Here is a 144179-nt window from a genome sequence, read left to right as displayed (position 1 = left end):
TACGTGTGAACAACTTTATTGACAATACGAAACCTAATACTAAAGGCCAAATGAACCCAAACGGGCAACAAAACAAACATTTATAAGTTGAGCAAATATGTCTCGGAGTTAACCAAAATGTAATTTTTCACCGGAATGTTTGCTTACCCTTGGTTTCGCATCTTGCAGGATTAAAACCGTTCAATAATATATCAAAATCAAATAATAGATTCACAATTTGAACTGCGTTTCTCAAAGGTTTTCGATATCAATGACGTGTACAGCTTGAATTCAATGTGGTGTCTCTCGAAATAAGAGAGAAATGAGACGACAAGAGAAAGATTAAGACAGCTGTAAGAAATATTAATATTAATTTACTTCGAATTTAAATATGTATTTCAGATATTTCACATTTAGGTAATACAATCAAATAAATACGTCTTAATCCTGTATTGTTTATTATGTACTCTTGTTAAATGTGATTCGTGGAGATGTGGGATCTGTTTTTCCACCGCATTTACCATGAATAGTGTACTGAGAAGTTGTTCTTAATAAAGCAAGCAGCTGAGTTTTAACGTCGGATGTCGAGGAATGCCGTCCGTATCACCTCGACGTCCGTCGTTCCACTACAGAGCGTTTCCATATGAACCCACTGAAGTATTTCGAACTAGTTCTACTTAGAGTCAAGAAAAGAGTGTAACACTTCATAAAAGACCAGCAACGCACTGCGAGCGTTCTGGCCATGAGCGTGTTCATAATCGGCGGTATATAAAGAGTCTGTTAATAAAAAAAACACAAAAATATATTATAAAATAAATAGCTTAGTGTGAATTGTGCGCCTTATTCTCTATGAAAGAATACGTAGGTAGATACAATTTAGATTTATCCATATGTATTATATAAGTATACAAGAAATCATAAAACTTACGCGATATAGGATTCGCTTTAATAAAGACTATTAAAAGATACTTAAAAGTTTGAGAATAATATACTTTAGATAATCCTCACAAAATCTTCACGCTTTTCGATCACAATTCAAAACAATTACTGGCTTTTTAAATGTATATTCAATACATCGTAACGTCTTTTAAGAGAACACGACAGTGGGTAGATTCACTATGACGGTAAATAGAAAAACCCATAGACTATTTAAATTCATCATCAACTGTTAAGCTAAAACTCAAACTAGGTTAAAATATTGTATTTTAATTCAAATAAGAGATTTACTGCGACAAGGTGCTTGCTTTATTATTATTGAATGTTATCAAGAAAGTATTTTTTTCTATTTTAAACAATAATGAAACGGTTAGAATTAAAGAGCGTAAAATTTCTCCAGCATAAGGCAAGGAACGGTGTCAAAAACCCGATAATTAAGGCGTATTCAAACTGATCGGAAACTATAATAGAAATCCGGATCGGACCGGATCTCCTTTATGCGATTATCAGAACCCTTCGATCGATCGGATTCGTTTAATTGCATACTACGATATTTTCACGTCAGGTGTGCTAGATGATTAAAAAGTTCTCGTCAAATAATAATTTCCCCGTCAAAGCGAGCAATTCTTAACTGAAACTTTGTCTTACCTGTGCTTACGAAATGTTCAAGGAACCGGCATATTTTAAGTGACTATCTGAACTTCATACAAAAATACTTCGTACGATATGTAATGATGTCTTCAAAACGTTTCATAATACGAAAATGTTTGTTTATTTTGTATGAGACTTCGCGCTGCAATCGGTAGATGGCGTTCTTCGTAAATAGCGAAAGTGGTGTTTGCAGTTCCTGAATTTACACTTTTAATCTTGGGTTTTGAAATCATTTTGAACATCTCGCACTTGCTCCTGATATTCTTCAAAAATATATTTTCTTAAAACTAATTGCCTGGAAGAGATAATTATAGCCTTTTGTTTTTAAATATCTCATACTAGTTTTTAATACGTGTTACCTTTATAACATAAAAGCGGAATAATTCCGCGACAATGTTGCTATTTTAATTTTAGAATCAATTGTAACATAACCTATAGATATTTTAACGTATTATGTCAAGACACAATAACCCACAGTCTCGAATGTCAATCTAACGGTTCAAATCAAAACTTAAAATATTTTATCCGACAAAAGAAAAAATAATCGAGCTTAAAATTTCAAAGCAAAAACTGTTACAATTAGACAGTTTTTGTTCCTGGTTCGGATTAAAAAAGTCTTTTAAGTGACAAAAATAAGGAATACAATGACACGTCAGGTTGGGGTTGATTCCCTTCGAAAGTGTTGGGTGACAGTATTGCGATTTTTGACGGAGCCTTTACAATTTTTTTAGGATCGTCTTGCATATATTAACAAAACATGAATATTCCCATGTCTAATAATCCTCTGAAGATGTGGGGATGCTTCCGTTGAGATAGGTTATTTTAAATCCATAAAAAATATTTATTTCTGCAGTTAAATATTTTAATGAATTTAGGCGTTTATGCAATATTACTCGCAATAATTTTATAACTGTATTTATGATTATGTTTTATCAATTTACGTAAAGATATCCTGTAGTATTGCTTATGATAATAGTAATATTTCTTCGTCAACATTTTTGTACTACTTTTACCAAACGTCTAAATAAATCGTATGAGCGTATGAACTATCATAATTACGTATATACTATATACGTATTACCAACGATAGGTCCGCGTATAAGACTCAGTTTTTTATGTTTCTTAGTACTTTTCTATATTATTAAAAAAATATTATTACATGTGATACAATGTGAGTTTAGTTGAGCTAGTTGCTAAATATAAAAAGCTTCCCCAAACTTGGCCACAATGAACTAAAAAAAATCATTGAAAACTGAATTGAACTTTTTATATGAAAGCTTCAATATTAGGTATTTATTGGTCTTAGTGGACAAATTTATGACACCCCACCTATAAATCATTTTCCCCGGTGACGTTTTAAATACATTTTTATAAGCGAGCCCGATGTACAAGTAATAGAAGAATTTATATGTAATTTGCGAATAAATCTTCCTAAGGGGACTTATACAATGTATAGGTTATTAACGGCGTGTACCGATAATTGTCACACATATTTCATAAATATAGTTTTAAAACTCTTTGTTGTCTCTGAGAAATTTGGGGACATTTTTGTAATTTTGTTTCTTTGTTACAGAAGGTGAGTCGTAATTTACCTCAGACCAGTTTTTCCGTAAGTATTTTTATCGTTAATAGTCAAAGTATTAAACGCTTACGTCGTATATATAATATGCGTTATATACAAAAATGATTTAGTATGTAAAATCTTGGTTTTATACTATAAATAGTTTTAAGTGTGAACTTTATTTGTTCAACGTTATATATACTTCTAATGTAAATGAATTTTATACCCGGAAATAGAAAACCTAAAGGCATACAATAGACCAAGTACTAGGCTACTGGGGAATATGTAATAAAATAAACATATCGTAATTGCAATTCCATAAGTGACATTACAACAATAGAGAAAGGCAACGGTATATGGAAAATGGTGTATTGTTTTACAGCCTTGCATTAACACGAATAGACTCGCAATGAGTATATGTGGTTTATGAAATTTTGTATTTGTTATTAATCTAGGGTAAACAATTTTTAATTAAATAAAATTAACTATTTCAATTAAAATATTGGCGTTATTTTAATAATTAAAATATAATATCGACTAAAACATACATTAAGTTTTAATAAATAAAATAATATCCTTTGTAATCAAACAACACTGTTAATTAATTTTACAGAATGATGAATTGTCAAGAAATATTCATTAAATTTTTTATTTGTTTCTACGAATAGTTAGGTTAGTTTTTTGTATTTCTTATTCTCAATGGCGTTCGTGTATTAGGTAAAAGAAAGCTACACAAAAATATTAATTTTCAAGGAAGAAATTACTATTTAATACCATTTTCGTTCCTTGTATCTTAGTAGTTTGTTACAAAGACGAAAGTTCTTAATTTTTAATTATTACAATACAAGCTTTTTTTCTAAATATTATAAATTATTCAGAGCAAGTGATGATATTATTTTTACAAATGTTTCACGTCCAATATAACCTGGAGGCTCAGTTCACAATAATATACTTAAAAAATGGTAAATGTCATGAAAGTGGATGAACTGAGAGAGGTATGTCAGGACCATAGCAAGTGGAGATCAGTGGTCTCTGCCTACCCCAAAAAGGCAAATAAATAAATATTTACTTTAAGAGATTAGGTTGTTTTGATATTATTGGCAATCAAAGATTACAACTGTCTATTAAAATCCTCGTTTGTGTAATATCTATTTAAGACAAAGCGCCTACATTAGCGAGCGCAGCGATGCGCGACGAGCGAAGCGGAAAACTGCGGTATACTACCGCGTATCATAGAAATCGTCTGTATTTACGTAATAACTTGTAATGACGATCGTTAGACCTATACGGTAATTGTGATTATGTCTAGGCATTTCGCTATTTAATGAAGACGCGAATGGATATGCACACTTAAGCATACGTAATTTGCTTAGAAAAGCGACTTACTGTTAATACCAGTGAGATGTACACAGAGTTGCTTATGCAAATATTCTGTTATTGTATTACTTTAAAACATACCTCTTCGTAGTACATCGATTTAAATGTTAAGAAACTTAATTTCATCCACGGCTTATTTTAAATACTAACTTAGTTTTTAATAATTAATAGAAATTAAAGGATCTAGAACACTACTAATATAAATAACAAGTGGCGCTGTAATCTTCTAAATCAGATTAATGTATCTTTTGCTTAATCATTTCTTAATTTTTTTAGTCGTCAGTTTTCTGTGCCTGTCACACGAACTCGACTTTTTAATCATGTCTAAAGCATGCCCGTTTTCTCACGATATTGTCCTTTATCGCCCGAGAGAGTTAGATGCGCACATAGACAGCATCTCATTCGGGTTTCGAAGCTTCGATATCAGGGATAAGAGTCACATGGTCAAGCCACTGAGTATTGCTCAAAAAATAATATATTCTCATGATACTATTATTTAATCGTTTAACGTCTCCGCTCGCAACGTGCGATACCCCGATCTTTCCAATTGAGGAATAATAACATTGCAATATCCACAACTATCTATCACCTACGAGAGCAGTTAGCTCTCTCTACGTATAATTTAAAGCCATTAAAGACATCTGCAGACCCTAGCAGTGGGCTCAGCTTACTTAGGATGCGTGATGTCCCTGTGGTGCCCTTTTTTTGTTTCTACGTGAGGGAGTTTTTCGTGTAAGGGGTGAGAACGTGGGGCACTCATGTTTATAGCTCCAATGTTCTTGACTCATATAACTTTTTTATGGAAAACGTCTTGAATTGTCGCTTGGATATACAATACACAAATCCTTTAGTTAGTTTAGTTATCACAATATTACACTTAATACTGTAAAATATATTACGATTTAATATTGAACTACTTATGTCTCGTATTAGAATAATATTTTTTTTATAATTATCATTTATAAGGATTTGCGTTTCATAAAGCTTGGCAACGGCTTGGCTACAAAGGTTGAGTGTGTTTTTTTATAGAATAGGCAAACGGACAACAGGCTCAGATGATGTTAATTGATACCGCCATGGACAGTCTCAATGCCATGCTCGCGAGTGCGTTGCCGGCCTTTTAATAGTTTTAAATCGTAAGTTGAAATAAAATTTGACACATCGTTGGTTACCTAGATGACAGTGATATGTAACAGTTTACCTAAGACTGTTCAAGGTCAGCGTAACTACGAATTTCGCGAATAAATAACTCAGTCCTTCTCCGCGATCAAAAACATCCAAGAAACAAAGTATAATTAAATAATCTATTTTTGATCAAACAGATTATGACGCAACGCTAAGAATACAATTAGAAAAAAATACTCAACCCATTGACGTCAACCGAGATATTTTAGTGAAAATAAATTACATAAACACACTCGACACAGTTTATTAGGTGAATAAATTAACGGCCTACAATTTATATAATTACAATTAAAATTCTATGTCTTGGCAGCATTGAGATATAAATTCGCGCGGAACGTTTATACTTGAAATTTTATTTTTGTAGTGAAAATATTTTAGAACTAAATTAATGGCAATTGAGTACCGTACCGTATATTTCTGATGAAAATAACAATCAAAATTAAGTAGAAGTTCCCTTTGGAGTGGAGACTTTGAAACTGCAAAGACGCTAATTAAAGATTTAAGTTGGCACCTGGTAGATAGTACTGGTGACCCCAGAGCTGGTGCTTTCCTCCATCAACGAATAGGTACAGCGAGGAAATTACACTGCCCTATGAAAGCATTGGTCCCTATGGATAAAACTTTTTAAATTTGTTTTTATTTTTTATTTATCAATCCTCAATTTACTATTAAAATAGTTACAATTACAAAATCCAAAAATCCCCTACATTGTTGGTTATATTTCTATATTGACTTCGTAAGTAAAGTACTTATAGTAATGATATAAATAGAAACGGTAAAAGTAAATTGGTATTTCATACCTTGAATCAAGCATTAACTAAACAGGCCCTTAATTTTATTAATTTAACGAAGTATGCATTGTCCTCTCCTTACAGTTACTCTTGTAAGTAAATTGTCTGTGTATAAACACAGGCCATAAGATTATATTTTTATATACTTATTTATAAGTAATCTTAAAGCTACTATACTATATATATTGTATATTATAAAAAAAAACACTGGTACAATATAAAAAGTCAATTAAGTACTTTAATAGATAAAAAATCAAAACTGAAATTTAATATTAAACAATTTCCAATATTATATTTTAAAGAAAAAAGTAGTTGTTACTAATGCTAAATAAAGTCAAAATATTTGTAAATAATAATATTAGATCACGATGCATTACAAAAATGTAATTTAGAAGTAAAAATATTTCGAATAACCCAAACAATATCCAATAAGCAAAAGCAAGCAGAACACTGTCGTGTTTAATCACACTGTACCCTGATTAGACGACCCTCGCCATAAAAAACATTATCGTTGCGTCCCCCGTAAAAAACATAAAAATACAATGCATCGATATTGGCAGTTAAGCACATCCACGCGCTGATTGCATCTCACTATCAGTATAATGTTTAACACTATATAATTTCCATTTCAGCGAATTCTTAAACACTTTGGCCGTTATGTTTGTTTAAAGGCTTTTTAAAATCAAAAAACGTTCGAATTTTAAAATTAAATACTGTACAATATTTCTCCTATGTTAACTCTGTAGTGTGTCCTAACCTAGCTTAAATAAGATCATAATTCTTATTCCTAACTAAGCAAAATGCACATTGTCTATACAAGATAATAATGATATTGCGCAAAAATAATGATGAATTATTGTCCACGTCATAGAGTTCATGAAAAAGATGATTAAGTCGATATCCAAGTTTGAAAATATTGACGAGTTATAGACAGATAATGGGCTCATTCCAATTGTAAAATCATTTAATAGATACTTTATGAATACTTCAATCAGACGTAATAGCTTTCACGTTGCGAAAACGTCAATTAACTTCATCATAGTGAAATATCACTCAATTGTTTCTTCATTACAGTTATAAAGAATTGTATCGCTTAGTAGAAACAATTGTCTATATATTTGTTAATACACTTAACGATAGGCTTAAAATTTAGTTAAAAAATTCCCCTCACAATTACACAGATTAATTAATTATTTTGCGAAAAGCACTTTAATGAAAATGTGATGTACGATCGGAAACGCCGAATTTTCCTCTTCAATTACAAAGATGGCCAACATAAATAGCCGTAGGGTGAAATCGCATTGAAAAAAACATTCGAGCTTTTCTGGCGATATGCTTAATGCACCCCCACACAAATTATCGATTAGAAGCTTTTTTATGCAAGAGGGACCCTGAGGGGCGCTCGTTGGGGAGAGTGGCTGAAACAAAAAACGAGTGTAGAGCGAAATAAAAAGTTTAAACAAGTATGCATTGGTGGCCCCAAGATGTAAGGAAATCAATAGTCGATTCCGTTCGCTGCAAATCTTCTGCAAGTCCATTTGAATTTCAATTCGATAGAATTTGAGATGTTGACGTAATTCTGTGTTGATCGCTGGGCGTAAATAATGTTATAGCGAAATAGATTGTTTTTAATATTGTCTTTTTGCATCTAAAAGATAATCGTATTCGTGTCTTTGTTGCATGTTGTTAAATGTTATGCGGCTACTAATTGCTTTAAACAGATTATCAATTAAATAGGTTCAATGTTGCGTTATTTTTATTGAAACGTAACTTGCGCATATTGTCCATGTACTCAGTTATAAAATGATTAAGCGATATTTAAAATTTATTCGAAATTCGAATTGCGAAGACGCAGCGCGCCATCAATCAGAGACGTTTATAAAAAACTCCAAGTTCTCCATCCTCAGTACACTTTGCCCAATTAAAACGCCCTCGGGCTCAGATGTGCACTCTTCTTGATCGTTCGAGCGTCATCTTTAAATTTCCGTCGTTAAGATTTAATTTTTATCAAGGTCCCCCCGGCCCAACCTGTCGCGCCAAATATTTTTCTCTGCAGTTTTTTCCCTCCTTCGATGGCACTTACCCGCCTCCCTCCCCTCTGTACGCATTTTTTTATCATTAAAACTCGGAGTGGGGTCGCCGAACTCGCGTAGCTACCGCGCGCTGTCATAACAAAACATAATCTTATGGAAAGCTTTTCTAAGGATTTGCTAAAATTTTTCAAGTCAATACATACGAATAAAAAGACCGAGTTGTATAGTTAATAAAAAAAATATTAACTAAAGATTTACTAAGCTTATTAATTCAACCGAAATTAAAACACTTAACTTAACACTAAAATCCGCAGATGAATTTTATTTAGATGTAATTAATATATCATTACAGAGAATTAACAACTCAGAATACTTCTGCAATATTTAAAAAGAGAAATTAATAAAAACAAACGAATTCGTATGGAACAAACTTATGTTTGTTAGAAGACAAAGGGGCGACCCGCGCTGAGCACGTCTCCACAGTTTTCCAACTTTTTCCGCTCAGCCACTTATCACTGCCCCCTCCCACCCCCTTGCCACTAATTGCGTCCGTTAATTAGGAAACGTCATGAGTGTTTACCGAGAGCGGTAAGTGTGAAGTTCGGAGCTACTAATGTCTGTGTGAAATTACTTCCGAGTTGAAAGTTTTTCACAAAATCAAGTTGGATTAATTAGCTGATGGGTGGGATTAGTCGGTGGCTGCGGTCTAATAAGATTATGGGAGTTTTGTTTCTGCAAGTTTTCAGCTTTACTTACCTTAATTTGGTTGGCGGTTGTTTAATGCCTTTGTGTAAGAGAAAACAACATTAACTCTTGATTACTTTATGGAATTGATCTTGTGTTATTGATGTTTTTGTTTGCAAGTTTAGTTGTTCTGTGAATTCAATTTATTAAAATTTATATTATTTATAAGTGTGTATAATCAATCTCTAACAAACATAGAGACTCTACACAGGATAACTAAATTTGTTTACAACCGACCGAAATAGGCAATATTAATAAATGTAAATAACATAAAAAAATTACTTCTAAAATTTCAATAACTACATCTTAAGCATATCCTAAGTAATTATTAATAATAATTACAGCATAAATATGATCTTTAAATATCAAAATAAGACAATATTAGTGGTGGGTTAGCTCAAAGGTAGGTGGGCCATAATTAAGACCATACAAGTTAATTACAACGTGAAGGGCAAATGAAACGTGTCATCGTGTAGTTTATTTTCTCGTCTACGACTTTGTTATATCACCCTTTAAAACATTGTTTTCAACCAACTTTGAAACAGTCTTTATTCTTTAGAAATTTTTTCAAATACTATAATTTGCGGTGTCTTGACACATTGAATTTCGTATAGAAAAATTAATATAGAACTCCACAGTAACCTTTGGAAATACTGTTAGTTATTAAATATTTCGTAGATTTATCGATGTGGTTATGCTTTTTACTTATAAACTATATATTAAGGCTTAATTTTTTTAGTTAGTTACCTGTGTAGTGACACTGTACTAACTTTAACTAGTAAAAATGTACAACAAAACACAAACTATGACATGTCCGTTTCACTGTGATTGGTCTAACGGATTTGTGGTATCGCGTGTTTATGATTGGACTAGAAATTTTGACCACTCACGAACAAACGAAACGCGCCTTTGTTTTTATTTCCATTCACAAAAGTCATACTATTTAAAAATTATGGTATTATTTCTAAGTAAATACGAAAAATCTAATTAAGTATGCATTGGCGTAGTCGAAGAAAAATACCATTCATGCTCTTGTCTTATTAACATTCCACCCCCGTACGCCTCCGATGAGTAATTGCTTTCTTAATTCGCGTCATCCATCCTCAAAATAGACCAATTTTTCATTCTACTGCGTGACTTATATTATACTAGATTTCCGCGAGTTTGCTTACGTGAAATTAGCAATACCTTACCCTAAAATAAATTAAATATGATGTTTATTACAGTATCCACAGTTTTCTTAACCCACACAGTAGTAATAATAAAAAAGAATAAATATAAAATTAAAACAAAAAGTTTGGTCCCTGTAACAGTGTACCTTTAACTCTGGCAGTATTTCCTTGCCGTATTGCGATACTTATTCGTTGATCGAGGAAAGCCACAGGTCTACCAAGTGCCAACTTAAATCATTAGTTAGCCCTTGTGCACTTGAACCCCACGAACCCAGAGTCTCTACTCCAAAGGGAGCAAAATCGGAATTATAAGAAATTCGAAGTTAGCTATATTTCTTTGATATTTTACTCTGTCTACTTAGAAAAGGAATCGCGATCTTAGAAATAAAATTCGTTTAGTTGTTTAGGGGTTAAAAAGTGGAAAACCTGCTATAACGTTTTTATTTCACATATTGCATATAATTGTTGGTTTATCAGTTTTGCTTTTGTAAAATTATGTTTCACTGAGACTCGAATATTGAACCTGTGTGTGCATGTACTCAAAACTTATATTCGAGCAGACCCCACGAACACTACACACGTCTTAATAAAAAACGAATTCCTTCGCAAATTCACGACATTGTATGTTTCATGTTATTGTACAAAGGTAATAATTGCAGATTAGCCGACTACAAAAACAGACGGTTACCTGTTAAATCTGTATACATGAGTTATGATAGGAATTGGATAATATTTGACTATCTATTGAGGCTTCTCTAACTGTGTTTGTTTTCTCTAAGTTTTTTTGCTAATTAAACTAAACTAAGTTATTATAAATAATTAGTAATTGTGAAAATAATTCGAGATATATATTAACAAATACATTTCAAACCAAACCTAGTCTAGGTTCTATAATTTTTTAAATATAGTCTTCATTTCTAGGTACTCATAAGTATAAAATAAGTGAACTGGTTTTTTATGTTTTATTATTGCACAAAAATTATAACTAAAAGTACAAAAAAACACCAAACACACTCTTGGTACCACCAAAATGTACAACAAATAGAGAGAAAAAATGCCTGTGTTTATTTATTTACGTTAGATTAATTACATTAATGTAAAATCTCATTAATAATTCTATCATGAATTAATGGTAACTATTTAAACCGTCACTAATTTAACCGTTTACAATTTAAGTAAGAAATTCATAAAGCACAACAAACTAACATCCCATAAAAGTCTAAAGCTAGAACGTCATTTAAACCTCATTGTATGCCTCAAAAAAGGCTTTACAACTCATAATTCTAGTCGTAACATTAAAGAATGGTTAACAACGCGAAATTGTTTGCTACCGGTTTCTTTCCTTAATTTATTCCCCAAATATAAAAGGATTCTGGGGAGACGGCGGGCATCGTTAGGGATATTGTAATTTTATTATTTGTATTTTTACGTTTTAATCAGCGTTGAATAGGGAGGGAGATGTAAATCAGATTTCAATTTCAATTAGCGAAGCCTCCTTAAGGAATGATCTGATGAATGAGTATTGATGAGTTTTGATCGTTAATCTATTATTGATAAATGTAGCTATGAGTGTGCTGATGTATATCGGAAATAATTCGACTTAAAGCTCGCGCCACTCGCGAGCTCTGGTATTGAGAGTGACAATGAGCGGCATTGATGACTACTTACATCTAAGACGTATTCAAACGATTATCTCTGTACTAATAAGTTATTTTAACATATTATTAAGTATTTATTTATTTATAACACACAACTACAGAGTATTTACAATATGTTGAAACTAAGAAGCAATAAAGTTACAGTTAAAATCTGTTATAACAACATCACAGTGACTAATCATATTTGGTCGTAAAAACCGATAGTCGTAACAGCCAATGACGTTGCTTTAACTACCTCATACTTTTACCCGCTGGGACATTTGATTTTGGTCAATATAACCGGTATGTTGTTCTAAACGATGTCGTCGTAAACGTAGACTGTAATTATAATATTAATAAAAAATGGTTAAATAGAAAATAAAACAAATTTAAGCAACAGCTCTGGGGTCTCTTGTAGTACCAGTCACCTACTAAAATCTTTAATTACAGCCTTCTTTTTTTATTAATTATTTTAGTTATATAAATTACTAATTATATCAATTAAAACGTCAATAAAAACTGCATTGTTGTTATTTAATCTGTTTGGGTAGTTTAATAATTTTATGTTAAACTGGCAAGTGTTTTTCATTGCGAAAAAGTGTCTTTGCTTTAAATTTACTTCCATTGATTTATCTATGGTATTATTTATTTAACGTTTGTCAAGCAAAGGAGGCGGATCGCCTAGATTGACAAATGATCATGAAACAGATTCAGAAATATGAAGCCAAGACCTGAATCAGATGTAGCCCCACTGTTTTTTTTTTGTTACCTCAATAAGATATTATGAAAGTTGTATCGTTTGTTGTTGAAAACAGACGAAATAATAACTGCCAGTTTGAAATCACAACCACGTCATAACATAAGTAGTAATTAGTGGCGATGGGGGCACGCGAAACACAAATAATTCATTAAAACCTTCAGCCATCACAATCACTTAAACTGTCATGTGGTTTAAACTTACAGTGGAAATGTCGCAGATAGATAGTATAATCGGGAGTTGAATGAAATATTAATGTTGTTGCTGGTAACTCACACTTGTGGCTAAAAACTGTTTTTGTGTTACTTTCTATATATTATGTCCGTAGAGGTTCTAAACCTAGAAGAAATGGACATTATGAATCAGGAGGCAAACGAACAGCCTTAGAATTAAGTTCTTACTGCAGCCCATGGACAACTGCAACACCAGATGGCAAGTGCGTTGCCGGTATTTAAGGCTCTTAAAGTCTGCCAATTCACAACAGTTTGGTAATACCTGCTGATTTTATAAAGATCTATATTCAAGGTTCAAGTCGTATTTATGAAACGAACACACATTAATAGGTAAATATCAGCTAACGACAATAAAATTAAAAAAAAATATAATAGAATATCATGATACATTATAGACGCTTTCTAATTTTAAAATATTAATACAGACTTAGTGCAAAACTACAATTTGTCCCAACTACCTACAACATAGTAATTACTGAAGCAGCCTGAAAGGTTAGAAATAATTGGATAATATGCGGTGGGCCATGCATTGTAATGACACTAATGGCGGCAAGAAAACGGGGAGGCATTGCCAATTATAAGTCTAAAGTCTTTCTAGTGCAATCACTTCACTTGAGTTTTCATATCTGTTTATTTTAAATTTATATATTATATAAACTTCTGTATCGGCGTTGAAAAAAACGCATTACAATGCATTTTGATTGGTAATTATTTTCGATGCAGTAGTTTGAAAATGTGAGATTCTTAATAAGGATTTTCTAGGTAATATAAGAATGGTTGTTAATAAATTAGATCAAGTAAACAAAACAAATAAAAGCTACCTGAAAAATTAGGATGATTTGCATTTTATCACACAATTTACCTGTATTAGTGTTATTACTAATTTCTGTCAGATCCGCCACAATTTATGTACAGCTCTCGATATTTTAATTAAATAAAGATAAAGCGATATCAGAGGAGGCAATTTGCTTAATTTTATTTTCATTGAGCCAGAGTAAATTTACATTGAACGCAAATCAATTATCCATAATAAACGTGAACAAAAATAAAGGACGTTTAAAAAATGTCTCGCAACGAATTCAATTTGTAAGTTAGTCGACACGGACCAATTAGAAAACCGGACGTCAAGAAGCCACAATTAAAAAGAATCCTCAAATATCTTCCGACTTAATGACTTCTTTGCTTGTTAATTCCTTGTCGCGAAGGAAAACCCCGAGGATTAATTCCAAGTGCGACTCGATTGTTTGCATAAGCCGACGCTGGGGTAGCATCACCTCTTCGCCACCGGCTTAAAAAAATAATTAAAATTCGTAATCACTCTTGAATCGCCCCAACGGGGAAGACGTTTTGTACGGCGACTTGGCGGATTCTTTTCATTACAGAAATGACTTTATTACGAGCACCGAGCTTCCCGACAGGCTCTTCGGAAATGTTTATGCCTTTAAAATTCTACATGCACGCTACTTCGGAAGTTTAGACTTCGTTACGGGTAACCTACAAAATATGTACGGGGACCAATAAAACCTTTAAGGGGTGTCTTATCAGCAGTGGATAAAGTTGAAGTTGGCACGTTGGGATGCTCGCTGTGTCTAAGCCGTTCATCCTCGCATGTTCAATGGTAGTTTCACGTCCTCTTAACAACATATTTGGGCATATTTCGATTACCATAAAGCGCTCGATGTGATATATAGTATGTGCATTTATTGTTTCGGTATAGAGTTTACACGAATAAATCCGTATGGTGATCGTTATGTCTTATATAATTCTTATGGACACGAAATTTTTAAGACACGAACGAAATGTATTAATAAACGTGAAAATGACAGTATAACGTTGCACGTGTAGTTTTAACCCTGTTAATCGTAATTGTATTAGCGTCTAATCAATATAAATTAAATACATGACATCACCTAATAAGCCGCTTTCTGAATGCTTTGCTACTCTTAGTGTGTTATCGTTCTGAATATATTTATTATGAACTATTTTAATGCGTGATTAATTTCCTTTTTTATATTATCGTATTTTATTTATAATAATTCTATTCTAGATGAGCGTCTTTGATTTTTGAACCTGTGATAGTTTTTATAGAAAGACTGGACACGCCATGAATTCATGCACTCGTTCGGAGGTTATAATATAAATCAGTGGCGCTACATTAGGTAGTACATAGTAAGTGATCAGTCTCCTGTGCCTAAAACACGCCGTCGATTTTTTGGGTCTGAGGCAAGTCGGTTTCCTCACGATGTTCGAGCGAATATTAAATGCGCACATAGAATGAAAGTCCATAGGTGTACAGCCGGGGATCGATGTATGAGACACTGCTCCAATGATGATCGATGATTATAAACCATTCAATGGGTACCTAAATATAATTTTAATTGTAGAAAATATTTATAAATCGGATTTGCACGTGAAACAATGATTATTTCCCTAAAATCTTAGCACAATATGAAATTTAAGGACGAGACATACTATTGTTTTACTCTCAAGCTTTTAAATAAAGTGAAATATAACGTCGCTCAATAGAATGTAAAATAGACCACAATGGGCAGACATTTCCTTGGTACATTCAAAAGAATTCAAGCTTATCACGGTCTTAAATTAATAAGTATTCAAGTTGAGCCAAGTAAAAATGAATAAGGCTCGTAATACTGAACAATAGCGTAATAAGGATGGTGCAGTGTCCCTAGGAGCTTGCAAAACAACAATAATTCATCTCCCCGTGAAAAGATTTTCAGCGTTATTCCACTTGAAATTATTATATTTTTTTCTTGCGGACGTCTTGCCATTGTCTTGATGTAAGTAATGAGAGGAATTGGGGAGCTGGGGAGATTTGCGTGGACAAAGACTAAACGCGTGTAATGAAATCTCTTTGATATTTTCGATTCGGTCTATTGTGTTTAATAGCATTTTTGAGCTGGAAAATAATGAACTTTAACCTTATAGGGGAAATATTATATTTTTTACAAATATTATACATTTTTTTAACATTGACACCATTTTAAATAAACTTATTACATAAAATTAATTATCTAAGAAATTTTTACTACACACCTAAACATTCTACCATCATAGAAATTTAGTAATTCGTTTGAATTAATCTCATTTTTATAATATTTTATCATTTATTCATGATACTATAAAATCACATATTCAGGTAACTCTTTCTTTTTTAGTTCTTTAATAAACAAGAAATCCTTTACCGATTTTTTTAATTTTACAAGATGTATCTGAAATCATTCCACCTATACGTGAAACACTTCTCTCCCTTTAAATGTTAACTGATCAATACTCTTTACATATGCAAAGGAGTTTACCTCAATATTTCGTTGTCTTTGGGCCTCCACTGTTTTTAATCTCGAGTCGGGACACGTGGGCCTCGGCCCCCTATGTTTACCTCCCGAAATAGTTTAACGGCAACGATTTGCATCTATTTATGCGGACTCCGTCTTCGCTTCTTAACTATGCCCTTTTTTTGCCAATCTAAATATTTAAATCTCCATAATGTTATGTAGGCTTGGAATTTTACTATGACCATACGAAGGCTAGGAACAAAAGACGGATATAATTCATTAATTTATTACTATAAACGTCAAACGTCAAAGTCATAATGTTAAATCCTTTTTCTCGGTGTATTTGTTACTCTGTGCTTTGTGTGCCTTCAATTTAAATGTTTTTAAATTTTGTTATAATAAATTTGTATTACGATTTAGTTGGTACATCTTATAACATAAAGTACCGTTAATATGTCATATGCAAGAGAATAGCTGCCCACGTCACGGAATACTAGTTTGGGGGAATACTTCTGTTTTAACTGAACAACATTTTTTATTATATATAATAAGTATTTTCTTTGTTTTTTCTTAAAAGTGTAATAATGTTACGACTGCCTACAATAAAAGATTAATGCGCATGTGACCTTATAATAACAATTAACCTTTGATGTTACCGAAAATATAAGTTACATGAAACCTTTATTGAAGTTATACGGTTGACAATATGAAAAGTGTTTTCTTAGCGGAAAGGATTTTTAAACGTGTTAGTTTTCGTAAAAATGATCGGTCCTATGCACACAGTGTTTCATAGAGATATGGCAAGTTATAAGCGTGGGGTCTAATCGATACCTTTATAATGATTGCCGGAGGAACTCGCATACGAAATAAGGAGGGCGCCCGAAACTCAAGGTGTCCGGGGGCCGGGGTGAGGGGGCACAGATATGAGACGATTTAGATTTTTTCCCTCTTCTATTCTTTCGTTTTTTTGGGGGAGACCCCTCGAAAAGGGTGAGGAATTTAAGACGGCGCGATCGATTTTTCGCGTATGCATTGGTATTCTCGTAATGTCTTAACTTGAGATTAGAGTTATGCTTTTTGCGCTGAGTATTTTGCATGGGATTTTAATTCTTAAGTGCAGGTCGTATAGCACATTTTGTTGTACACCAATTATCGTGAGTATGCTGAGAGAGCGAGTTTCATTTATTTTTTGCCGTGTTTAAGGTGACACGCTACATACGTGAAATATAGTTTGATAAAATCATAAGCGTGAAGAATGTTGTACAAAAATTGTGTCGTAATAACTCGATCAAAATAAAAGAAACAATTGTTTGGTGTGCTTCATAAATATCTTATTTCCTTACACTCCTAACGATTGCACGTGTGTAAATTTTGGAGTATTAAAGATTTAGAACATTGTTGGCCTAGTGGCTTTAGCTTGCGACCCTCATCCCTGAGGTCGTAGATTTTATTCCCACCTGTGCACCAATGGAATTTCATTATATGTGCGCATTTAACATTCGCTCAAACGGACGGAAAGGCCACCGGCGTGTGTCAGGCATAGGAGGCTGATCACCTACCCTATAAGGTTGACAAATATCATGAAACCGATACATACACCTGAGGCTCAGTCCCAAAAAGGTTTTAGCACCACCAATTTAATTTTAGTTTTTATAAATAATACAGAAGTCATTGAAAAGAGTCATTCTAAATAACCAATGGACGCGGTATGTATAAATGTATGCCATCTATTATATGCTATAAACGATAATAATATGACATAAGCATATCCTTTAAATTACTCAGCTCATCCGAATTATATATAAACAGCAAAAACAGGATAACCTTAATTCATAGATTACCGGCAAACACAAAGACGAGGTGCGAGTCAAAGGGCCTAAAATCCTTCGCTAACAAAAAAGTCTCAATTAAAAACCTGACGGAAGCTTTTAGAAGGTAATCCTTCAAATTGTTTTCAACACCCCCTCATTAGCACCGAGAGTGTTAAAAAATAAACTTTTTAATCTTTATTACTTGACTGCGTTAAACGGGTTAAATTATTATAGAACAAGCTCATTTTTTACTTTTACCCTTCCCCCGTGTAATTTATCGCAAGGAATTTTAGATAAGACTTTTAATTTTTAACACCTTTAGGCCCGACTTGATTATTAATCTCCGGGAGTCTTTTGTTTGCGATCTTAATTAACAGCACAAAATTATTTCTAATGGTTCTATTAAGTTTGTTCTGGAAGAGCTAGGAACCCTGTCACAGGTATTCTATACCACAGGTATATATATTATATACACAGGTACCCTTCACAATAATGAATTGTATATACTGAATAAATAGATATTTTTATTTAGTTATTTATTTATAAAACATAACTATTTAAGTGTTTTGCTTTTTATTTTATTTATTTTAAAAGAACAGGGAAGTGATACCGCCCGCCATGGACACTCAATGCCAGAGGGCTCGCGAGTGCGTTGCCGGCCTTTTAAGAATTGGTACGCTCTTTTGTCGAAGGCTCTCGAAGGACCCTAAGTCGAATTGGTTCGGAAATACTTCAGTATATATGATTCACTTCTTATGTTTAATTTGGGTGTTACAAACCATCTATAAACTCTTCCCATATCACCGCATGGCTTTAGCTTTCGTATTTTATAATAAAAATACCATTATTTACATCACAAGCAACAGAAGTAAAATAAAAGATGTAAATGAGCGGTTGTACTGCTAAAAGCCATTCCTAAAAAAAATTCCTACAAAAAATTTGCTTAGAAAAATTTAAAAAAATATTACTTAAAACCCAAACAAAGACTTACAAAACGACTACAATGTTAACATAATTAATGAACAAATCAACGCGGAAAAACTAGAGCATAAAAGAAACGAAACAAAAAGAACAGATGACAAAGTAAAAACATTTCCTTAACAAGTTTTATTTACCGCAAACATTGTTAAAGCTAAAAAAGTTCCAACGTCATTAAACTCATTAATTAATTCAAATGAAGCCGCGAGAAAACATTTGCATAGCAACTTCCCTTTTGTTTTGAATAAAAGAAGTCCGAGTCACTCAAAAAATCCGCTAAATGGAAATTAAGCGCTTAATAAGTGTCGACTAGAATTAATTAATTCTTGTCTTGCAAGTTTTTGCCCCAGACATTAGACAATATCATTGCAGGAGGGAGTGCTGGTGTAATGGTGGTATAATTGAGACAAACTCCCTTGTTTTATAATTTGTTTTACACCATGATTTTATGACGTGACAAATTGTGCTTTGAATATCTTTTATATTAAGCTATTTCTTTGTTTTATTTAGCTATTCATAGCATAAGATAACATTTATTAGTAACGACACACACACACAGACACATAAAATAATGATAATATAAGAAAAAATATGGAAAGAAAAAAGGAATTAGGTACATATTAAGTGTGTAATGTGTGCATGCTGTGGTAGTAACTGGCTCTGGCTCAGCATTATGCTGTGAAGACAGACGTTTTCTACAGCATTGGTAATTCATAATTTAAATTCATATGTATTTTAACCTTACCATGGGGGTTTACCATTTTAACTTAAGAGGGACCTTCATTCCTCCAATTTCTGGCGATTAGTAGTTTTCGCTCATCTAGAAGTACGCTGGAGTTTCACCCATCCGTCGTCGACATCCCCAGGTTTGCATGCACTGCACGATTTGTTTCTCATAAAAAAGCAAAAGAGTGGAACTCCTTGCCCCTTTCCTTTTTTCCTAGACAGTACTCGTATAATATGGGTATTAAACTCTTAATTAAATGGCGGTTAAAGAGGCATCTTCTGGCGTCTTTTCCAATAGGCCACATCTCATTTAAAACCAGTATATTCTTCTGTATAAAAAATATAAAGAATGTTTAGCCATAATTTACTTAAACCTGTCACGAAAGTAAAAAGATTCTTTAACAAATTAAGTCTCAAAGTAAGGGATCAGGTGAAGGCATACACATATAACATGTAACTTACACGTAGATGCTAAAATAAAAGAAGCTGTCGCCATAAGTCTTCAGCTAGCGCTGCCAGACCAATGAGATATAATTAAAAATTCTGTACACAAAATTATCTTCGCATAAACGCCATGTACTCGGCTCGATCTGATAATGTGGCCCATTAATTTGAACAGAGTTCGCGTCGACACAGCCGTAGCTGTATAAAGGTGAGGCGACAAAATTTATAAGTTCGATTACTTTAATCTCGGTTAACTTATGCGAGTACAATTTCAAAGCTGACAAAAGAAATGCACGCAATAAATCGTGGCCCGCTTATCTGTTAAATATACACGTATTGTTGTAAGTGTTGCGAACACTAGAACAGTGTAGGTAATTAATATAATGAAGCCTCACAAATCGAGATCGAGGCATTCCTATTTTAAAATATGCCGTGTAAGGTATTCAGATGAAGTTCATTGACCCTTGACCTTCTGCAAAGCTTACCCATTTTCAATTTTCATGTCTCCTCGCGCAAATATTACGCAACAGCACCCACACGTTTTATGTCCCATAAAAACTGTTACAATTCTGTGCAATACTTAAGCACATTACACTATCAAATTCTCCTTATAAATTTGGCTGTCTGATAATTTTATCTTCGCAGATAGGGAAAGAAAATATTGCACGTAAAACAGTACGGGGCCAACTCTTTAATCAATTTAGTGCTAATGAGAGCAATATGAATCGCGCCTCTTAATCCCTTACTTGAAGGCTGGTGTAATAAATAAAGGCATAAGAGCAACAGCCATATTTCTCGATTAAGTGCGAAAGTGCACATTCGATCGTGGAATGAAACGCAGTGAAAATTATGACTTTGCCGTACATTGAGGACTTTGATTGTAATGTGTGTAGTCACTTCTTTATAGATTTTCGACGGATGTTAAAGTGGAAATATGTTCGAGATTGTGTCGTTTTTGTCGCCTTAGCCGGTCATGTACGGTGGGCACGTCATTACAGCACGGATTGGTCACGCAAATCAGATCTGTCTGCACAATTATAATCAAGTGCGGTACGGCAGTCGTAATTCTAAGGTAATCAAAGTTTGAGCTCAGTGTTTGCACGTATGTAGATGTGCGTGGTGAAATAACGACGTCTCTCAATGGATTCGCTTGAGGACAAACAAAATAATATGCAATAAAATATCTGTAGTGTGTAAGTAATCACAGTTACAACTGTAATGGAAATGAGTTAGCGACGGAATGTGAATTGTGTAGGTTAAAGGTTTGCTTTAAAAGATGATAGGTGTTCTGTTCTAACCAGACATACGTTAATTCAATGATGTTGCTCCAAATTCCTACATACAGTTTTTGTTTGTATAGCGTACAAGAAAGAACTATCTTGACTTTGTAAATGACTTGACTAAATTGATCGTACTGTGTAACAGGTTATTTGACGACAATTGAGAAAAGTATTTGAGCTTTTTGATACTACTTGGGTCCTAATCTCATAAGATTGTGCATGTTCCGATCAACGGTGACTGAAGGTAGCTAGGATATTAGGATAACAACAAAAATAAAAGATACTAAAATATAGGTGTGTTGCCTTTAGCCAGTCACCACCATGACTACTGGTTTTAATTAATATCCATCTGATAACGTCTACTTGAATTAAAATAGATAAAGTATGAAACATATTAGTATTGTTGACACTCAATCTCCATAATCCATACGAAAGCTTCTTATCATAAATAATATGTGTACTCGTTAACAATAAGATGACGCGTAGGCGCAGATCGACAGCACTGCACTGATTTTAAATAAGCTTTCTCCGAACTATTGCTTTAAGCGCTTTATTATTACGTGTATTTTATAAAGCATTTTAAAACTTTTTTATAATATTAATAAAGATGGGTTTAATTTATATTCTTAATTTAAATGCAATTTCAAAAACAATATACCATGCACAGACTATTTAACGAAACACACAGATTATATAGACTTCTACAGATAAATGTAAATAAAGTCAACAATTATTTCTGGATACAATATATATTATATTGATACTTTCTACGTATTTAAATGTCATAATAAATCCTTAAAAAAGGCACTTGTGCCTCACAAAAAGAAAGTTTACTAAGGACAATAGCTTTCACAAATGAGATCATCATACCAGTTTTATCATTAAAACAAGATATTTGAATCAAACATATTTACAGGTCACTGAACTCACCTACACATGAACTAAAACGGCATGAAAATAATATATTACTTTTTATTGGAAAACTTGGTTTTCGAACCATATATGACAATCATAACCCATCGAGAAATTCTACTCATACAGACCTCAATTCAAACTATGTTAAGATTTTGTTTAAAATATATGATAAATATAAAAGTGGCTTTATTCTATGTGAGACTATATGTCTTTTGCTATACAGGTTTTAAACTGTAACGATCATCTTTCCATTCTTATTTAAAAGCACAATTTATCTTATCCGCATTCAAACAGCGAGCGATCCCGAAGCCTATCTCGCCATAAACACAAGAGGGCGTGGGCGTGTTAATAGAGAAATTACTCGAATATAAAATAAACATAAAGGTGTCTGTAAATTGATAGCGCTCCACGTGCGAGCGAGTTGGGCCGTGTTGATTGTAATTTGTAGGTTCGCTATTTCATTTATACTCTATGCACACTGACTGCCACAGATTATAGTGACGGCTCACTTTTGACGTATCATGATAACCTTATCTGTATTATTTTTGTCTGTGTTTAAATAAAGAGAGCATAAATAAAGAGAAACAAAGTAAGTAGTTAGCGTTAACAAATAGTTTTAATACATCACGTTGAGCGTTAGGTTTATGACTACAGCTCGGCAATGGCCGCTAAAAGCTATTCACCGGCTCGTTTTAAAGTTAACTGCGTAAAATAAAGGCAACGGCTCAATCCTGACCATATTTATTTGCAAACAAGGTGCTTCTAATGCAGGTTAACCTTAACTGGCTTTTTCTGTTATTACTGTTTCTCAATTACTTTAGAATTAGACTAATATACGACCTTTATTTTATTATAAAAGGTTTTTTATTTACATAATATTAAAAATATCAATCAATTCCTATAACAGGTGGCGTACAATTATTAAAGATTCTACGATAGTCAATCAGGATTACAAGCGTTTATATCGTAACTCCTTTATGGGGCACAGACACAGGCACATACATATCTGTGCATGTTGTAGCGTTAATGTATAAGGACTAATTTTTAAGGATTGGTTATCCTTAAAAATTAGGAAATTATTTCCTAATTCTAGAACGACAACTAAACTTAAATCTAGTTAGCTATCTGTGAGTATGAAGTTTGACATTTTTGATAGCGTTTAACCATAAATTTGATGCACTCTGTAGTATTTTTATTGTCTTTGTCTAAAGTGACAATTGTCACCCGAGCTCTATGCTAATAAGTGTTTATGGTATTGACCGCGGAAGGAATGCCGTTGTCCATAGGCACGTCTCAATCATCGGGCAGGCAATAAAGATGGGCTACCACATCATTCTATCATAATGACGGAATAACGCCCACGGACGAATTAATTAACACTAGTACGATACTCAAACGGGTTGGGTGTGGATATAGTAAAGGGCGCGAGACGCTCCAAAGATAAATGTTTTAGTAAATTTGGTGCCTTATCTTGCTTAAAAAGCCTTGTCTAAGAATCTAATAAAACAAACAGGATTAAAAATATTAATTATAATATTAGTTTGGCCTTGGGGCCTTCAGGAAACGTACGTAACAATTCTTAAAAGGCCGGTTATCCCTCTGCCCTCTGGTATTGAGACCCATGGACATTCTCAATGCCACCCACTGAACCACTCAACATCAGATTTCCAATGTATCTACTTACGTTACTCTGTATAATCTACTAGCGAATCGTGCAATAATTAAACTTCAGAAAAAGTTTTTTTCAGAAACAAACTTACATAGTTTAAAAAAAAAATAAGCTCTTGCACTAACCTGTTACTCAATATTTTAGCTCTTACGCTATGAGTTACGCTCATCCCTTTCCTTTACTCTGTAATATTAGTCTAGTATCCGCAACGGAACTATAAAGACAACGATATATTTACGATGTTGGATTAATCCAAAAATGACTCATCCCGTTTGATAAGACGACAAGTACTTTTATCTAGACTTGTAGATGATTATTTATTTCTATAATGTGAATTGGTTATATTTGACTGGGTTAAATAATAATGGGTAGTAATTTAACTAAATTAGGATCCCTATACTTTAAAACTATTCATTGAAAAATTGTGTAAAATTGTATAACTATCTTTTATTACCGCGAATGATAAGCACCCCTGCAATTTTTGTTTTATTTTCTGGCCATTTTTTAAATTAAATCATAAAACCCTCAATATTTTCCTTTCTATCATTAACGATATTCGTTATCTTTGTACTGCAAATTTTTTTTCCGGCCAGCTACATACTGAAATATATAATTTGTGATATTTTTTTATGTAAAGTACAAATAACGCTTAATTTTCGCCCTTCTATTTTTAATCCCCCATTTTTATTAGCGATATGAGTTATGTTTGTATGAAAAAAAAATTCCCGCTCAGCTACATATAAAATATATTGTTATATGTAGCTCATATATCGCGCAATATTTGGAACGTCTGGAACGAATTATATTTTTGTATCAAATAGTACATTTTTTTAATCCAGAAAGCGTCAAGGGTAGAAACATATATTTAGTCCAGAATTCAGAAATTAATTTCGTTGTTATAATCACTGTTTTGACTCATTAGAAAATAAAACCTTTTTGGTGGCTTCGATAGACATTGTATAAGACATTTGCAAGTTTGAATTTGTTTGAAGATGAATGAAACAAGTATACAGTTACACACGTAAGATCCAAACATTTTACTGCCATTTTTTTACGATCACCTTAAAATGACATCATTTGACATCAAATATTTTTGTATGAATTTATTTTGGCACTTACGATAACAAGCTTTAACAGAAGGGCATAAGGTGTAAAGTCGTGTTTATGTTTGTAATAAAATCGAACCTGATTTTAAAGGTAATTGTGCCAGGTGCATTAGTGTAAGGTGAAAAGTATTAACGATATTTCGACTTTAAATTTGAGAGGTCAAGCAGGATAAACATAAACTTTTAATGACGCATAACTTTTATTTAATTTGTCAATGGCTGATTGCTTAAATTGTATTTTTGTTATCTCCAAAGATTTTGCATACATTAACGGATGTCAAATTCGTTTACTATAACAGTCTTTGGTAATCTGAAAGAATCATTTACGAATAATAGGGGAATTAAAAACATATATATTTTTTAATATTTATAATTATATAATTTTGTTAAATTTTTATAAGGCTCGGTAACGACATAATGCATGTATAATAAATTTGCACGACATATACAGAGGCAAAATAAAATAAAACAGATGACCAATTTGAAATAAATATTGTGACGAAATTTATTTTTGTACAGGTAAAGCATTTTCTTGAAACCAAACATACAATATTTAAACACTATACTCACGTAAGTCACCTAAAAAATGACGTCATCCTCATTAAAAACCTAAAAACCAGAATACATAGAAATCGATACTTATCATAACTCGTACAAGCCATTACCGTATCAAAATATCTATTTGGTGTAAAAGCATGAATGAACCGAGTTATACAACACAAATACTTTCATGTGTGCGTCAATTTTTTGTGAATGGTCAACGATATCCGGTCCAGTACAGGTTTCCTTATCACCTCTCGGGCACTGTCTAAACATGCGATATAAAAATGGTGTTTTATTACACTTTACAACTCTCGAGGCCTGAATATTGATACGAAATAATAGGGCTTCGAAGACCAAATACAACGTAGGTGTCAATGAGCCGTAAGAATTTAGATATTTTAAATTTCGAACTTTAATTTCGAATTTCGAACGAGTCATTTGTTTGTTATATTTTATGTTGACATTGTTGTTTGTTAAATAAGCCATTTCCATTTTATTTAATATAGATTTACAAGACTTGCTTAATTAATTTAAAGATCCCAAAGCCTATAAAGTCGGGATAATAAGCTTTACAATACTTATTAATAATAATAATAAAAGACCGTTTAATTTCCAATCTTTGTTATAATAAAATATAGTTTAGATTTGTCTCTAATTTTCTACTTTATTTTTTCTTGTTACGAGTATCTTATATATCCTATATCCTAGCTTTCATCAGTATTTTGTCGGTAGAAGCGTGGTAAAACTATTAAATGAAAATCAATGAATGAGTATATAGAATATTCCAGCTTTGCATTAGTCACTATCGTGCAAATAATAGCAAAACAAAACACCGCTTGTCTCGCCCGAGAAACAAGAACTTTAACAGCTATTGAAATTTTCACAGACACAAAGCGACATTCAATACCGACGCAATAAAAACCAAGTATAAAGTAAATCAGAATGCCCTTAGTAAAATAAATTTAACGTTAGCACTAAGACAGTGAAACCGAACAAAAAGTACTCACCCTTCCCGAGCCGAGTTAGAACGAAACAGGCTCTTGCCTTATCAAAATTTAAATTCGGTAAAAAGCGGGGTACCTCATTTCAATAACCGTTACAGATCCCGTCGCCAGGCGTTCCGTTCCGACTGACTCCCGGTACCCGATGTGATTGATGGCAGACCAAAAACAATGGCCAATTCCCGCAACCCGACCAAAACGCGACTAATAAACGCTTTATTTTATTTGGACTCGAATAACGAGACTCCATAATAAATATCGCAATCGCCTTAGAATCGGGATTATCAGCATCCCAGCTGCTGAATGCACGCTTTTTGTCTTTGATGCCATTAATAGGGAGAAGTGTTCTGTATAAGCGGTTAGTTAAATTGCAAATTAGTTTATATAAATATTGATTAGTGTGATCATGCTGACATTTGGAATGTTAATTGTAGACGGCGAAACGTTACATTCTGGGATAATTAATATTAATTTTTCTACATAAATAGATGGACGAATACTAAACAATTGTTTAATCGTCTAACTATACTTGTATATAAATTCTTGTTATCAGGAAACGGAACTGACGTGCTTTCTGCCCTACTTGCCAAGAATCAAGTGAATATACTTTAGAATTAAAGTAGTAAGCCTAAAGTATTGGAAATACCCCGTATTTTAATTAAAATTCAAATAAATTCCATTCTTTTTTCAAATATGTACTTTAAAGCTTCAGTATACAACATAACTGTACTGTACTAAACTGTTCATTTAAACATACCTCACAATTGCATAGCATAAAGTACATTAGTAGTAACCTAGAGTGTTGGTTTTCAAATACCCCAGATTCTTAATTCAAAATTCAAATACATTCCATTCTTTTTTCAAACCTGTACCTACTTTACTTTAGATTCAGAATACTACAGCACTGTACTGTACTAACAGTTAATTTAAACCTACTTCACAATTGCATAGCACTAAGTACATTAGTCTTATTACAAGTCACAGTACCCATAATGACGAGTTTATTAAGAAACTGCTATTAAACCCTTCAACCATGTTCTGCAAATGTGTCATCAAGTATACATTGCGCATAGATAACAATTACAGCTATTTTCCTGTTCACCAGCCAGGGAATGGTGTAAAAACTTGTAAGATTTCATGCGTATAATTTTCCCTGCTATGATCGCTCAAGCGTATTATTACTGCCGCATCATACTTGCCACCTCACGCTGGAATTCTATTTAGTAAATACATATTTATATTAAATGATTAAATTAAGAGCGTTAAGCGATTCTCAGCTTTAAGCATGCGTAAATTGTGCATGTATAATCTAGTTAGTAAAACCTTTTTTTTAATGCATTCCATGCAAATCTTCACGAGGATTTGTGGGATTCAACTCACCCTAGGCGTCCCTCTTCTACTTAGAGAGCTGGGTGAGCAATACCAAAACACTCCTCGTGTGCTTCCCGCCCTACCGCATGGATGGAATAATATGGAAATACTTTCTTATTCTACAGAGGCCACTTAACTAAATCTAGCCGCTATACATGTTTGCATATCACGTCCATGTCGTCCAATCACAGAGTCACCATCGTTCGTTTGACGAATCATGTCCAAACGCAATCGTTTCGTCATTTGTTTTATTTTTAAACGATCATATATATTTTCATTTATAGAACAGAAGGCTCTGTTGTTAAGTGATGCCCATGGACACTGCGAGATGGCGTCGCGTTGAGGCCGTTTTGGGAATTTGAACGCTTTGTTCTTGAAGTAAGTAATTATTTTGGAAATTCTTGTTTTGGTTCCTCATACAGACACTTTTAATAACGCAGGGACAAAATATTTATATAATTTTTAACAAATATTAAATTTAATTATTTCAACAAGTTTATTTTGTTTTAATCACAATTTTGACATATATTTAATTCGCGTTTCAGCTAAACAACACAATAAATCTTCTTAGTATTGCTTAACAATTTTACGAATTAGTTGACCACGAGTCACCACTATCAGCCCACATATGATTGTTGGGTTAGTAAATTAAAGTGACCGCGTCTTGGCGATTTTAATGTAGTACATAATTCTTGTCGTGGTTATTACCTCCCATAATACTAGGCCACAACATAGTTGTTACTTGTTACTAGGGTTTCATCATTTAAGACAATAAAGAGTAGACAATTTCCTCGTGTATGCCGTTAAAATACGGTGAAACAACCTTGTTAGCGTTAATCAGTATTCCTTGTAAATTGAAATCTCATAAAGTTATTGAAGGTGATAATGACAACTGCTATTCGGGGCATCGCGTCGCCTTTCATCTGCGTTTGGGTGAAACGATAATTAGATATTTTTAGTTATCTATGGTACAACCTGTGAGATATATGCTGTAATTGTGTAGAGACACAAGAGTCTAATCCAATAGGAACAAAATCAAAGTTGGAGCAAAGACTATTATAATTTAATAGTTTAATGTATTTTAAAAATAGTTTTTTAAGTGTCAACTATTTGAAATATCAACATAAAACGAACCGATCGAATACTTAATTAGCACAGATTAGATTAGAAACCATTATAAAGGCTTAAAATCGTATTTTTAATTACAGTTGCGTTGGTGTGAATCTGAACAAAATCAAAGTTATAAAACAGACTTATATTCTATTCCGTTATTATTTTATTATAAATGCTGACATTCAAATCCGGATTACACGGATTTAGTCATATTTAAAATTTTCCTAACCTTCAAATAGCCTATGGTAACGCTTATACAATGCTAATATATCAAGATTTTTCGCGTCTCTCTTAATATATACAATGTATGAATATAGAACGTCCTAGTTCTAAATTCAAATAATCCAGTATGTTCGAAATTTAAATTACGCAAAAACATGGTTGAAAAAGATCAGCATAATACTTTTGTTAATGATGCAGGCAATTAAAATGTTTATGTTAATTTTGACGACAAAGTTTCATCAACGCGGCCTGAGACTGGTCAGACACGGTCGTTACTATTTATTATGTATTAATCAAAAATATTAGTTATGGCTTGATGAGTATTTTTATTAGTTTCGCATACTAATAAGTTCGTAATTAGTTCGTGTACGGGAACGTAAAAATAACTTCTTGCGAATATACTGCCGACTTTCCCCTGGACACTACAGGACACTACATATATGTATAGGTAGGTACTATGATACAAACAAAATGTTAGTTAATAGTTTTATACTAAAAAATAACCGCTGATGATTTGCAAAAATGATGTTAACGAAAAACTGATTTAGTATGAGAGTAAATAAACTCACACATTGTGGGAGTTTGTAACTGGCTATAGTGTTTAATATTGTCGTAATATAATAGACATAAGGCCGGCAACGCACTCGCGTGCCCTCTGACATTTAGTGTGTTTGGGCTGCGGTATCACTTAACCTCAGGTGAACCTCCTGTCCGTTTGCCTATTTTTAGATATATTTTATAAGTTTTTATTCCTTGTATGCTACAAATACATAGTATTTACAATATTCGTAACCTACATAGTAATAATAATAATAAAAATTGATAAATAGAAAATTTGAACAAATTTAAAAAGTTTGGTCCTAGTGGTAGAAACGAAATATAATGTGCCTTATATATCTACTATTTGACATTTTGAGTGCTTTTCATTGTAGTCTAAAATTATGTAAAAATGACGCGTTTTTTAATGCATAGTTTCTGCATAATAACTTCATTTAACATTACGATATAACCTAACGTAAGACTAATAAGTAATTTAAAACTAACATAATGTATAAGGATATTTAACATAAGAAAGTTTCCAACAACTTTATCTAGTACAGCCTCTAAGGCAGTGTGGGAAACGTCCCAAATTCCACAAGATGGCAATTTGATTGTAATTCAAAAACTTATTAAAATTATTTGGAATTTGAATTTAATTTAATTTATATTACAGGTTTTGAAAATCTATTTACAATGTTTCGTTAACAACTTCCCAGTGATTTCTTCCCCAAATTTATCTAACAAGTTATTTGAAGGAACTTTTTTTTATTATTAAAGTTATGTATGTAAGGGGTCAAAGGTATTTTAGAAAAAGTATAGTAGGGCTAAGGGGACACTGTTCTTGTGTACTATTTGATTAACAATTTATTTAAATCCCGTCAAAGACAATATAAAAACTACAACCGTTTGGCAAATGCTTGGCCATATTCCATATGGCTATGGCCATTGCTATTTCCAAAAAAACATAATAAATAGGTGATTAAAATAATTGTAACCAATTATATAACATATACTAGCCAAATTATCTGTTATTATAGAATACAAACAAAGATTATTTTTAATTAAAGAAAGGGTTCCGGTATATAATGGGTTGATAATTTTCTTTAGAGCAATTTTGAGGTTATTTTCATAAGTGGAGAGCGATTATGCTTAGACGGTGATAGATTGCCATAATTTTAATACAATTATATCGTTTGTAATAATTGTGATTTCCTACTGATGTGTGATACGAAATTAATGTTATTTAGTATATGAATACAATTCTTGGTATTTCCTACTCGTGTGTACGGCCGCGTACCTATAACGTATACGTACGATAATTATCAAGTTACAATTCTGCAGTGTAAAATATATAACGTAAGTATATAATTAATTTTGTGTACCTTTACACCAGTTTCAATTGTCTTACAAACTGATTACATTTGTGTATTGGCAGGCCGGTTTATTGACGATTTTTTCCTTCATCGAACGCTTAGGCAGATAATGCATTGATGACGTTCGTAGCTACGACCTCAGAGAACATTTTGTATAAATATTTTAGTTTATCTTTTTCTATCGAATTGTGTTTATAATGTGTAGTAAAGAGACTTGAGACTAACATTCTTATACAACCTCATCTCATGCTGTCCTATGGAAAGTATTCTTCTTGGGCAACAGTAATTTAATTGTATATGTTATATAGAAATTATTATATCAACTACCGATAATATGTCAAAAAAATAAACTAGCTACCCTCGACACAAGGAATCCTAGTGTGTTGTATGTTCTCTTTAAACTAAACATCTTTTTTAATATCTCTCGATATAGGCTATTACGTTTTAAGGGCTTTCCAGAAAATATGAGATATTTAGGTTATTAGTTACAAAGTCGTCCATTTTGTTTGAACCTAAACAAAAAATAATCACGTCCGCAGTTCATTAAAACGGAAAAATGTAAATAGAATTAATTCATTATTTAATCAAGCAATTTGGGTACGGTTGAAGTCGTTTGAACAAAGGACTGGGAACTTCGTTTGGGAACAATTTGATTGTTCTATATTGAATTTTACGTTAATATTCCTTCACAGAGGAGGAATGTATGACACATAGATTGCTACTTTTATAAATATAAAACTGGCAGGTGAATCACTTATTAGAGAAGGAAGTATTGAAAACATAATCTCTAATTTAGGTAGAAAACTAAATAATTACTGTAAATAATAATTTAATTACATAAAATTATAATTTAGATTTTTTTCACATGAGTTTCTTTTTCTTTATGTGACGGCAAAAACGGGCAATAGGCTCACCTGATGTTGAGTGATACACATTGTGAGAGGGCTCGCAAGTGCGTTGCCGGTGTTTTATAAATGGGTACGCTTTCTTGACTATCTTAAAAAACGCTCAGTGTGTGAAATTTTAATAAAATAAATTCTAATACATTTGATTGATCGGTTACGTACGCAAACGTAAGTTTAATGCAATTAAACATACAAACTTATATTTTGCATATTTAAGAAACTGTATGATACAGGGTAAAATACTTCTGCTAAGAGCAGACCTAAACGATATTCCTATATGGCGTTTAATTTATGATAAAAATAGATGATAGTGTGTACGGTTGTCAAAAAAACTTTGACTTTATGACCCTTGACGAATTGTTTTCTCGCAACACTTTCAGGAAATCTATAATCTATGATTCGTGTCTCTATGTATACATAGTCTATGGAAACGGTAACCTCTATTTTTAGGTATTTTTTTTATTATTTTCCTTTACCATTTGGTAGTATTTACTATTTGATATCCGTTACGAAATTTTTGGTTGGGCAAATCAAAGAATTTAAATTAATCATAGACAAGACATCTTTAATCTATCTATTGTAGTTTTTGATCTAATTTGTATATAGAATATCATCGTATACCTTTCTATAATTAACACGGCTTAAACACGGCAGAAAAACTGTTGTCTTACCAGTAAATGATGACAATTAACAACCGTTTTTGTTTTACTTTTTTCATTGGTTTTACACTAACTTATTTCATAAAACCAGTCTCATTACAGTAACATCAGCTGTCTCTTTTCAACACAGCGTAAACAATTTGACAGAAAGAGACAAAAGTGTTGGAAGTTTTAACAAACGTAAGCTGTATTATAATTGTTACACATCTACATAGTCGTAGCAAAACTGCCATCCGGAAACGGGACAGCCTCCGAGAATGAGACAGATCGTGCGACAGAGACACAAGAGCGCAACAGGTGGCCGTTTGGAGCAATTAAAAGCGGGTTTTAATTAGTAGGGGAAGTCGATTATTAGCGAATCCCGCTTTAAGGCTTTAGAATAACCACTCAAAATTAGGGGAGCAATTCTCTCTTATTTACGTTTGTTTTACTATGAATTTTGCCTTTGATTTGACATGAATACTTTGTTAATTGATTTCCTTCAACACTGTATTTAACTTTTATTGTAATTCATGACTTTTAAACTTTGAACTAATATACCGATTATAAACCATACCTAGTCCTATTTTGTTATACCTATAGGTACTGAGCAGGAGTGTTGGAATGCATTGTGAGACTTTCATCTCTGAGATCGTAGGTTCGATCCTCCGTGCATCAATGGAACTTCTTTCTATGTGCGCATTTAACATTCGCTCGAAGGGTAAAGGAAAACATCTTGAGGAAACCGGCCTTAGCCCAAAAACAAGTCGAGAGCGTGTCAGTCACTGGAGGCTGATCCCCAAATTGTCCATTAGATTGGCAAGTGAACATGAAACATTTGCAGAAATCTGAGGCCCAGACCTCAAAAGGTTGATCATGTTAACCGACTTGATAGGTTATTTTTCTCGAATAAAGCATTAAAAAATCTTAGTTAAATATAAAAATGTGATGACGTCATTAAAGTATTATTATTACATCGATAATGTTAAAGGCCGGCAACGCACTTGGAAGCCCTCTAGGAATGTGAGTGTCTATGGGCGGCGGTATCACTTAACATCTGGTGAGCCTCCTGCCCGTTGGCCTCTGACTGTCATCCAGTTTTCTCTACTTAAAAATTGTATGATTTTGTAAGTGTTTGACATATAAACGAAAATAAACCAAAAACATATAAAAACAAAATTTCATTGGATATTTTCTATAATACGCTGAATGGATTTCCCAGTATTTTCCAAGAAGTCAAAATGAGCTCAGAAGGCTTAGCTTTCCTTCAAATATCTGCATTTCCTTATCAAAGGCCCCAACGACTTTTAAAAAGTAGGGTGAGGCGACCGATGTGTGGGTGTTGCGCATGTGTGCGTGTCACGATTCATCTATGTGTTAATGCGTTTTCTTTTTACCAATTTTTGGGGTGTCCACGATGTTATTAAAATATCGGATAAAATTGTAATTTTAATATTGTGCAGATTTCACTTAAAAAAATACCCAAAAAACTATTAATTAAAACTATAGCAAATATGTTTAAAGCCAAAATCAAAATCTTTTATTCATTTAGGTAATAATGTACAGTTATGAATGTCATAATGAAAGCTTCTTATTTTACATTAACTGCCAGTTCTTAAATCAACGGCGTAGAACGGAAGAGAAGAACTAGCACTCCGTCACACTTTTTAATCGCCTTTTTTTACACAATATTTGTAAGGAGCTGCAACCATTACCAGCTGTTCCACTGACTTCTTAAGTAATTAATAGTTAATCTCTAATAATAAAATAAGTTAAAACAAAGGTTTGTCTTTTTAAGTGACATTTAAGTGAGCCTTGAAACGTGAACTTGGCTACATAAGAAAATAATAATAATACTAGTTATACTGAAATAATTTGATACCACATGAATCGCGGTTTGTTCCCACTTTACATTAAAACAGTCGTGGCTGTTGACGAGACGTTGATACTAGTAATTTCTCTACCTTAAGGTTATATATATATTATTCATTAATATTTATTTGCGTAAAGCTTCATTCAACTGTCATCATAATTTTGATTTTATCATGATTTTTGTCTATTTTTCTTCTATAACAAACGGGTAGGACGCTGATGATAAGTGATACCGCCCATAGACATGCCAGAGGGCTTGTAAGTGCTGCTTTTATGGATTGGTTACATTTCTTGACGGATCAGTACCAGTAGGCAGCTAGTTCCACTTGGTGGTGGTGAGTGGCTTTAAACGCTTAATTGTGGAACGACGGATGTCGAGGTGATGCGGATGTATTTCGTATTCTGCTGTTTATATATTATATATGATTTTTTTTAAAGTATAAGAGCGACTTGAGGGAATGGATCGAAATATTTTTTTTTATAATAAACTTGTTGTTTTACACAAATATGTGTTTTAAAGATTTTTAAAGTTAATGTATGAAGATATCCTTTATTCTCTGAACGCATATTCACTGTCCAATTCTTCCGAATCTCAAAGTGTGCATAATACGCGTACACGTAAGTGTGCGACACTTGCTATTCACGAATTCGTATCGATAGTATTGATTCCGTATTGTCGTTCGTAAAGGGGTGATAGGACGTCACCACACTGTCTTTTCTATAATTATAGAATTTAAATTTAGATACTGTAGTTACGTGTATTTATTATTTAAGGAGTACCTTCTTATTCTTAGTATATTTAAATTAACGCAGTATAAAGTTAGTTCTACAATCGAATGCTTATTATACAAAACCTGTTCCTTTTTTAAATTTTGTAGCTGAATTCCTTCTTCACTCCATATTTGAATCAATAATATTACGAAGGGATCACAATATTAAGTCCTTAAATCGAACATGCTTATAATTCAAAAACCGTTCCTTTTTTAAATCTTTAAGCTAAGTTTCTTCTTGACATTTGAATCAATATGAAAACTACGTACCAATAAATTTCACTCGGTTAGGACTTTTAGCTTTTAATAAAAATATCTATACTATTACGTTACCACCGATAAACACTTCATCTTAAGCAAGAATGATAGATCTAAGCAAAGAAATCGACAAAATTTCATATGCATATGTAGGTACACCCCCTAAACTAGAGAAAGGGTCTCAAACACGCGCGCCATTAGAAAAATGTCGCGATAAGGATGTTCAATCATTTCGCTACCAATAAGGGGTGGTATCGATTTTGCGAACGTCACCCGAACCCTTAGACTATTTTAAATAACTTAGATGTTCCATATTTAAAATATATATTTTTAAATTATTAAAGAGGTTTTACGGTATAAGAACAATGTGTAAACAAAGAAACTGGCATAAAGTCAAAACTATTGCTATAATATATAAAAAAAAAATACTTCATGGTACCAAAAAGTATTTATATAAATGTTTTGTAGACAGCTGTAGGCTTTATGTAGCTCAGATCGTTATTAATTTTATTTAATATGAAGACTGCCAACTTTCAGCTGATAATTATGCAACATGATTAATTATTTTTATTATTTATATTTATTTTTAGTAGATTTAGCACATTTATTAATAATGATATATTTTGTTCTAGGTACTTAAAAGCTTCAATAATTACTTCATATGGGTAAGCTTTTTAAAAATTAAACCCACACCATAAACTAAATCGTAAACACGTATTAAAACAATTCTTAAACTACGTCTATTCGCCACTAGATGGCACCTCGCTAGTGGTTCGTACACAGGTTGTACACACATAAACCCTCATATGTGAAGGGTAAGTTTCTGTGGTTCATTAGAACTTATTAGTTTCACAATTAGTGGATAGGGGGCGTAAGTTGTTCTGGCAGAAATTAGTGCAAAAATATGAATTTGTGTCAAAAGAATTCAGCGTTATATCACTGCCTTTAACACATTTTAAAATAAATAAATAGTGATATTTAATGTTGTGTATTTACATTAGATTTTAAATTTATTTAAAATTATAATATTAGGTCATGCATCTGATTTCCAGAACACCTTTAACATCGATAACGTGTTATAACTCTAAAACTTTTGATTTATATATAAACATATTCTTGTCATAATAAATTGCGAAGTAAAAATTTCCGAAGATAGCTCAAAGTGCAATTAAGAGCACCGTTCCATTTTTAAATTTTAACTGAAATGTCTTCTGTAGTTCCATATTCGAATTATTATAATGCGTAGTGAACCAATAATTGTTCGTCTAACAGGTAGGTACTTTGTATGAATGGGCACGTAACGTATTCCGTGTTTTGAGCAAAGAGTCACGGTTACATCACTCGATACACTTACACGAAGGTCAGGGGTTGGTCACGAGGGTCAACGCCCGCTTTTCAATAGAAATAAACCGGTTTGCGCGCGAAATTTACTTTTTTTTTAGTATTACTAGCCAGCCTCATATGTGGTTTTCTTCTTTTCAAACCGGCCAGTAGTATTTTAATTCAACCTATGACTAAGATAAATTCGATCTGTATATTGTTTAACGCTATTCTTAAACGAAACACTCTTAATTATCTTCATTTAAACTGTTATAACGTTATAATATACAGATAAAACTAGAAAGTTTCTCAAATCTACATTGATTAAGTTTCATAGTTCCAGACTGAATAAGCGAAACGAATTAATTAAAATTTTAAAATTATTTTTCGTAACACTCACATAAAACTTCAAAGACATTTTTATGTCCGGACATTTTGAGTAACAATATATCGTATACAAACAGTAGTCAGGTGGCATTTTTTGCACACCGTGGGTGGTCGACATCGCATATCACATTATTTATTTGACTAGGACAAAACGGAGTTTAAAATATACTTTGTTTATATGGTGGTTCTGTAATCTAGGTTTGACTATCACAGTTTTTAATGGGACAAGCTGGCTTGTAAAAAAGTGCCTATACCGCAACGCCAAGAGGCCTTACGGATGTGTTACCGGACGTTAAGGGAATGTTACGCTGTAATCTTATTTAATATAATTGTTAAATTCTTGCTTGTCGTGCCTACACAGTTTATTTCGTGATTTTTGTCTTAAGATCTCATTCTCATTTATTTCTTTGATACATTTAATTAATACGTACTCATTTTAGTAGCTTGCCATAGACAATAGACACTATATTTTTATAGCAATAATATCTGCATTAATAACTAAAGTCAATTTTATTTTATACTTAGGTAAACTGAAAGTTTACATAAATCGAACCGCATCTTAAAGGATTTTAATTTTTTATTTAAATATTAAGTAATAAAAAAGGTTAAATTAAATTGACTAATTGAAATGAATTATCCTAATATTGGAAACATCTTAGAAGTTTGTTTATAAAATTCTATTAGGTACTAGTCACAGTAAATAGGTATTATATGTGAGTAGACATTTTAACTCATAATTTAACTAGTATGTTACCTACCTATTACGCGCTCTAAACTAATATTAAAAAGAGGAAACATATAGGTAGTATATTTGCCTACTCAAAAATTACTGGAGCGATAATTCACTATTAAACTCCACTTTATCCTCAATTAACATATTATGCTATATTAATTACTATTAAAAGGTACCTGTAGTTGTACGAAACCGGGACAGCCCACTATATTCTTGATTTCTAAAATATAACAATTTTGTATGAAATTAGACAAAAATAATTTGATTGTTTTGTGTTGGTAGTTCTATTACTTAAAACCACTGCACAAAAGGTACCTACACGATTTTAAGGAAGGTAATTAATTTTAAATAATTTCTATTTGAAGTATGCGCATACATATATAACTCTATAACAATTATTATCGACTTGTAATTTATTAACTTTACCTGGAAGAGACATAACATATCGATATTTACCTATAAGGCAAGGAAACCTATTGACAGAGATCAATGACCAATTAATGCGTGATTAGCAAACAAAATGGAGGGCAGTAAATAAATATGGCACTGCACAAAAAATAATTACATCAAGAGATGCAATTAAACAGCGTAATTAACGCTAAGGCGTGGCTGTACTAATGAGGGACGCATAGAGGCGGCGGCGGACGTAATGAACATTAAAGATTGGCGGGAGATGCGCGCTCCCCCGCCCCCGCGCACCCGCGACACCCCCGAACCCCTCATTACTTATACAAAATACTTAAGACGCGCGTCGTCCCGCTCTCCGCGCGCTAATAGCTCGCGCCCACTATATCGCCGTCCCGCTTCACCCGCCGTAATTAAGCTCGCCTCGCCTCTGAAGCCCCGCCCCGTGTGCGGGGAAAGGGGCAACAGCGAGCGGGGGGCGCCGCGTCCATTCGCGCAGTGTGCCGGCGACCGTTGAAAGTGTTGTGTCGCGCCGCGCTTTACAACCCGATACAAGAATAATAAAAACTCAGTTCCTCATTCGTGTGTGTTTCCGTGTCACAAGTTCACTGTGTTCCCTGACTAAGTGTTGTTTACGTTAATCGGATACTGTACAGTGTTTGTGACTGCGTGTGTAATGCCGCAAATTTCTGCATAACGGCGATCACCGGGCAATGCTCACAGGTTAATATATCGAATTTTCTAACTGCTAATGAGAGTTCCATTTGCCGAATTTGAATTCTAACTGGAAAAAGTCTTACTGGCTTTCTTTCATCTATCGTAAATAATTGACGGATAATTATAGTAATTCAATTGTTTATGGTCGTAGAAAAATAATGTTCGAAAAGTTGAAACAAAATCTAACCTTTACAGAAATAATATTTTTTTCCATAAATACGTTTGGGTTAAGGTACTTTATTACACTTTAAAAAGGAATTAGAGTTTTAACAAAAATGATACAATGATACAAAGTAACTAAGGATGGGTACTTTGAGTTAAAACAAACTTATAGGAATAAATGTTAATGGAATGAGAGTACTAAATCTTATTGTGATTTCAATGTTTATTTGTCCATGGGTTATTCTGAGATAAAAAAGACTTAACTAGGTAAATTCAAAATTTATAGAAATAGTTACGGATTACAAATCTCATACAATAAATTAAAAAAACAACTTTTTTACTAATATTAATATAATGTAAAATTTAACATTTTCGAGATATTTTTGCCAGAGTTGTTTGCGTCGGAGATTCGGTTGCTTTTCATGTTATTGTCATAAAATAATTTAAATAATTGACTTTGAAGAACAATTATAGATTAGACAAAACAAAATGATAGAAGTCAAATTTTGAATTTTACCATAAAAGAATTCTATTATTATAGATAACTAATATTGTACAACAGATGATAAAAAAGTACCCACTCTGTCTAAAGGTCCCGATCATTTATCCACTACACAAATATATCCACAAATGTACATTTTTTTCAGTTATAAAGGGTAATTTTAAAAACAAAGTAAACAAATAAACGTTTCGTAGAATATTTTCTTAAATTCTTTCGTTATCCTGTAAACGAACCACGTATGTTCATAGTAACTCAAGGCAAACCAATTTATATATTTACTTTATTTAAAATTAGAATACATTTCTATTTAAGAATTCGAAATATAGAATAAATATTTATAATGTCTAAGATCTGTGAAAATTCCACAGACACCATAGATGTATAGATAATAAAGATCACCATGTCTTATTGGCATAACTAATTAAACACAAACAATAGACATTCCATCTCGGCGGGGCGGCCATCTTGGATAATTTCAATCATCCAGATATCTGTAGTCCCGGATAGAGTCATTAATCAAATGATAGATTAAATCGATCGCAAACAACGTTCAGTTTTTAATACCTTGGCTACGTTGAAGAGAAATTAAATATTCGTATTGCTTTATCTGTTGCATTTAATTCCAATACTTAAAGGTATCTTTATATCACGTAGTAATATTTTGTAAATATGACTTATAATTCTTCGATACTTCCAATATTTTCAAAAATCCTTTTTTAAAAACGTTATTCTATGCTCAACATATTCATGGTGAATTAATTAATAAATTTTGACATATAAAAAGACTTACAGACATATTTCACTCCTCATCCAGTCTCACAAAATCCCATTAAAAAGATATACAGTTATTTCTTTTAACTTTTCCTAAAAGTCCTCTTATAAGCCATTTTCTTTACAAATAGGACCTTTTCACCTGCTCAGCCCTTGAATAAGTTGCTCGTTAAATTCTTCCGGAAGAACCTTAACAAGGCAAATAAAGTATACATTGTAGACTTAATTGAAATTGCCAGTACACCTATACAAAGAATATTAATAGTGTTGCACGGTATAAAGCAGATGTCTTGTGACTGATCCAGTATTGGCACATTCCAAAGTTTTTCCTTTATAATTGTATCGTAATATGCTGATAACAAAGAATATTATGATATTTCATTTATTTTTAGTATTAAATACTTTATATAATGAGGTTTCTTTCAAATATTTTGGTTTATGATTAAAATTGTGGCGGATTTCATATTATTTGACTTAAGAACGGGCAGTAAAACTAAAATTTTGTTTTGACTTATAAGTGTGCATTGTTACCAGTATTATTTTTTAAATTAATCTGTAGCCCAATGGTTAAGTGTTATCTCTGTGATAAACGGGATAATAAGTTATTGTTATGTGAAATTAATCGGTGGTATAGCAACGATTGATTCTAGAAAATTCTTTATTTTCTATTTCTTGCTGGTCTCTTGGAAAGCAAATATTACAAGTATGAACTATTAGGTGACGATAAACAATATAATTAAAAACCCCACTTTTTTTAAACTGAATTTCTTTACTTAATATTTGTTATTCGGCAAATGGCATCTTATTAGCTAATGTTTTTGTAGATTCCCGTGTCTTTTCATAGTGTGTAGCGCCATCTAGCGTGCGGTAGGGAAAGTGTCGACCACTCAAAGATAAGGGCTATCGAGACGGCTTGAGATGTCAAGATAAGATGAAACTATTTGTTTTCTCATGTTGATAAGGATATTGGGAGAATTTGACAATGTACTTTAATTTTCCTATAACTTTATAATTATATATTTTTGTAGAACATTTGGTAGCTGTTTCTAAATAATAATTTTTCAATATAAGTTTACCACCGCTTCGACGGCTTTTTTAACATCTAGCGAACGTTTATCTGCTTAAATTTATTTAAATTTCACGTAATTTAAATTTAAAGGTTAATTTAAATTTTAGCTTCATGTTAAAATTTAATTTTAAACATGTTTAATAATTAATTGTTTGATTCATCAACATACAATTATTGATTCAAACAAATATTATTTGTTGATGCAAAAAAACCGGCTAAGTAACACTCAGTTTAACATAAAAATACTGGTTATTTTTATTTACATTTAATAAGTTGAAACATATTATATCAAAAAATTTACTTATAATTAAATAAATTTACTTAAAATGTATTTAAATGTCACGATTAAATATATTATGTAATTGAAAATTGTTGTAAAAGCAATGAAAGCCTTTAGAAAACTCATCAAAATTCCGAGAAAATTTATGTCTTAATAGATTAGTCTGAATTTGGACCACGTATGGATAATATAATTTAGCAGACCCAATAATAGCAATTATAAAGAAACCATAACATACAAACAAATATGATAAATTCCAATTAAAATAGAATACGTATGTTCTTTTTTTAAATCTAAATTAACTGTTGTGAACGAAGAGTGACATAGACAATTCTTTGCGTAATCTGTCAGGTGATTTTATTGGTTCGCGCTTTATTTCTGTGAAGAGTTTTCTGCCAGTACGTGAGGATCTCTAAGACTCAAGATAATTAAATATTTATTTTTAATTAGGATGTAACGGTTCGGTTTTTCCAACCCGCGTTTTAGTTTAGAATTAATTTGTTCTAATGACCTTCACGCTTAGAACTTGTCGATACATAATTAATATTAACGTGTTATTTATTTATCATTATATTATAGCTTTTGTTTTTTATTGATACTAGTATTTCTCTATGGTTTCACCCGATTTAACCTTTTCTATATTGGTATATTTTAAAAAATATAGCTTTGAAATATAGCGGAAAAATTCGATAAAACATCACAGACACTATTGGTTTATTCCACAGAGTAAGTATATGAATCGTCTATGCCTAAACCTAGACCTGTCTATGCCTAGAGGTAAACATGTCAGTGACCTAGGGCCGCCGTTCTGCCTAGATACATTGAATTACCCTAACAAATCACATATAATACAAATAAACATATTGGTTTTACATAACGAATTCGCAAATAATACATTTTGGGGACGGAGTTAATATGATGAAAATTCGATTCATACTTAACTATATGTTATTATATTTATAAAAGTCGTTAGTATTACATACAATAAACGAATATATTAATTAAAATAACCTCCGCCGATGTAACTTAGGTCCCGGGTTCGATTACCAGGAAAATGTTTCGGTGCGTGCCAAATACAAATTTTCTTAAATTGTATAATATAGATGTATTTGTTTTTTAACCTTGTCTTGAAAGATGGCGTTTATTTTTTATTTGCGCTTCTCATGTAGCCTTTATCTTTAGAGCCTAGGGGTTACTTTTTATATGAATTGTAATAAGAGTTGCCTCTTCTATAGTTCAGGAACATATTTCCTTTTTTGTATCGTCTGCGTAACGACAAAATTCTTTAGTACCAAAATTCAAACTAATTTAACAGTACCAACAAACTCAACATATTCCTTAGGATTAGCATTTTATCTGCAAATTATGACGAATACTTTAACATAACGTTTAAAATGTAACGAGATTGTGTTGAGAATGTAAATTCCAAATTTGAATTCACGATACCTAAACGTGAGTGACCGAAACCGTTATGTCCCTCATTCACCGATGACCCATTCAACGACCGTTAATTTTCCAAACTCGTTCACTTCCTCTGAAAAACCGTTGACAAAGACATCCAGTTCCAATTTTAAATTCACACAAAAATTGTCTATTGACAAATGTTCCGTTTTCTCGTTTAGCGCAATTTATTTACGTTGACATCAATAACTTTTTCGTCCGCTTATATGGATATGATAATTTGTTTCCGGTGTTCGACGCGTGCGCAGGCCACGACAAACTATTACATTCATGGCGTTAGCACGATTTGCATTAGAATTTCGTTTTGCGCCTAGTGTTGTTAAATGGCCTATCAAATTTCGTGTTTCTCTCCGGGATGGTTCCTTTTGTATGTACTTGACACGTGCGTGAAGAATAGAGCCTCTGAAGGTTTTTGTTACTGAGTCATGCATTGGTAATAACCACTTATAATGGTTAATATATTAACATTGGATACATATAGTGCTGCATGTCAAAAACGCATTTAATATATTAAATTGTAGGCAGTAACAATAGGGTAAAAAAAGATCTTTTAAACAAGTTTAACGGAGTGGAACTTGTACCATAAGAAACTGATTTTTTTCCTCGCTATAGAATAAAGTAGGTATACATGGCAGAAGATGTATCCTAATATTTAGATTAAAGTAACCTTTGTGACGTAAGCTTTTGTTTTATTGAATAATTGCCGCGAGGTGTTTCGGACGAGACCAACTGGTTGTTCCAAGGCCAGACGTCGAACCGCACGCGCACTGCAATATGGACTTTTACTTGGAAAATATTGACTGAAATGTATGGATTTTAGGGTTGTTAGGGTTTTTAGTATACCTTCTTATTTACGAACCCTTTCTAAATATATTTTCTTTTATTATTAAAGTATGTTACCAATATTTAAAAATTAAAAACATTTGTCCAACGTAAAAGTAATTTACGAAAAGGTTTATTTATCAACATTTTTAAATACTTTTAAAAATCTATGACGATAAATCTGATATCCACAGAACAAATGCGTTAATATGTCATCATAATCAATTTATATAAACAGGAAATTATTCTGCAATTTTATGTTGATAGGTTGAGTGAAAGTTTTAATATTTCATGTATGGTGTTAAATGCAATTCATCTTAACATGATCACGCCCGCGGCAACCGGCCATTATTCTGCGTTGACATTTTACATATATCATTCAAAGAACGAAACACAAACATGAATGTTGCCAGTAACTTTAAAAAAATATAGTAGAAATATCAGGCCAGTCGTAAAAAAAGAATATCTCACTCATTCCAAATTCAAAAGACATTCCTCCCGCCACTTTGAAATATCATAGAAATAGCCACCAAAATTGCAAACACTTAATTTAAGTGGTTTTTAATGATAAGCGTTAATCCTTTGTATATTGCCCGGTTATCACGTAGATAATTATCGGCATTTTAAAGAAATATTAAACACTACTAATTCCCTTATCATGAGCGCTATGTACTAATTAGGCATCGGTTATATTATCGATTAAAAAAGTACAATCGATTAAAATTCCCATAACTCTATGTATTTATTAATATTACAATCCGATTCTATTTTAGATTTCTCGTTAAAATATGCAAATCTCGACCATAAATTAAAACAATTAGGTGTCCAATGTCAAAGGCAATTAAATTCTTAAACAACTAATGTAGGCAGTAAATTATGATTCAAACTAAATTAACGTTTGTGTTAAAAGGCGAGGTGATATCGAACTGGCCACATTGTCAAGGTACTCTACATTATCTAGTAATAATTACGATAACTGACCTCCCAAAACGTTATCAATATTTGCTATTAATGTCGATAAACGGTCATTGCTAACCCGTGAAACTAAATCGATATTCTAGGAGTGTTTTTTTTTTGAAATCATGAATTCCATGTGTCTTCGTTTAATTAACACTTAAAGGTCTGTGTGCCTACTCGATGAATAATCGATTCGGTTGCTTTATTCGAGTCGAGGATTGCGCGTGAACGATTGTATTATGCATGCAACGTGTCAGTTTAATTAAGTTTTGTTTGGTGCAGATGTGCTTGACTTTTGTATGGCAATTTATTAATGATCCATTAAGTACCAAAATATATGTAGTATTTTATGGGTTTACATAATATTCGTCCCATTTATGCACTGAGGAAACCTTCGCGTCCGTACTTTCAACATGTAAATGTGTATGAAATATTTAATCAACATACAAGCGTATTTTATTATACAAGTTATTTTATTTTACGGCATGTAATGGTCAATATTGCCTTGTTCAGCTCGTGAAGTATTCGAGGTTTTAGGGTTTAAACGTATTTAAAAAATATTCAATTTCCTATTTGATATCATAATAATTAAAATGTATCGTATGTAGGCAATAAATATTACGACCGTTATATTTTTTTACAATCCTATTTACACACAAGTAGATATTAATTTGATCTCATAATAAACGTGTCGAATTTCGATAATTAATATGGCAGCCAATTATATAAGTTAAACCAATAATTATATAAAATATATTATAGTGGATTAGTAGGCGGCGCTTTGTTTCTAGATAATAATTTAATTACCCTTATATCTATATATATATAGATATATACCTAATATTTATAGATGAGTAATGTAACAGCGAGCGACTCTCATTCCTGAGGTCGTAGGTTCGATACCGTGAAGCAAACGGACTTTCTATATGCGCATTTAAGTAGCTCGAACGGTACAGGAAAACATCAACTTAGCTTCTAAAAGTGACGGCGTGTGTCAGGCACAGGAGGCTGATCATTATTATTATGAAACAGACACGGAAATCGATGGCCAAAACCTAAACTGTTTTTTTTTTTAATATTTAGATTTATTATGAATTTTATTTATGCCCAATATAATCAATAAGATATTGTTGTTCTACTAGTCTATAAGCAGACTTTGAAACCCAATGTAAAAGTTTCTAAATAAAAATCTATTTTTAGATACTACGCATAAAATTATCCACATGTCCCGTTCGCGAATCGCCACGGGCAGAGTGCATTCGACATTCCAAATTACCCTCCCATCACTCCCATTGTTCAGGGCTTGAAGCAATAAAAATTATCTTAAAACAATAGCACCCCCGGGCGCTGAAGCCTTATTTCACAATAATTATTTCAAGAAATACCGCCCTAAACGCTCCTTGCCACCAACAGGTGTGGATGCAGATTTTAAATTTGGAACGCTTAAATTTTAAAACGTAATAAAAATTAATGAATACTAAATGCTAATTGCTTTTACAGGGTTTTGGTCAGCATCATTTAATATTGTTTTCGGCTGGAAGTAAATAATTGAAATATATTTTTGGAACATATACAGTATTGACGAGAGTCAAGGTCCAAATAAATAAATATAAATTAAATTCTGCTTTTATAAAACCATACAAAGGATTTGGTACACAAATATCTTACGTTTAATTTAAAATAACAAGTGTGCCTTTCTTGTGATCCAGAAACGTAAAAAAGGCGAATAAAAAGACTCCCGGAGAGTTTCTAAACAGAGTTTCTTCTCAAATCTTTTTAATATTGACGTCAATAAGTTTACAAACAAATAAATAAAGATTATAATTTGACATACAATTTACATCGCTATCGTAACGGTTGAAAAATATTTTTATAAATAATGATTATAAAATTTGTAAGTTTTCGACAAAACATCAAGATGAAAGACACCAAAACTAAACGAATATCAGCAGAGCGTGTCGGTTAAGCGTATTTTAATAACATTTCGGGTCTCCAAGGTGCGACGTAATTACTGTATATCATCAACACTCCCCAACACAATTAAGTAAGTTTTTTGGGAATGCGCGACAATCACGTTTTGATTACGCTCATAAAAACGTGGACACGACTTTGAACGATTAACTATTCACGGCCAGTTTTATTACTTTGTTATTTCAACCTATCGACAAGCTAACCTACGGTTAGCAGGAAGAAAATGGTGAAATGGATATTTGGATAAATCTGGAAGAGGTACCAGTTAAGGAATTTCGATCTGTGGTGTGGAAAAATAAATCAATCAATGGCGCTACAACCTTTTTAGGTATGGGCCTCATATTTTTGTATCTGTTTCATGATCATTTTTTTAATCGAATAGGCATGTAGGTGGTCAGTCTTCTGTGCCTTACACACGCCGTCGACTTTTGTGTCTAAGGCAAGCCGGTTTTCTCACAATGTTTTCCTACAATGAGCGAATGTTAAATTCGCACATAGAAAGAAAATCCATTGGTGCACAGCCAGGGATCGAACCTACGACCTCAGGGATGAGAGTCGCAGGCTGAAGCCATTAGGCCAACACTGCTCAATAATATAAATATATAGTAAATTTAAACGATACATTTGTAAAGATTGAAAATAAACAGCTATTTTTATTATTATTTCAACCTACTAGACATTAGAAGTCAGAACTGAGATCTAATAAAGCTGCGTTCATATATTTGGGTAATTAAATATTCAGTGCGTTTGACTCGGAATTTATGATAACTTAGCCTTAGTCATCAGTTTCGTGGTATTAAGTAGCTAGAAAAATTACGTATTTCTTGCACTTTCCTTACATGTATACTCCATGTATACTATGAACGACCTACCTTATTAATATACTTTTATATATTGGTGTGTGCTGTACGTATGTCTTTGCGTGTGTGCGTGTTTGTGACAGTGTGACTGTACATAATTCTATATTTTGAGGCCTTTGTTTTATTAAAAATGTCAAATTGAGAGATAAGTTTATCCATAATAGCCAACGATTTAAGTGTATTAATACGCCCATTTCCGTCACATTCATGAATTTATATAATTGGTGTTGAAAAAAGACAATTTTATGTCACATTCACACGGCTCGTTACATTGTTTTATTTACAGTCGGGTAAATTTGTCATCAAGACATTTTGTGTAAAAGAACATTTTTAAAAATATCGCTTTTGTAAAAAAAATATGAACGAGGAAAATGTGCTATAATTAAAAATGTCGAAGTTCGAAAACATTGCATTACTAATGGGCCTTTATAACTAACTACCTTACCTACATGCTCGTTATTAAAAATCCAGCCGCTTAACAAGATTCATTCAAATTGTATTTACTCTAAAGTTAGTAAAAGGAATAAGTATCAGAAATATTTATATGAACATATTCATATTTTATCGAAGCTTATTAAAGAGCGGCTACCACGAGTCGCGAGGTGAGAACGATGGTGCCTCCCGCTGTGAGCGTTCATACGAGAACACCGAACGGAATTCAAAAAGTTATGGCATTCCTTTTTACTCTTTTACGTTTTATGTACCAGCTTACCCTTTCTTCGACCCTGGTACTTCAATTATTATAAACGCATTTATGTTTTCAAGTAGTTAGTAATTATTCAATGTAATATATATTTTCAACACATATATATGTATTTACAATATGCTTTAACTACATAGTAATAATAATTAAAAATTGATGAATAAAAAACTAAAACAAAATTTAAGTAGTTTAGTCCCTATGGCAGTGTCCCTATTGCTGACATTGGCTGACAACAAAATCAAACTTGGAGCATAGACAATTCAATAATTTAAGTGTCACAAGTAAAATGTCAACACAAAACGCACCGATCGAATACATAATTAGCACAGACTAGAAACCATTATAAAAGCCTTAAAATCGTATTTTTAATTACAGTAGCGTTGGTGTGAATCTGACTCGGGCAAACAAGATGTCGGACACCTCGCACCATTAGCCTGGCTTGTTCAAATATCGAGTGTCGTGTTTGTAGTCGCAGTGCAAACATCGACAACGCAGTTTGCGTTACGCATCACTAGCAGTGTTTGACGATGCTCGTGGTAAAGGGTTGCCCTCTACATGTCGATAAATATTCTCGTTTGCCTTGTCGTGTTAACAAATAATGAGTGTTCAATTTTTGCCTACCGTTTGCGTTCACTCATTAGGTTGCACATATTTTTATAAAACTTTTCGGATGCGAATGGCGAGGGAAGTTGAGACAATTACTAGTCATTAGTCACATTAAAGATTTGCTACCAACCTGTTTCAATCGTTACATATTCCCACGTTTGTGTGATAATTAAAATTCATCATTGATGGAACGTTTTCCACATCACATTTTAATTACCGCACGACCATAAAAACAATAGAATGTCGCGGTTTTATCGGTGACATTAATTTTATTTATTTTTTATATTCGTCATTAATATGATATGCGTATTATTGTTTTAATTTTTTATATAAAACAGGGCAAACGGATCACCTGATGTTAAGTACCATGGCCCATGTACACTCAAGCCAGAGGGCTGGCGATTGTGTTGCCGGTCTTTTAAGAATTGAAATGCTATTTTTATAGAACTAGGGGCAAAAAGACGGTAGGCTCGGCTGATGTTAAGTGATACTGCCAACGGAAAATCTCAATGGCAGATGGCTCGCCGGTGCGTTGCTGGCCTTTTAAGAATTGGTAGCCTCTTTTCTTGAAGAACCTCAAGTCGAATTGGTTGGGAAATACTTTAGTGGGCAGCTGGTTCCACATTGTTGTGGTGCGTGACTAAAATTGCCTGAAGAAGCGCTCAATTGTGGAACGGAGGACGTTGAGGTGATACGGGTGGACTTTCGTATTCTGCCTCAATGTGTGATGATGAAACTCAGCTGCAGCGCTCCGTCATAAATGTTTCCTGCTATGGAACTATAATCATTTGTATAAATTTAATATTCAAATAGAGATAATGTCTTTTAATCAATCATTGGGAAAGATTAATTACAATTCGTACTTGTATAATAACGCCATCTATTGTCCGGTTTAGGAAAGTTCAAGGCCCCATAATGAGATGTTTATTAATTAAGCGTGTAAATAAACCGTTGATTAATTCGGAAGATATAGCCATTGTAAAGATAGCAAAGACGTGACTTGATTTTTGATATTTGAATGTTGTCACGGACATTTGTGTAAGGAGATTATTTAAATTGCTTTAGGCGCGGTTCTATACATATTCAAAATATTAACAGGCAATAATTAACATAATGACAATCAAGAATATGTGTTGCCTATTGTTATACGAAGCTTATTAAAATCAAAATTTGTACATTCTTTTGTGATAAGGGTGGTAAAACTTGTTTGACATTAACAGGAGTGATCTGTTCAGCCGGTGATGAAGTGATAAGACAAACGTAATACTATAAATTTGTTATATAAATTTAAAAAAAAAACGAAAAATATCTTGCTAAGCGCAAAACTGGTAGACGGCTGGACCATTTCGGGTTATTAATTTTCTAGTTAATTCTTGAATTTTGGAAAGATTCAAAAATTTGAAAAAAAAATTAATTTATGTTTGTTTTTATTCCGGAAATGCGAACAGAAAAATGTTCCATGTTGGTATGTAAAAGGTCAAACTAAAAAAACATATTAAGGCGAAACGAAGTTCACGGGGTCTGATAGTTAGACAAATATATAGTAAATAGAACACTTGAATTCTATTTACTTTGGCTTTACACACTATTAGGTATAACACGATTTTTTTAAATTTCCAAAAATCCTAATAGTTTTTCCATTATACCAAGTGACTAGTCAAGAAATGAAAAGAAAAACCCCTTTCAGTGAAGGCTGTATTAGTTAAGTCTATATAAAAGTATTTAATTGAAAATAATTTCACTCAAACACTAAAATCTATCTCGTCGAAATTAATTACGATTACGGGCGGACGTTATTCAATATGTTTTCTATTCGTAATGGATTATCGCTAATTCCTAATAATTTCCATCGCCATAATTTAGAAGGAATTAAACGTTAACGGTATCGAATTGACTGCACTACCGGTTTTACACATGCGCATGCGTCGTATTTACTTTTATTGAGGATTGTTATGTAGCTGTTTCTATACAATATATGTAAATATGTTACAAAAGATGTGCTTCTATATTTTACCTTGCTTTTTTATTTAGAATGCGTCTTAATATTAACACATATATAACTCGTAATGAATTTCCTAAACCAGACCAATCCCTTATAAGCCAGTTTAATTATAGAATTAGCAATCCATATGCATATTAATCATGAATTATTGGAACCTGTTTATTATCTTATTGTTTTCCAGTTTTATACTTTATTAATCTTTGACTTAAAACTTGGTCCCAAAATCTAATTATTAATAGTATAATTTACATGTTATTAAATACATATATTTTATCCCTTGTCTCATTGCTAACGAAATGTGACGAAAAATCAAAGTACTTATTTATTTTACTCTGAGGCAAACACACAGCTTTTATATACTTTTCGTTATTTAACTGAGAAAATGCAGTGTTTGTCTAGTAGCTTTAGCGAGCGACTCTCATCCCTTAGGTTGTAGGTTCGAACCCCGGCTGTGAACCAATGGACTTTATTTCTATATGCGCATTTAATATTCGCTTGAACGGTTAAGGAACACATTGTAAGGAAACCGGCTTACCTTAGACCCAAACAGTCGCCGGTGAGTGTCACACACAGGAAACTGGTCACCTACTTGCCTATTAGATTGATAAATGATCATAATGCAGAAATCTGAGGCCCAGACCTCAAAAGGTTGTAATGCCACTGATTTTTTTTTAAATATTAAACTGGTTCAAATTTTAATATCGCAATAGAACTTCCATAGACACAACATATATAATGCATCACGACATCCTGATTAATTTCCTTGTAACACACTTCATTCATATTCAGTCACTATTTCATTGATAGCCTATCAAGGTTACTTCATCGGCTTTAGACCGAACGATGTGACGTTAGGCACATTAAGTAGCACTAGTGACTATTAAGTGTTACTTACTAAAGCATAGACTAAGATTAACAAAAACTGTAATAATTTTATCTACCACGGTTATTGCGTAGACATTAGTCTCACAGAGAATGAATGTAATAAAAGCCTTATCTGAATATTTGTATATTGACAAACATATGCCTTTTTAAGCTTGAATCTTTAGAAACTTTTAAAATTATATATATAGTCTGTCACTAACAGTACCTCGAAGTTTAAATATTGATTGCTTTAAACAACGTCTATTTTATGTTGAACGTGTAAACTTCAGATTCTACCTTGTAAATTAAATGGTATCAATTTATTTTCTTATTGCTATCAGAATGTATGTGTAGAAGATTATCAGCCGTCGTTGGTGGCTCTGGCTACCGGTTTTACGCCCAAACATCTCATTATCAAAACGAGGAGGCACCGTGTCAAAACATTTATTAAACTCAAATGAAATAAATGCAAATAAATTAACTCTGCAATTTCACGGTAGCTTATGAGAGTAAATAAAACCTTATTGTTAAACCTATTTAAATAATCGCGGAGTTAGCAAATATATACGGAAAATATTCACTATGGAGTAAAGTAAGTTACGTTACTTACGTTACTTATTTAATAAAGGAATACAAATGCAATTGACACAAAAAGTTAGTTACATTAAGTAAAGATGCATTTAAAGATATCAATGATAAGAATTCGTCCAAGAAACAAAAGAGAGGGTAATGTCGTTAACCTAATATAGAGAAGGGTGTGTGTTTGTTAGGCAAGCCATGTTCGCACATAAACCATATCCACGTGTGCTCAGAATAATTACGGCTTCGATTATAGTAGATACCTTACGATGACGCAAGCTCGTATTTCTTCCAAATTCATATTTCGAATTTGAATTCCACTGTTCCAAATTTAAAAATATTTTTAAAGTTCGAATATCTAAATAAGGCTACAACAATAGCTCTATTAGTGACATTTCTTTGCATTTAGCAATATTTACGATCACAAAAAAATTAATGGTCTATGATAAAATAATAATTGACATTTAAGGCGACGACATAATTTCGATTTAATATAAATAAAGAAGTTTTTAGTCTCGAATATACATTTTATACTGTATAAATTACACTTTCGAAGTAATTTGTTATGCCTCACGCAATTAAAAGAACTTACAATCAAACGTCAAATTTATTATTATTAATAGACTGAAATGAAATTATAAATAAAAAGCAATTTATTATGTAGATTATATAAAATCCGGTAGCGATTAAAATACTCAATCCATTCAAACATTTAAATTCGTCCGACGGAAACATCACGCAGTGATAAATTTACGACCTTTAAACACTTAGGAATAACCAAAAATTCATTTCCATTCATAACTGACCCATACCACACGATCATAAAAACCTGTTTAGATTTTGATAATTTTATTAAAGACCGAACGGCCGATCGCGCGAGGGATCCCTAAAGCCTCATATATTATAGCATTAACACAAATTATACAAGTTTAATGCCACAACATAGAGCGTGGGTGTTTTAATGTTAAAAAGTGTCGTCTTTAATTATTACGATCCGTAGAACTTTAATGTGTTCGAAATGTCGCATTCTTTATTACAATAGAATCTTTCCAAACCGGATATATTGGTGATATTGTATCCAAACATATTTTGTTTAATGTCGATAATATATGGTGCTCGTGGAATGTGCTTGTTCATTACGCGTTAGAATTAGTTCGACGACACGCACTAAGGCTCCAGTGCGTTCTGTAATTGCTGATATATTCACTTTACGTCGTTACATAGGCTCTGGTCTTTTGTGTGTACGTAAGAATTGTCACTGCGTGGCGTAAATAATTTCTTTCAGCCGTTCATTAGGGGCACATTGTCTCGGAAGGATTTTAATGGCGTCACCTTCATAATTTTATTAAGGCAATTTGCTTCAATTACAATTTTGGCCTTAATATATTGAGATTGAATGACGTTTACATTGATTTAGCCTTAACTATTTAAATTGTTAGTCCAAACAGGTGAGCTTAAAGGTGTTTATTGCGTCGAAGTGAATCAATTGTACAAACTTGAAGAGTGCTTAGTGAATGGCAAGAAAACGATTTGTCGATTACGTCAGCGAGATTAATTAAGCTTCTTATGACAAGTACGTATTTCCATGTAAGTCTTGACAGAGTTAAGTACTTTAATTAGTGGTTTTCTATTTGACGGGCACTCGGTAAAAGCCTTCCGTTTCTAACAGTTTTTTTTTATAGAAGAGGGGCCAAATGGACAGGGGCTTAGAAGGGACACTCTCAATGTCAGAGGGCTCGCGAGTGCGTTGCCGGCCTTTTATTTTTCGCTGGAATTAAAATGCTCTTTTTGTAGCAAACAGGCGCGAGACTTGTGTGATGTTAGGTGATATTGCCGTTTATAGACATTGCGAATGGGCTTGCGGGTGCGTTACCGGCGTTTTAAGAATTGGTGCGCAATCTTGTATCGTGTGAATCTTATCTTTATAAATAAGGTGGAATTATGATGTTAATTCAGAATTGGCCAGATTTCAGGTTCTATTGGACGCTTTAGCGATAATAAGATAATCACGCAGTCAATTTCCAACAGTGATGTCTCATGGGTTACGTATTTGAACGTGAATTAAATTATTATATTTATTACTCTGTAAAGCAAATTATGCTTCTACTCGTGTGTTTATCTATTGTAGGGTTGTGCTGTAGGTCCACACACTTACCACACCTTATATTATAGTATATTATATATATATACGGAGTATCTTCGGTCTGCTTCAGAAGACGCTTTCTTTTGGGAACTGTAGTATCGACTCCTGCTTTTACCTGGGAGATACGACCTCCAATTGTTAGAGAGCATACTCCAAACTCAAAGGCCGGCAATGCACCCATTAAATTGGGCATCCATGGGCCACTTAAACTTACGCTTTTCAGTTTGGAAACATTTTATGAATAAATTAACGACTTTCTAGACATCTTATAGAATATAAGTGGTTTCGCAAACAACGCCTAGCAACGATTTCCTATTTGGCGTCATACGATAATTAAATGAGAAAAAGTCGTATTTCTTAATAAGTATGACACGAGACTTTCTTGCGACATGACAATTAGCGTTAGAACGTGTTAATAAAACAAATTTCGATACTCTAAACAATTCGTAACTGAAGTGCCTACTGTATTATCAGTGCTACAAAAATTTGAAATACAAATATCATTAAACTATGTCATATAAATAACAGTTTCTGGTTATTTTCCATGTCATTTTAAATATAAAGGAATCCGTAACTACTAAACAGATTTTATTTATTTCCAAAAGATTTTTGTATCTGATTCACTTGTCAATATAATAGGAAAGTAGTTGTAGTTGTGAAGTAGTACACACGCCGTCGACTTGTTGTGTCTAAGGCAAGCCGGCTTCCTTCACCGTTCGAATGAATGTTAATAAAAAAAGTCCATTAGTGCACAGCCGGGGATCGAACCTACAACCTCAGGGATAAGAAACCCACGCTGAAGTTATTATGCCAACACTGGTTTCTCTCAGTTAAATAACAAGTAGTTTATAAAAGCTGCGTGTTTTGTCTGAGAGTACAATAAATAAGTACTTTGATTGTTTCTCCAGAAGGCCAACATTACTCTTAACCTACATAGTAATAAAAATAATTAAAAATTGATAAATAGAAATTTTAAAAAGTTTGGTCCATGTGGCAGACCTTTGCTGGTAGCATTGAACCAACTAATATTAGTGTATGGAATCAGGAAATATTACTGCGACTCAATGTCCAATTTATTGATTATTTAGTATCTGACACCACAGTTACGCCCTCGCATTGTTAAGACTTTAGAAATTGTCACCAAATAAAGAACCTAGTCGTCACGATCACCATGCGTTTAATAAGACGAAATTAAATATGTAAACTGATAACGGTACACCTAATTATCAGGTATATTAAATTTTTACTCCACAAAAACTAGTATAAAAACACTTGTTTTTATATATTTTACGATATAAGTAATATGTTTCAAATCCCAATATGTCACGTTCATATTAAATAAATTATTTTCAGAACCTTAAATTCAAGATATTTCGTTATAAAGTACGTGACATCGTAGGACTGCCAAACTTAGATATCTGATAACACTGACAAAAACTGTTCCCATTTAATTCCATCAACAACAAAACTTGAAAGCTAATTTCATACTGCGTTTTCCTTTTGATACGCTTCGCTATTGCCCTTTTCATTTACTTTAATGTATAGCTTTTTTCGTTGACACCAAACAGTGCTGCATTTATTAGATAGCTTTTATAAAATGCCTTTCGAATTTTCGTATCGTCAACAGATGTTTCATTCAATAGAGGTACCAATTAGTTCCAAATGCGGCTAACGTACATATGACATTATCACTATTTTGTCTTATTGTTACGCGAAAATATGAACCCACATAATTTGGGGAATTCGTTACAATCCACACTGCTTTTGTTCTGTATTGTATTCACGGATCGGAGGATAATCAAACTAGGGGGGGACGGGATTATGTCGAAAAATTGTCAATTTTCGTCAATATTTCATAATTACGGTAGAGTATAGCCGATGTTATTGTAATCAAATGGCTCAGAGTTACACGAGACGGGTGGTGTTCGCTTCAGGCTATGTGGGTTGGTAGTGTGTCGGAATATCGTGTCGAAGTACGAGCGAGTTATTAATAATCTGCATTCACGTGCGCACGAGCAGGCCGCGACGACATTCCATCGCATTGTCCCGGCTCGCTCCGCCCGCGACACTTTTGTCTATTCAGACCAATATATCACCTGCGCCGGTACAATGCGAGCATTATTTACAATAACGATGTTCCCGCCACATCGATTAATTAGTGTAACACTACAGATAAGATATAGGGAAAGCGATCGTTTTCAATTTCCTCTCGAGGGGTACTCGGCGTTAAGTGCGCGTTAAGTGCGGACAATCGAAGATAAAACGTACAAGTCGAGACTGTCCCTTAATCCGGTGATCGAAGATTGCGTGAAACCGTTTTGTCGTGGGGTGGCACGGTCCACTCGGTCGCATTGTTTGCCTCCTAATTTGATTGCTACAGTCGGACGCGTACAACACGTGACGTGCGATACGCGTACGACTAATTAAAACCTCCCGAGACGCTAATGAGAGGAGCTAATTAAGGCCATCGCCTTCTTAATGACAGTATTTAATTGGGTCTGTACAAAAACTTTCGATCTGTAAGAGGAAATTCCGAGAGGCATAAGTTAATTTGTTTTGATTGGACAGGCAGTAAACGAGTAACAGGAATGACTATCGTATAGTACGTTATAGTATCGCACTAAAGTGCGAGCAGCCACACGCGGCGCGAACTTACTCATAGACTGTACGACGCGAGCGGGTTTAAATTGATTGTAATGTGTTTAGAACAACTGTGATTCGAGTAACAAACGTCTTCTGGTTTTCATTAAGCGGTGACTGGTCATTCCTCTTTGACCCCAGTGAGTGTCGTCGAGGCTCAAGCCCAACATTATCAGCATTATATGGTTATTAGCGAGAATCGCCTAAGGCTCGGCTATCTGTGGCAGCGGTCCGGTTAATATGCGTATTATATTGTCGATCGCAAAAATGGTTGTTGTAGCTTAAGGGAGTAATTAATGGAGTCTTGAGATTTAATCAGTAGCTCTTAATTATTCGTTATGCGGGTCCGGAATGGGCGCCCTTCGTGATTTGATATGGCACTGATACGTTTACTGATAAATGATTAGTTTCATTTGAATACGATTTGCATTTAAAGCGAATTTTAAACGATAACAATACAGGTTTACGTTTCAACTAATGGATAGATTATAAATAATATTTCATTGTGTAACTGTAAAAATAAGTGTTTCTGAATTAACTTGATTTAAATAAAGAACAGGAAATTTAAAAACAGAACGATCTACTCTAAACAATAGTCTATGAACATCTATTGATACAATTTGTATGGAAGTAGCTCGCATTGATTAGGGAACAAATTTGTCCATAATAGGAGAGCCACTATTTGCATATCAATCTGGACATGCATCATTAAATTTAATTGCATTTCCCCAAACATTAGACGTCAAATACCAGGTCAATGCTACCAGCTTGCTAGCTGTCAATTAATACTTGTAATTGACGTCCAGTTTTTACGGCGATATAATTATTTAACGAGCCAAGTTATGAAATGTGTGTTGATTACAAGTAGTTTTAGCGTAGGGTAAACATCCAGTTTTTGCCCTTTGTAATTGGAATCAGTTTTTCCACCAGCTGCCATTTAAATCAAATGTATTAATTACTGTGATGGAGGTCAAGTGGAAATGGTACAAACCAAGTTTCACATTTATAATATATATATTCATTGCTCTATTGTATAGACTTGCTTGCACTTTGCGTATCTACTTAACCCCAATAAACTATAGTGATGAGAATTTATTAAGATGCAACTCTCGATAGTAATTTTCCATTAACACTTTACGTCAATTTGTAAGTTTTCTATCGAATTATCACTATTAATGCTTAAAGTCACCATTATGACTTCATTATGCTAAATTATTTTGACCTCATTCCTTCTATTTTATACATGACCATAACAGACTTCATCTAAAATGGAGAACATAATTAAATAAATTAAACATCATTCATCATTTGAAGAATAATAAGTTCAAGTTATTACAATGTGCACTTTTGTCCCCACGATAAATACCACCAACTGATACAAGAATCTGTTCAAAAGTGTTAAATCGGTTAATATAATGATGATGGATGCCGTCCCGACCAAACAGCCCGCAGCGGGGGTGTTTTACCCCACTATACAAATAAAATATTTTTATTATTAACAACGATGTCCCTGTCTCACACAATAATAGCCAATCACGCCATCGCCTTCGCACGATTTAATCGAAATCATATTTCTGTTTTGTCATTATGGTATCACATTGAGAGAGTTCCTCGCTTTTGTCCCGGATTCCGAATCGACGGTTTCTCGTTACAAATGCGCGGGTTTTTTTTTTGTTTTCTTTTTCGATAAGTCACACTCAAAGAAACACGAAACCTTCGAGAGTGCATTCAACTCATATTTCATATTTGTAAAGCCTTGCGAACGTTGCGTTATCTCCGTTGTCGCCATCTGTTATCAAGTAGCGAAATTTTTTTTCCACCTTGTTTACTTATCGTCTATGAATGAGCCTGTCTGATATAAAAACGCGTAACCGTGTCAAAACGGACATTGTTTAAAAGCTAAGACAGACGTACGAGGTCCTTTCATCGTCGCGTCTCTACCTGTGATCGTCACAAAAAACGCGGCAGGTAGCCCATTTGTTTGTTATTAATTCTCGCATCGGATTTTTTTATCGACTTTAATATTAATTATAATTATAAACGGGACTCGCGTTATGAGGTGCCTTTAGTTTTGGTCCTAAATTTAAATCTGGTCATTTATCATGCGACAATGTCTTTTTATCTGCTGCGCTTTTTGTAATTTATTATTTTTTATGAATACGGCTACGGGAGTGGGTGCCTGATTAACGACTTTAAGCTGTGTTTACAATGGCCACTAATCGATTATAAAATCAACCAAAAATTTGTACATTAAACCCAGCCTTTAATATATAAAAAAATGTTTAGTTATAAGTTAATGTTCCAACAAGTGCGCAGACGCACTAAACACTTCACCGAGCGAATTATCAGGAACCGCCCTTCCACGCTTTCTGAACACACTACAATACGCTGTATTATCAACTTTCCTAAGTAAAGGCTTTCCAACGATTAAGTCACGTTATTATAAACATTATTTTTTATTAATTAAATGTATTTAAAATTCACTTCGATTTAAAATTATAACTAGGTTAGCAAGGAAGAAAACGTATACCAATACTTCCTGAAAAAAAAATATAGGTGATTCAATACACTTAAAATTATAATAATAAATCAATAGAAATAAAGCGCTACAACCTCTTTAGGTCTGGGTCTCAGATTTCTGTATCTGTTTCATGATCATTTGTCAATCTAACACGATGTTTTCCTTCACCGTTCGATCGAATGTTAAATGCGCACAAAATGTACGAATGTACATACTCAGAGGTACGCTGAAGCCACTAAGCCAACACCTCTAAATATATAATATAAAAATGACACATTGTTTCGTAACATTTCGTTACACGCGCTCCAGTTAGAATAACATTTAAAACATGAAACGTTGTCATATTGATACACTTTCGAATTAAAAGAGGCGTAAAATAGTATTGTTTAAAGTCAAGGATTGTATGTCACGATTTCGATTTAAATATCGTGATATTAGAACAATAGTGAGGTCATCTTTACGTTTTCGGAAGTTTTTCAAGGGCATTCATAAATCTTATGAAATATTTTAAATTGATTTATTATTAATTCAATAAAATAGAAAAGCTATTCCTTGCTTTTCACGTTATTTTGTTACTCATTATCTTAAACACTCATATAAAACAACGTTAGTTTAAAAAAATATTTAGAAAGAATACATACTGTGGGTAAAGATATAAAGTTATATGTAACACCAGAATTGCACAATACTAAACTTTAATAAAAAAAAAATGTAAAACCCAATAAGATAGTCATGATTAATATAGCTTATTACAAGGTAAAAGAGAAAATTCTATTGAGAGAAGATTGAGCTCATCTGATATCAAGAGGTGGGGTGTTTCAAAGCAGGATACTTTGTAAAGTTAAAGAAGTAAATATTATACTTTAAATAATCTTAATAAATTCTTAGTAATCTTAATATAATAATTATCTAATCGATTTTCTTTCTCATGTATTACAAGATGCTGTTTGACAAGGACCGCATATTGGTTAATCTAAGATTGCTTTACGTGTGGTTTCTTCTCAGGGATTCTTCGAACTTAAGTCGTATTATTGTACTGAAATATATGTATTTTTACTTAAATCTAAAGTCACAGACAAGCTTGTATAGTATTCAAATGCGACTGTGTGAAATTTTCTTCCCAGTCGTTCGATTTCCTACGCTCAGTCAGAGTATTAATTTAAATTCATTGATATCGCTTATCCAGCTTAATCCGTGCCTAATTTCAGAGCGGATAACTTATTCTTGTTTACCTAAGCAGTAAGTCGCATTGTCCGTTGACATTTATTTCAATATTGCGTGGAATAGAGTCATTATGTATAGTATTGACCAATCAAATTTAGTGCCTGTTACGGAAGCAACGCTGTGCTAATCGATTTCACTGCTCTGTCCAAGAAATTAATATAGAACTATAAAAACAACTGAAATGAATAGTTGTACGTGTTTTATTGTGGTTTTTCTATTGCATTTAACAATTGATAACTTCATGACAGTTTTGTATGCGGAAAACTTTGCTTTTAATTGAGAGGTAAGTTCAATGAAGTCACTGTAACAGGTTTTTTAATTCAGTAAATATATAGAAATATATATTTGAATTTCATAAAGCATTGTTGGCCTGGTGTCCATAGGTTCGAGCCACGGTTGTACACCAATGGATTTTCTTTCTATGTGCACATTTAACACTTGCTCGAACGGTGAAAGAAAACATCGTGAGGAAACCGGCTTGCCGTAGACCCAAAAAGTCGAGGGCGTGCGTCTGGCACAGAAGGCTGATCACCTATTTGCCTATTAGATTAAAAAATGATCATGAAACAGATACAGAAATCCGAGGCCCAGACCTAAAAAAGGTTGTAGTGCCATTGATTTTATTAAAATATATAGATATGTCATAAAGCACTGTTGGGCGGGTGGCTTCAGCGTGCGACTCTCAGCTCTCAGAGTCATAGGTTCGTTCCCCCGGTTGTGCACCAATGGATTTTCTGTCTATGTCCGCATTTAAAATTCGCTCGAACGGTGACACAAAACATCGTGAGAAAACCGGCTTGCCTTAGAAACAAATAGTAGACGGCATGTGTCAGGCACAGGAGTCTGTTCACCTACCGGACTATTACATTGACAAATGATACAGGAATCTGAGGCCCAGACCTGAAAAAGTTGTAGCGCCACTGATTTATTTTATTTTTATATCTTTGAATACAATAAAACCTTTTACTCCGTACAGAATATAAAACAATGCAGGCGAAATCTCAGTCATAAAAACATTTGGCAACAATGAAGTTCTGAAAGCTAATAAAGTGGCGCGTGAATTCATGAACGTTTAGAACCCGGAAAATAAATAAAAGATGGCTGAAGTTCCTCTCAAATTGAATATTAGATTGAAATTACGCGCTCGGTCGGTTTCTCTTTTGTTACGCGGGTGATACATAAGGCGCGCGCGCATACACAGCAATAAGAATTTTAAATTAGCATTCTTTTTGTGCTCCCACCACCCTTGACACCCCTCGCCCTTCTTAATAATATGGAGAAATTGAGTTGTTATACCGTTGGGAGGCGCGGGTGCAGCACACCTAGCGAAGGCTTTTTGTAATTGAATTTAGATATACACCCCGGATGTAGGGGTACTTTCGTTGTATGAAAGTGTTATATAAATTCTTGGCATAGCGACGAAATTGCTCGTTAAATTGACTCTACTGAATATTTGATTTTTTTTCAATGTTGCTCTGAGGGATGGTTTTAACTGCGACTATGGTGATTAAGATAAACACCTAATTCATCTTAAATAGGTCCTATTAATTCGATCAGTCTTCCGAGAAATAGCGATGGCATGATTCTGATGTGTAATTACTGATCGCTATTAACATCGTCCGTACAAACATGGCGGCTGATTGCTGGTTTCGTTTTAATTGCGCGCACGCAGACCGATGGAACACGGATTTGATGTATCGTGGATTCGTGAGAATCTTAATTGCTATTGATTTTAGCTCACCTCATTATCTATTTTGGACATCCCTACATCATGAAACACGTACTTAAAGTATCGCGATAATGCATTTTATGCAACTGATTGACTCGCCATTCGATAAAACAAATACAATAGCATAATCAACACTCGAAACAATTGTTCGATTTATGTACTATAATTAAAAGGAATGTATTAAAACTAAAACTAAGCTAAAGCCACGCCGAAAGCCACATAATTGCAGCTCAGAAAAAAACACAATCATTCAAATTAACATTAATGACACATTCTGGAGACTCGACCGGCGTCACGCTCATCTCACTGAAACGCGATTAAAACTAATTCGTGGTCTACTAAATTATAGAGAAGTGGTACGCGATCGGCGGATGTCGCCACAACTTCGGCGCCGGTACAGCCGAAAACCGCACGTCATTGTTTTTTGTGTTCCAGCCCCAGGCGCCGCAGCATCCAACACCGGCCACTAATTAATTATTTCACGTGTATCGATCATTAATTATCCACCGATATCCGTTATCTATTAATGACGCACGGCAATTTGTCGAATAACCTACAAATCACATACAAAACGGAATAATGATTTGAAATATTAACACAACGTTCCAGGCATTAATAGCAGAAAGCATCGGTATCGAATCAATCTTAATCTCGTACAAAACGTAATCCAGATATTTATGAGTGAACGCGTGTGCTATTATACTCGTCTGCGGCAATTTGCTTCAGAAATTGTCTTAATCGCTCGCTCAAGGGACTATTTATGTATAATTATTTCAAAATTCGACGCAGCGTTTGATGCCTTTCCGCTCTCTTTGAGGTGGTTCGACAAAAAAGTCATCTGTTGCAACAATTAAGCGCCGAAAAAATAGAAATAAGTATCGAAGGGTCCGCAATAATTACAGGCGAAAATTGACGGTTCCTCAGCACGTGGACTGACTGGCGCCCGACAGATCATGCGAGGCTATCTATGTCTTCACGAATTAGGTATTGCGAGAAACATTTACAGCAAATTGATCGCTACATTTCGAGGAACCTCAATCTCATCAATTGAGTTAAATAAATGATTATCGGAAAATAAACACAGAAATGTCCGAATTTCCCTCTTATATTGGTAATATCGAAAGCCGACAGGCGCCTCGCGCAATTAGCTTCGTAAGCAAATAAATCATAAAATCATCTTTGCTTCGATCTCATTTAGATGATTACTGTTCGCTCACGTACTAAGCCTTGTTATTTGGTTTCGCAGACGCTTTGGGGTTAATTAAAATGACAAATTAACAGAATTAGCCTCACGTTTCACATACGCCGCGTAATTGGACACGTAATTTTATTTTAATTAATTTTCTCCTTGAATTGTTGATTGAGGCTGGAGGTATGTTGTGGTATAATAGGTATTTAGCTCTAATGCTCGCAAGCACTAGCAGTGTAATACTTGCATATTGCATTTACTAATTACATTGTTGCTTTTATATGTTCATATGTACCGTCACTGATTACGACGTGAATGGGCAATGTACCACTCCCGTGTCTACTGTGTTTTTTTTTTATAAAATAGTAATTGTAGTATCTTGTTTCAGTAGATTACCATTTTTTATCTACCGCTTTTAATATATTAAAGTATCCCAATATGATCTTTAGTCACAATCTTATCTTGCTCATTGTGAAATATATAACGCCTTTTGACGTTCTATATGAGTCACAACTACAGAGAAGAAATACAAGGTAAACTGACTTGTCAAATGAATGCAAACGAAATACTGCTAGAATATATATTGGTTTTTTTATTAAGAATAGATCATAGAAGTTTTGTATGATAAATATTTATCTAAACATACTAGGATCTTCGCAACTTATTGATTCACAGACTATTATTATGTTTAATATATGGTATGGTATACGATAGTCTGTGCACACAAACCTTACTCTAAAAAAAGTTCGAATGCCTCCGTTTAAGCCCATTATCGTGTAAGGGTAGCCGCAGAGGACATTGTACACTGAATCCTTACCATGCAACACTTTAACATTTCCCACGTAACAAGACTATTACGTTGTACATCACTTATTAAGTAAGTCTTCGGGGAGATTGTTCCCATAAAATGCTTGTGTTTTAAGTTTTTTGACAATTACATTTAAACTCTTGTTTATAAAAACTCACTTTGTATGTGCTTCTAAATATTTTTATTTTTAGGGAAAAATATTTAATTAGAAGATATAAATGATAGGTTTTATGTGAATTTTTTTTTCAAAGACACGATTTAACTTTACGATTTAGCCCAACTGAAGACTAATAATAACTAAGACTAACCTAATTTAGTAAAAATTATATTAAATTAAAAGTATCCTGAGCGTTTTTCAAGGCAGTTTTTGCCGAGCACCTCTATTATGTGGGACCAGCCCACTGAAGTATTTCTGAACTAATTCGACTTAGGGTCCTTCAAGAAAAGAGCAATTATTAAAACTCCGGCGACGCACTCGCGAGCCCTAGAGTGTAGAGTGTCCTTGGGTGGCAGTATCACTTAACATCAGATGAGCCTCCTGCCCGTTTGTCCCGTTATATTTTATAAAAATAAATTATTCCAATTACCACTGTTTAGCACAAGACGTAATGTCAATCACGGAACATCAAAAATTAATAAATATAACATTTGGTTTGTGCTTTATCTATTTGGTTAGCCAACAGCAAAAACACCCATCTAAATGTAAGCCCCGGTTAAAATACATATAATATGTTACTTACAATATTTTATCTGAAAAAAAAACTGGTATAGTTCTTCTAAGCCACTATAATTATATTACAAACTACTAGAACACGTACAGTTAACAACGAATTCAGAAACCAATCAGAGCTTTACTCGCTCGTTTGACTACAACAAACGCATTTCATAAATTCCCCCCACACCTAGTTGAATTATTTATGATAATAACAGCTACGACATTAAGGAAAGTGCACCGATTGTCGTGGTTTCTAATAAACAGTAAATTGTGATTCGAAAGTGTATTGATCACGATTTAGATCGCGCCTTAATGAGTCTTAACTAACTCAGTTGATCTCTACGTTACGTGAGCTCCTTGCTTCTGATTCGGAAACAAAAATTCAAAACGCATGCACATAAATGTTTCTACACCATTTGCGCGTAAACTTCCTTACACCTAATTTTATACGTACCTGTTTTGATTATAAATGTCAAAGTGCTGACGGAAGCAACGTAATCAAACAATATAATAATATTATATCTATATATCTCAAGGGGAAAGTGATTACACTTTTAAAGCCTTTATAGTTTGGATGAGTATTTAGACCATAAATTTTGACAACAATTATAATTAACTGTTATTATTATTCATGATAATTAATATTACATTTGTATGCCTATTTTTATATGGCTTATTGTGCGGATTTTTGTAATTAATCAATCTAAACCACCTTCTTTACAAATAAACGATATATAAGAGAAACTACTTTGAAATCCCTTAAATTATCTTTATTAATGAACACGATATCAATTATTAGAGCAATGCGATCATGCGGGCTTATGTAGTATGAATCTATGATATTCCCACGCTCAGATACAATTTGCTACTGCGAATGTGTGCGTTCATTGAAAATTGACTGAAGCTACATTCGGGCTGGAGATGATTGTAACATGACTAATATAGTTAACCATGACGAGTAAATGGCAAATTAATATAATATAATTAACCTTCCAATAGGACAAAACAAACATTTCGGCAAGAACTTTGCGTATAAAACATACTGCATTCAATAAGTTCTTCTTGATACTATCAAAAATTCATTAGTACCGGGGTTCGAAGTCACAACCTCAGCTTTGATAATCGCACTTACCACTAACCTAACACTACTAAAATAACCTATTACAGACCTCAGAGTCGAGAGTATCTCAAGCCCATAGGTCATCCTGGCCCATTACATAAAGTACCTAAAGTTTCTGGACAATTGATTCATTTTCGGATAATTGAAGCTAACTAGTCCAGATACCAACACTCGTAATTGTCAAACTGATGTGTTACGATGGGAATCCCTGCACGAGCAAGTCTTGTTAACTATTAACTTTATTAAATACAACTCGATTTGCACAACATAAATTATAGACTCGTCCTCAATAATTTCGCGAGTTATAACACATAAAAGGCGAACAAACATTCTTATTAGAATGTTCGGACTTTAAATAGCGAACGAGATTTTTTAAATACGATCAGAAACGTAGCAAAAGTGTGGTTCTTTTTTCGCTGAAGTTTATTTTTATTCTCTTTCATTATTTTTAATCTGTTAAACTTTAGTTAGAAATTTGAGTCATGAGAAGTGAGCGGTTCACCTCTCTAATTGCCTTTGCATAAGTTCCATTCGCGTACAAATGTTGCAATAATGACAATAGCAATTAAAGCTCTTTTTATATTTTTACTGTAGTCATAATTTTTACTGTAAATCCAAAATATTAAAAATACGAATTTATGGTAACACTAAAATAACATGTCACAATAATATTAGATAATTTCTTTATTTTCTATTTAATAAGTATTACTACTTATTAAGCAGAAGAAACAAAAGTTATAACCAAAAATAAATAGATTTTAAGACTCTTTTATAATACGATTCTTGTACATTAGCAGATTAAGGTAGCCTACAAATCATTTTTTACTGATAATTCAAAGCTAATGTGTATTATATATATTCATTACCATAAAATCATGGGATCAGACGTATTCATGTTCTTATCAGAATTGGGTTCGCCTTGGGTATTAATTTATACCCGAAATTCATACAACGAATTTCTTTCACACAGTCTGTCGTTTAAGTAAATATTAACATTATCAAATTCTGCTGTAATATAATTTATCGCACAATCGCTCTCAAGGGCTTCGTGCTCGACCGTTACTAAGCAAACATTGAAATAGGCGCGGTCTGTCCACAAATGACCGATCATTGAGGACTTCTAATTGTTAAAAATATCTAATTTGAATACATAGTTTATCTATAATACATATCCGGTTAGGTGGGAAATCACGTGTTAGAGTATTATCATTCTTCCGGTCATTATTCACTCATTAGTCAGTGATTAGTTTAAAAATTAGTCAGCTCAATTCAATCGAGCTTAGTGGAAATTAATTTCGCTATGTCGACCATTTTAACAACTCATTGTGTATTCTTGAAATATTTTAATAATAACGAATGAGGTTCTTCCATCAGTTTCATCATGGTTCTATCAATTATTATATCATGTGTCAATTCGGTGATTAGCTATCTTAAGTCTGTCAACTAAATAAATAAGTGGAAATACTTTTAATATTTACTTCGTTAAAATGGTATATGTGAGACAGAGTTATCAATGATAACGCCCAAGATAACGAAGATGACGGCTCAATCTCAATTTTTAACAAATTTTTATTGGAATTACTCAACTCGATACATTATTGAAGCAACAAATCGTGTCTCTATATTTGAGGGAACAAGGACGAGTATCGTATATCTCGTTAAGAGTGTTTACAGAGTTCCAATATTATTGGTTGCTTAATTGTAATAGTGTCGCTGTTGACAGAATTGACAGGCTGTCATTTGGATAAATGATGGCATTTGTTTGCGCAAATGCTAGTGAGATAAGGGCCGATTATTCTGGATTTTAATTTAAATACTTCACGCACATAGATGTCTATCTATTATTTATTATTTTGACTACTTTGTTATTAGTTTTTGTGAAAACCAAACTCATGTTGTATGTATTTTGGTTGCAGGAAAGCATGTGATGCCGGCCCTTGACGCTCGGCGCCATGCCCACGCCGCTGCAGCCAGGCGGCCCCGCTAGCGGCCCGCCCTCGGAGCGCAAGCGGCGCCGCAAGCGCGACGATCCGCAAAGTTCTGCCGCTCTCGAACCCGACGACGACGACGACGGTACCATGAGTCCTGAGGAGGATCCACGGGCTGCGCCAGCAGCACCAGCTGCCCCTACGCCAGTGCCCTCTTCTGCCCCCGCGCCAACTTCGCCGCCTGCCGCCCCCGACGCCGTAGATCTCACCTCACGCCGTGACTCGCCACCACTATCCTCAGATGTAGAACATTTCGATGGAAAGATAGTCTACAACCCTGATGGCTCAGCCTATATCATCGAAGATTCTGAGCTGTCAGAGGGTGAAACTAGCCTCTCGGACTTGCCTAAAATAGAACCTGGTTGCATTGTTGATAGCAGAGATAGCAACGTCGTTGAAAGGCAGCTTGAATTTCCACAAATAGCCAGCGCATTCTACGTATCAAGAAATCCTTCTCTATACGGCGCTCTATACGGAAGACTAGCTGTTGAAAGAGCGAGGGCGAGACCTGACGCACCCGTAATGCACAGTTATCGAGTGTTTAGTTTTCGTGGAAAAGAGACTCCGAGACCTCAGTCTCCAACCCCTGAGTGCGTAAGCGTACCAGTTAAACCTATTCTAATGTGTTTTATTTGTAAACTTAGCTTTGGATATGCGAAGTCGTTTGTAGCACATGCACAATCTGATCATAGTTTATCTTTACTAGACTCTGAAAGAGATGCACTGTCAAGAGAAAATGCATCGGCTATCATTCAATGTGTTGGTAAAGATAAAGAATCACTAGTCTCATTCTTAGAACCAGTAGGTGCAGCTGCGCCACAACGAGCTTCCATCTCTGGCAGTCCTGCCAACATGTCAGAACTATCAAGTCCATCAGTGGAAAAAAGGCTTGATCTTATGACGCCAGATAGAGACAATGACAGTATGTTACCGAATGGATCATGCGATGACAGAAGGCCGAGTCCACCTGCCTGGAGGCCACCTAGATCATTAGCGGAATCATTACTACCACAACATTCTTTAATATCTGTGGCTCATCCTCATGCCATCAACGCCTCGGTTCAGCCGAGAGTAAGTCCTAACTCTTCACCGCCATTCCAAGCGGCACCACCAGCATTTCTTTCTGGAACAACGATAGGAGTGTGCCCAGATCATTTAGGCGGGAGACCATCTGGTGCTGATTGTCCGAAATGTGAGCTTATTTTAAATTCAGGTAGACTAGGAGGACCATTGGCTGGTATGCACAGTCGAAATTCATGTAAAACCTTGAAGTGTCCAAAGTGTAATTGGCATTACAAATATCAAGAAACATTAGAAATTCACATGAAAGAAAAGCACCCGGAAGCTGAAACCAGTTGCATTTACTGTATCGCTGGTCAACCTCATCCACGATTAGCTAGAGGAGAAACCTACACTTGTGGATATAAACCATATAGATGTGAAGTATGTAATTACTCAACAACAACTAAAGGAAACTTAAGCATTCATATGCAATCTGACAAGCATCTCAATAATATGCAAGAATTACAAAACGGTGGTAATCCAGGAGAAGGAAATTTACCACCTTCACAACATACACCACCTGGAGTACATAAACCACCGTTACCACATCATTCACCTTTAGGTCAAAAACCAAAGCCTACATTTAGATGTGATGTATGCAACTACGAGACAAATGTGGCCAGAAACCTAAGGATACATATGACCTCTGAAAAACATACTCATAACATGCTTGTTCTACAGCAAAATGTGAAACACATGCAAACATTATCAGCGTTGCATCATAGACAACAGAGTCAACAACAGCTTGAAAGCTTACTCCACTTTCATGGAGGAGAAGCGCCTCCTCCCAATCCTGAAGCTGCTTTGGCGGATATGGCCTACAACCAAGCCCTTATGATTCAACTAATGACAGGTGGTCCAGGACCATCCCCACCTGAACTTGGCGCGCATTTAGATGTAGGCTTGAATCCAGATGCCATGGAGCCACCACCGGAACCAGCGGATCCCGAGCCAGAAAGAACTTTCCATTGCTGCATTTGCAATTGTTTCTCTACGGACTCCCTAGAGGCCCTCGGTCACCACTTGGCTCAGGACCGAACTAAAATTCGGGAGCAAGAGATACTTGCGCTGGTCGCCGGTCACTACGTTTGTAAACTGTGCACATACAAAACTAATTTAAAAGCCAACTTCCAACTTCATTGCAAGACTGATAAGCATTTGCAAAGGCTACAACATGTAAATCACGTTAAAGAAGGAGGTCCACGCAATGAGTGGAAACTTAAATTTTGTGGTGGAGTTGGCACTGGGGCCGCAGGAGTGGGTGGCGTTCAAGTCAGATGCTGTGCGTGTGATTACTATACGAACTCCGCACATAAGCTCCAGCTGCACGCAGCCGGTGCTCGCCACGAAGCTGCTGCGCTATTGTTGAGGCACCTTCGCGATTGTTCCTCTAGACTACCACGTGATCGCTCGAGAGTATATCGATGTGCACTGTGTGGTTTCGGGGCACCTCACCGCCTCCCTTTACTGCAACATGTTCGTTCAGTGAAGCATCTTCAGATGGAACAGATTCATCAACTCCAGCGCCGTTCTGAGGGGAAAGACCCTACGCCGGACGTTGCTGAACTTTTCCAAGTTATCCCTCAGCCATCGGAACTACCTAGTCCATTCGATCAGCAGGAGAATGGTGAGTTTTTAATAATCGTACTTAGAAATATATTTTATAAAATATTTGACTTCTATATGACAAAGGGCGTATCTATTTATAGGAAAAATATTTTCAATAGACAAAAACTATAGACACTAAAAAAGACTTGAAGCTTTCTTTAATATAATTTTATACAAATAAATTTTGTCACAATCCTTTAGAGGCGATGTGACAGCCAGCCAGTCTCTAATAAGAAATAAATAAGTAATTTAATATTATTCTAGTTAGTGACCGTTATTTTCCAAGCATAACAAACCTATTGTTACACTTACTGTTTACTTCCTCATCGCATTGTTTTAAAGTAATTATGTAAATATATCAACAATAAAGAACTAAAATTTATAAAAAATAAAATATTAACAAAAAGCTAAAAAAGGCAATTAGATGCGCGTGCGCAGATCGATAATCGAATCATTATTTCTTTTTCACCTAGATGTCGCTCACTTATGTGAACGTTATGATACCGAGTTATTTATTACTTATTATATTTAACATATTATTTCGCAACATTTTATACTATAAACCGTGAAAATTCCATTAAAATTAATGTCACCAGAACCATTACTGTAGTGCATATCGATAAAATAATACTGAGTAGACTTATGAATGTGATTTCGAAACATCACTATCGGTTTCCAATTTAAAACGATTCGTTCCTTAATCAATTTTGTTTTGCGTTTTTTACAAACTTCTCACTTTCGAGCGAGTTACGAATACGACATCGCTGTATAAGTTTTCGCCAAAGTGAGGTCAATAAAGTGAGTTCTATTATCGACATTGTATGGTACATTACCGTGCGTGACTGACACGTCGTGTTCAAATCTAGCGGTGACCATGTAAAGCGGTGGGTATTTAGCAAGGAACTCGTAATTACTATAATGAGATAATTACACACGGACAAAATTTAATTTGAAGCGCACATTAGAACAGGTTTCTTTAATAACGTACGCCTTACACGGTGTCGCCATAGTCGGCCTCAGTCATTGGTCGGAAGCGACTCCGCCCCGCGAGCGAGGGAGACGACGAGAAGATTTGAATTGAGAACGCGAATTTTCCATAAGTACCGCACGCGGGACAATGACTCGCATTACGTATGTGCCCATCGTACATTAAGAATGATTGCCGCCTTGTGATGAGCTCGCTACATCATCTTACAATGTCGCCAGCCGCATTTCTCGACGCATGTTTATGGTCACACTGAAATACAATAAACCATGAGAGAAATGTGGAGGCGAAAGAAATCCTACTTACACCATTGTGTCCCGTATTTATGCTTATTACTTATTTTCACCTTATTGAGCGAGGTACTTTAAACGTTCGATTGCCATAAATTTACTTCCGCGATTGCTTTTGCTTGGATGATGTATTGGATATTGAAAACTGACAAACATAGTTTACTGAAGATAATTTTTTTTTTTTAATATTTCACTTTCAGAAAAAAAATTATAGTATCAAGATTATATCAGACAGATGTTGTCCTGTCTTAAGTATGAACATTAATCACCAATATAATAACTCCGATCAAAGCATATGTTTTAAATGAAGTTTATTTTTCTTATTCCTATTTTCCTCCTATTTGACGATATTCGCTGCACGCATTCTGGCGATGTTATGTCAAACGCCATAAGTTTATATCAAAAAAGTTTGATAAGTGAAACCGCTATGCACTGAAAAAGAAAATTGATATCGTAACAAAAGTCAGGATTACTTAATATGGTGGTTATGTATTCTTAAATTTTCCATTTTTCCGCGCAATTTTCTTATTTTTTTTCTTTCATAAGAATAACAAACACAACAACAAAAATAATTAGCGAAATTGGTATACATATAGATTATCGATTGGAAAAGAAAAACAGAAAATCGTGATTAAAATTGCGACATTTGAGTTGCATTGTAATCCTAACGCCACGTTATAAAAATCCTGACCCATATCCCGCGAAACAAAGCCACACAATACTTACTTTATGACGCTATAACGATGTGGTGTTTCCTTAGAAAAGGCTCTTTGTCCATTGACAAAAAGCGTTGGAGATCGCATTTATAGACATGGTCCCATACCTGTTCCTATGCCAGACTTTGGGTCGGCCGGTATACATCATAAATTCACTGGTCACTCCGGTCCACGTTAAGGGTCATTCCTTTGATTATTATTATGGATTTACTTATCGCTCTCCCCTTCATTAGATGTAACGGTTTTAAAACTATGAAACGAGTTCCCGCAAGGGCTGGTTTCAGCTGCGCTCGAGTGTGAGATAATTTCCAGTTTTAATTAATTGTGATGTCCCCTTATGAGATCGTGCTTTTATTCGAATTTCAAAATATTGTTTGAATTTTTTGTTCTCAACTTTTTATCAAAGCAGTCTTACTGCTGGTTCGGTCACTCGCATCCATACTGAATGATATTTTAATTAAGATTGACAATATTTTTTTATGGCAAACTTAATTGTTTTGCAATCTTCAATACAGTAATATTATATGCTAATTTATCAGTTTGTAAATACATTCAATTTGGCATTTCCAAAAAAGATAACATAATTTTTTTAGCAAAAGGTTGACATTTTTACTAAATATCTTTATTAATATATACTTAAAACTTACTCAATAGTGATAGATATAACGAACGGTCGGTTTCGGAACGGAACGATTTTTTCACCTTCCTTATTTAAGCGTAAACAACAGGGCAGCTTCTTTCACACGCTGCCGTGGACATATCCCTGGTCAAATAATAAATACCGTCACACGTTCTTCGCATCTCTCTCGCACTCATTGTCAAATTCACATACGATCTGCCAAATGCATTTGATCTGACGCGAATTCGAACCTTTTGTAATAATGAACAATGATTGTTTGCCCGCTCTGTATCTTCTTTGTGTGCAAAATTACAATATATTTGTTACGTTGTATTAATGTGCCTGTGAATGTGTGCGTACGGGGTGGATAGAGCGATACCTTTGTCTTGATGGGACGACGCAAACAAAACAAGTCTTACTAATAATATAAAGGAGAAGAATTTTATTTTTAACTTCAATTCAGAATAGTAACAAACGCTGGCACCGAACAATAGTCAGCTTCATTTATAAAAATAATCTTTTTTGTAGATAAATCTCACGTAGACGTAGGTAGACATTGTTAACATGTTCAGATTACCGATTGCTATCCATTCCGTGTGCACATTCCGTACAGGAAAGTAAGTCACTTTGCGCGCCCACACTCCACCGATTTAATGAACTCTTACTTCATGTGTATTTTCTTTTTGTTAACAGATAACAAGGAGCCTGTTGACCAAAAACCTGAACTGACTCAGGAGCAAAAGATGATGCGATTTTTGGAACAACACCAACAGCAACAACAGCAGCAGCAAGTCCCTCAACAATCCTTACCTCAAGTATCGAATGAAAAGGAAGAAGAAGACATTTCGCCATCTCACACGTGCCCATACTGTAATTTCAGCTGTGATAGCGAAAACAAGCTTCACATGCACGTAAACTCAATGCATGCTGACTCAGCAAGACATTTTATTTGTCCTTTATGCCAAGATGCATTCAAGGATCGACCAGCACTCGAACGCCACGTGATGCAAATCCATTCTGTGAACTCAGAAGGGCTACAGCGACTATTACTTTTAGTTGATCAAAGCCACTGGCTAAACGGAGCTAATCAATCTCAACGTGAAGATTCCAGACAAGGCGATGAAGAACGTGAGAGAGAGATATCTTCACCACGCTCTGAAGGTAGCGTAGATGGAGAAACAGAAAGGTGTTCTACTTGCAACAGAACATTCCGAAACGTAGATGAACTTTGCCATCATCAAAATGAATCTGGACATCTGGAATTGAAACAAACACCCCAAGGACCCGGTTACGTCTGTTGGAAAAAAGGTTGTAACCGTTATTTCGAGGCAGCTCAAGCTCTACAAAACCACTTCAAAGAAGCGCATGCCCGCAACTCCATTGCTAATATGTCAGTCTCAGAAAAACATGTTTACAAATATCGTTGCAATCAATGTAGTCTTGCATTCAAAACAGTCGAAAAACTTCAACTTCATTCGCAATATCATCTTATTCGCGACGCTACTAAATGTGTTCTATGCGGACGGAGCTTTAGATCAATATTAGCTCTTCAGAAACATGTGGAAACTTCTCACTCTGAATTATCGGAAGATGAACTCGCTGCTTTCAAACGTAGCTTGGCATCTAATCCTTTACTGCAATCAAACCAAGCAACTGCATTAGATCATACTACAGCAGAATTATTGCGCAAAGAGGCCCTAAGAACACCAGATGATGAATTAGGAGAGATGGAAGATAGAGACTCCAGTGCTACTGTTGCTGACGAATCAGGCCACAATGATGCTGAAAATTCTGATGACTCCATAATTTATAAAGACCAACAATTCTTAGAAGATTATTTGAATTCTCAGGCTATGGCTGAAGACTCTTATAACGATCCAAATAGAAAATATAAGTGCCATCGTTGCAAAGTTGCATTTACAAGGCAATCATATCTTACAGCGCACAATAAGACGCTTCTTCACAGAAAAGGTGAAAAGTTAACTTATCCTATGGAAAAGTATCTGGACCCAAACAGACCATTTAAGTGCGATGTATGTAAAGAGTCATTCACACAGAAGAATATTTTATTGGTTCATTACAATAGCGTCAGTCATTTACATAAATTAAAACGAGCCATGCAAGAACAGCAAAATAATAATAATCCTCCCGTTTCACCAGGCGCTGGAACTGCACCATCTAATTTGACTCTGACACCTAAAAGTACATCGAGTGAAGAGGATGATCGCAAAAGATACAAATGCAATATATGCAAAGTAGCTTATACGCAAGGCAGCACGTTGGACATTCATATGCGATCAGTTTTGCATCAAACACGTGCCGGCAAGTTGCAAGAGTTAGCCGCGGCGGGCCACGTTGACTTGACACGGCCTTTAGTAGAGCAGCCGGATAGAAACGACCCCGCTAAAATTTTACAAGACGTGTTGTCGCCAAAAAATACATCCCCTTCGTCTACTAGCAGCGGGGGGCCGCGCTCTTCACCCCCCGTGCGCCCAGGTAGTCCGCGATCCCCTCGCGCAGGTAGCGCCTCGTGCGACCGCTGCCACGCGTCATTCCCAACTGGGGAGCTACTCGACGCACATCGCATTACTTCATGTCCCTTAGGCGATGCGCGGGCGCAATCGCCACTCGGTGACGCAGAAGCCGCGGCTTTAGACGAGATGGTAGCTAAGGGCAATCCGCCCAAACGAAACTCACAAATGTATAAACAACTTCTCGAGACATTCGGTTTTGATCTCGTCATGCAATACAATGAAAATCAGCGCCGAAAACTGCAAGAAGAACGTGAAATGGCGCGGGTACCGAGCCCTCCACCGCCGCCCCCTGAGGAGAAACCTCCGGATGAAACAAAATCTACCTGCCAACACTGTAACAAGGAGTTTTCTAGTGTATTCGTTTTAAAGACTCATTGTGAAGAAGTGCATAAAGATAAAGTTCCCCTGGAATTTTTAGAACAATTTGCGGAGCAATTCAAATCAGAGTATGAAAGAAAATCTGGTGCGCCAAATTCCCCTCGTGCTGGATCACCCGCGCCACAGGGCGACCGTTCGCCTTCACCACGGGGTGATAACAATGGAAATTACAATGACAACACGAATGGTTCTAGTGAAGCTCAAGCGGGAGCGTTGCTTGCAGCACAAGTGCAAGAGATGCAGGCGGCACTGAACATGCTTCAGCTACAGCAACAACTAGGCCAATTACATCCTATGGTAGCCCAGATGTTATCTCTGGGATTACCTCTTGGGTTAAATGTGGGTGCTTTAGCCGCTATGAACCTTCAGCCACCCCTGGTGCCGTTGATGCTGCCACCTCCGCCTTTTGATTCGATGCCTTTCGCTCAAGACGCCCACATGAAACAGCAGCAACTTATTCAGCAACAACAACAGGTATGTCCTATTTATAGATTCTAAAGCACCTTTCATGTTCGGAGATAAATAATAGGAAAACTATACTTCATTAACTAAAGTACGTAATTACTGTGTGTCAATAAAGTGCCTTAATATATGATAAATTAAGACTGTTAAACCAATCTTAATAAATAATGATATAGAGTTATTATCACAAAGAACCCTGTAATAAACGTAAGTTTTACTTATGAAAATAAGTAAAACTAATACTATATAATGTATGTATTATCTTTCCGGTATTCTCATATAAAATTATTTTATGTTATATTAAATCAACTATGTATAAACAATAGACGTCAATTTATACAATGTAATTAATTGTAATGTTTTACATATTTGTCATATTATTGCACAGACCTCGGTTTCTATAAACATATTTATTTAATAAGTATCACAAATTAAATAATGCGATCTTATTACGCTCTTGTTAACAATATTAAGGTATCATCCTATTATTTGACTTATCGTGATTGTAGACTGTATGAGTAAAACTAACGGTCATGTGACCTATTTCATATAATATATTCATATTACACAACATTATTATGTTAAGATATTTGATCGTAGTCAGCACTACGCACATTGTTAGATAAGCGTTAACTATTTGTCCAAACTAACAGAGGGTTCTTTGTTACGCGCCAAGGGCCAGGGTCTTATTATCTATAACAATTACCTTGTTATTTGAGCTTACCTGTAGTCTATAAGGCTCTTCATACTCTTCACCTCTACGTATTTAAAATAAAATAATATTAATTTTAATTAAATTCTATTCTTTGCAGGCTAATGCTGCTGGGCAAAAAAGAGCTCGAACACGTATTACTGATGATCAATTGAAGATTTTACGATCGCACTTTGATATTAATAACTCCCCAAGTGATGAAGCTATTGCTAAAATGGCCAAACAATCCGGCCTCGCAACAAAGGTCATAAAACATTGGTTCCGAAACACACTATTTAAGGAACGTCAACGTAACAAAGATTCACCTTATAATTTTAACAATCCACCATCGACTACACTAAATCTTGAAGAATATGAAAAAACCGGTGAAGCGAAAGTTACTACCTTGGATTCATCGGCGAGCTCAGATGAAGGAAAGCCACCCCCAGAAAAAAAAGCAAAAACTGAAGAAAATATGATTGTCGCTCAACCAGAGGTAAAATGTGAACCAAATGAAGAGCCCACAATGGAGGAAAAATACAATTCATACGATGACAGACACCAAGAAGATCAAAGTTTTATTTTTCCTCAAATTCCATCCCAAAGTCCCGCTCTAAGTACACCTGACTTGCACCAAAACATATCTCGGCCTCAGACGCCGACACATTTATCTTTAAACTCCTTAATACAGTCTCAACTGGATTCAATACCAGCTACAAGTATACCACAACCACCACACCCGTCAATGCTTCCACCTAAAATGAATCCTAATTTCACGTCCCCAAACTCCGCGCCCCCGAACGTCCTACCTTTGACCCCAAATCGCAGCCTCAGCCCTGGCAGGGGACCGGCCGATTTCGGACTTTCCGGGGGCAACTCGAACGGATCCAACAGCTCGGGGTCTTCTGGCAAACGCGCCAACAGAACTAGATTTACAGACTATCAAATAAAAGTATTACAAGAGTTTTTTGAAAATAATGCTTACCCAAAAGATGACGATTTAGAATACCTTTCTAAACTATTAGGTCTTAGCCCAAGAGTTATAGTAGTTTGGTTTCAAAACGCTCGGCAAAAAGCTAGAAAAGTATACGAAAACCAACCAGCTGCAGATCCACCTGCGGGATCGATGGATGATGCAAACCGATTTCAACGCACACCAGGTCTCAACTACCAATGCAAAAAATGTCAACTCGTATTTCAAAGATACTATGAATTAATTAGACACCAGAAGACTCATTGTTTTAAGGAGGAGGATGCGAAACGATCTGCGCAGGCACAAGCGGCAGCTGCGCAGGTTGCTGCAACACTAAGCAGCGAAGACTCAAATTCAAGCACCGTAGAACACCACGTTCCGCATGTGCCAGTTTCACCGGCACCACCTCGTACTCCAACGCCTGCTGCACCCAACTATCCAGTTTCACCAGCTCCCCCAACACCTCATACGCCTGTCACGCCTCTATCACACAATCCTAGAGATGATAAAGATGGTAATTTTCAATGTGATAAATGCAACCTAGTCTTCCCGCGATTTGACTTATGGCGAGAGCATCAGATGGTTCATTTTATGAATCCTAACTTATTTCCGACGTACCCACCTGACTCTCCTTTTGGAATTTTACAACAACATGCTCAACTTCAACAGTTAAATGCGTCGTTATCAAATGAAGAGGCTCGTCACCCTTTAGTGGCTGCCCTTAATCAGCAAGTTAAAAGAAAGTTTGATGATTTTGAAGAAACAGACACTGGTGAGCAGCCGAAAGATAAGCGACTAAGAACAACTATTCTGCCAGAGCAGTTAGATTACTTATATCAAAAGTATCAAATTGAATCTAACCCTTCAAGAAAAATGCTCGAAAATATTGCCCGAGAAGTTGGTTTAAAAAAGAGAGTTGTTCAAGTTTGGTTCCAAAATACAAGAGCTCGTGAAAGAAAAGGACAATTTCGTGCTCATGCGCAAGTCATTAATAAACGATGTCCATTTTGTCCCGCTCTATTCAAAGTGAAGAGTGCGCTCGAAAGTCATCTAAGTACAAAACATGCTGATCAGTGTGCAAGAGGGGAAATAAATGTAGATGCATTACCCGATGAAGAGTTAAGTACGGAATCAACTCCAAGTTTTGGATCACAACAAAGTGACAGACAGCAAAATTTTTCCCAAGCGGGGGCTCCCATGTTGCCCCCTATTTTTCCGCCGTTTCACTCAGACATGGAGAAATTTATCAAACAGTATAGTGAGGAGTCAATGAAGAGATATGTAAGTGAACTCCAGGTTCAGGCTGCCGCTCAACAAAATGGTGGTAGTAATGAACCATCTGAGAGACGCCCTGAACATGGAAAATCGGAAATCCCTTTAGATCTCAGCAAACCTGTAGATTTATCACGACCAGGATCTGACGCAGATGAAAGATCTGATACAGCATCTGAAACAATGGAATTCTATGAAGAAGACGACTCGTCTTCGCTTGACTTTCACACGGGTTTACCAAATCAAAGGCCACCAGGTAAACGATTTCGAACACAAATGTCTTCTGTTCAAGTGAAGATCATGAAGTCTCTGTTTTGTGACTATAAAACGCCAACCATGGCAGAATGCGAAGCACTCGGGCGTGAAATTGGATTACCGAAACGTGTAGTCCAAGTTTGGTTCCAAAATGCTCGTGCCAAAGAGAAGAAAGCGAGGCTCGCAGCTGGTTTATCGGAGGTGTCAGACGCACAACCACCCGAAGATTGTCGCGTCTGCGACTTTAAATATAGCCACAAGTACTCGGTGCAAGATCATGTGTTCACGCGGGGGCACATCGCCGCCGTGCGCGCCCGTCTCGAGAACAGCGCTGGCGCAGGTGACGATGGTACACTAGCGTTGATGCAAATGGCGGCACGATTGGAGAGCGGGCTTGGCAACGAGCTCCACAACGCCTTCCTCCGCCCTCAGCTTGCCGGCAACGGTGAGTGTACTTGAACGTAGTTGTGATAGCGTAAGCATGCGTTGTGTTTAATGAACTTTTTATTTAGAACCTCGCAGCGGCGAGCTTTGTAACGATTCGTAGTCCATACGTTTCGTGCAAAGCTCATATGTGCCGTGACGGTCGTTGATCTATTTTCCTACTAGTGATTCCTGTAAATAAATATTAGTTATATGAAGTGAATTATAACGGCATATGTGGCACTCATATTCAAAGGGCTTCAATAAATCGGTACAAAATAGGTATTTTGCTCGCTCGTATTAACAATTCTTATTATTCAATGCTCACTCCGAATAAGTATTGTTATTCAAACACAACAACCACGGTACATATTAGTTTCGTAATGTCATTAAGTTTCTTTGTTTGGTTGTTGTTTTTGAATATGTGAGTGATGGATGGCGAGATGGTTGTCTTCGGAGGCGCGAGAGGCGTGCCGGCCGCGGCCGATGGGCGGCTCACAGACCACCGCTATTCAAATGCAAACGAACACAACAATGGTAGGAGTTAGGACGCGTGAAGGACGTCGTATATCTAATGGGACCGATCTGGCGCACATGCATTCGCTCCACATGAATAATCAATTATTTAAATTACGCCAATCAAAAGACTTTCTCGGTAATTCTATACCGATGCCAATTGTTCGCATTTCTTTATATTTATTTAGACTCATTGAATATGAACGTCACATAGAGCCTGCGTAGTCTAGTAATCTGTTGCATAATATTATTCTTCCTAGTTGTTCATATTTAAAACTCCTATTAGGTATTAGCAAACGATTGTTGTAGGTGTGTAATGAAAACCAAATTATATATTTTAGAGAATTTAAAACGTTTTAGTTATTATATAAAGTCATAGCGAAGCCTGAAATCTATTAATATTTAATAAGGTGCCTTGTAAGAATCGAGTGTTGTAAATTATTATCGTAGTCCACTGTAAATAATTGAATCGTGTAAAAGTATACTACTAGCCGATACAGAGATGTAAATGGTGATCGCTCGTGACAACTACTACAATGTAGTATTAGAGATAGAGATAGATATTAAATATATTGTTCGTTTAGAGGCAGCTTAAGGACTTGTGATATAACTGTATGTAATTAGTTTGCATATGTTCGCAGAGGGCACGAAATACATACAAACATAACATAAGTTTGTACTTTACATTATAATGATTTACATAAGAGTTGAATTTGGGGAGTTAGGCGATATGCAAATATTGTTTCTAATGCGTTCTCTACATAAAGATGTCAAAACTCGTGCATTCTTAGCACGCGCTGCGGGTGTTGCCATTATATTTCGTATTTATTTATTATGTGAAAACTTGCCTTCCGTCTTAACCGCGTGTCAAGTATTCGAATGCAAATATCGCATATAAATGTAACGCGTATATTAATCTTTTAAATACTTAGCAGGTTTTATTATTGCATATCGCTTTGTTATTTTTTTGTATTATGTTATGTTTGTATTTATTTTTTACCTTTTGTTGTCTATTTGGTTTGTAGACGTCATAACGACAGATTTGCCTCGAGCACGACTTCCAATATTTTTATTTTTATTTGTATAATTTAATTTTAAACTAATTTTATGCAATCTGCATTTACTTGTTATTCAAATTATGAATCCAGTGCCAGCCAGTGATAATTAAATTCTCTAAACGGCATTTCCGATTGTAAACTAGGTACATAGTATTATTATTATCTACAGTTATTTTATTTGCCGAATTCGTTGAAATAAATGCAATATTTATATTATTGAATTATGTTTTTTTTGTTTCCTTGGTTCCTTTATCCTTAGTTCTTTGTGTTTTCTTTTTAATTTTTGCTTACAAGGAATTTCTCCTTGTTTTTGTTTTTTTAATCTCCTGCTAAGTTTAAGGACACAGGTGACTATTGTAGGTTATTTGAAAAGTAACGTAAGAATACCTGAGTATAAAACAAAAGAGGTCTTTGTTGATTTTCATATAACGAGGTTCAGAGTAAGTGTGAGTAAGAGAAAAGATGTTTTAAATTATATGTCTCGCTTCGTGGGTGGCGCGTCAGTGTATACACTGTTTGTTTTCTCACTTAACAATACAGATTTCTGGTTTTAATTAATATTAAAAAAGGTATTTTATGTAAATTGCAACGATCGTGACGGTACGCCTCTGCTTACATATATATTGTTATCTTAAATAAAGTTAAACTCTATAACCTAAAGTAACACATTTATTGAAAAGAAATTATAAAAAATCTAAATAATTGGAATTATCAATTAAATTTGCCAAGAATTACGCAAGAATTTTCTAATAAAGTTGCTGATATTGTCGAAAGTAAACTTATTTAAAAATAATTATTTTCAGCGATATTCACCTAACACGTAAGTCAAGCAACGTATCGTTAAAAAAGCATGCAAATGAAACTAACTATACGACGAAAAAATATTCTATATGTTGATACTAAGACTCTTATCTCTTAAATAATCTTGAGTAAAGTCAGTATATCCTTTATCTAACTTAGAGGTTCGATTTCCAACTAATCAAATCAATATTTGCTTGAAGTAGACAGAGGAGGCATTTTACCTTTCCTTAAAATTGATCAATAAAACACCATACATTTGTCGGCCTCATTATACTACTCAGAACTGTCATGTGGATTTAACTTTAGCAAACATTTATTAGATTAAAAATAACACGCTCTCACTGAAGACCACGTGTTGTTATGTATAACTTAGTTAATGATAGTGCGCAGAAAGGCAAACAAGCAATAATGCCAACTCCTACAGAATTTTCCCTGTGGGACAAACTTTAAATACCCCTACATAAAGATTAAAATCCTTAAAGTTATTGTTGTATACTCGGTTTAAGAGGTAATTTCAAATATACATCTTAAATACATTCAAGTAATATTATTTCGATCTTTGAGTATTTTTGATATTATAGTTACAGCCACGCTTGAAGTTTATATTTGGTTAAGTTTCTTAGTTGTTTTTTAAGAAAATATAAAATTCTTGTATACATGTACGAGCCAAGACTGTATATTTTTCTCACTCAGGCTTTCTTAGTATTATAAGCGTGATGATCCCTATGCGTACATACATTGGCACGTATGCCAAGCTTCGTACATGTCCCTACCTCCTAAGAACCCCCAAATCATTTCAAAACAAGGGGGTTTCAAGGACCTGTCAAGAAATCCCTCCAAAGAATGCCATCACTACAAATGTGTAGAAGTCGTGTTGTTTTTCGAATGAATGTCCATGCGATAACATGATATTAAAAAATTATCTAAAAGAAATCCCAGAAGCGATGCGAATATAGCTTTAAAAGAATTAGGTATAATATTTAACATAACTTAGACCTTCGTTAATAAATAATTAGATTTTTTGGCACTTGTCAATAACTTTTGTAAATTTTCTTTTGTTAAGTACGTACCTGTGTTAGTGTAACCTTGAATTTAAACCTTATCGTTTTGTTATCAAAAAAATCAATTATCTACAAAATCTCTCAGTACAAAGAACGACATCTTATTATCAGGTAACTGACGTCTACTCAGTATACAATATCTATTTACCAATTTTCTGTACAAAAATTGCCAAAAAAAAAACGTTCGGCTAAAATGTTAAACTCTCAAATAAATATGAGGGAAATTGTCAACTTAAAAAATAAAGGCCTTCATCGTACATGTCTTGTAGGTGTCCACGTGCATTTTGTGTCAATTTTAACTACTTATCCTTTAATAATAAAGCTAAAAAATAAGTAATTTTATACCTGCAGTAAGCGATATACATAGCATTGAATTATTCCGTGATTTTAAATAAAAACTTAAGCCACCCACTCAATATTCGAGATCTCATTACAAAAAATATTAAATTGCCGATACACAATAGAATAAGGCTAAAGTTGGAAAAAATCCTCCCGTTACCGAACCAACTAATTATTTATTTCATTGTTAAACACGGCAGCACGACGTGCTTGCCAGAAAACAACTCTTTTTGTTATATTACAATAGATTTTTTATAAAATTAAACGATACCGTGCTCTATTTTGTATTGGAGATATATTTAAGGGCAATGTAGGTGATTTAATGCCTAAAGAAATATTTTATTGAAGCTGTCCCAGGGCATCCTCAGACACATAGAAAATTCACTAGTTAAAGATTTACAATGACAATACAGAACAATATAATATCAGCACTCTGACCTAACAAGAAAACCAATTTTCGGTTAATAAATAGGTTATTAATCAAGGACAAATAAATTTTTATAGAAATATTTCTATCGTTGTATATCATATTGCTAATTGAAAATTAAATCGTCGATCCTGCAACTTATGTAAATAAATTCGGAAGCTGGCGCAGGTCATCATTAGACTTCTCCATACAAAATTCAGTAGATAATCAGTTATGATATGATACTTATGTAAAAAGAACAATATAAAATCAATAGTCCAAGGACCTATCAAGATAACTAATTTTCGATTCATTGAAATATTTATATCGTTACATATCTACATTGACAATTTAAAATCAAATCGTCAATCCATATTCTGCAACTAGTAACTAGATGACACTCAATATTTAATACGAATAAAAACAAATACAAATGAACAGTACTCATTTAGCCAACAACTGTACATTTCACGTATAGAAGCTTTGACGTTTTACTTAAATAAACCTAAAGAGGGACGGAGGGGAGGCCTGGAGTCACGTCGAGGACTCCCAAGCCATTACCCGCTCCAAACCGTATCGACGAATAACCGCCAATTATTGAATTGCTCCACAATCTTTTTACAATTTCTCTGGCCGTTATTATATTTCTATTAAGCCTTTTTTGTAATCAAACTACTAATGATTCGATTCCATTTCCTAGACGGACGTGCCGTCCCGTCATTTTAATGACACAACGTAATTAGATACGGATGCTTTGCGGGCGATGACTCTGTGCCCATCTTTGTTTTAGTGTCAATTTCAATAGTTATAATGTGAGTCGATAGATCCGTTGTATTTCATGATAATGGGTAAAATAAAATCTCTATTAGTATGTAAGCTTTTGCTTTATGAGAAAAAAATATAATACAGAACTGGACAGAGGTTTGGCCACAATCCCATCTGATGCTAAGTGTGAAGTGGCTTATTCGTACGTAACATGAAATTTAATCATTATGAATAACATAAGTTTGATCCAGAAAATGTATATTCATCTTATAAATTATCGTGCATTGACATCAAGTTCAGTCACCTTGTTGGGGTCAGCGAAGACAAAAAGTAGGCATTATCAGTGGTCGAGTTTCAATTTGTGAAATTGATTTGTGGTGCGAACAGCTGCGTTTGCTACGGCTACACGTCCGAGAATGTAACGAACGAATGAACTGAACACTGTAGGTATATCCGTATCTCACAAATTTATTTTAAAGTATATATATCCTAATCATAATAAACAAATCATTTTTATATGGAACTTGGATCAGTCAATAAAAGGTCGTATGTGTATAAAATAGTATGCGTCATTATAAGTACACCATTTTGAAAACAAAGGTCGGCAACGCACTCGCCAGCCATCTGGCATTAAGAGTGTCCATGGGCGGCAGTATCACTGAACAACAGGTCTCCTGCCCATTTGCCTCCTGATCTATAAACGTTTATTTGTTGATAATTTAAGGAAAAAATTAATAAATCAAGAAATTATTAAAACCTTAAGCCGTTAAGATAACAAGTATGTTTCAACACCCCATCACAACCAAGCCTCATTACTCGGTATTAAAATCGTGATTGTTATTTTAATCATTTTGCCGAGAAACAAAGCTGAGATTAGTACCGAGCTAATTATACCGCTAAGTATAACCTACGATGTTGGTAAATTGGTACCTTCCTATTAGATCTTACGAAGAGAATGTGATAATTCCTATTGTTACAGCATTCAACAAATAGAAATTAATTTATAGAAAAACTTTCAAGTATTAAAAAATCCGCGTCAAAAGGAGTGAAAATTGTACATTACGGTTTTTGATGTAATATCGATAAGTCATTGGTGACTTATTAATGACCTTTATATTATTTACGATTAGGTCTAGACTTTTACATTTTTACTTTTAATAAACCGGTCTTTCTAGCTATTTTTACTTTTTTATACAAAATCCACAAAGCGGAATTAATGTTTTACCTCTTCAGTGTTTCATACTAAGCACACATAACTATCATATCTTTCTTAACAAGATCTATGGACAATTAATATTGTACAAATGTATTTCCTATCGAAAGCTGCGTCCTCATCACGAGGATAAGCGTATGTATTGGAATTTACAGCTATAAAAATATTTTCGCTATTTCCATACCAGCTCTCTACTAATAAAAGTTAATAAAACAATATTTATGGATATTTTGTTTATAGAACAGGAGGCAAACGGGCAAGAGGCTCACATGATACTGCAATGTATGGACACTCTCAAAGCCAGAGGGCTCGTGAGTGCGTTGCCGGCCTTTACATTTTTAAAATAGTTGCTAAATAACGCATGGTATTTAATAATATAGTAGTTTTAAGGATTAATCAATTTACTCGCCAGCGTCCCAATTGAAAGTTGATTAATTTATTATATTAATCGTATCTTTCTTAAACGATTATTTGCAAAAAACCTCTTCTTATCTATAAATCTTGTACTTAAGTTAGTAAGTCCCATCTCGGTACCAAAATTTATTAATTTTATAGCGTCGTAAATCATTAAACAAATTAAACATTAGGGACGTAGTTAGAACTAAACACGCCCACTTTATTATCGCCATTAACGATCGTTTTAAATCAATGGTAGCTTCAAAATTTCGTTCAGTTTAGATATTTTGTCTGTAAAAATTTGAATACCATACCATATATACAGACCACAGCAATAATCTATTTCTAGAATCTAATTCGTTTATCTGAAATATAGATAGGTATACCGAGTGGATTTAATCACAACGAAACTAATGAATAGTTACCTCGTTAAAGTACTACATAAATAAACTTATGAATTCTCGAAATATTACAAACCCAAAATAAAAGAAATTTTGATATTGTAGATAGAGCATGCTTTTTTTATTGCTGTTAAAAAATCCAGCCAGTATTTTTTAGTAAGGAGGTTTTTATTTCAGTAAAAATATCAACAAAATAGCAATGAAGCAATCTTCACTTTGACTGCCTATTGAGGTTGCAACTTAATTACATTTCGCGTTATCCCTTCACACACTGACATTAACACCATAACTACTCATTGTTCCGACTGCGAATGCCACAAATCTTACGATTTATTTTGCAACTTTTTAGTACCACGAGTTAAAGATTTTATGGGACGTAAGTTAATTTATAATCTAATTCTAATTTACATAAACGTTTTCCTAAGCCGAATTGATTGATACCTTTGGTATTTTTAAAGGTATTTCTTTTTTTCTTTTATCTGTATTTTTCTTTCTATTTAAGTACTTTCTAATTAAATTAAAAGTGAGAGTTATCAAGTCAATAATGAGTCGCAATTAAATTATATACAAAATCGAATTATCAAAAGATTCATAATGGCGTAACAATATAGTCTGTGCTCATAACTACGAAGTCAATTATAATAACTATTTCTATAAATGTCACAGAATGAATTGAATTGTAATTGCGTGAAATGGAATTTATAGAAAAAAATATTTTTACGTTTAGTAGTTTAACGGTTTTGTAATATCCATATTTTCATATTCTCTATGCTCTGAGGTCTGTAGTATATAGTATATACTATAAAGTCTACAGTCTAGAGTTTCATTAAATTCTCAATTTTATTAATTAACATCTCTTAAACTTCTGTCTTAGTTTTCATATTAAAATGTAGATAAAATAAAATTTCTCCTCCAATTATGAAAATTGGAAGAATTTTGACTTTTTTTAAATCAATTGTTGCCATAATATTTACGTCAATTATCAACAGTAAAAAAAGCTCTTTTATTTACTCTTAATAAGTTTATTTGAATTAGACAGCTAGTTACACAAATAACTTAAATTCATCTTGTCGACATAGTTGTTAACTTTGATAACGACATTATATAAAATCATTTTACCAAAACACCATGCAGTATTTAAACGGTTATATAACTTAATAAGCAATGCCAACTGACACAAGTTTAAATCTTAATAAATTATGGAATAAACATTTTTGCACCCGTCGCTAAGACCTCGGTAGCAATTTGTACTTTACATAAAGAATTGAAAACCCCAGTCCATTTTCATCTTGAAAACCCGCTGATTATATGTATAAATTAACTCTATGCTACAGAAACAAGGCAAAGTGAAATAATTTGTCATAATATCACGGTTGTGCGTAGATGTTTTTACACCTAATGTTAGGAACTAAGATTTGTATATGTTCTAGCAGAAGATATAAATTAATGTTTTTTTCTGGATAAATTTTATTTATAATGGAACTTGGGTCAGAAAATTGAAAATTAACTTTATTTATCCAGAAATAATCAATGAGCACGAATTATGAATGTTGAAAGAGGAACCATTTTAAGTTATAAGTTATCATAACTCTATTTTTATATTTAAAAAAACGCCCATTGATTTTTAGTTAAAAATTACACCATAATTATTTTGAATTTTAAAGTGACTGTTTTAAACTGTCAGCGGGCAATGTCATTGTCAAATGTCAAATCGTGGAAAATTTGTAATAAAGTATTTTCACCTATGTAATGATTGCTCACATTTTTATTCTGTATTTGCAAATCTTAATTTCAACGTTAACAAGTCCCTCACATGGAAGTGGATTCCATTTTTTATAATAAAAATTCATAGATTGATATTCAGATTCTTTTGATTTGCAGCTGCAATGTAAACGATTCCGTCTGTACTTTATATTCCTTGGATATTAAATGAGCGACAAAATCGTCACAAATTACCTTAAGATTTGACTGTGAGATGTTATTTATGATCGGACATCTTACGTAACGACAATTATCGTCTCACTACACTCACATTGCCAGAGGGCCGTTGCCGGCCTATTAAGAATTGGCACGCTCTTTTCTTCGACCCTAAGTCAAATTAGTTCGAAATTATATCTGTGAGCTGCTGGTTCCACATAGAAGTGGTGCGCGGCAAAAACTCCCAAATAAACATTTGGTCGTGGAAAGACGGACGGTAGAATTCATCATCAATGGATATACAACTATACAGCCGCCTCATATATATTTCGCCATTACAATCTATTTCGTGCTTCTTATGTCCAACTTTGAACACCTATTGTTTCTACATTGACAACTCCATCCTATCAACCCAGCCTCGTTCTACCGAGTTTTTTTCTTGCCACCTAGGTTGGGAGTTCAGTCAGGGCCTCGGCCTTTTGTCTTCCGCCATTTCGTGCACATGTCCGAACCACTTGAGCCTGTTACATTTTAATTGGACGATGTGTGCTTCGTCAAGGATCATTCGCCCACCTCAATTCAGTACATAAATTATCGAAACAATTAATTCAATTCGACCCAGTTTCCCAGTATATCGCGTACAGACAGACACATCTGCAATATAATTTATAATATTTATAGAATCTAAATGTATTTTTTACAGCTTAAACAGTAAAGAAGTGTAAAATGTTACAATTAATACTGATTATTATTAATGAAAATCAAACCTAGGACAATCGTATAAACATATGATGATGTATGTGTGAGGCAACGAAAATAGTCTATTGTGAACTAAGATCTGTCTATTTTCATTACAGAGTAAATATAATTTGATAGAAAGAGACGAGTTAATACATTTAGTTTTTATAAAAAACTTTAGGATAATAATTGCTTATAAAATGCCGTATCAAATCATAGCTACGAAATGAATATCAATAGTAATGCATTATACATATTTAGCTATCATCATATCACCTTCTTATTATTGATTAATTCATAGTGGAAATTTTCAGTTTCCCTTGTATCCGATTATACATTATTGACTTGGTCGTAATCATACGTATTATTTTTAAAATTTTACGTATTCCATTTTCAAATGTAGTCAAGATTTTATATTCTGTGAAGCTAAGACAAAAATCAATATTTATATAGTCTGTGATATCGGCTTTTGAGTGTCAAAACATTTAGCTCTGAGTAACAATAATAGTGCAGAAATAACTTTTATTTGCATTTTACTGTGCTATGTACTCGTACAGTTATCATGAGCAAATTTTAATTTTAATTTGTACAGATCATAATTCAAATTTAGAACAAATTGTGTCAAAAACTAAATCACGACATGGTTACAACGGTTAGTTTAATGTCCCAGTTCAAATCGCCCGCTCACTAATAAGAGCGGGAATCAATGTATGAACGTGTGTGGGCCTAAAATGCTACATAAGTTTTACAATCGACCAGAAATACAATTTTTGTAATTATGTTAGTCTACATAATTTATTCCATCGTTGGGATTAATCCTAAGCTTTCAATTTTTTTCTAAATGTGGATTTTTAGACTATTCAGCAATTTTATTGTAATAAATAGCATCACATGATTGATATTATTACACATTTGAATAAATTTATTTAGCGTTGAAGTCCTTAGCTGAATCTTGGTGTTGAAGGTCCCATGAAACTACAAAATAATAGCGCCATTTTAACCGCCTATGGCTAGGAAGGGGCCCGCATATCCGTCGTCTAATTGAGCCCATTGCGAAGCGCTAAATAGTCAGGATTGAGCCGGGACTAGATTATTATCTGATTGAGCGGTTTCAAAACGATCACACTTAATGCAATAAGGAAGTCCACGTCTATTCTCTATAACCACAGATAATACCACTGAGATTCACTCCTCTATTGTTTCAATAGATCTGTGTCAATTTTAATCTATGGCCGGTTTGAAACGATGAGAACTCTTTTGAAGTGTAATTTAAAATTCCAATTTCAAAAATTATGTTACCATTACGCTCACGATTAAAGGGTTATAACTATAATGCATTAAATATGCAATTAAATGTTAAAACAAAATTCAAATACCAAAACTAAATCAGTCCTGTTGAATAGTTTTAATTTTGTCACAATATGTTCACCAACGCTGTGATAGAAATAGATATATCAAATCTCATATAAATAATTAACACGAAGTCCTGAGTTTTTTAAAGTACTTTTTTTTCATTGAAAAGGGACGCTCTTAATTTGTGTATTCGCCGTGTTAATCCATCCTATCAAACAGAAGTGTACGTATTTCCACTGCAATAATCATTAAACATTCAATAGAAAAGCTCATATTAATATTTCAAAAACACTAGCATATGAATTCAAATCTAAAATATCAATGAGTGAACATCACACGTTAATGAACACAAATAATAGTTACATTTAACTTACAAAAACATATTGCAATTTGGGGCTGAGGGCACTCGACAAAGCACCCAGATTATAAGGGCCTTTTGTCTAAGAACCAGTTTTATTTAAATCTTTTGCAAAGGGACGCTCAATAAGTGTATCAAATCAATGTCCCCTATGCTTGAGAAGGTCACCCTGTGGAAAGTAATTAAACAGGATTGTCTCAAAGATTTCTCAGACTGATTTCTTTTTTCAAACAAAATTATGTTTGTTAGTCAGTTTTTATTAATGGCCAGTAAGATAATTAACAATAAGATTTAAATTGGCGCGATTTGTTTCAATATTAGTCTCGTAGTCTGTGCTACAATTTAGTATTAACACATGACAAATAAAAATGCGCGCCAATGCGTCGATGCGCAACTATAATGTTAATAATCACTGCGTATTGAGAACGTAAATAATAAAAATTGCAAGTGAGAAATACTTTGTGTACTTTTTGTTATTATAGAGTTTTCTTGCTCTCTGATTATAACCTCAACATGAAGTGTCATTACAAAAGAAGTTTAATTCAAGGAAAACAATTTGTCGGATATAATTGTAGACGTGAAACCTTCTAATTTACGGTTAGGTAGACAATAAGTAAACATTTGTCGATGCAATATAACAAAGGGCACTCTTGTCTGTTATTACACGACTCCGCCAACAGAACGACTATGTTAAACTAAAAAGTGAAGCTTTGAGGGATAGTCACATTTATGTGGAGGAAAAAATGTAAATTCCAAAGTCCAGACTCTTCAGATTGTTTCTGTATTAAACATTATGTGATAAAATAAAGTAATAACTCAATAATAAAAGTTTTAGGAAATCACTCAACATCTCTTAATCTCTCGCTCTTTCTATATACACTGTTGGTAACGTATGAATCAAAATGAACAAATATTTTGGTTAGGATAGAACAAGCATAGCACCTCTTTTATCTTCTATAGCCTACAACCTTTTCACTGATTACGAAGGTAAGCTCTTCTTCCCTCTATACCGTACCTCTACGATTGCGATTAATTGCACGTTTATCGAGTTTCACTTTCCAAAACGGATACCTACCACAGTAAGACCACGGTCTACTGCAAGTCATCCTCGCGTGATTCCACCTTCTTTGTTTATCTAATTTACTTAATTACTGCTTTTGAATTCGAGGTTTTCACCCCAGGTGTGTGAAGTACGAGATCAGATTCAACTCTGTATAGAATATATATATATATGTACTATAAATAATAATACTTTTTAATTTTATAAAATTTTACGTAATTTCGAAACTTATGTAGCTCGTTTCGCTGTATGAGTTAGTAAATAAATATTATATATGAAACCAAGTATTATGCTACTCTAGATGTTCTTGTTCTTAATCCAGAAATCAAACCGACTAAAATCTACCCTCTTAAGACATCAATTAATATATCAATCAAAACATGATAAGATTCATGTATAACCCGTATGTAAAACTAAAAGTACACTCAATTAAAAACATTCTCTAATCCATTAATTTATCCGCAAATGCCAAAGCTTACTAATGGTTTGTGTATCACATATTTTAGATCAAATATTGGCAATACTTTATTGTACGTGGAAACTTCTGTACTCAACTTTCAACCATAATCCCCTATAAAAAGCGCTAAATTCCCTTGCGAGCATTTCTAAGATACAAATTGCGGAGTACTTTGTGGGACAGTAATGGCGGCCTCTAATTATGGCTGCGCGTACGTCTGTCAGTTAATAACCGTTGCGTCAAACAAACGTTTAATTGCTGTATCTTTATCGCAATTACACGCGTCTCTGCTCCGAGGGCAATGTCGTGATAAGATTTCTCTTCTGACCCGAGATAGAAATCTAATTGACAATTAACTAGAACCTTAGATGATAATTTTTTCATAATTATTATTGGCACGTTCAGACGAAACCTTGATTGCAATAACGAAACGTGACTGCACGTCGAAGTGTCCCGTTAATTTAAATATAGCCCTGAGTTTTTTTCAGTTTTTCATACTTTTTACCAGTCTTTGTAAAGTCAAATGGCTGCTATGCATAACACCTTGCGGTTTTGACTTGTCACAGTTTCGTTTATCTTATGCGATGAAACTAAAGTATGTTGTATTAAAATTTTGCGTGTTGTATGTGAGAAAATGTTCTCCCACAAATTGGAATCCCTCTGAAATTAGTTATAGTGTTTGTTATGAATAAAACAATATCAATAACATTTTTTAAATTTGTGTTTTATCTTTGTTTCATGTACATGCGATGATGCTCATAGTATAAGGTATATAATTGTATTTTAATTAGGATAGGCAGTCGTGCTTAATATTATTAATTTATCAATAAGAAAACTTGACGGACACATCACAAATGCAAAATATATTAATATAATTATGGAAGGGCCCTGAAATTGTTTCACAGATACTATATTTTTTTCATAAAAGTTACACAACTAAAATAAATACAAATGCAATAATTGTTAAAAGAGCAGTTTAGAGTACACTCAAGATCAAACTGAAGTGTTCCCGGTAACAATTATCAAAAGCTTAAAGATTTATTGCAACGGGATCTCAGCGATATTTCAACGTAGCTTATTTATTTTACATCCTGACCTTTGAAATAATTTACAGCTATTGTGGTCACGAGGAGAACGAACACATTGCTATCGAATCTTGGATCCCAGCGAAATAATTACAACACATTTCACGTGCCTTATACGACACATTTAAAAGGTAAATCCGTATTGGATCCCAGCATTGATTACTTCAAACTGCACCTGTTAAGCTTACATTACATATTTCCTAGAAAACAATTTCATTTTACATGCTAAATACATTTCGCCGCGACCACTTTGATGTCATTTAGCGAAAACAATGGAAAGATTCGAGGACCCTCTAGCATGCTAATTTGGATTTATTTAAAATTTAAATCAACTTATTCTTATTATAAAAGTGACGCGGAACATTGAAATGCTATTTTTAATCTGTAATGACACACGTGAGATACTAAATGGTTACGGAGTACAATGAAAGGTGTGACGTCTATAAATGTCGAATTGTGATTGTCCATTGGTCATTTTCTTGTCATTACCGTGGCGGGTGGATAATTTCTATGCCGTTATGATGGAAGGTTGGACTGTTTGTCACGCCGCCGTTACATCCTTAATCCAACTGATTTGCATGACGTTCTATAGGCTTTCCTACTATCATAAAGTGATCAAATAAGTTATCAAATGCGACAATAAATCAGCAACTGTGTGACTTTCCCTCGGCTGTCGTTATCATTCGATACAGTGACTTACGCCGCATATTTTCTGACATTTTGCCAGGTTTTTGCTGTGCTGTTATGCTAATATCTAATGATGGGTTGATTTAAGTTCCTACATTTATAATGACGCCCTGACGCCAACATGTTAATGTCGCTAACATACTTTGAATTGCTGACGGAAACGGACCGTCCACTTTCAGTTAGATCACTCTGCCGTGTCGAATAGTTGTCAAGTGTTATGAAAGTCCAAAGGAGATTATCTATATGTTTGTATGTATTATATGTTAATTATGGGTTCAAATTTAGTATGAAAAACCTGAGCTATGTAATAATAATAACACGTTATTTACATCACAATAACTCAAATAAATTAAATTTATGAAGACAAATGATGTAAATTTGCGGGCTTACTGCTAAAAGCAGTTTCTTCTATACTCGTACGTTTATCAATACTTTCTCGCATCGCGAAAAGCTCAAAAACTTCCACACATTAATATTCACGCGGATTGTAAAAAATACAGCGTGTTTAGTAATCACTAGGTCATTGGTATGCGAGGGACGAACAAACGAACAAAAGACGTTATAACATCCTGCCCGGTACAACACCAACTGTTATTATTAAATTACAAAAATTTATAGCTGCTTAAATTTGTTCTGTTGCAAATATTTAAGGCTCTTAACAAATGAGACGATTTAGCCATTGAAGGGTCTATCATTTACCTATAAAGAAAAATCTGTGTAAGAATATACTAACACTACTAGGTTGAGCATGCGATCTTCAAACCCGAGGTCGTTGGAAGGCTCAAGGCTGTATGTGTGCTCTTTCGCGCAATACTTGCTGGTAGGGTGCAGGAAAACATCGTGAGGAAACTGGCAAGTTTTAGAAAATAAATTATGGTTTCAATCACAGAATTTAAATTAAAGGAAAGACTACTTCTTCTTTCTTTAGTCTTCCTCTCCACTTCTGAAGGCGTGCCGTCAGTCTCTTGAAATGCGTCTTGTCCTACGTCTGATGCACCAATTCGTATATTGCAATACCGGTCCACTTCCCTAACGTTGCGAAGCCGGGATTCCCTTCTTCTACGAACACGACATTTACCCTAGATTTAACCCATTATAATTAATTGATTACTTACATATTTATAAATCTATTAATTAATGCAGTAATCTGACGTCATGAACTTGAAAGGATTGTCTTAAATAAAGCAGAACGGAAGCAAAAAATATATCTGTAAGATGAATAACGATGACATCAAACTCCGTACCGCCATTGTATCTGCTGGTAGGTGTATTTTTGTATACACTATGCCATATGTTTATTCATAAAGTTTAAATTCCGTTCGAAGAAAAATACTTCGGTTTTGAAACAAAAATGCGTGCCGAAAGAAAATTAGGAAAACAAGCCCTATATATTTGTGCGGTGCAGAAAAGTCGTATGAGCTACTAATTTGTCTTAGTGAGAAGGAAGGAATTTCCTACCATCTAGCTGTTTCTTCAAACCCACAAGACGCTTACAACCCGCTACGTGTATTACAAGCCTTAATCAAAAATATGAATCGGGTATTGTCACGTACGGTCATTTTATGCGATCTTGCTTTCAGATCGAAATCGTAAAAATAAATAAAAATCGACAGATATTGGGCAAATAGCAATAACATTACTTTAAAACTAATTTGATAATAAAATTCAAGACTAATATTAGGGTTATAAAGATGAAATTTTATAAAGGTATCACTTGCCTCTTAAATGTTAAGATTAAATCAATATATTTCCTTTATCGAATTAAATCATCTCACGGATAAATATGTCATCTAAAATGTCAAATGACAATTGTTGTTAATTGTCAAATGAAGTATTTAAACAACTTTGTTACACTTCTATTATTTATTTCTACAGAGCTACGAAATGAGCACTATTAGCATTTAATTTAACAATTTTGCACTTTAAATTTTCTAATTGACTAATACATATTTACTGGGAAGTATATAATACGTCTTATTCAAAACATCGAAAATCAAGACATTGTTTCAACAATGGAACACATTTTTCATTTAATATTTAAAGTTGCGTCTTATAATCAAATGTAACAAAATCTGATAAATATACAGTTTAAATGCAGCATATATTACTCATTCAAATGAAAAGAGAAAAGTGATGGACATTCAATCTTCGTATTGTGTGGGATTTGCATAAAAATCCAAGATCCTAAGACAGGCTGGCGCTTTTAATGCAGACCTTTACAAAATGTACATATTAATGGATGTTGGTTTTTTATGAAGTTATTGATTTTGCAGTGAAGTTTATGTTCATGATTTTAATTTCTATTATAGCATATATACAACCATTTGGATGTTAGTCTACTGTCTTCCAGTTAGGTAAAAATCTATGCTAACGTCAAACTTTTACACATTTTTTAAAATTCGAACCAACATCAAAGAAACAAATTCTCCTGAACATGCAATATGTAAAAAACAAAACAGTATAATTGTAAAACATATCTAAATATCATATAAAATCTTTTTATCATTGTATACATGGAATCTAAGTGTTATAACTGCACGCTTTTTCCTTCCTTCACAAGAAGCTCTAAGACTAGACAACTAGCAAGATGCTAAGTATCAGTCGAGATTCCACAACAGTTTATTTGCCACCGATGTATAAGTAAGTCTGCATTATTGAAAGAGCCATTTCCTCCGAATTCCTGTTGTATAATCAACGCTTTTCTCGCGTATTTTTATTGATTCCCCCGAAGCTTCCACCCACCGCCTTCAAGGAAGCTGGGATGGGATACCTCCTACCGCGCATTCATAATCGTACCGACATACGACACTCGCTACCCAAACACTGCCTTAATTTCAACAACAGACAGTCCCATTTCGATAAACGTTTAGCTCTGAAAGAATGGATCGAAATCGTGCGTTACCAGCCACGAAACATTAAGAGTCATATAAATTACATTAGCATATAAATAAAGAATTTTTGTTGTCGATCTATACCGCTCCGATCTTTTACGACGGGCAGCTTAACTCGGGGACATTTTGTTTCTTTTTTTGATAAATCCATGGTCTTAACGATCGTAAGCAAGTACATGTTATCGGTATACGTTTATTGCTTATTCGAACCCATAAATAATTCAATGGAAACATGAAATTAATTTCATTGTGGGGACCGAGTTCTACTTATAAAATTGTTATAGACCTATTTTAATCGTTATTTAGTTTATTTTTACGTTATGATAATGTTTGGAATGTAACGCGTCATACCAATTCCAATTAAGAAAATAATTGTAATGTCCTTTACGCAAATCACAAATAAATTATTTATAAAATATTGAGTAGAGTTTGGCGTCTGCACTGTTTTGTCAAAGCTAATCGTACTGTACTAATAAAAACCTTCTTGTAACTATAACTACTTTTTAGGGAGAAGGTCGTAAAAGGGACATTTTCGAAGATAAATTGAGCAAACGACGATAAGAGAAACGAGATAAAAGGCACACCCCTCTAAGCGTAATTATTTCAGCAAAACACACTGTTTTTCAATATATGAAATTCAATAAATCTTATACTCAATTCAATTTATATGGATTAAAAATGGCGTACAAATTTATGGTCTAACTTGCAATATCATATTACTTAGTTATCCTATTCAAGAGATTAGGTATTTATTTAATTAAATTAAGGCTTATTGAAGAACATGCTACGGGTCTATTAAATCTACGTATAATAACATTACATCCTATTACCGTGTAACAACATTTTATTCTAAAGATATTATATTCGAAATGAAATTGCTGATTTGGCTCGATCCTAACCCACCCTTTAACAAATTTATTCCCTGAGGTATGGCGTTCAATCATTGACATTTTTTCTCATTTCGCATCACTTTTCCTTATAATAGTGTGAATATATGTGAGCTATAGAATGAAACATTAATAAAACCCTGGGTACCTATTGTATTTTGTACAGTTTTTGAATATTTCTTCAAACATTAGACCGTAATAAAATACATTTTGTTGAGTGTTATAAAGTCTAATACATACTATTTAAAGAAGAAAAGCAACCTCAAATTTGTGCCCATATTGCTTCTTGTGGGTACGCGTGAGTCTCTTGTTTAAATCGTTTACAATAAACATTAATTTCCCTTTGAAATTATCATCACAAATGAATAGAAAATTGCCTATGCAGGAACAAATCAAAATATGCACCCTTCATAATACGTGAGGCGGTTAAGAATATACGATTTATATGGAAGCTCGTCGCGTGCGATTTTTTATTTAAATCATACTATTTAGATATGCCACAAGACATTTCTATTGCTATGACAACGGGGCTGGAAAGCTTTAGGCGTGGATTGAATTCGATACGAAACGTTTCAACGTTGTCTCGAAACAATAAAGCTTTCTATGTTATTAGAGTTAAATATTAGATTTTAAATAAAAGCTCCCCGCTATTAGGTGAGTTTAAAATGTTATGGATTTGGCGAATGCAGTTTTTGTCAATATATGTATATATGTAAAATTAAGCTTTAATATGAGCTTTTGATTGTGTATGAAATGTGTAGACCAATGCAGAAAAAACCTGTAAATAATAACATTAAAATATCGATTTAGGTAATTTAGGCTTAAAATACATATAAAGCGATTTCGTAGGAAAAAAATATATTCTATTTTGACATCTCTATAGCAATTTTAGTGAAATAAATACCTACAAGGTTTTTCCCTTATATCGATGTCACTCAAGCAATACTCTTCAATATCCTTCCCATTCTACGAACTGCATTAAAAGCATATTTAGATTCTCACAATAAGACGGCTTTAACTTGGAATCGTATAGAGGTGGGGTGATATCTGTCGCAGTACTATAAGTCTGCTAATAAAATAGGCATGAACTTGGCGGATTGGATCGATAGGGATTTGCATTTGATTTGGGGCTGTACAATCTCAAATCATTGAAAAGAAAATTTCTTAATGCTTAGTATGTATAATATTTAAATTACTTTTTTTATTCGGATAGCGCAACGTAGGCACGTGCTTATTATGTAAAACGTTCTTCACAAACTACCCTTAGACAAGATTAACTTTATGTGAATCATATAGAGCAATTTCATTATTACAAAATATTTGATAATCGTTATCGCTGAAACAAAATCGTTTAAAATCTTAAAAGATATCAACAAATTGCTTACATAGAATAAGTAAAACAACGCACGCATATATAACCTTATTAATTACCACAATACCTACAGCTGTATATATTACATACAGCATCCCGGGAATACCTACCAAGTGAACCAATCACACCCCTTCAAACAATCGCAGGTCTGTTCGCCCTAATGAACCAAGGCTCATCGGCGCCTTATCCTAATAATTAAAACAGAATACGCATGCGTCAGCCACGCCCAGCCGCGCAGCCTCCTACCCCCCTTAATTACTGCCAAGACATTACCCCTTAATGTTATATAAGCAAAGCTTTTAAGAAACTTAATAGATTCCATACTTATTGCTGAAGTGTTTTTAGTCTGTAATCGAACGTATAAAGCATATTTTTATAGCATGGCGTTGCACTATCATTTAATATGAAGTTAAAGGGTTATAAGGATATAAATTTTATATAACCAAGTCCAAATCTATTTGTACGTGAACATTCTTAAACAGATTGTATGGCTATAAAAAACTAATAGTTTATTCTAAACTTGGGCGCGTATCTGACATTGTATGCATAAACTATTATTATAATTTATATAGCACTTGATAAATGTCTAAAAATATATACGAAAAACCTTTTCTCGTTTAATAGAATCTAAAATAGCATATTTAAATTCTGTAGCATAAGCTCAAGTAAAATATTCACATTCGATAGAAAACGATTCCAATTTTTCATTGTACGACCGAAATGGGAGCTAATTTCAGTGAAATCGAAGTATATAGGCTTATGTAGCGCTCATTTGTTAGGGGATGTAAGTCGAATGCGGCGCACGTTCAGTAGCTTTCTCATTTTTCACTACATTGATCTTACGTGTGAATTATTGTTTGTTACACTCCGCGTCGTAGGAAAAACGTTTTACGACCCACATTATTTTTGTAAGGAAATAGATATTTTAATAATTCGTTGCCTGATTCTGGTAATTTTAATAAACGCATGTGTTCCGATACTATACGTCTTAAGATTTTTGTCACTATAACAAGTTCGGGTCAGTAATTGCGCGTTTAACAATCCATTGGCGCACAGCTGGGATTTGAACACAACATCTCACAGTAGAGTCAGCTAGCCATGAAGTTCAAGGCCAAAATTGAAGATATATAGATACCATTATAAATTCATGGTAAGTGGTGATGCTTATGTCCCCAAAGCCTTCGTATGAGTTGAATGAAAAATTAATCTCACGCCCAAAATATCACGTTCGAGAATATTCCATACGGTCGAACGTCCGTTGTCAAATTTTAATTTCTCCCTCAAATATTTACCGAAGGAAAAAGGATTCCCCGGCGGGCCGCGCTCTAATAAGTTTTCCATAAGCATAGGGGGAGTGGGGAAAGCTCTTATTGTGTTTGCTGAAGCCAGCGCATCCGGGGGCATACCTAACAAGATGAATATGTACCGTGCCACCCGCCTCCCTGAAATACAGCAATGAAATTGCATTTTAGAATACTAATTCCAAATTTGAATTGAAGTTTCTGCTCTTTAAAACATACGGCCGTAGTCAGCCGTTCGTTGTGTTGTCTAAGAATAGATCATATATTTAAGCAGTGATACATCTCAGCTACGTAAATTAATGTTAGCCAATTATTTAGCGAAGTTAATAGTAACAATGAAGAGAGATTTTTGTATACAAAACTGTTTTTACTTTAACCAGTCTGAATCGTCTAAAATTACCAGTTAACATTTTATTTTTAAACCATAAAAGAGAATAGCCCTGTCTACTGAAGCCTTCCTCAACCTCGTCCCAAATTGGTCACATTTCACTTTTTCCCTTAGATTATTTGGACAAGGGCTTAATGTTTTTATTTAACGCAGTATTGAGTGGTGTCGAGGCTCGAAGCCGAGTATAATTTATTGACTATGTTCGCGATTGACGCGCGGTTTTTGCGTCTTCTGAACGCTGGAAATGTGCCTCTGTATTGTGGGGCTACTTTGTCTAAATGCACTTCGTACATTGCCGATTAAAAGGGGCAAGCTAGATCGTAAATCGTACGGAGCGAGCGATGGTATTATAACTCAGTAAGGACTGGTATGGCAACGCGTGGTTTGACAGTAGAAAAACTACGTAGTAAATAAACGCGCGGACAGCCGCGAGTTTTTGGTCGCGAATCGCTTTAATTACCTCATGGTTTCAAAACGTTGAAATATTTCGGTATTCGGGAGAGGGAACGCTGAGAAGAAATTTTGGCTTTTAAATACTTAATTATTTGACTGCGCAATATTGCGAGTGTCGAACATTTTACTCGGTTATTGCTGTTAACTTTCCTATTAAGGAGAGGTTACGTTTTTATCGGCAATTATTTACTACTTAGGTTAAATCTTTCTGGCATTTTAATTCGACGAAAATGTAATCACTTTAATGTAAAATAATAATAAGATATTTCATTTCTTTTCTACATATGACATACACGCGAGTTACAGAGATAAATATAAATGAACTCTCCAAAAATAATCATTCCAAAATAAACACCGAACATTCTTAAAGCATCTTAAGTCCTTGACAAATTCAACTTTACATAGCACGCTGAAATTACTGAAGCAGAACCACCCTTACACACATACATTTTTAACGTCCACCTCCCGAGGGTGAAAACGGGAAGGGAGGAATTACAAAAGAAAACAGGCTTAATTTCCAATGTCATCTCCGTTCCACCTAATCTTCTTATCGTTTTATATTTTTTGGCCTTTGAAAAATTCATCTTTCCCTTTGTTTAAGGAAATCGGATCGATGGAATGAAAAACGTATTTGAGGTTTAATTTCTTCAAATATTTATTTGTGGCTTAGTGATTTAATTGGAAGTATTTAGGTACACAATATTTTTGAAAGGATATATATTAAATACACGTAAGTAACAGTGGTTTTGACTTTTTAGAATATTCATTAAATTCTAATTCTTTTCACTGTTTATACCAAATATTATATATATACTTGTTTATTCAAATTAATATCATCACAATGGTTACATGATGAAGTATTTACAATATTCTTAACCTACATAGTAATAATAATAATTTAAATTGCAACAAGAGTACCTACTTATATTATTTTTCTAAAATTATATATAATGTTTCCCGAGAATATCCTCGTTTTGTCTGTCATATCTCGTTTAAATGGCAGCAATATTTAATACCAACACACAAATATACATATATTTACAATATTCTTAACCTACAAAGTAATAATTATTACTATGTAAATATGGATAAAAAGAAAACTTTGGAAAATTTATTTTATTATTTACTTATATACAAAATATGTAGGTCCAGCTCAGGGTTGACGCATTCTAGATCGAAATTGTCATTTAGTGTACCGATTATAGAAAAGTAGTTTACAAGTTTCGAATTTCATTTGTTGTGAGTCTTTTTCTACGAATTTAACAGTAATATTTCTAGAAGTTCATTATAATACACGACGGTGAACGGTCAGTCTTCTTTTTCCTTCTTATTGGATGCAGATCGAGCCACAATACCACGTCAAAGGTAGATGTCGCATTAATCAGGTGTAGTGCAACCATAATTCAATCAGTAGCCAGCCCTATCTGCCCAGAATCACCAATTTATTGGATATGCGAAAACGTGACATTTTTTACGAGCGACAATGCGTGACAAAAATTTCGAGTGTTAATGGCTATTAATAATCCATTAGACGTTTTTTAATGTGTTGTGTATTATAATTAAAGTAGCCAGGAAAATTCCAATGATTTAGAAACAACATTCGATGAAGATACATACAGTATAGAGCTCTATGGACTAATAAAATAAATATCTCCAACTTTAAATTTGTTCCCTTTGAAGTAAAAACTTGGGCTGTAGGGTTCAAGTTGACGCCTGGTACAGTCCACTGGTGACCCCAGAGCTGGTGCTTTCCTTGCTCAACGAATAAGTATCGCAATTCAGAAAATGCTGCCAACATTAAAGGTACACTGCCACAGGTACCAAACTTTTTAAACTTGTTCTTATTTTCTATTTATCCATTTTCAATTGTTATTACGGTGTAGGTGAAGAATATTGTAAATACTGTATATTTGTGTGTTGGAAATAAAATAATTCTAATAAAAATGAATATATTTATAGGACGAAACTAACGCGTAACATCTTATATGTTTCACTATAATGCTTAAAGAACTTTATATCAACAATTGTATTTTTAACATGTGAACTTACTGGCACGTAGCCATGGGACAGTTTTTCTAAATGTTCGTAATACCCGTTAAATTTATTTAATACGGTCTATTGTATAAGACCACAGCTTAACAGTTTATGATAACACCATAATGTAATAATGTAAATGTTTAATAACTAATAAGTTAGTAAAATAGTAATACTGCAGACTCAACCTTTAACCGGCTCAACAAATCGATTCTCAAGTATATTCAGATAAATTTTCCATCAAATGCCACATCCACGCTATCGGGACATCACCCAGACTTCATATTTTACATAGAATGGTGGACTGTCGATACAAGGGAGTCAGTCTCAATCACTCAAGGCTGTATCGATTGACCGTTTGCAAATAAGAGTAGATAGCATTCCTTGGACGATGGATGAACGATACTTTAACGATCTTCTAATCAGATGACTGGACTGTTTTGTGCCCATTAATTTCTGTATGGATTTATTGATCAAAATAAATGTTGAACTTTTTGCTTATATTGACGAAAAATATATTGAAAATTAAAAATTTAGTTTAATACTTTATGTAATCAATTCACCAGACATTCGGTATAAATGAGATGAATTTAAATTAATGAAATAGTTTGGTTTTTGTTCCGATTCTATAAAAGACATTTATAAATAAATCTTAAAGAGGTTGTTGGCGGAAACACATATTGGTCACAAATTCTCCGGCCACCAAAGCGTAAAAATTACAATAATACTTAAACAAAATTTACTACTCGAATTAATTACTTATTTTTTTTTAATTTAATTTAAAAATTTAAAACAAGGCATGAGTTTTAACCATCAACATGTGTTATAGTAATTCTCCTTCAGGTGCCACTTTATTACTATAGGTTGGCTGTTAACAACTTGAATTGCCGAGTTACTTGCTCTAATCGAAACAGCTCCTCGGCGAATGTGATGCCATTGCGTTCCGCATCCACGGATTCTTCCTTCTCTTGCCTTGAATTGTGCACACCATTATAAGCTGTAACAAGTCCTATCAATAGATTTACAGTAATAGTATATTTAAAAAGAAGCAAAATAAAACATGGGCATCAATCGAAATAAACCAAAGACAAGTCAAACATATGTAAAACCCTTTCAAATAAAAAACATGCCCGTGGCGATCCTAAATATTTAAGACGATCGTTTTAATTGTTGTTTTTTGTCGAAATTCCACTTTTTGTTGGTTCCAGTTGTCATTGTATTCGTTCAGGTTTTGATCACTTTTTTCTACAGTTTGTTTTAGAACCACTTTTTGACCTATCAAATGTATTTAGATAAGGGCTTTAAGATGGTGAAATATTATCGAAATTTTATAATTAGAATGTTAATACTGAAAACTGCGTTTGTTTGTGACCGCTGTGACTTAGTACAGTAGTACTTAAGTACTGTACTTATGTACGACACGACATCGACGTTACAATTTGATAGTCTACAAAAATATTAGGTCTCATAGTTAGAATGCTTTACAACATATATATATCTAAGGAATATGAGCTATCACCTATATACAGAATGCAGATTCCTTAATGCAGCCTGTTAATATTATAATAATCTAATGGTATCGTTTTATACATAAACTATAAATATTCCTGTCTCATAATATCATCAATAGATCGATCGAGATCGCCAGTCATTCTCTGAGCATTTATCAAATTGACTACACCCTAATGTTATTTCATAATGTTTCATTAAATCACACATTCTTAAATAAAAATATTGCCTCTTTACTCAAACCTTGTATGTGGATCGATTTTTGTATTCGATGTCAAAAGAGAATATTTATTCTAATTATTTTTTGTTGAACACGTTGTTTAAAATACTTATAAATAATAGTAAACAAAACACTTTGCGTTTCGATTCCCGAAATCAAAAATTGTATTTTTTTGAATTTCGAATATTGTTCTAGATAAAATAATGGTGTAAAATTAAAAAAGAAAATTTTGTTTTTGAATTTCGAATTCCGTTCGCATTTCAATTGTTCAAAGTGAATAAGGGAAAAAGTTTTTATAGAAGTGTTAGAATATTATAATCTAAAGTAAGTAGCTTATAGCTTAAATAAGTACCAGTTATCAGTTTAGCACATTTGAATACCATAACTACGTTTTATCGGCTTTGCTTTTAAACCGTAAGTGAAGAGTTTTATCCAAGACTTTCAATGTGATAACACACATTGAATGAAAATAACTATGAATTAAAACAACAAACAAAATAATATGACAAATGCAAATTTGTTACTTAAGCTTTGACTTCTTATCTAAAGACCGACTTTTATACCTGCCCTATTTATTGTCAAAATGTAAATTCATGGCAATACTGAATACATCATTTAAATTAACCTTATCGCTTACGTGTAAAGCTAAACATTTTTAACTAAATGAAATGGAATTATGCTTGAATTGCTTGAGCAGTTTAAAAGAGTAATCGCATTTACTAACCAGAAGAAAACATAAAATATTTTACGACTACCCTCATTGATTTATATCTCATTCATAATTTGTTTCTGTACATCACAGGCTCTAATAACTGATAGCGAACGCTTAGGATGAAGTAAAATTGTAACGAACATAAAACACACATTAAGAAGCATTAAGATGGCTTTCAGCCGCCACAGATAATTTGGAACAGTTGGGTCTGGACACAGAAAACGTTTGGGCCTTTCTTTTCCTAAGATTGTTGTTTGTATTGTTTTGGTCATTTAAGTACGTGTTTGTAAAAGTACATTAATACAAAATATTATATTCTTATATGAACGCTTACATACGATACCTGTGATCATAGCAACATATAAATATATTTTGTGTTAATATTTTAAAAATTAAATTAACATAATTTCCTACTGTTTCTATTAAACTGTGGCAGATATCTTTTATCCTTAATCTAGTTATTTTAACGTGCAGATTCAGTTTATTGACTGGAATCGTAACATGTTTTATTGCTATAAATCGTTATAACATTATTTTATTGACGCTATTTCTGTTAGCATAAAAACGTTATAAAATATTACTCATGAGAATTTGAATATTTAATGGTTATCCAGTAGCGATACAATCATTTATAGGTATCTTGGATATAGGTACCGTCTTTCACACGAACTTTAGCTCTAAGGACCTAAAACTATGACAAAAATCAAAGGCTTGATATAATTTCAATTGTTTTTTACATTGAAAAAAACAAGTCTAGTCTTTTCTAACATTTCCTTACGCAGTCATTGAAGAAAAAAATATATAACATAAGAACTTTGCAATTTTTTCTGTATATTAGTAACATACTTAATTTTTTTTATAATTTCTATTATAATACAGTTCATTAAAATATACAAATCACCAAATATCAAATCTTACCTACAGCAAAGGTACTTAATTAACATCGTAAAGTAACAATATCGCATTATCAAACGTCCATAATAATTTGAGACGCGTTGTTATGGCGAGGTGCAAAAGTGGCTGACCTAACATCACGCCGTGACCCTACACCCCTCTCTGTCTCACATAGGACACCGTCCCGCTCTCGCATCACGTCCCCACTTTTCATAATGATCTTAAAGTCACATGTTACCTTCAAATTAATGAACTCTAAATCGTTGACGGAAATACTAGTTTCGTTTGGCGCGGATCACCGTCATCTATTGTCATGTCTTCTTCAAACTAACGACGTTGTCGCACTGTGGGTAAAACGCGGCGGTTTTTAATCGGACGTAGATTAAAGGCCGTTGCGTTGTTTTGCCGCAACCTAATTCTAAACTTAAATAAAGAAATATTATGGAATCTCTCTCTCTGAGTTGAAAACAGTTGTCTGAGCATCGAAATCAGCTGTATAGTGATATCTGGCTCGAATAATTCTGCTCCACCAATTTCAGTCCTGCATTTCTTTTACAACTGTGTATAGTTTGGAGTTATTGACTTGACTAGTCCATCTCGTTAGCCAATTAGCCCTCGGTGTTGCCAATAACTATGACCTTTTCTAGGTTCTCATCCTCGCCATCCCTACCCATTGTTTTTTTTAATATGGCAATAGTGACAATGATTTTGGTTAGATCAAGCCACAACAAGAGACTTCACAAGGCCTGGAAATACTTGCAATTTTAATTGCTCTTCTTTTATCTCGTGGTCGAGTGTATCTGGTAACTTCCAAATGATTTAAAAAAGTGATTGCTTAATATATTATAAATAAACTACAAGTACAAATTTTAAAGAACTTATAAACTAAATCAATTAATACAAAACATGAAACGATAATATAACAACAAACAGAGAAAAAAAACACTCTTTTAACTTTTTATTTAATTGCATTAAGATTTAAATGTTTTTCCAAATACTTTAGCGTTTTTAATTGCTCGCAGGAAAATATCACAGTGCGTATCTCCACGTTACATTCAAATTAAACCCTAAATCGTTTATGTAAATACTAGTTTCGTTTGGCCTGATTCGCCATCTGTCATGTTCTCTCTATAAACAAGCTTTTCTTTTCACTTATCAAGGTGCCCAAGGAATTTCTATTCTTATCGGGTGGTCGGTAACGAGAGTACAAAGGTTGTTGTCAGGTACCGTGCCATGTCAACGGTGAAACAGACAGACGAACTTTCATGTCATTGTTTCTCTTTTATCAGCTACAAATCTCTTACTGAACCAGTTACAATTGATTTCGTTGTACGAAACCATAATATCATTGTTCCCATAATTGTATGCCATATGTCAAAGTTTAATTTACCTTGATCCCTGGAAATGCAGTCCATATATTGGACCTATCTAGGTAACGCTTCAGCATAGAAAAAAAATGATAATATTAATTATGAAATTAATATTTTTTAGAAGTATGAAAAATAATGCCGATAAAAGTGCCGAGATTTTTAAGTTTAAAACAAACATTTCACGTCACAAAACAGTAACAACGGTGTTGCCTAATGGGTGCAGCGTGTAGCAATGGACTTTTCGCGAAGAAAAACCAAATGAGTAAACCGGTATGCTTACGATTCGAAATGTATCTGTGGCATGTATTAGTAATAGTTCGGTAATCACTTCGCATATTAGAAAAACGGTGATCACGAAACACCTTGACAAATGTGTGGCGAAGACTACTAAATACTTAATGTATGTACTTAAATGTACTTATTATATTTGCGTTATTTTACACTCCAACGTTTGATTAAAATACAAAAAAAAAACTTTCTGAAAAAAGTCATACAAAATATCTGCCTTACAATATTTATCTTCATACAAAAAATATAACTAGCAATTTATTAAAGTAGTCATCACAAAGGAATAAATGCAACCACAATCTCATTTTATTATGAACACCATTAAAATATCATATTGGCTTTGCGATGCAGTTTGTCATTTCATATTTTTTACGCTCCAGAACATATTAATTGCATTCTTCTGTAAATAAGATCTTCTTTGTTTAATAGTTAAGAATGCGTCCATAATTTGTAATGAGCGGTGGTCGTGAGATGTTCTACGGCTTACCTCTTAATAGCTCACCTCGTTATTTCTTTCCCATGACTTAATGCACTGAGTTTTATTTGCTTTAAATATTGGCTATTTAAAATGACTATAAAATCTTAGAGAAAGACAAGATTGCTACGGTAAAGATTACTAAAAATATTAAAAGATATTTCAAAAAAAGCATTGTTAAGTGCCTTCTAATCGTATACATAATCCGCTGTTTTGCTAGTTATTTTATTTATATCAACATTCAGGACAGATCACGTTTCGTATATAAAAAATATCCTTTTCACTTGACAATTTTCAATTAATTAGAATCAAACACATTTGATTGTATTCGAGTAATTTTAAAAGTCCAAACCGAATCTGTACCAATGTATATCGTGGCAATTTAAAAAGGCGAGGCCCATTAAGAGAAGCACGAAGTAGAAATTAAGTGCAATTAGACGCGCGAGACGTTATACGGGAATGCTATGAAAAAGGAAGGAATGCGCCCGCGACGCTGTCCGCTACGTGTCGATCGGCGCATGCCAGCGATTCCTCCTCTTAATCTTGTATGTAATAGAGATTTTCTGCTACAGCTCCATTAGAATTATCCGATAGTGGAAATTCCTCCATCATTGTACATTCCATTGTAGCTAATGTTTCTTCTGTCTTTTGCAGGTACGTATACTCTGATGGATTAATCGTAAGTTTTATCTTTTAAAATTGGTATCTTGTTTGCCTTAAGAAAAACATACTTTGTGACACGATATCGTGAGATAACCTACCGCTTGGTAATCTTTATTTATTTATTATCGTATTCCCACATCTAACATAAATTATATACACCAAAACATATAGCCAAAGTTGGAATACATAATATATAAGAGGGTACAAATGTTAATGAAAGGAAAATATCGTATTATTAATACTTAATTCGGATGTGTTGTGTGATGGTGTTAAAGTAAACGTTTGCTCATAATGCAAGTGATTTAGCGCTATGGATATTCTTATTCTTCTTTCAAACATATTCTTAGCTTAAACAAGTCAAAGCTTAAATATTGGTCGTTGTATGTCCGGGCTGCGCGTCTTCATACAACACTATCCGTTAGTGTGTCAAAGTATCTTTGTCTAAGGCGCCTCACAGCACTTTGGTTTTATTTTAGGCTCATGTAAGTTAATTGCGTAAGACAATGGGGGTCCGAGGTGTCGAGACGGCGTCAAACACCACATGTATTGTTCTGGAAGCCCGTTTGTGAGGTATTGCCCATAACTGATATAACTGTTAATTATACAGCAGACATTCTGCGGTATTTTGAGCACTTTGTCTCGAGTTATTTACGAGGGAGCGCGTGGTTGACCGCGCCGATGGAGATTGCCATTTCAAAGACTTTACTGAAAACTATTTTATGGGTTGAGTAAAAAATTATCAGATCTGCAAAATGATTGCTTTAGTGTTCACGTCATATAGGTTTTCAAGTCAGTTCAGATCTCTAAGATACGAACGCAATCTTTTTTTAAATCAACCTTCTTAACTATGGAAACTTTAATATACTAATAATCTAATGTGTAAACTTTCATATCATATCTATTTTAGAATAGAAACTATGTTTAGACAAAGTTCCAACTTTCTATAATAAATAAATGACCACGAATTAAGGTGCGAACATATTACTTCGATACAAAACAATCAATGTATACATTCCTTTACAAACGACTTATAATATTCATTGTAATGTTGTATAAACCCAATAAGTAATGTGAATCTCCCTTCTATGGTAGAGAATTGTCATTATTTCGAAATTCTTTGCATCTGTCGGCTAAAAACCAAACGAGTCTTTTAAGGTGACATTTCAATACTGTATACACTTTTTGACGTCTTTAATTAATTTAAAAACGTCTCAAAAGTCTCTTAAAAGTTTAAACAAGAGTAAGCAGTCGAGAATATGCATTTTTTTTTCAAATATTAGAACACAATTTTAACCATATGATTAATTTGAATGCCATCAATTAAATGACCCTCGAGAGGTCATAAAACAACTCGTCTTCGTTCGAGCAACAATGGCTCGGACACGGCCGCATAAAAACGCGACATAAAATATTAATAGAAATGCACGTGTGTTCATTGTCAATAAATTACCCAAGTGACAGAGCAATAAAAAAGTGTATTTCTTGCGGAGTGAATGGGAGGCTGCGAGGAGGCTTCGACGCGAGGTAGCCAATAAAAGTGGCTGGCGGTCGCTCGTAAACTTCCGGCGTAGACTGCGTGGCGGTACGAGACGGCTGGAGGCCAACACATCCTCTACTAAAATCACTCTAATATTGACACGCACATAACAATCTAAACTTCAATACGATGGCTTTTACGTTTACGCGTGCACACCTTGTAGACTTAAACGTCTTGTGTATTATTACTAAACAGACGTTCTGTAAATTAAATTTGCACGTTTAGCTAACTTATTTGAAGTACCTACGTAACGATGATGCCTGCATATATGCCTGTATATATCTACATTTCTCCGAATTAGCTGTTCTTAAATGCACCTTCAAATAATCTGAATATTACTCAGTATTTATTTATTTGTTTAGGCAAAATATTAACAAAAAAGATCATAAAATAAATCTTCTCTAAGTACGTTTTTAAATCACAGTATTAATATACTGGGGTAATCCCCTAGCTCCTCACAAATATGTTGCTCTCCGGTGAAGTATTTAATGATGTATTATAGAATACTTATTATCATAAAAATAGTAGACAATTATAAGTAATTTTTATAGAATTTCCAGAAAACCTTTGCTATACGTTATTCGTTTCAACTACGTTTTTAAACAGCATCCCACACTTTTCACAAAAAGGTATAGAACAAAGGACACATTGAAAAGCAATCATGCGATAGTCGCCTAGATTCAGTTCATTATACATTTATCAGCATTACAATGGACCATTTGTAATACGAAAATATACTAGAAACGTCCGCAGAACATCGCGGCATTAATTCGTTCCCTACCGTCATACAATAAGCATGAATCTTTCATGAGTCACGTGTAGGTTTTTTCCAGAGCCAAGTGCATCAAAAGGTCACGGGACTAAAATTAAATTAGACTATATAAATAATTTGTAGAGAAACCCGACAGTGGATGGACGGTTTGACGGAGATATGATCGGTGACCCGCCAGCCTCACCTCCTTATCTCCACGAAGCATCTTCTAATACCTCATCTCGTTGAACAAAAAACATGTAATGCTTTTAATTAGATTAAATTGATTTAGTATATCGATCGGTCGTGAAGATTGGGACTCGTAATTAATCTCTGCAAATAATGAACTTTAATGTTTATCTTTTGTTGAGAATCTATTAATTTTTCATGTTAAACTTGATATGTTTTGTTAGATATCGAATTATACATCGCTCGGGTTTTGCAGTACCTGTTGTAATTAGCAATAACGTGCTAAGTAAGCCGTGTAGTCTTTGAAGCGCCGACAAAGCTTTGTGCTTCCGCAAAAAAGTTGGTTAAAATTAATTACCAGGTAATTTTATTCTTGTTGGTCCAGGTAATGGCCACTGAAATAAACACGGAAACATTATAGACTCGTTTTAAGCCTAAATGTAATACGTGCCAGAAACAAAAGCATTTAAAAGATAACGTCTACTCTTTCTAGTCGTATTTCAAAACGAATTTCCAAATGTTTGGTACATCTTCATAACTATAAACTAAAACGTTTACATACCCTCGTATTCAATTCAATGGATATTTCAGGGTGGTCTGATCAGCGCAATGAAAAATACGCAGAGAATAAAAGATATCAATAAATCAGACTTTGCTTAACTATTTCATCACAAAACTAGGTCCCGCACCACAGGAATTTTGGTTTAAAAGAACTGTTTAATCACCATTACTTTAATATTATAAGTTTGACTGAATATTAAGTCTAAAAACTTAGTTTGAAATGTAACATTATTTAAGCGGAAAAAATCGCTGTGTAATCTATAATACAAAGGATAAATGTTTGTACTGTAAACGTTTGTACATCGTGATTAAATAGCCATACTTCAGAGGTTTTACATTTGTGTAAAATAGACTGGTAACAAAGTTATACAAACTACGACCATGTATTTTGTTATCTGAATAACTTTAAAAATAATCCTAAATGATCCAATTCAATACCAAATTCGATCTTACACTATTGTAAAATAAATGACGGAAAAAAACACATCCCACCTTTATTGACAGAGTTTCTCATGTATTTGACGAAACAATACAACACGTCCGTCGGACCCTCGCGATGCATAGCGCGAACTTAGCTAATGAAAATTAAAAAAAATTGCAAATAGTCGAACATTTCCACCTCTAAATCTGTGTTTAATAACCCTTATTACAAATACAAAGAGTTCAATTTAATGCGTGTGATGAGAATAGGTGTAAATCTATTTTGGTATTGATATCTACCTGCGTATGCTTTGAAGCTCATTGTCTACTTAGGCTTCGATGAATGCAAACTGTGCAGCCGGCAGTGTGTGTAAATAGGGTTGCCAAAAATACTGCAAAAGATAATAAATACATTAAATTACTTACAGTTTTATCGAATTTTTGATATGTGGTTAAAAAAGAATTACTATAAATAGAGAAAAATGGCTTTATTAAATATTGCAAAGGAACTATTGAAAAGGGTCAACATAACACGTAATTTTCTTAATTTCACAACCTTTACTAAAAATGAATACTTAATTAGTTTTTTAAAGATTAGTTTTGCAAATCTTTAATAAATAAAAAATAAGTAAATAAGAAAGAACAATGTGATATTCTAAACACTTTTAATAAGTTACGAAAATTTTATTTATAACCCTCAATTTTAAAATCAATCATGCAAAACAAATGTTCAGCCCTATTTTAGTTCATACGCTTTTAACAAAAGGTTTCATAATTATTATTTTTCATCTGTTACGTTTTTGTCACAGTTATCAATCAACGTAAGGGCCGAGTTTGCCTCCCTGTCTTTCACGAAAGCACAACAATCTATCCGTCCTTGTCTATCATCATCCAATGTAATTATAGGAACACCTGGGCCCAGAAGAATGTCGCACAAAGAGACAAGTAATGACTATCCGAATCTAAGATCGAGAATATTTTGTTACCGAGAAAGCCTTTGCTTCATTAATTATGAAACACAATATTCTTTTCAATTTTTCTTCAAAAATTATGCCCTTTCAAACCTGTCATTTTGTTTGATAAATTACGTTCTGATAGTTTTTAGTTACATGTTTGTGGAAAAAACTAATGTTTTGCTTTCCGTGGCTACCGTTTTGGCTTCTGGGAATCCAAGAACGTGTCTTGTGAATTAAGGTTACTGTCTAAAAAATCTAAAACAATAGCTTTTGAACATTTGTTTTCAGTATGCGTCTGCATAAAGGATAAGATTATACACCAGCTTTCAGTAGAAACTTTATTTCTATTTTTATATTCTTAATTAATATAACAATGATAAGGATAAAAAGAATAGACAAAATAGAGAATACAGCTTTAAGAAAAACAACTAAGGTAACAGATGTTACAATAAAAATAAATAAAGAAAAGTGGAAATGGGTGCGGTAAATGGTAAGAGAACCAGAAAAATACTTCCATAACTAGTGCCCAAGGAAACTGAAAAAGAGAAAGATAACTTAGATGGTAGATAGACCAAATGAAATAAAAAGCATTTGGTACATGGTAGAGAGTGGCACAGTTCTGAACTGTTCCTCTCTAGGAATGGCGGGATTTGGAGGAGTCCTCTGCCAAAAAAAAAACACAAAGATACCTTAAAGAAGATTGACATAGAAACGCATATAAATGTTAAATCTGAATAAAAATATTGATATATATATACTTATTAATGAACTATACAACAATCAAACGCACTATTTACCAGATTATGTTAAACTTAATCTTCTAGACTTCAAGATCAAGATATTGTCTTCATCAACTCTGACAGTTTTTCATTGAATTAAAATCCAGTATCAAAACTAGCCAGCATTCATTGTTCATACTCATACACGTATATAAGAATGATATATTATTTGATTTTAGTAACATAAACAGGTAATACGTGTACAAACTATGAAGCTATAGTCCAAGGCTAAATATCCTTTTTACATACTTATTTATCAAGAAACGGTATATATTTATGTAACTTATTTCGACGTGAATAAATTACATACTTAAATAAGCGAAGACGATATTAGTTTGGGAATTCGTCTAATTCCCACGCATAACTTTTACAGTAAGTTGAAAAAATTGCTTCATATAAGTTTACGCACCTAAGAGTCGGTAATGTAATTCAATACACAGCTTGTAAGCTTTATAAGCTTACATATAAGCAGGATTAAAACTTCATAACTTACGTATTTACAGTGAGAGATTTGTGAGTGCAATAAGATGACGGGAGGCATGTCCTTAATGAAGAAATATTGCAAGATTTGATAAGTCCCATGATAAGCGTCCTCGCCGTGCAATTAAGCTTTACAGTTTAAATTATATGAGCTTTTTAATTACTGCTCATAAGAATTTTCCACGCGATATCTAATTGATTACAATTGGTTTACTGAGCGGAATATAAGTTTAAAGATACTTTAAAGGTTAAAGTTACATAAACACAACAATATGCACTGTTAGTTTTGTTGTTCCGTTCGGCAAACGAGCAGGATACAGGGCTCACATGATACCGCCGCCGATGGACAGTCTCAATGCCAGATGGGTCGCGAGAGCATTGCCGGTCTATTAAGAATTTATACGCTCTTTTCTTGAAGGACCCTATTTTAAAAACTAGCTTAAAAGCGCTTATTTGTGGAACGACATCCGATGTTAAAACTCAGCTACTATTAGTGGTTCAAGCGTCACCATTATACAGTATCCAGTCTTATTAAACACTAACGGAGGCACATAGGTCTAACACAAAAGAGAACTTTGGAGATGTAAACCTATATGAGTACAGCCTGCCCTTATAATTCTCATCAGAGTCCATATTATTTGGGTCTCCGATTTTTTTTAATCTGATGTTACAGTTTTCTCAATATAATAAATATTTCGCCAGACACGAGCGTTTGATGGAATTTATTAAAACTATCGGCGGTCAGCAATCTCCTTGTTTGTTTAGGTCTGGCCCACCCTTAAAATATTTATTTTATCCTGGTTTGCTGGAGTCAATAGTTTGTTTCTACGTTAAAATATCTAGTCTTATAATTTATATCACCTATTGGCTTGTTTACTTATGATATGTAAAACTAACATCTTCAATTTGTACGTTATCTAATACAAATAACTTCGCGGAATTAGTCTTCTAAGTAATTATTGATTTTCGATGGCGCGTTCCTATCCTGTTTAAAATAAATATTCTATTTATATAAGTGTAATAATATTGACTCGTTTTAAAAAGTGTAGACTATGTGAACTGGATTAAAGTTTAAAAGACAATATTACCACCTGTCCATTATCAATCACCTCAAAATCACTATACGACTGTCGACTATCATTTAAAGACGGACCCTAGCTACTTTAGCCATATTGGCAGGAGAGAACCAATATTCTCAATAAGTTGGTATGAGTGATGGCAGGAGAAGTCGGAGTCGATCGCCTACCCGTTGGTCTGATCAGGTAAAGCCAATTATGGGTCTCAACATTGCTAATGGCACTGAGACTAGCTGAGGCAGCAAGTGGATTAGGGCTTTTCAAGACAAGCACGAATTTTAGTAATAAAGTTTCCGAAGAAGAAAAATTACGACCTCAATTCTTTTAAGTTATATATGAATACCTGACCTGGGAAACCCATACACGTCGTACTAAAATCATCTAATTGATCTCTCTGAATCTAAAATTAAACTATTTTCAAATCAACTTGAAGGCACACAAAAAAATTCACAAAAATTTATCCAGCCTAAAGGTTTATATACAGCTAATAATAGTTATAGTTTGGTTAGGTTTGTAAAATTAACAAGCTATATATGGAGATTTGAATAATGACCTAAAACATTAAATAATTGTTTTTATATAATAAACTTGTTTAAATATTATATAATATTTACTATGATTATTATATTAAGTTAATGGCAAACATCAATATATATGGATATTTTATTGATCAATATTTTTCTACGAAATACGTAATGTTATTTTTATATTACGGTTAAGCTACGACAAAACATAATTTGGATTATCAAGGACAATACCGGCTTTGAAGATTCACCTTTGAAATTTTATTAATTAATTAAGGACTTTAATACGTCCGACGAAAGTTGGAAATAGCTTGTAACTAAGATGCGCAATTTTGAAATTGTCATACAGAAATAGCTACCTGATAGTATTGTCTCCCCACAATACTGCGGTCTGGGCCGTAATCCTCATACAAACGACTCAAACGGCACCTCTTATAAGTCGACGAAAACCGGCTTTTGTTTTTGGATTTATTTTTTTAATCTCTTTGTTTAGAGAACAGGATTATGAAATTTGTGGCGTCACTTTAAACAATAACTTTTTTTTTTTTGTCTTTCTAAGTTCAGTCAGAAGAAGCGGAAATTCTTGTCTTATTTTTCTTAGAAGTTTTCCCTTTTCAATAAATTATCTTACACGTGTACCAGTTTTTGAGTAAAAATATATTTTTTTTTAAATATTACCTACTTTAGCGTCAGTAATCTTGAAAATAAGTCTAAAGTAGTCTTTACGGCATCACAAACGATATTGCAGTATCTAATCCTACTATGGGACAAGGCATTTCGAACTTCAACTAGAAGTTAAAATGTGTTTCGGTTCCTTTTATATCTGACTCATGTATACACATTATAACACAACTAAGCGCTATTTAAAGCAGATTTTTCGCGCACCACTCTCATGTGGAACCAGCTGTCCAATGAAATATATCCGATCTAATTTAAAGAAAAAACGAGAGTACCAATTCTTAAACGGCCGGCAACCTTTCAACCTTTCTTACCACTGAAAATCAGGCCTCCTGTCCATTTCCCCAAGCTCTATTAAAAAAAACATTATAAACGTTTGTATATATGTGTAGACAATTTGCGGGCTTGTAAGCATTATCAGATACGATGTTTTGTCATTGACAACGATTTCATGGTCGATGCGCGCGCGCCGGCAGCTGTCTAAATGGTTTTATGTATTAATCCCCCCGCTATCAATTGTTTTTGTAAATACTTGTTTACAAAATGACGGTTCATGAATCGAAATTGTGTCATATTATATAGAAATATTTATTGACGCGTGAACATCGTTGAAAATGATTTACCGGCTATAGTTTTTGTTCTTAGTCCTTTATAAAACAATAAAAAACTTATTGGAGTATTTCTCCAGAATAGGCTTAATGTAATATAAAATAATACTAAAACAACATGTTTACCAATTAAAGGCGTTAATGTGAGACAATTTTACAAGTATTTATTGATAATTATAAAACAGTCACATACTTGCGTTATATTTTTTGTGAGCAGACGGAGGTGTTAAATGTCATAGCAATGACAGCTGAAATGTGTTATGAAGTTATGTATGTTTTTTTTTATACTCTAGTACCTACCACAGAACATTATCATTATCAGAACATTTAACATAACCACAGAATATAGTTAAATAATGCAAAATGCTGTTTCATGAATGTAAACTCTGATATTGGAAATCTATCTATAAGTGAAATCACCCACATTGATAATTAATTTCGATTCCTTTCAAACGGGATAATATTTTTTTATCAAGCGGACAGTCCATTGATACAATTCATTGTGTCCGCCCCACGTCACCTGTACTCAATGGTCATGCATAGACTCACAATGAAAAATGTATTTTTCCCTTCATCCCTCTATTGTCGGTGGCTATTTCATATAGAACAATTGTCTTTGGCACCGTAGGACAGTGCGGTTACGCGTATCTCAAAGATTTCATTGTTACATAAGATTTTTATGGACTCTTCTTTGTTTTATTGTGTCTTTTGTTTTGCGTTGCACAAAAACTTCGAAATTTAAATTTCCTTGTATACGTTTTCTAAGCCAATCTCTGCAATAGGGCACGGGTCATATTTGTGTGTTTTTTTACAGGCAAATATAAGACCTCTGACAGAAGTAAATTTTTGAATTTAAACAATTTCCTTAGTATATTTTTGCTTGTACATGAATAGGTAGAAAACGTAATTGGTAAAGCCGGAGTTCAAACGCACGACCTATATACACATATTATGTTACATGAAATTATTACTGAGATTTAAAATCAATTTAATTTCGAACAATTTATTACTGGCAATAAATTACGTCCTGCATCGGTTGCGCACCATTGACGCCATTTTTTTTAACCATTAAAAAACCTATCAATGACTTCCATTCCGATGACAAAAATCAATCGTTACAGTGACCCCAACACTGTATACTTGTCCTTTTCTAATAAATGATTTGTGATAATCGCGACAGAGACGGAACACATTAACCAAAAAAAAAAATACGAACGCGCGTAACAAATTTCAATAAATTAAACAAATAAATTGCGAACCGATAAGGTCTATTGTTAGAACGTGGGTAATGCTGATTTATATGAATATTCATAAATATATTTAATTTAAACGTATTATTCAATGCAGTTAACTGGTGCAGGGTATTAATGTGCATATTGTAATATGACACTTAAAATATGCTATAGAACATTAATTTTACGTCTCAAACCGATTACGGCAATTTTCGTTAAAGGGTTCCAATTCATTATTTGTACGCTGACTTGACGTATAATAAGTTCACATTAGATGTCAATTTTTAATCTAATAAGACGTTAACTTTTCAATATATTGTATATCTAGTTTGTATAATTTATAAGCAGTGTTCGCTTCAGCTTGCGATTCTCATGCCTGAGGTCGTAAGTTAGTTAGTAAATAATCCCCGGCTGTAAATAATAGAATTTCTAAGTTCGTATTTTACATTTGCTCGAACGGTGAAGAAAAATATCGTGATGAAACTGGTTTCACCTACAAGCCTATTTGATTGACAATGATCATGAAACAGATACAAAAATCTGAGGCCTAGTTTAATTTATTTATATTTAATTTAATATTTCCATTGTTGAAATCGAAAGAACGTTGTTAAAAGTATTTCGATTTTAAGTTTAGAAGTGCACGTGATGCAAGCTCCTAATCGGATGCATGCAATAATATCATGTCTAGAAACGATTCATCGCTCAACAAACAAGCTTTTTAAATGCTGCCTAACTTGTCTTTTTTATATCGCCATTTGAATATTTCCATCGTTTCGTTAGGTTCGTGACACGACGCGGCACCGTCACGTGAGAGATATTTATAAAAGAAAAGCGGTTTATTGCCGATACAGCGATGTTTCCAATTTAATGATTTCTAATACAAAATCGAGGTAGTCGGCACGTCAACTTCGATCGTTGTTCAACTGTTTTCAGCTTACCTTTTGTCCTATTAGAGTAGTTAGTAGACGCAGTAGTCTCTAACGTACCTACAATGTCACTTTTCTTTACAGTAATTAATCCATCTCGCTTTTATAATAGGGTAGGCACTGGTGTCACTTAAACGACTAAAGCCACCCCAAAGCCATAAACAACAAGCTACTGAAATGTTTAACCACAAACTCGAAATAAAGTCTTGTTTCGCCATAAACAATCTAGAAAAAACGCTTAAAAAAGTTCGTCAACAAAAGTGATGAAAAAAACCCCGCGATCACATGCAAATGTCACCGCGGCTCCGCTCATTACGCCGCTATAAAACCATAACAACAATGATTACGAGCACAATTAAAAAAAAACTTGGCTTATACCAACACTCGGTGTGACGAAAACCGCTTACAGCGCACCCACATAGTTTGTTTTCGACATAAAAAAAACTTGAAAAAACGAGGGCGCCACTGTCTTATGCAAAAAACTTCTTATATATTCACCCCTCGCGATTCTATTTTTAATGAAAGCTCGTTTTTTAATGCTACTCGACGCAGTTGTTTTGACGGATTGCAATCTAGCCACTAATTGCTTTTTCCTCCTCGGGGTGAGCGTTTTACCTCGCGAAATTACATTTTATTAATTGAATAATATTAATGATACCTCCTCCGGGCAATCAATCTTTAATGACGTTTTTATTCGTCGCCGAGTGACGCGATGCCTGTGCCTCGCGGCCTGAGTCGTTTTTTTTTTATCTAACGTCCGAGATCCATGTTAATTACGCATCTAATGGCTCCCGTGATACACTTCCATTAATAATACAGCGAACGACATCTTCCGTTCACTGAATTAATAACTTTAATACAGAATTAGTCTTGCATATGATGCCAGTATAAAAGTTATATGCTATAAACTTATTTATTTAATTTAGAATATTTGAATTGAGAATTTAAATGAAAATAATAATACTATTTTACGCTTAAATATATCGTTGTACACATTAAAATAATTTTATAAATCTAACCCCAGCTTTACGTAACACTTAATTAGAATGCGGTGAAGTTTTAGTTATCACAAAGGCAGACAGGCGAAACAAAATACCTCATTATAATGCAGTACTTCATCTGAGTGAAATTAATCCAAAAATTCACGACAGCTGCCACGTGGAAGCCGAGCGAGACGTCAAAAAGTTTATCTATGAGTTGCTAGTTACACAAACCCTGATTTGAACGCATAAAGTACGGTATTGTTCTCCAGTTATAACTGCTCTTTAACCATTTTTATTATCATAACGATTTTTTCGCGTTATAGTTTCTTTTGTTCCGCGCTTCGATATTGTTACTTTTTTTTTGTTGTTTTTTTTTATTGCGTCGCAGTGTTGCCATGGTGTGAGTGTGATTTATTATCCCTTTAAAAACAACACCCGTACGAGTTACGATTAGTTGGGTAGAAGTAATATCTAATTACTATGTGGGAGCACGTACAGGCATAACTCGGGCGTAACCTCGTGGTTTATGGAATTGGATCCCCATATTTTGGCAGTTTTTCTGTGTTCACGCACAGTTACTCACTGTCTTAGATGTATGCTTTCTCGTAATCCGATCCGAGTACGCTTCATGCATTCGTAATCTCGCCTCATTTATGCAGAATTTAAAACTCCCTTCGCTATTCCAAAGTAATCCTAAATTCAATCGTCTCAAACAAAGAACGCCTCTCTCAGCTAAATAGCGTTTTTATCGGATATTATAATTAATGTTCTTTTTGTCACGTGCTGACGTGCCCCCGCGCGAACAATGGGATTTTTAATAGATTTTTTTCTTAGAAAGGCTACCTTGTGATAAAACAGACGACAGGATCACTCCGAATATAATTAGTACATTTATAAAATATTAAGTAGAAGTGACACTTTAAAATTCGAAAGATAAGAAACTCGCAAGCAATGCAACAAACCAGTCTCTTTATAACTTAGGAGGCTAAATTTTAAGCTTCGTCGAATTTCTTATTTTTATTTTCTGCTTCAGAATTTGACGTACAAACTTATAAGGGAGCGACATGAAATACGCCGCATTGTCTAATAATATTTAATATCATACATTCAGATTGTATAGTAACTCTTACTAAAACTAATTACGTTTTCGTTTTTATTTATCAATTGCAATAATAAAACAAATAATAAACGACCAATAACGCTAAAAACAAAACTTGGCCAAATTATACTTGACGTTCAGTTAAAATATATCTAAAAAATATGAGTGCAATAATTTCCGGGCAAAATATCCAACAAACCCTCAAGCCGTAGTCCGAACCCTTCTCATCTCCCATAAGGACATTAATAGTTAAAATGTATAATATGCGTATAGTATTTTCAGGGTAAGGAGTAAGCAATAAAAAACTGCATTATATCACCCGTACCCTCCCGTCATTAATGTGAGGGTCGATCGGTGTGTTACGTTTTTTCGTCTCTTAGCGGGACGAAAGTTTTTATTCTAGGAATTTGTTGGAATATTGTAATTATTACATTTTTATTCAATTAGGCACTGGCTAGACACTCTTTCATAATTGTCTATTATTCTATAGTATATATTTAGCGAAAGATTGACGTCAAGTTGACAATTAACCATTTGATAATAAACATTAAAGTCTGTTAAAATATGCATTATGGTATACCATAAAGAAGAGATATTTATGTAAATCGAAGACGATTTAATACAGTTTTTAATTTCTAGGAATTTGTTGGAATATTGTAATTATTGCATTTTTATTCAATTAGGCACTGGCCAGACACTTTTTCATAATTGTTTATTATTCTATAGTATATATTTAGCGAAAGATTGACGTCAAGTTGACAATTAACCATTTGATAATAAACATTAAAGTCTGTTAAAATATGCATTATGGTATGCCATAAAGAAGAGATATTTATGTAAATCAAAGACGATTTAATACAGTTTTTAATTTAACGAAGGTAAACGTTTGTATGAATACTTAAATGTTTATATGAAATATGTTATATTGCGCGCGCACCACACTGCAACATTTTTTATTGAAATATTACTACTGACAACACTTCTTATACAATAAATAAATACATAGTAAACATTTAAGACGTTTAGGTTGTCTTTTGGATATTTACTCGTATTGAAATGTATAAACGACGGTAAATTTGTACTAAAACAAATAAATATTAGGTCCGAGCCATACTGGGATATAAAAATAATCAAATATATTCGTTTCGGCTCATTTGTTGGCGTCTTAAACGATTTCTCTCGTCGGACCTTTATTACTGAAAACATAACTTCTCATTTTCTTTTTTATCCCTCGCCTACAGAGTATCAACGAAGGGCATTAAATCAATATACTTTAAGACAATTTATGGGGATATAACATTAATATGGGACGAATAACAGAGTGGTATGAACATTGTAGTTTTGTATTTTGCACTTTTTTTGTCTAAGTCGACCATTAAATTTAGACGATTACTCAAAGAACACCGTTTTTAGGTTATGATTTTTACAGATATTTTAATGGCTGATGTTAGACATGTCTTAGACACTATTGTCTCAAAATATTTATTTATTTAAAAAACAATTTAGAGTTATTGCAAAATAGTATGTCGGCTAATATGTATAAGGACGCGATTCCAATGTTAAAGTCGCCATGTTGACTTACAATAATAACACATTGTTTCATTTACGCGAAATATGTACATAGTGTTTTATCACTGGGTGCCCACATATTGTGAGGGGACGATATTTTTTCCTCATCTAATGCGGTTAATTTCCTTTTTCCTCTTTATTTATAGTAATCCCTTTATAAGGTGATTACGAAAATGTGTTTTTGTGAACGTAAAAGAGCGCAACGTGGGGTCCCTACATGCTTACCGGGATTTCGTGGGTAAAAAATGATATACAAACAATCTTAATTATAGTAACGGATATTGTTAGAGAAAGTGGACACCTGGTTGGGTTGTTATAAAATAACACTTTCTATTATTGATTAAGTTCAACCTATTTCTATATGACCCATGAAACACATAAGTAATAATTATATTTCCGAAGTTTTAAACTCTTTGCATATAGGTCTTAAAAAGGGCGGTCTTGCAGTCACCTCCCGAAAAGTAATTATTGTTTTTTTTAGTTAATGCTGGTTAACATTTACTATACTACTTTCATACTGAGATGAAACCGACAAGTCCAGTAGACCAAGTCAGTGACTTGACAGGCAGAGCTGATCACCAATTGCAACAGAAATCTGTGGTCAACCCTCAGAGGTTGTAGGATTCAACCTACTGTAATTATTTATTATAAATTTATTATAAATATTATTTGATATGTTGATTTCTGGAAACTTAGACTGCTAAATGGGATCGAATAGGTACAAAATGTGACATTACGAAGGACCAAATTGAACCCAGTATGATAAAGATACTGTTAGGTACCTGGTTCGAATGCATTATGATGACGTTTTGGGAAGTTCTAGAAACTATGTTAATGCAGCTGAAATCTGTCCCAACAAAAATCTGAATTTGAGATGGACGTGGGCTGTGACGCGGCAAGACTACATAATATGTCCTTGAGCCCGCATTCATATTAATATATGTAAGTTTTGCGCCGCGGAAAATAACATCACGTGACAATGCCATAACCGTAAACGTGTACAACAGTTAAAATGTATTTCTTAAAGAGCCTGTTATGCCTACTAATATCCCGAAATTATACAATAAAACGTGCAGCATCAGGACTATAGATTCTAAATCGTATAGAATACCTAATACATAGTATCATAGGAGAAATACCTTTTATTGAAATGAGCATGTGAAATAAAACAAAAATCAAAATCGTTAGAATTATTTTAACATTGAATATCACATACGTATAAAGACAAAATGTCTATAAAAAATACTGTTAAATTTGCGCATGCGTACCTACTAGGTATATTGACAGAATAAGTACTAAAATCTAATAAAAAAGTATTAAACGTGTCGGCATTTGTATCTAAACAGCCTTTTCAATTTAGAATCCAAGAAATCCCACTAAGTAAATGTTTTAAGCCCAGAAGCCATAGGAACAATGTAACTTTTTAAGAGTATGTAGGTGTCAAGTATGACGTTAAATGTTTGTGAGAATTAATCGCTAACTGAAGCCACTAAAAGCTGTTATATAAAATGCATGAGCCCCGAGTAAGTATTCACATACAATCTGCTAAAGGTCATATTTAAAGCATAAGAAAATCAGTGAATTTATTCTACAATATTGCGTCGACAATTCTGTTAATTTTCTCACTTTTACTTACTTCACATACCGTAATCCGAGCCCCTTATTGTCAACACTTCTTTAAGTACCCCCGATTTTATGTATCACTAGTTTTATTTCTCACTCATATTTGAGTTTCGTGGTCACTTTTTTGACACTATACAGCTTTGGTTTTCTATGTAATACTTAGATATTGTATACGGTTTACTAACACGACGTACAGCCTGTGTAGCATCAGTGCCCCGTCTTAAAATCCTCAAGAAAAATGGCACTCACATCCACATATTTTTTTATTATAATTTCTTGTGTTCATGTCGTATTCTATGGTGTATTTATTATGGTTGAGTGATGTATATATTATAGTTACTTTTGCGTACTTTTATTTAGAGAACAATTACTATTTCGTTATTGCATGAAATCTAGATCACACTACGGCGCAGACAAATAGGTCGTAGAATTGAAGTTATTATATTTACTAAATATAATTACGCATTTTAACCTTGACTCAATAGTTGAAGCATTTACCGACTTTTATTTAAATTTAGTTGAATAAAGGTTTCAATTGTTATTTGATTATATATAGTATCAGTACTACAGGGTGTCGTGAGTTACTTGTCTTAATCTTCTATAGTATCTAATAAGGGTTGGCATTCCAATAAGATGTTTTAAAACAAATTTCTAGAAGACGTGGCTAGAAAAATGTGCAAAAGTAAATTATACCAGCCCGTACTAGTAGTTATATATTACTAAAGTCCAATAGCTATTATCTTAAGATTTAATATTCAATTAATTTTGGTAATAGAATCTCTCCCTCTGCATAAAATTGCATCTTTTCCTTTGAAAAATGTATTACGCCCGAAGCTCTGATTTACGCATACAAGGTGTGCAATAATAAATGCCGCAAAAGTATTATCATTACTTTTTTGTTCACACAAATTTGCACCTTAAGACCTGACAAGTAGGGCGAGTTTCATAAACAGGCTAGAAGTGTTTTTTTAGAAAAAACGCCGAGTAAACGAGGGAGTCACCACTTGCGACCCTCTTTTTATCACAATTTTTCCTTCCTTTAATTATATCGAATTTTCGTTTTGCGACGTCTTGAAGTAACCAAATACGTTGATTTTTGACGCTCATACTTCAGTGAATTTTTTAGGTCCTATTTCTGTGGAGCGAACTCTCCAACATTATTTCTGAATCACTACGCTTCTGTCTGGAAGACCAACATTAAGACTGTCATAGAACTCAGGCTAGCCAGACCTCATAGACCAGCCAGGTTAACGACGATCTATACCAATGTATCAGTCCACCGAGCTTTGGCAAGCTTTTGTAAATAAAATGTCTGCTGATTTTGTCTTGGCTTCGCTCAGCTAGACCTTGAATTTTTTGGAAATAAGTGGTCTGTGTTACTCTGGGCTAATATGGCATCGCATTGCCGAAGATTTTATAAATCGGTGTCTTTAGTCTAGAGAAATTAGCAGAATAAGAATACAAATCCTTCAGACTGTATAAACACTGCATCATTCGGGCAGTAGGGCAGTTTCTTTACACGAATCAAATTGTTAGATTTCATATCCAAATGATTAAACGATGACTGGCTGAAACGAACATCGAGTAAGATACTCATTAGAATTATTTCTTATTAGAGTTAAAAGTCCCCTTAAAGCTTAATCCCAACACCCAAACAAAAATTCAAAAGAAAAATATCTGTACGTTTTCCGCGGTATTTCTTTAGCACAATCGTTATTAAAACACACCCCTCAGGAAAGTTGACTCATAATAAAGGCCAGAATAATTTTTCCTTTTAAAACTTTTTGATTAGATAAAATAAGGGAGTTTTGGGTGGGGTAGCTCCAGGCTATACTTCAATATTGGTTATTCTAATTGTTGTTTCTCTAACGATGTTTACGAATTTTTATTTAAACATCGTTAAAACTTACGAATTTCGCCTTGTTCTGTGAACATTGATTTTAGCTTTTAAAAAACTTTTACAATTTAGTAAACCAGATAAGCTACGTAAAATATTAATACAATTTAAGAACATATTACCACAGGAGGAATTACAGAATTATTGTTTAATAATTGATAATCGTGCTAAACTAACGTGAACTAAAATTTAAAGTATCGTCCATTAGTTAGTTTCAGATACTATAACACAAATAATAATGCTTACTTTGTCTATGTTCGAATACTCGAAACCTACCAATTAGGTTTGAGGTTGAGGTATTTGACAAACAACGTCTCTTCGATACGTATTTTGTCAAATTGGTGCAGCGTCCAATGGCTACCAATTCGAAACAATTATAGCACAAAGCTAAGATGACAATTCATAATATATATACATATATAGTTATTCGTTATATATGAATGAAGAAGTACTCCGTATGTTGACCTGGATAGATCCAGTCTACTCGCTTACTCTCAAAAAATATATATTGCATAAAAGTATACATACATACATACCTCATGAATAGAAATCCAAAAGAATCTCGTTTGAAGTTTAAAAATCAATAAACTCCCTCTCTTAGTTAAATAAGCCCTTCGATTGTAATTGAAAACACATTGAAATCTGATGTGCTTTGAAACAGATTTTTTCCTATATTTAATTTTAATAGTTTTATATAATCGTTACATAAACATGTGCGTACGTGTACTTTGTATATCAAAGTACTTTAATGTTCCTTATCGATCTATACACGTACGAGTTTCTCCCGAACGGGTAGTGACCGTGGCTCTCCACTTGCTACGGTCCTGACGTACCTCTCACGCTTCATCCTCTTTCATGAACATCACCAACCAATTTCGTCGGTTATGAGTACTTTTGACCTGTCCTTCCTAATACATTCTATATGGCTAATCTAACTTGAACAGAGCTCTAATATTGTATTGATTTGCTGCTTTAAACAGTTATCTTAATATTATTTTGATATCTTAAAACGCAACATTTACATCGACAAAATAAACTTTCCAACCGCCATTAAAATTTGTTAAAATCAACTCCCTTTGCCGAAACGACACGGTATGAATTAGGGTTGTCCCCTGATTTTTTCAATTTAAACCATTTGACAAGCGTCGAACACAGCAATGGCCTTTCTGATGCCCTACAATGGCAGTTTTCAATAAGATTGGTTACACTACACTTAGCAATGCAATCAATCAAAATTTCGCCGCACGATCGATTCCACTTCCCGTATCCCTGTTTTGTTCTACAACTAAAATTTCAGTGAAAACTTCTAATAATACATAATAGTTTGTGATCGTAATACAAACCCTCGTGTTACTCACACTAAACACATCCGATTGAAAGAATGTTTTGTCACGCTTACACATTGTCAATGTCGCACGAGTGTGATAAGACAACAAATACGTGTTTACGGGTTACGGCAAAGAACGCTTTGTAAGAAAGAAACCAAGAATTTCACTTTAAAGGCTCAGTGTTTCTTGCTAGTTCTTCTCATCCGTTCTACGATCCCTTGATACATGTCTGGAATCTATTCCACGTAGATCTGTTAGTCTACTACAAAATGTTATTATATGATAAGTTACCGACATTCACAATTATATTTTTATAAATTAATTCGAACGACTTAAATACGACGAACAATAATTGTATTTGATAAAATCTTTGTTTAATCGTTTAGTCACGGTTATTTTACCCACACGAATACTTCCTACTAAGAAATCCTCAATAATTAAGTATAATTGTTAGTTGTATAACAGGTAACAGGGCGTGAAATTTCAACAAAAAATAACACTTGTTTGATAGTTTATCACGTCTTTAATGAACGAATGTTATCATTCAATTAATCGTTCACACTTCGTTGCATATATTGTTTAAATCTATTTTATAAACAAATGTGTAACAATGTATTCAGATAAACAAAATTATTTTTTATATATCTATTAAACGTGTGGTGTACGTATCATACATTATATATTTTATAACGTTTAATGCACTTAAAATTACAAAATAAATTTGCCGAGCATAAATTGATAAAGTTAAAATTTCGTTTATATAAAATCAATTGAACCAATTCGCTTTGGTGAAAAATCATTTATAATCAAGGCTATTGAATATTGTTATAATTACAGCGTTGAGATTAAATAACGTGTGTTATTGAGTAGAATGTGAAAATGTAAAGAAAATCGCAGAGAACATTTTTTATACATTTTCTGAAATACTTTTGAGACTAGAAAGAAAGAAGATTCTTTAAATAAACTTCCTGGGGTGATTTGGGATCTTACTAATTTGTATGCTTAATTTTAATCAAATATTTGATTTCTCTTAATAAAAATGGTTCCTTAAATAATTTTCCCTACTATTTACTTTATTTTTCTGGAAAATATCTTTATCTTGCCTAATTCTACGTTTGTAGAAATAACAACACTGACAATACAAAAAAGGTATTTAATACATTTAAAGTTTTATTATAACGCATTTTCTAGTTAAATAAAGTCTATATATTTAAATATAACATAATTAAAAAAATGGAATGGAATTAAAATGTTGACTATGCTAACTTCAGGGTGTCGTTTTTTTGTGACGGTGTGATCGGAAAAATTTACTCCCATTATTTTTCCCTACCGCGCCAATAGAAGTATAACTTCAAAAACTTCCTTTGTATTTAAATATACAATATTATTAACACGTCTTAAAGTGCGAAATAAATAAACATCCAATTCCTGTTTAACTAAAATCAGTTCAACGGAGACTTACGTGGACACAGTAAGGTCAACATATGCTACTCAGACTAGATGGACAACTGCAACTGCTTTATACAAATGTACACAAAAAAATTCGTGATACATATGTCAAGCAAAAGCGCGTTCAGTCCAGTAATAACGTGAATAAACAATATTGTAAATCGCGCCTTTAAAAAAATATTCAGTGGGATGGTCTCATTAATACTAATATAATTGTAAAGCTATAATTTGACCCGTTTCAAACAACAAATTAGTGGATTATAAATGTATGAGCCCCGCCCTTAGTCGATAACATTTTTTCATTTGTCTTTCCGTTTTGTTTCACTTTTACTTTAACGAATAATAATTATAGGACGACCCTTTCTTAACCTAATTATAAGTTTGTGATATATTCCAATGAAGCAATAGAATTCGTAAAAATACCTTTTTGAATATGACTAAAAGTTGTTCGTGGAGTATTTTACTTACATAGTAAAAACGATTCTATATTGTTTACCCTATGCATAAATTACAAAGTTTAGTTTTACTTCCAAAACTCTCTAATATCACCCGTTTATTATTTCTATCGTAACAATTTTACAAAACATTTCATTAAGCATTCCGAAAAAAAGACCATCATACCGCTTCAATTTCAATATCGCGATTCCTTAATTACGAAATACTGACCTGCCACAACTTCCCATGAATTGAGCCCTCCGCTCATTAATCGTCGCGCCCTAACGAAGCAACAGTTTACCAGTTAACCCTACCAACACGCAAATTAACCCTTCTTCGAAACTGTTTACTCGTTTATTGAATTAGAACAACATTGTTTAGGGTTGGAGGGATGATATCTTGTTTGCAAGAAGATTCCGACATTAATTAATAGCTTAACCCTTTCGCTGCTCTGTGATTTGACGCTTAATTGTTATGAAGATTTAGGGTTAATGGGTGGAGTTAATAATGTGCTGAGGTTTTAAATCTATAGAGTAATATTTCACTTGTTGATTTTGTTTGAGAAAACAACGCTAAAAATGCCTATGCGCAGAACATGCATAGCATATTTGATATTTACTTATGTTGCCTTAAAGGCCAAATACACAACAACAAAAAGGCTAATTGCCATTGCATGCAAACAACGTGGTATACATATATAAACAGCTAAGAGAAACAATACAAACTTTATAGAAAAGTTTAATTAAAACATCAGGATCAAATTGTCACAATAAAACCGCAGCACCCCAATCGACCTAAGTTCAAGAGAAATTTTCAAAACAAAAGTTGAAAACCAAAAGTTTCCAACAGGAAAATCGGAGTCAAGTTAAATGAGCAGTCCCCTAACTCCGTTAATTGCTTAATCGCCAACGTAGACAAGCTTAATTGGCCACTGACCGACCACTTAAATCCCGACAATCCCCGGCAATTTCCGACAACATCCGACAACTCTAAGCGTCTGTAATTACAAGGCGAAATGTTTAATTACGCCTCGACGCTTGGACGAAAATTAATTAGAAATTCAAAGTCCGACTTCGAGTTCCTTTGGGGGACACTGGGGAAGTTTGAAGCTTTTTGTTGGTTGACTTAAGGACATAATCTGCGGTTAGAGGTGGAATTTTTATAGCTTGCATAATAAAACCAATCCTCAAACTAGTAAGTAAAACACAGAATGATTGCTGACTTCTTCATTTTAGTGATATATAGATACATATTATCAAATGGAATTGTTAAGCTAGTTTTAGATGTCGCTAAAAAAAAGGTGTAGTGGACGGCAATTTAGCTTAAATATTTATAGATCTTTTAGAATAAAACTCGGAATGGAACAACGTTATTTGATATATATTTTAAATACCTAATTTTTACTAGTAGTAGTTAAATTCCTTGCATATTATTCGGGAAACCTCTTAACTGATTTGATTTTGGTAAAGGGCAACATACAAAGGCAAATCTTAAAAAATGCAAGTGAACTACACAAAGACTCTTCAGCACACAGCTTCCGTTGGACATAATATACTTAAGAGTAATGAAGTTGACTCAGGCGCACTTAATTTAATATCAATCAGGGTAAATTACACTGCGGATGAGAGAGAATAAAATTAAAAGAAAAACGGATGCTAACAAGTCTCGGTTACAAATTAAACATGCTGGGTGTCAGCCAACGAGCTTGCTGACTTAAGGAGATGAGAAAAATCTAATTACAACAAGATATTCCGCACCCGCTCTTTAATTGAGAACTTCTAAAGTCACTCTCCCAGCTCTCCGCTGCCTCACCTCCTGTTTGCATTTCTCCCTAATCGCACCAGCGTCGATTACATTTTTTTAATTTCGTTCGGGCTTTTAATTTTCTTCGCGCTCGCCTTTTCTTTTGTGCCGCATTTTTTCTTTCCGGTGGATATTTCACACCGCCATTATACCGGTCGTAATGAGATTTTCTTTCATTATGTTTAATCTCCCGATTAATTCAAATGTTAATCTCCTCTTTTCACGAACGTTTTTACGGCTTAAATATCGTTGTCGTCGTAATTGTTCACGGATTTCGGATACAGCGTTTGAATGTAATTAAAAATCGTGACTGACTGGTGTTTTTCAGATCGGTCCGGCAGATTAGATCGTCAATAATTTAATTCGCAACAAATTCAAAACGCCGGACCCCAGATAGGTGCGTCGAAACGTGTTCCGCACGCCAATGGCGAGTCTAGGAGTCGGCAAATTGAAAACACCTCCGGCGAGGCTGTAAACACGTCACGTGATTTAGGTTTTAATCAAGTAGGGACGCGCCGCCCGCCGTAATTGTGACAAATCCTCTGTTTGTCCGAAAGAACTTTTAACTCGGCAGTGAAACGGTCCCGTAACGGCTCTTCGCACGTGCTCAAACGAGGGACTGTTTTTTGTCGACACATGTGCCCTCTGCCGAAGAAGGCCTGATTAATTTTTAATATTTTTCTTCCAGTTCACGTTCGCAATTTTCACTTGCCCGTTTAGACTGCCTATTTCGTTACGGGCTTCCTGTATACATTGACTTTCAATTTGGGGTTTTGTGCACTTAGTATTTATCTGCTTAACGCTAATATGCGACAACTAGTTAAATTGTTAACTACTACTGTTACTCGCCCGCGCTACACCTACATAACTCATTAGGGAATTAGTAAGACTCGCAATTGTCTCCGTAATAAAGGCAAAGATGATGAATAATTGCAGATACGTAATCGATTACATCACTGCCATCTTCAACTGCATCCATCCTCATTTGTAAGTTCGAATGAACGTTGCTAACGATTTATTGTTCCAAATATTTTCTACATATAATGTTATTGCTGTGTGAATTTGACTATGAAACACAACGACAGATAAATAGTATTAACGTTTGGACTTTTTGTATGGTACCTCTTCTTGGTTCTACAGTTCATAAGCAATCCAGTACAATTATCGCATGGCGCATATCCCGATTAGACGACGCGACGGCAATTAGGTCGGCGGACATACGCGTTAACCTGCAATGAGGATACGCCTAAACACTGCTCATTGTACCGAAACGACTCTATTAGCATTCCTACTAATAAAGGCTTAATCATGTATGTATCTTCGAATGAGGTCCTTCAACGCTTAATGTAAAACTGAATGTTTGGAAATTCCTTTATAAAGCAAAAAATAAGTTCAAGCTAATTCTACCGTATATAAATTACTAATATGTGTATGTAACATTTCAGGCTTTACAGTAAACACTTTATCGTCAGATAAATATTATTATCTCCATATAAACTTAACAAATGATTGTGAATTATTAACGTACACTTAAAGTTTTGCTAACGTATATGCACTTAGTAGAAAACCCTTAAAAGTTAATGTAAAAAGTTTGGCATCAGCGGTCAGGTCCCCCATTCACAAATGAGATCGGCACTCTTTGTGCACCTCAGCCCCTCGAAGTTCAAAGCGCAGGGCGATGTCCAAATTATAAATTCGCATTAGAACGGACGAGCACGGTTCGTTTACTATTTCATTTTGGTTCAATATCGCCTCTACTTTGTTCCACACACACCCTCGCACCCCCCGCCACCCGCGCCTTAAGACGCCGGGAAATATCTGCGTTTTAAGCTATATTTCTTTCATCCCTCATTTTTGCAGTTCGTAGCAATCTGAAATCCAACACGTCCCCCGCAGGGTGAACCCCCGAGGTGGCACCCCCTCGTATTCTTGTACCCGGATAAAAAAAGCGATATCTATTTATAAAATGTACGCGCGGGTAACGTGTGTGGACGAGATTAGCGCGCGTGTGTGCGTACTCGCTCATTTGCAAACGTCTCCTGAGAGGTCCTCTGTAGGTTATCCCGCTCTTATTGCCTCTTTCTTTCCTTGATTGCCGACTCTGTGGAAAGTTTTAAGATCTCCAACGGATGGAAATTGATTTTGTCGTAGAGTGAAAAAGTTTCCCATATTGTCGTTGAGAATGTAAATAGGCCGTCAAATCTTGTATTTATGTTAAGTGATCTATGAATACGATTGCTCCATATTGTAACTACGTATTAAATAATAAATATACCCGTTTATTGAAAGTGTAATTGATAAAGCTTGTTTATTATAAAGCCTTAAATTTTTCTATAATAGTTTAGAATGCGTCGTTTATATCTTTTAAACATACATTCTGAGTACAAAGTAACATACAAAAAGTGAATTTTATGTGAGCATTCTCCGTTCTTTACGAGAGGTATATTTGTGTAAATAAACTGCGCTCGTAGCCGTCTCTCGGCGCTCACGTATGAACGTAATTATAAAAATTGAAGGCAACGCGCTCCTTGGGATCTCTCCCTCGCTCCCGCGGCGTCGTGCATTTTTTCGTACATATTAAACTTCCCCCCACACCCGGCCACCCCACCCCGCGACTCCTCTTTTTAATCGATTTTCCCAACACAAGGGGTGAGTCCTCTGGGGTGAATGTAATTTTTTATGCGTTTTTTTCCATCGAAGGAGACCGTCGCCCGAGGTGCCATTACGCCACGGCTTGTTGAGAATATTTTAATTATAAGGCATTAGCGCGTTTTATGATAGCACTCCCGCTCAAGTTTATGAATGATCGAGAGCTAAAGTAATTAAATATTTGAATGCGGTGAGATTTCCGCAGGGAGTTCTAAGGAAGTTGAGATAATGGACGTTTGAGGCCACTCAAGCGGCGTGATGGATATAAAATTCGATGAAATTATTGGTTAATGGCCGTTAAAATTGCTACGGGGATGGAATAACGATTATACATTTTCTTTACGCCATATGGCTCCCGATATACTTAGCAAAGAAGCCTACTTGAACACATATGTTACGATTGATTTGAAGTTATTCGATTGTTTCATTACTCACACTAGAGTAGTATTACTTTTAATAATTTAATCAAATAGTATCTAGCGTGTTGCAGGGACGTATAGCCTTCGGGATCTGGACTATTATATACTCGAGCTTTTTCTTCACCTTTTCCAAACTCGTGCGTTCTCTGTCACAACGTATATGTAGGCACTAAATTGTAACAGTGTTAAGTATTAGACACGGAACTAATAAGAGGAATTTGACTACAACTACTACCCAATTAACTGGTGGTTCTAGATTTAAATTCAAGAAAATATCTGATTATTTACACAAAGTAATCCACGATATAATCACTATGTCATTGCTAATAGGACATATTTATATATTATAATTAATATTTATCTTTATTAGCAATAATTTAGTATTACCCACTCTACAATGTAAAGAACGCAAACTAAAAAACAAAGCCGAAACATTTTATATGCAAATAAGATTATAATGCGGTGAGGGAAAGGATTAGGTGCTTACACGCGTACTGGGTTACTGATGACTAACACCTGACACCAAGGGTTTCCTACCAGTATTCATTCATGCTTGAACAATTTATAGAACCTACTCAACCTATCTTAAACTTATCGCCTACGCGACGTAAGCTCATACTACTATCGCTAACGTCATATTCGTTATGTTTTTTAATCTGTATTCAGGCCAGTTACTATCTACTATTTATGGAGATAAGTGATGTGTTAACTATTTTTAAGACAGTACATTGATGCTATGAAAATTATTGCGTAATTTATATTGTTTATGACTAATAAACGTACGTAATAAATCAGCTCCTTCAACCAATCCAAGGTATAGTGGTAGTAGAAGACCTGGCCCTAAGTACTTGATAAGCGCGGCATTAAAGAGTAAAGTAGCCCTGATGTTCTCCAACCTTCGAAAGGAGATGGTACTATAAGATAATAATTAATAATAAGTAGCGTGTTTATTATTTTAACATTTATAAACCTATACATAGACTGTATTTGTCTTACGTTTCCTTATCAGTATTAAACCATTGATATCTGTTTGTTATTTTACCAAATTAGCAGTACGTTCAAACCACTGTGAAGCATTCAAACATTTAATACTACATAATATTAAACAAGTAATTGGTAACAAACATATCGTACCATCAAATTGCCTAATACGGCTGACATGTATCTTGATGCAAACTGTCCCAAAGCGAATCCATGTTTGCTTGAGCTCCACTTTAATTACCATCAATCATTCTGATGGGAGTATCTACAGTCTGTACCGAATACGGGAGTCCTGTAATTGGTCACTTTACTGCTTTCTGCGATATGCCAATGTCAAAGTTCAATTTGTTCTTATTTTAAATATTGAATTTGTTTTTATTTTAAATGCATCTGTTCTAATTTTAAAAGTACGATATATATATGTGTGTCCTATGTGGAACATGAGTGATTCTTGACACTTCCGTTTCCAATGTTACCACTTTAAATAATATAAATAATACAAATTAAACATTTAAATAGCTACAGTGGTCAATAACTGAACCCGTCAATCTCAAACGACTGACACTTTATAATGACTTCTTAGTAATTTCTTAAAATGTAAAAAAAAAATATAACCCGCAAAGAATAAATACTGTCCTCAACTCCAATAATAGCAACCTTAATGAGATGTAAATGAGCGAAGAAGTAGCCGGCTCGGTTCGCGTTATAATAACGCGTAACGACCTACAAGTCCGGATTAAGAAGCCCTTTGACTTAAACCTACTTGCTCGTCCGATGAAATGACCAACTGGACTGTGCCCTAATCGTCGGAATTAGACTTTAATTCTATATAAATAAAGTTTAAATTGCCATGTCGTAATTGGGACTTTAATGCGACGGTACGCGGTGTTAGCAGCACAATAGTGTGGATATTTTGAAACTAATTGGCAGAAAGGGTTGCGAATTAACGTCATGGCCGCGTGTGGAAGCGGCTTTGTGTCACGGTTAATAAAGTCAATATTACTTTCAGTTGTAAATCTAGTGATTTTCTTTATTTATTATTAAATTTTATGTACTAACTGCCACGATAAATCATGGATATAGAACTCACCAACATCTGTTCCGCTCTCGAATAATCAGCAAAGAATGATTAGTGGTACCAACAAATTTTGTCAGTGCTAACAACTTCCCTTAAAGGCGAAGTTTATGACTAACAGTTATAGTACTAGCTATACGCAATAAATGTCATTAGACAGCCTAATTGACAAATTAACTTTGTTGTTCAGTGACGTAATGATATGGATATGAAATATCCATTGTTTGAAGAATATTAGCCTCTGGCTTCATTATACGGTCCAATCAAGTCGATTGTTAACTGAATCAAGCCTCGGTCGGTTTCGCACGATATTATTCAAATAGATATCCTTGCGTGCAATTGAAATGGCTTAGCTTAGGAATATCAAAGAATGGCGCCAGAATAGTCGATCATTGAAAATGTCTGTGCATTACATTGCTACATGGGGATAAATTGGTTATGCCAAAAATTAATCTGGAAATATATAGGAAAAACACCTTTTGTCTGGAAATGAAAATATTAATTATATGTTTATAACAATCGACTTAATATAATGCTTCTGGAAAATAAATATTCTATTAATATGATAATTAGAATGAAACAATATCATTAATATTAATTTGATAACGTAATAATATATTTTATTAATGGTATAAAATAACATAAGACTTGAGTTTAATGATATGACTCATATTGTAATATAATATTTGGCTCCTATGTAAAATTACACCTTTGAATACACGTTTGCATGCCATTACGTGTGGCAGAACATCATATTTTTGTACTATATTCTTGCAAATAAATTAATATTATTATTAAAGTTTTTAATACGACACAAATACATTTGTTCATTGTCTTAATTTTAATCTTAAAACACATACTATTTTTTATTGAAGAACTGGTAAATAGTGTTTGATCCTCGTCTATTAAATTGTCCATGTCTATAATCGGTCATTGTACTGAACGCTTAAACGCGACATCAAGTATGTATTATGCATTCTTGAATATAAACTGCATAAAACTGAGTTCGAATCAATTATTGAGGCGGGTAGACCTCGTTAGAAACGCATCACGAATCTACAATCGTCTTGAGTAAAGTACCTGGTGCTAAGGAACAATGGAACACCCAAATTAGGCCTATATAGGGGCAGAGAGCTCAGATTGATGGCTTTGCGTTTTTATACGATACATATCAATGCTTGAGATGACATTTACGCATTTGCATTTAGGCGTTTCGAATACATATATAAAAGTTAAGATTTGAACAAGATACCAAATTTAAAATCGAATTCTCTTTTTTTCTCATATATCATAATCAAGTTCATATCTCATTGTATTTTTTATTGTTACAGGTACAAGTCCGAACACAATGCAACCTCAACCTCAACCACAGCCGCAAGGCCTAATCGTGGAGACAGGAAACGGAGCAAGTGTTCTTCAGCTTCCCGCAACAACACTTGAACAAATTCGGCATATTGCAGCTGATCCAGGAGCGTCTACTTTGCGCTTGCCTCCGCCCGCCACCGAGATACCAGTGGGCGCTAGAGAACTGGACTACGATCTCTGTTATGTATGCAAGCACTGCAAAGTAGCATTCCCATCTGGTGCTCCCCTTCAAGTACACCAAGCCCGTTCATGCTACGCAGGCAGAGAGTCAGCCCGGGGCGTGATCCGCGTTGTGCAACCCTCTCTGGAGTGTAGAACTTGTCCTGGGGAACGCTTCCGCAACGCCATGGACTTTCGACGACACGCTGAGACAGCGGCCCACATACGAAACTCCATGTCCCCTCTCCAGCCACCTGCATCCGAGCCGCTGACCCACGAAATGGAGGACGTAGTAAACCAGATCACATTGCTGGCAGCACGGGCCGCGCAGGACTCTACCCCGAAAGACTCCAACGTCAATTTCTGCGCGCCCGGCCCACGCTTCCCGCAAGCAGGCGAGTTGCCTCTAGCCAGCGCAGGTCACTAAGCCTGTTCCGAATGAAATGTATAGTTACTAACTAGAGCCCCTCGCTCATGTCGTTGTCCGACAACGCAACAGTTCACTATTAGGTCTTAAAGCTTCTTTTCGTTGACGGTAGCCGCGATAAACGGCACTTTCCTAGTTATAATATTTAAAGCTTGTAGTCGTGTAAGTGTAGGTTAATGAGAGTCCCACGCCGCCGCCGCGTACTGGGAGGCGGCGGCGGCGGCCCGCTCGCCGAGCCGTGCGCCGCACTTCATATCATACGTTAGACAGGTTTTAATATATACGTTTATCGTTGCGGCGACGAGCCGCGTCCGAGCGGGCGCGTCACTAAACTTTACCATCGTCTCCCAGGAAAGCAAGTTCCTATCTTTATGGCATATAATATTATCGATATTGATAATTACGATTTAATTATTTGTTTAAAGCTATGTAATACATACATATAATCGTTCTAATTTTAGGCATAGATATGTTCTCGTAAGAAGTTCCTGATGCATCGTAAATGTATGAAGATATATATACGTATATATGATTTTTTTAACGTGAGGCGAAGTTAGTACATAATATGTTAGGCAGTAGAGCGGTTGTCCTCTCGCGCGGGAGAATCTCGCATGAACTTAAATCCGCAGCCTTTACAGGCTGCAGGTGATGCGTGTCGCAGGCGAAAAGAGCGAAGTGTTGAGGTGTGATGCCTCGAGAGCCGCCCGTGGAGACGCGACGGAACCGCGTAGGCTTATCGGTAACGGTTAATTATTATAATGATTATTAACGTAGCAAACTTTTCCAAAACGAACGAACTCGAAACTCGGGCTGTGCGCCAGCGCTCAGCCTACCTCGCATACAAGTGAGTTTATTTTGGAACTAAGTGTGATTCTTGAATTTTTATTGATATTGTAATGATTATTAGTAGTGGCATAAGTGATCGAAGGAATGGGGATACATGCGTCTGTGTGTCCTTGTATCGTCATCACCTTGCTGTGTGCGTGGAGTCCCTTATATTTTCAATGGCACAGAACGTTATTAAAAATATTTTACATATTTACATTTTATCTAGCGGAGTCTAATACAATATTTTATCTATGAGCGGATCCTACTACAACATTGAGTTTGATTTTTATAAAGTGCAATGTTTTATTCCACCGGTAGCCGGCGGTCCTTGTTATGTCTTTTGTGCAATGGGGCGCGCTGCGTCTCCCTATGATCGCCTTACACCTCCCCGGGGGATCTGGGGTTACATTAAGCTTTCACAAATTTCATTTCATACTATATCGAAGAACTCCATCGGAGACGGAACGAGACAAGATGCTGTAGATAGTGTCACGAATGACCATCACGTGTGAAGGGAGACGCATTGCGCGCACGCAACATTGCCGACGCGAAGGCGCGCGTTTATACAACATTATTATTTTGTTTGACGGAGTTGAGATTAGTGTTTAATAAGGTAATATTGAAGTTTGTTGAAGCGTTTCGTTTGCTCCTTCCTAACGTTGTCGCCGTTTAAAAGTTTTTAATTAAATTATTTTGATCGTTTTACAGTGGAGGGTACGCAGTAAGTTCGGTTAGCGTAGCGTAGGTGGATATGTCGGTAAAACGATGTTGTGTCTCCGCGGACGACAGCCCGCGGAATGAATCATGGTTCCTATGTATATTTCAATATAAGTGCATCTAGTTTGGTTATTATTTCCGAACAAATTTTAATATTTAAGATTAATTCGGGTGAGTCTGTTGCATCCGCTACTAGGCGCCGCGGCCGCCACGGTCATGTTATTGTTTTATTCTTAGCATATTTTGTTCCCCAATATTGTCTCATATACAGCACTTTTATATTATTTTGTTACACCACAACTATTTATGTGCGTAGAATTTCATTAGATATGTAATGGTTACTAATACAAAATAAGTTTTACGATCGTAAAGAAGGTAGCGTGTCTATCATAGTTCCTATACTGTATTGTAATACTAAATTATTTTAAAAATTCTTTAATAGAAAAATATACCGTTCCTACTATTATAAACTGTAACGAAAATTTTAATGTGAACTAATGTAATGTGTGATTACGCGCAATGCATGATGTTTTAATGTTACTCGTCTGAATTTTAATTCGTTTGTCATCAAAGTCACTTGTCTATGTTTGTGTTTAGATGATTTTTATGTGATTTGTTCGAATTTCCTTTGTTATAACATATGTAGCGGCGTTCTACGCGCTACGACCCGTAGCAAACAACAGATAACGATACATTGTCAAGTGTAAATGGTAAAAATAAACTCAAAGTTAGTTTATCAGATACTGGAGTTTTATTTTAAATCAACCTGGTCATAACTTCACTCGTGGTACAGTCAAACGATCGTACAAACTGAGAATGACATATATCATGTCTTAAAGTAAGTATTCGTACATACGGATAATACCTAAGCCTACGGACTGCTTTAGCTGTTGCTTTAGCTTTAGCTGTATTACAGAATTTAATTGCTTCGATTGCACCCAACGTCAGATTTTATCCCAAACCATTTAGTTGTAATTATGAGAACTTGTTATCGAGATCTTCTAGTATATACAACATAGTGTAAGTTGTACATTTTAAAGATACAGCGACATTTCGTTGAACTACTGCGATGATAGTATTGAATGTGTTCTCAAGCACAACAGAATTTTTAAATTGATTTATGTTTCAGTGTTCAGTTTTATTTTGGTTATACATGGAATTCTTAGTTTCCGTTCCTTATATGATAAA

The 144179-nt window shown here is 34.1% G+C and overlaps 1 protein-coding gene across 1 annotated transcript; it reads left to right on the top strand.

Annotated features, from left to right (window-relative positions):
• Positions 1-39242: 39242 nt before the first annotated feature.
• Positions 39243-143730, top strand: LOC123710388 (zinc finger homeobox protein 3). Its single transcript, XM_045662239.1, has 5 exons — positions 39243-39452; positions 69061-71821; positions 75106-77798; positions 78599-81422; positions 140827-143730. The coding sequence occupies exons 2-5, from the start codon at positions 69097-69099 to the stop codon at positions 141444-141446; spliced, it is 8862 nt and encodes a 2953-aa protein (XP_045518195.1). The 5' UTR covers positions 39243-39452; positions 69061-69096; the 3' UTR covers positions 141447-143730.
• Positions 143731-144179: the final 449 nt, after the last annotated feature.

The sequence above is a fragment of the Pieris brassicae genome, chromosome 5 (assembly GCF_905147105.1).
Source record: "Pieris brassicae chromosome 5, ilPieBrab1.1, whole genome shotgun sequence".
NCBI classification, from domain to species: Eukaryota; Metazoa; Arthropoda; class Insecta; order Lepidoptera; family Pieridae; genus Pieris; species Pieris brassicae.
Note: the sequence above shows the minus strand (reverse complement) of the source record. Positions and strands in the feature narration are given on the sequence as shown.

Excerpts from the sequence above, each read along its gene's own strand:
- LOC123710388 (XM_045662239.1), top strand. The coding sequence starts at position 69,097 with ATGCCCACGCCGCTGCAGCCAGGCGGCCCCGCTAGCGGCCCGCCCTCG. Across the intron at positions 71,822-75,105 it reads ATTCGATCAGCAGGAGAATG|ATAACAAGGAGCCTGTTGAC; the intron begins GTGAGTTTTTAA and ends TTTTGTTAACAG. Across the intron at positions 81,423-140,826 it reads CCCTCAGCTTGCCGGCAACG|GTACAAGTCCGAACACAATG; the intron begins GTGAGTGTACTT and ends TTATTGTTACAG.